This window comes from Scyliorhinus canicula, chromosome 7, assembly GCF_902713615.1.
Source record: "Scyliorhinus canicula chromosome 7, sScyCan1.1, whole genome shotgun sequence".
Lineage (NCBI taxonomy): Eukaryota > Metazoa > Chordata > Chondrichthyes > Carcharhiniformes > Scyliorhinidae > Scyliorhinus > Scyliorhinus canicula.
Window position 1 is genome coordinate 43,789,738 of NC_052152.1, and position 144,179 is coordinate 43,933,916.

At 47.4% G+C, this 144,179-nt stretch overlaps 2 protein-coding genes across 2 annotated transcripts in view; one reads left to right on the top strand and one right to left on the bottom strand.

Annotated features, from left to right (window-relative positions):
• The first annotated feature begins 250 nt into the window (after window positions 1–250).
• Window positions 251–83,001, top strand: LOC119968910 (protein maelstrom homolog). The gene is made up of 12 exons (XM_038801890.1): window positions 251–693; window positions 9,788–9,886; window positions 13,041–13,113; window positions 30,857–31,012; window positions 41,643–41,684; window positions 69,776–69,906; window positions 71,342–71,396; window positions 72,664–72,805; window positions 75,844–75,906; window positions 76,933–77,062; window positions 78,654–78,732; window positions 82,460–83,001. The coding sequence occupies exons 1-12, from the start codon at window positions 562–564 to the stop codon at window positions 82,585–82,587; spliced, it is 1,230 nt and encodes a 409-aa protein (XP_038657818.1). The 5' UTR covers window positions 251–561; the 3' UTR covers window positions 82,588–83,001.
• Window positions 83,002–94,280: 11,279 nt separating this feature from the next.
• The window catches only part of LOC119968911 (cell surface A33 antigen-like), a 56,417-nt gene continuing 6,518 nt past the window's right edge, over window positions 94,281–144,179 (bottom strand). The window contains exons 2-7 of the mRNA XM_038801891.1: window positions 129,326–129,498; window positions 123,765–123,978; window positions 115,630–115,794; window positions 110,897–111,013; window positions 109,325–109,451; window positions 94,281–95,148 (exon numbers count right to left, since the gene is read on the bottom strand). Of these exons, the coding sequence (XP_038657819.1) occupies window positions 94,929–95,148; window positions 109,325–109,451; window positions 110,897–111,013; window positions 115,630–115,794; window positions 123,765–123,978; window positions 129,326–129,498 (1,016 nt within the window). The 3' untranslated portion in view covers window positions 94,281–94,928. The remainder of the gene's footprint in view (window positions 95,149–109,324; window positions 109,452–110,896; window positions 111,014–115,629; window positions 115,795–123,764; window positions 123,979–129,325; window positions 129,499–144,179) is intronic.

A 144,179-nucleotide genomic window follows, 5' to 3' on the forward strand; every position in this document is an offset into this window, starting at 1 on the left:
TTCTATATTGTAGAAGTGACCTAGTTCCGTTTGATAACCCAATTGTTTTGCAGTAGTTAAAATCCAGGCCAAATAATTTTTAAAACTCACACGTACAAAATAAAAGTATTACAATTTTCGCCGTGATCTCAATCAGCATGTCCAGAAATCCTGGCCATCTCTAAATGCTATTCATATTGCTTGCAGGCAAAGATAATATTTTGTAGGCAGTGAAATATTCCCCAGGGTGGGCGGAAAAACACCGGCCAGCAGAATACCTCCTCCAAGTAAATATTGAACCACGATGATGGGAAACACTGCTCAGTGGAATTATTCCTAAAAACTGGGCAAGATTCGACAGGGAAATATCAGTTTAGGGTGCGGTAAACTTTGGGATGCCGAGGCTGCCTGCAAAAAAAGCTAAGCAACGGGGGTGAATGTTCAACCTCAAGTGCAACGATTGCACGGCCCGCGTGCCCAGGATTCCCGCCAATTTGTCCCCGCGTGATCTGGGCGCGGGCGAGGCTGGGTCCGGATTAGACCGGGCCGCTACCTGACTGCGCTCCCTGCCTCCCGGACACGATGCCGCAGAAAAGGCCGCTGAGAAACCCGTTCTATTTCTTCATGCTGGAGAAGATCCCCGAGCTGAGGCGGCAGGGGCTCCAGGTGAAGGGGCTGAAGGACGCGGCCCCGCTCTGCAGCTCGGCCTGGATGGTAAGGAAAGGCGGCCAGGGGGGCGGCGTGGGCCTGAACCCCACCGGGTGGGTGGGTTTCGGTGGCGGCCCCGGCCGTCCACCTCCATATCAATATCCGTGGGCAACCGGCAAAACCCGGCAAGTAAACCAGCGGCCCTGTTTTAACAACGTCGAGTATCCCAAGAAAAAAAAACAACGGACAAAGACCGTTGTCCAAATCGCTGCTTGAAGAGGTTCGGTCTGGACAATGTGGTTGATGTAGTCTTATTTGACTTTCCCAAAGGCACATGATATAATGGCGCACACCCGACTGACTTGTCAGCAAGGCCAAAGTGGATGGACGGGTTAGCTGCAGCATAGGCTTGAAGTTTGTCTGTGTGACAGGGAAACAAGGGTATCAATGAAGGGTTGTTTCTTGGGTTGAGGGAGGTATCCAAGTGTTTTCCCTGGAGTCAGCATTTGGTCCACTGTTTTGATCTATTTTTAACGCCCTAGCCATGGTCTTACAGGGCAAAATATACAGATGAGAAATCCTGGAAGTATTGCGAACTGTCAGGGGGACAGGAATGCACTTCAAGAAGACATAGGTTGGTGGATTGGGCAGGCGTGTAACAGGTGAAATTTAATCTAGAGAAATGTGAAATCATGCTTTGTGGTAGGAAGAATTAATTGTATAAAATAAAGGATGCAATTTTAAAAGTGGTGCAGTAGCAAGGGAGGTGAGAGTATGCGTATAAAAAAAATATTGAATGTGGTTGAGCAGTTTGAGAGAGTGGTTAATAAGGCAAAATTGCAAAAGCAAGGAAGTTCTAGTAAATTGTTACAAAATGGTGGTCTGGCCTCAAAGAACATAGAACATTACAGCGCAGTACAGGCCCTTCAGCCCACGATGTTGCGCCGTCCTGTGAAACCCCTCAAGTCCCTCTACACTATTCCCTTATCGTCCATATGCCTATCCAATGACCATTTGAATGCGTTTAGTGTTGGCGAGTCCACTACTGTTGCAGGGAGGGCATTCCACGCCCGTACTACTCCCTGAGTAAAGAACCTACCTCTGACATCTGTCGTATATCTATCTCCCCTCAATTTAAAGCTATGTCCCCTCGTGCTGGACATCACCATCCGAGGAAAAAGGTTCTCGCTGTCCACTCTATCTAATCCTCTGATCATCTTGTATGCCTCAATTAAGTCACCTCTTAACCTTCTCTCTAACGAAAACAGCCTCAAGTCCTTCAGCCTTTCCTCATATGATCTTCCCTCCATACCTGGCAACATTCTTGTAAATCTCCTCTGTACCCTTTCCAATGCTTCCACATCCTTCCTATAATGTGGCCACCAGAACTGCACACAATACTCCAAATGCGGCCGCACCAGAGTTTTGTACAACTGCAACATGACCTCATGGCTCCAAAACTCAATTCCTCTACCAATAAAAGCTAACACACCGTACGCCTTCTTAACCCTCTCAACCTGGGTGGCAACTTTCAGGGATCTATGGACATGGACACCGAGATCTCTCTGCTCGTCCACACTACCAAGAATCTTACCATTAGCCCAGTACTCTGCCTTTCTGTTATTCCTTCCAAAATAAATCACCTCACACTTTTCTGCATTAAACTCCATTTGCCACCTGTCAGCCCAGCTCTGCAGCTTATCTATGTCCCTCTGTAACTTGTAACATCCTTCTGCACTGTCCACAACTCCACCGACTTTAGTGTCATCAGCAAATTTACTCACCCATCCTTCTACGCCCTCCTTCAGGTCATTTATAAAAAATGACAAACAGCAACGGCCCCAAAACAGATCCTTGTGGCACACGACTAGTAACTGGACACCAGTCATAGCATTTCCCATCAACCACCACTCTTTGTCTTCTATCAGCTAGCCAATTTCTGATCCAAACTGCTAAATCACCCTGAATCCCATGCCTCTGTATTTTCTGCAATAGCCTACCGTGGGGAACCTTATCAAACACTTTACTGAAATCCATATACACCGCATCTACTGCTTTACCCTCATCCGCCTGTTTGGTCACCTTCTCGAAGAACTCAATGAGGTTTGTGAGGCACGACCTACCCTTCACAAAACCATGTTGACTATCTCTAATCAAATTATTCCTTTGCAGATGATTATACATCCTATCTCTTATAAACCTTTCCAAGACTTTTCCCACAACAGAAGTAAGGCTCACTGGCCTATAGTTACCGGGGTTATCTCTACTCCCCTTCTTGTACAAGGGGACAACATTTGCTATCCTCCAGTCCTCTGGCACTATTCCTGTAGACAAAGATGACTTAAAGATCAAAGCCAAAGGCTCAGCAATCTCCTCCCTAGCCTCCCAGAGAATCCTAGGATAAATCCCATCCGGCCCAGGGGACTTATCTATTTTCACACTTTCCAGAATCGCTAACACCTCCTCCTTATGAACCTCAAGCCCTTCTAGTCTAGTAGCCTGTATCTCAGTATTCTCCTCGACAACTTTGTCTTTTTCCTGTGTGAATACTGATGAAAAATACTCATTTAGCACCTCTCCTATCTCCTCTGACTCTACGCACAACTTCCCACTACTGTCCTTGACTGGCCCTACTCTTACCTTAGTCATTCTTTTATTCCTGACATACCTATAGAAAGCTTTAGGGTTATCCTTGATCCGGGTTAGGTACGTTTTGGCGCAGCCATTTGGGCGCGGCCGTTTTGGTGCGGCCGTTTTGGCGCCAACCGTTTTGGCGCCGGCTGTTTTGGCGCCGGACGTTTTGGCGTCAACATGAGGGAGGTGTGTTCATCAAATTTAGTAGTCGCACAAACTTTGTTACATTTTGTTTAAAAACCAGTGTTCTTACTCATACATGATATGTATTTAAGGGCTTGCTGGTTTTGACTGGATCATCAAGAATTGTAAACGCTATCTTTGATACCTTGCTATTTAATAGTTGCAAGTTAGCATGTATTCTAATGTATGAAAATCAAATGTATTTCTAAATTTGCTTGCAAACGGTTTAAGTGAATGCTGGACATGGTAAAGTGAAAGTGTTGGGCTGAGGAAGCTAGTGGTCTACCTATTTCATTCTTGATGTGCTCAGGGCAATGCTGAGGCATTACAGTAGTCCCCCTTTATAACGCGGGTGTTGGGGTCCAAGACAGTCACCCGCGTTGTATCCGAGCCACGGATATCCATGATGGGGGTTTTAAATTTATTTAAAAATCTATGCTAGCGCTTCCCATTATGAGTCTACGGGGGGCGGGGGGCGGGGGGAGAGGTCAGACCCCCATAGACTCACAATGGGAAGCGCTAGCATAGATTTTAAAATAAATTTAAAACCCCCATCGTGGATCCAATTAAAACAGTGTCAATTTCAGCGGCCGGAGAGGGAAGCTGCTCTCTCACTGAAACAATCAGCCGGCCGCTGAAATTGACACTGCCGGCTGCTCTCTCCCTCCAATCAGAAACATTAAAACTTAAAAGTTGGATTGGAGGGAGAGAGCAGCGGGCAGTGTCAATTTCAGCGGCCGGCTGATTGCTTCAGTGAGAGCAGCTTCCCTCTCCGGATCAAAGTGAGCCGGCCGCTGAAATTGACACAACTGACAGTTCAAAATAGTAAATTGAATGTTTCAACAACAAATACAATAGTTTTCTGAATACAAGAATTTCTGTCATCTGCGCCCAAACGGCCGCGCCAAATTGGCTGCGCCCAATTGTCCCATGGCGCCCAAACGGCTGCGTCCAAACGGCCGCGCCAAAACGACCGCGCCCAATTGTCCCATCCCCCCTTGATCCTACCTGCCAAAGACTTCTCATATCCTCGCTTGGCTCTTCTTAGCTCTCTCTTTAGAGCCTTCCTAGCTAACTTGTAACTCTCAAGCGACCCAACTGAACCATCACGTCTCATCTTCACATAAGTCTCCTTCTTCCTCTTGACAAGTGATTCAACTGCTTTAGTAACCCATAGTTCCCTCACTCGACCACTTCCTCCCTGCCTAACGGGTACATACTTATCAAGGACACGCAGTAGCTGTTCCTTGAACATGCTCCACATTTCCATTGTGTCCATCCCTGCAGTTTTCCTCTCCAGGCGATGCATCCTAAGTCTTGCCTCATCGCATCATAATTGCCTTTCCCCCAGCAATAACTCTTGCCCTGCGGTTTATACCTATCCCTTTCCATCGCTAAAGTAAACGTAATCGAATTGTGGTCACTATCACCAAAATGCTCACCTACCTCCAAATCTAACACCTGTCCTGGTTCATTACCCAGTACCAAATCCAATATAGCCTTGCCTCTTGTTGGCCTATCTACATACTGCATCAGGAAACTCTCCTGCACACATTGGACAAAAACGGATCCATCTAAAGTACTCGAACTATAGTGTTTCCAGTCAATATTTGGAAAGTTAAAGTCCCCCATAACAACTACCCTGTTATTTTCGCTCCTATCCAGAATCATCTTTGCAATCCTTTCCTCTACATCTCTGGAACTTTTCGGAGGCCTATAGAAAAGCCCTAACAGGGTGACCTCTCCTTTCCTGTTTCTTAACTCAGCCCATACTACCTCAGTATTCGAGTCCTCATCAAATGTCCTCTCAGCCACCTTAATACTGTCCTTGACTAACAATGCCACCCCTCCCCCTCTCTTACCACCTTTCCTGAACTTACTGAAATATCTAAACCCCGGCACCTGCAACAGCCATTCCTCGCCCTGCTCTATCCATGTCTCCGAAATGGCCACAACATCGAAGTCCCAGGTACTAACCCATGCCGCAAGCTCACCCACCTTATTCCGGATGCTCCTGGCATTGAAGTAGACGCACTTTAAAACACCTTCCTGCCTGCCGATACACTCCTGCAACTTTGAAACCTTACTCATGACCTCACTACTCTCAGCTTCTTGTGTACTGGAGCTACAATTCAGGTTCCTAATCCCCTGCTGAACTAGTTTAAACCCTCCCGAAGAGCATTAGCAAACCTCCCCCCGAGGATATTAGTACCGCTCTGGTCCAGGTGTAGACCATCCCGTTTGTAGAGGTCCCACCTACCCCAGAATGTGCCCCAATTGTACAGGAATCTGAAACCCTCCCTCCTGCACCATCCCTGCAGCCACGTGTTCAACTGCTCTCTCTCCCTATTCCTCGACTCGCTAGCACGTGGCACGGGTAACAACCCAGACATAATAACTCTGTTTGTTCTCGCTCTAAGTTTCCACCTTAGCTCCCTGAATTCCTGCCTTACATCCCTATCCCTTTTCCTACCTATATCGCTGGTACCTATGTGGACCACGACTTGGGGCTGCTCCCCCTCCCCCTTAAGGATCCCGAAAACACGATCTGAGACATCGCGGACCCTGGCGCCTGGGAGGCAACACACTAACCGCGAGTCTCTCTCGTTCCCACAGAATCTCCTATCTATCCCCCTAACTATGGAGTCTCCAATGACTAATGTTCTACTCCTTTCCCCCCTTCCCTTCTGAGCAACAGGGACAGACTCTGTGCCAGACACCTGTACCCCATGGCTGACCCCCGGTAAGTCCCCCCCCCCAACAGTATCCAAAGCGGTATACCTGTTACTAAGGGGAACGACCACAGGGGATCCCTGTACTGACTGGTTACCCCCAGCCCCTCTCACCGTCACCCATCTATCTTTATTCTTTGGCGTAACTACCTCCCTGAGGCTTCTATCTATGACCCCCTCTGGCTCCCGAATGATCCGAAGTTCATCCAGCTCCTGCTGGATGTATGGAGTGGAGTATGGAGCTCAATTCCCCGCAGCATGTTTTGGAAGAATGAAGGCATTAGTGAGGGTGCAGGAAATACTTTCCTGAATGTTTCCAGGGGTTTGGGGTTGGATCAATAGATCGGAAAAGCTGGGGCTTTCCAATTGAAGTTGAGGGAAGATTTGATAATGTTCAAAAATCTAAGGTCTGGGCAGAATATAGATTAGAAAGAAACTGTCCCCATCAACAGAAACACCAATGAATGCTGATTTAACGTGAATGGCAAAAGAACCAAAGGTAACATGAAGAAAAACTTATGTAGTGCATGTTTACAGCTTGGGAGCATGATAAAGGCAGATTGAATCTTGCATTCCAAAAATGAATTGGATAGTTATTTAAAGTGGAAAAAATCGGAGGGGAAAGGTGGAGAAGTGGGATCAGCTGAGTTGTTCCTGCAAAGACACAAAAGGACTGAATGGATGCCATTCTTGGATTGTAAGATGACTAATATAATTTTTTTAAAAATCTCATTGGATTTCAGATTTTTTGTTTCAGCTTTGTTTTTCTGAGAAACCCAAATCCTAGTGACTTCATATGTGACGTGAAATGTTCCATCACAGGGGAAAAACATCCAAAGCGTAAATTTTGTCAGTGACATTTTAGGATTGTTTTAAATGAATTCTAGGAGTAGAATATCTATTTTCTTTGTATATCTGAGGGCATTTACCCACAGCAAAATTTAAATATGTATATTTTGCATTTTCCAGGATTTTGTTTCTGCCTTTGGGTGAGCAGAAGCATCATTGACATCTGCCGAACACTTATTTTTACATATAGAATTTACAGTGCAGAAGGAGGCCATTCAGCCCATCGAGTCTGCACCAGCTCTTGGAAAGAGCACCCTACCCCCTATCCAAGGTCAACACCGCCACCCTATCCCCATTACCCAGTAACCCCACCCAACACTAAGGGCAATTTTGGATACTAAGGGCAATTTATCATGCCCAATCCACCTAACCCGCACATCTTTGGACTGTGGGAGGAAACCGGAGCACCCGGAGGAAACCCACGCACACACGGGGAGGATGTGCAGACTCCGCACAGACAGTGACCCAAGCCGGAATCGAACCTGGGACCCTGGACCTGTGAAGCGATTGTGCTATCCACAAGGCTACCGTGCTGCCCCTAAGCCATTCATAACTCAGTGTCAGTAGTTCTGAATTATCCCTGGTATTCGCACTGAATAAAGAAAGTATTTTTTGTCAATATATAAATTAAGAGTACCCAATTTCTTTTTCCAATTAAGGGGCAATTTAAAGTGGCCAATCCACCTACCCTGCACATCTTTGTGTTGTGGGGTGAGACCCACGCAGACAAGGGGAGAATGTGCAAACTGCACACGGACAGTGACCCAGGGCCGGGATTCGAACCCGGGTCCTCAGCACCATGAGGCAGCAATGCTAACCACTGTGCCACCGTGCTACCCCCACTTGTCTTCTTCCGCTTGTCAAAAAATTTATAAGTTAACTTAATTTGAAAAAGAATAAATGAAGAGGATTTAATTTTATTTTGCCACCTCTTGTGTTTGTAACCAGTATCTGTTATCTGCAACTCACCCAGTAAGCTTCCATCTTCATGTGACATATTAAGCAGTTGGTGATCTTGCGTTACTGTTTGCTGTTGTGGTTGTCTTGTATTGCTAACAAGCGAAGTTCTGCGATATCTTGTCCTGGAAACTCAGTTTCATTTTAATAACGTCATAGCCTGACTTTTGGTAGGATGCATTTGTCATCATTACTCCTCTAAAACTGAGCAACATCTGGAGTGCAGAAGTGCAGAAAGCTGAACATTGCCATTGTAATTCTTGTGCATTCTCCATTATGGCAATTTACAATTTTTTAAACCTTGATATTCAGCATCTACCTTTTAATCAGAAGGGAAGCCCTTGTTCCTGTGGCTTCGTTAGAGCATTCTACAACTAACCCCATTGCCTTGCACTTTCCCCCACTATTAATTCAAATATTTTTCCCTAAATAATTTAGGATTTGGTAGGCTTTCATCAACTCTCTTCCTGTGGCAAAACATTCTATGCTCCTCCAATCGTAGGGCAGGAATTCCTCAGTTTGCTCTTGCACATTAGTTCTGTTATCCCTCACGAATGTTTCCTGTCAGGTGACAAGAAAAAAAAATCACATTTATTTGGACTATTTAGTTGCAACACCAAATTATATCAACTAATTATAAAATAAAATCTTCTTTTGAAAAAATTTTAATTCTCCATTTTCACATTTTCTTCAGAATTTACACCCCACCAACAACCAGTAAATGGTAACAAATACAATGTCAATCCCCTGAGTAATAACAACGATCCTATCCTCCCGCCACCCCCAAACAACGGCCCACCTGACAATATAAGCATCAAATAAAACTAAACCTCCCAAGGAGGAAAAAGGAATCTGGAATCGCCTATGGTCACCGTTGACATATATAGTCCGTCCCCTCTAAACCCCCCCCCCCCCCCCCCCATATTCAATGCCATCCAATCCCCAAAAGAGTACTGTGACTGGCACCCATGAATTGTAGACACGCCCCCTGCCTTCCAGACTCCTCCCCTCCACTTCCTCTTGTCAACTCCTCCCCCCGGCCTCTTTTCCTTCCCCCAACATTTCACCCTGGCTAGACTCACCGAAACCTGTTCTACCAGGCTCCGATGGCTGCAGCCCCTCCCCCATTCCCTCCCGTTCACTGGCCGGCTTAATCCGGCCAACGTGGAGGCCCCACCCGGATCTCCTTGCCCATTCCCAGGAAAACCAAAAAATCCCCTTTAGCACACAACCCCAGCATACACACTCAAGCCCAAAAACCATCATTGCAAATGAAAGTCCCAACTCTTCCCTTGTCCAAGTATACAGCGTCGACTCATTTAGTGCATAAACCACCACGCAGTGAAAAAATAAAGTTACGTGAGGCTACATTGGTACATGACCTGCTTTCAGTCCCATTTTTCAATTCTGCCACCGTCCTTCTGCCTTCGCAAACTCCTCAGCCGCTTTCGCCGTCCCAAAATAAAAGTCCCTGGATTTGTAGGTCACCCTCAACTTGGCTGGATATACTATGTCGCACTGCACCTTGCTGATATACAGTGCCTTCTTTACCTGGCTGAAGGCGGCCCATGTCCTCAACAGCTCCCTGCACCTTAGGGACTGCAGCGATTCAAGAAGGCAGCTCACCTTCTTACGGAAAACTAGGGATGGGCAGTAAATGTTGGCCGAACCAGCATCGCCCGCATCCTGTAAATGAATAAACAAAACATGATAGCTGTTTTTTTTTACATGATGTGTTTAACCTCTGAGATAATGTGTATATATGCAATCTATAGAATGATAATTGCATTTATTTTCTGTTGAAGTCACTGACAGCGCTGGAAAAAGAAAAATTTGCACAGATGGCCGATCAGTGGAAAGCTGAGAAAAACAATAAGTCGTTGAGCGAACCTACAAAAAAACAGGTCAGCGTATTTCTGTTTGTACCCACCCAGGAGATGGATTTGTTTTAAAATAAAATCCAACAGTGTTTTCTGCTTCTGACTGAAAGCAACCTGTGTTTTTCGCTCATTAATTGCAAGATGTCAGGCCTTTTTGCTCAGCTTTCATCACATTAAAGTAAATTTTGTTTATATTTTTTTCATTAATTGGTCAATTTAGCCTTTCAGAAGTCGGTGCCTTTGAATGAAATTAACATTTTCTCTTCATTCCTAATACCATTTGAATGTGCTATTGGAAATCACGCCACTCCCAGAGGTGAGTTTTCACTGTGAATACTTTGACTGCAGTATAACTGCTGATCACAGAAGTTGACTTAAAGTTCACAAATTTAATGTCTGCACATTTCTAATATTAGAAAGAGGAATGATGTGCAGCACGGTGGCACAGTGGTTAGCACTGCTGTCTCATGGCTCTGAGGACCCTGGTTCGATCCTGGCCCCAGGTCACTGCACATGTGGGTTTTGCACATTCTTCTCGTGTCTGCGTGGGTCTCACCCCTACAATCCAAAAAGATGGGCAGGGTAGGTGAATTGGTCACGCTAAATTGCCCCTTAATTGGGGGTGAATAAGTTGGGTGCTCAAATTTTAAGGGGACTGATGATTCTTTCAACTCTCTATCCAAATGAGAAGAAAATGGCAGATGAAGGCTGGTGAGAATAAGCAATGCACCTTTATTTGAAGTAAACAAGTAAAGGGCTCTCATTTCTCTGAAGTGAGTGAGATGAATGCTATTTGCTGCATTTTCCAGAAATATTGATAATTGTAATGCCTGGTATAACTAGCCATTTGTCTTGACTGACATTTATACCTCCTGAAATAGAAATACACAATCTGAACCCTGCAGATTGATTGTTGCTTTCCATCTGTGTTTTCAAGTGGGATGGCATTAATACTCCACAGACAAAAAGTTTTCCAATCATTCAAAAAGGGTTTTTGGACCGGGGAAAGTAAAAAAATAATAGATCGGATGTTGGTTCAATGGACATTTGACGAGTTGAAAGTTTCTTTTCATGTAAGCCGTAGATGTGGAGTAAAAGCCTACCTAGCTTCCCAGGATACTGCAATGGAGTTGGTTTTGCCAACTTTCCTGCTCCATCTCAGCAGCAAGATTTTCAGCTGCTGTGGCCCTACCCTCTCTGGTATATCCTGCTACACCCCAACACTTGATCTCTTCTCTGCTTTGAAAGGCGTGCCAAAACTCAAGCTCTTCAACCAAGTCTTTGGTTACTTTCAGCAATTTTTCTCCCAATGCATTCAGCATTTATTTTGCCTTACTGTTGAACATTCGGATGCTTTATTAGATTAAGTTTTTTTTAAAAATTAATTTTTTACGGAATGTGGGCTTCGCTGACTAGACCATCATCTGTTTCCCATCCTTAATCACCCTTGAGAAGGCGGTGGTGAACTGCCTTCCGCTGCAGACCATGTGGTGCAGGTAAACCCATTGTGCTATTAGGGAGGGAGTTCCAGGATTTTGATGCAGCAACAGTGAAGGAACGGCGATATATTTCCAAGTTAGGATGATGAGTGACTTGGAGGGAAACCTCAAGGTGGTAGTGTTCCCCATGTATATGCTGCAATTGTCCTTCTCGATGGTTGTTGTTGTGGGTTTTGAAGGCACTGCCTAAGGAGCCTCGGTGAATGTTGTTGGAGCTGCACTCATCCAGTTAAGTGGGGAGCATTCCATCACACCTGACGTGTATATTGTAGGTGGTGGACAGGCTATAGGGAGTCTGGAGGTGAGGTACTTGCCACAGGATTCCTAGCCTCTGATCTCTTATAGCCACAGTATTTATATGGCTAGTCCAGTTTAGTTTGTGGTCAATAGTAACACGCAGGATATTGATTTGGGGGGGAGGGGGGGGGGTGTTCAGTGATCGTATTGCCATTGAACATCATAGGGCGATTGTTTGATTCTCATTGGCGATGGTCATTGCCTGGCACTTTTGTGGCACAAATGTTACTTGAAAGTCTGGATATTGTCCAGGTCTTGCTGCATTTGCAGGTGGACTTATTGTCTGAGGAGTGGCGAATGGTGCTGAACATTGTGCAATCATAGCAAAGATCCCCACATCTGACCTTTATGATGGATGGAAGGCCAATGATGAAGCAGCTGAAGATGGTTGGGCCAAGGGCACTACCCTGAGGAACTCTCTGCAGTGATGGGATATTATCTATAAGGTACGATTCCTTGAGCATAACTATGTCAGGCTGTTGCTTGACTAGTCTGTGAGACTGCTCTTCCAATTTTGGCCAAGCCCCCAGATGTTAGAAAGGAGAACTTTGCAGGGTCGACAGGGCTGGGTTTGCTGTTGTTATTTCCAGTGTCTAGGTTGGTGCTGGGTGGTCCATCTGGTTTCCTTTTTATTGATTTTCTTTTTAGCGGTTTTGACAAATTAAGTTATTTACTCGTCAGTCTGGCCTCAATAAAACTCGAGAGGGATTTGTAGGTATAGTATTATTTATTTTTAAACAACTTGCAAGGCTGACCCGCTCTATAGAGATTCAGAATACATGCAGTCTTCTGAAGCCCCAGAAACGAGTGAAGTCGGAGACAAAGATAACTCTGCACATATCATTCAAATGGCATCAAGTTTCACATACAAGATTCCCATAGGTCATCCAATACACCTGACCTGACCATATATCCTGATTGGCTCACTTCGCATTCCTCAACCCTAGGCCTCTTGTTACCCAGCATCCTTTTCACCACCCTGCACGAGGCTTCCCTCTTACCCCCCCCCCCCCCCCCCCCCCCCCCCCCCCCCCCCCGGCCATGCTTTGCTGAATCCCTTTGTTCTTTGTCTGTGAGCTCACTACCATCAGACTGGCTCACATTATCCTAACTAATAATCCTATTTTATATCGCATTCGTTTGTTCAATTCCTCAGTTTGATACAACTGAGTGGAGTGCTAGGCTATTTTAGAGTCAGCCACATTGTTGTGGATCTGTGGCCAGACCAGATGAGGACTGCAGATTTCCTTCCCGAAAGGATATTAGTGCATTTTGTTATGTATTACTGTGCCAATTAACCTCCTGAATGGATACCATAGTTCTAAGCAGGCATTGTTTTGTGCCAGCTCTCTCAATAATTTGTGATTTTTTTTCTCTTACAGTTACAGAACCCCATAATCTCTGTAACAGCACAAGGAATGAAAAATCCGCCTACGTCCTGGTCTAGTGATGAAGGTAGATCATAAGAGTTGTGCAATTTGATCTTTATGTTTAAAAGTAAAGGTATTTATTAATACCATTGAAGTAATCATAAACTTATTTCCTTTTGTGATGGTATTTCTTTGTTCATACATTAGCTTCGCTGATGTGGCCAACATTTATTATTCACCCTGAATTACTTATGATAAAATGGTGGTGAATTGCATCTTTAACAGCTACAGTCTGTGCAGTGAAGGTAGTGCCACTGTATTCCCAAATCAGGATGGTGTTTTACTTTGGAGGGAACTTAAAAGGTAGTAGCGTCCCCCTGCAGTCTGCCCTTGCCCCAAGTGGTAGAAGCCATGGGTTTGCAATTAATCAAACCGTAGCGAATTGCTGAAGTGCATCCTGTTTTCTTTTATTCTTTCTTGGATGTCAGCACCACTGGCAAAGCCAGCATTTGTTGTCCATCCTACAGTGGGTAGCACTGTTGCTTCACAGCTCCAGTTCCCAGGTTCGATCCTGGCTTGGGTCAATGTCTGTGTGGAATCTGCATGTTCTCCCTGTGTCTGCGTGGGTTTCCTCCGTGTACTCCGGTTTACTCCCACAAGTCCCGAAAGATGTGTGTTAGGTAATTTGGTCATTCTGAATTCTCCCTCTGTGTACTCAAACAGGCGCCGGAATGTGGCGATTAGTGGCTTTTTGCAGTAACTTTATTGCAGTGTTAATGTAAGCCTACTTGTGACAAAGATTACTATTATAATTACGCATGGAAAGTGATGTTAATTGCCTCCTTGAACCATTGCAGTCCATGTGGTGCCCATGGTGGAGGGCCAATCAAGCAGGCTGATTTTTCCTCAGTGTTGTTGAGCAAGAAGCTCAAGAAGAGTTGCTGGAGCTGCTCTCATCCAAGCAAGTGGGAAAATATTGTGCCTTATAGATAGTAAACCAGGCTTTGGGGAGTTAGAAGATGGGAAACGTACCACAGAATTCCCAGCCTCTAACCTCTTTTAACCACACTATATGGCTGGATCAATTATGTTTCTGGCCAGTGATGTCTCCAAAGGTATTGATGGTGAGGTATTTCACAATTGAATATGAAGGAGAGGTGCTTAATCTCTCTTGTGGAAAATATACATTGCCTGCCACTACTGTGGCATGAATGTTATCAAGCTAGCTGATGTCAACAGGAGCAGCAGCTGGGGTCTTGCAGTTGTGTTGAGAGTAAAAGGGAAGAGATTTAAAAAGTGATTTCCACACATTAAATACAGTTCCTTTATTCACCAGAACTATTAATGAAAATGAGAGGGCTCCCATTTAAGACCTACATGACAAATTTTATTTTGAGGGTCATGAATCTTTGGAACCCTCTTTACCCAGAGAGCAATGGAGGCCAGGCCAATGAATAATTTTAAAACATAGGTAGATAGATTTTTGACCAACAAGGGAGTCAAAGGTTATCGGCAATAGGTGGAATGTGGAGTTGAAGTCATGATCAGATCAACCATGATATTGAATGGCGGAGCAGGCTTGAGGGTTCAAATGGCCTCCTACTGCTCCTAATTTATATGTTGGTATACATGTTTGAAAAGGACAACTGAGCCATACTTGCTAGCCACCAAGACTACGGCTGAAATTTTCCCAAAATCTGACAAGTGTGTCAGGTCCCTCGCCACCCAAGGACTAGACTTAACTGCGCCCCCGGCATGGACATCATGACTGGTGTTTGTTTTTGCCGGCTGGTTGGGATAATGCAGTGAGGGCAGAAGAGTGACATTAAGCCCTATGATTCCATTCAAATTTATATTATATATAATATGCTAATCCGGCTCGCACCCTTCCTGGATGTGAACCTGATCGTGTCATTGGAGGACTGGGGGAGACGGGGTCAGGGAAGATTACAAACCAAAGTTTCGCTGGCGCAAATCCCATTTTGGGCCACTCCCGAGATTTAGCAGCTATTACGGGATTTTCACTTGCGGCAAACATAGCCGCTAGACTGTAGCCTATGATCTGAATATTGCAGTCAGCAGCGAACCTTTGGGGAAGAAATGCACCTAAACCATTCTTTTATTTTATATTGATGGCATATAGTTCTGCTCTTGTTGACAGAGGAAGCATTTTTTTTTCTGTATCCACTCTACCAAAAATTTCATCATTTTAAAGATTTCTATTAGTTCACCCCCAGCCTTTTTTTTTCCAAAAAGAAGGAGACTCAACCTGTTCATTCTCCTGAAATGCATACCCACGTATTTCTGGTATCATCCATGTAAATCTTGTCCCCCTGGCCCCCACCCCAACCTCCTAAAGGTCCCTGCTTACCTGCCGCCACCCCCCTTCCAATTACCTTTTCAAGCCCTCCACTCTCCTTTCATGGGCATGGCCTTCCTCAGGACCTGACCCGTGGCAGTGGCACACCCTGGCAAAGCTGCCACCTTGGCAGTGCCAAGATGCTGGCTGGGCAGTGCCAAGGTGCCAGCGTTCCGGGGGAGGATCAGGTTGCCACCCTGCACTATCACTAGCCACCTAGGGACCTCTGATGACCTGGGAGACCCACCAGGTGCAGTTCCACCTGGTACACGTTTATGTGGACCAGCACTTAACAGCACCTGGCTGCAGTCTCGCTGGGGAGGCTGGCAGATCCCTGCGAGGCCAGTAGATCTTGGGTATGCTCGCCTGAGTAGGTTTAAACCCTACGTAGGCAAGCGCCATTTGGTCACGACCCTTTTGGACGTGATTCCAACACTTCGCGGGACTTTGGTATATCCTGCGAGGTGTGAAGGCTGCCGGGAAGCCCGCAAAGACTTTCCCGGCACTACCGGTCTCACTCGAGCACATTGCGGCCAGAAGATTGTGCCTGATGTCTCTACTTTTTTTATTTTATCCCTCTCGATATGAACCCTTGTGCTTGGTTTTCTTTCTTTTATGGCTTTGTTAACCCATGATGCAACCCTTGGTGATGCCATATTTGGTATTCCAAGATCCCCTTGTACCTCTACCTCACCCAGACTTGCACCTTCCAAAAAATAATTGATCTCCCTATTCTTCCTGTCAAGATATGCTGCCACATATTGATTTATTTTATTTTAAAAAAATAATTTTTATTGAAATTTTTGAAAAATGTATAACAACAAAACAATAATAATAACAATAATAAACACCCACCCCCCGGACCCGTAACAATGCATATAATGAGCCCCCCCCCCAACCCGATGGACAACAAAATTTATTAAATTAACATAACCAATAACCCCCCCCCCCGGGTTGCCGCTGCTGCTGACCTAGTTCCCTATCGTTGAGCCAGAAAGTCGAGGAAAGGCTGCCACCGCCTAAAGAAACCTTGTACAGATCCCCTCAGGGCGAATTTGACCTTCTCCAGCTTAATGAATCCCGCCATGTCATTAATCCAGGTCTCCACGCTTGGGGGTCTCGCATATTTCCATTGCAACAAGATCCTCCGCCGGGCTACTAGGGACGCAAACGCCAAAACACCGGCCTCTTTCGCCTCCTGCACTCCCGGCTCCACCCCAACCCCAAATATCGCGAGTCCCCAGCCTGGCTTGACCCTGGACCCTACCACCCTCTACACCGTCCTCACCACCTCCTGCCAGAATTCCCCCAGTGCCGGGCATGCCCAAAACATATAGGCATGGTTCGCTGGGCTCCCCGAACACCTAATGCACCTGTCCTCACCCCCAGAAAACCTGCTCATCCTCGTCCCGGACATATGAGCCCTGTGCAGTACCTTGAACTGGATAAGGCTAAGCCTCGCACATGAAGAGGAGGAGTTCACCCTCTCCAGGGCGTTCGCCCATGTCCCCTCAATCTGCTCCCACAGCTCCACTTCCCACTTAGCCTTCAGCTCCTCTACTGACGCCTCCTCCACCTCCTGCATCAACTGATAGATGTCAGACACCTTCCCATCCCCGACCCACACCCCTGAAAGCACCCTATCCCTTACCCCCCGCGGGGGCGGCAAAGGGAACCCCTCCACCTGCCGCCTAGCAAACTCCTTGACCTGAAGGTACCTGAACATATTCCCCGGGGGGAGCTCAAACTTCTCCTCCAACTCACCCAGGCTTGCAAACCTCCCGTCAATGAACAGGTCTCCCAACTACCTTATGCCCGCCCTGTGCCACCCCAGGAACCCGCCATCAATGTTCCCTGGGACAAACCGGTGGTTCCCCCGCAGCGGGGCCTCCACCGAGCCCCCCACCTCCCCCCTGTGTCGCCTCCACTGCCCCCAAATCTTGAGGGTAGCCGCCACCACCGGGCTCGTAGTGTACCTCGTGAGAGGGAGCGGCAACGGCGCCGTTATCAGTGCCTTCATGCTCGTTCCTCCACAGGACCCCATCTCCATCCGTTTCCATGCTGCCCCCTCCCCATCCATTACCCAATTGCGTACCACCGAGACATTAGCCGCCCAATAGTACCCAGAGAGGTTGGGCAGCGCCAGCCTCCCTCTATCCCTGCCCCGCTCCAAAAAGACCCTCGGAGTCCGGTGCGCCCAAACAAATCCCGTGATGCTGCTGTTCACCCTCCTGAAAAAGGCCCTCGGAATAAGAATGGGGAGGCACTGGAACAAAAATAAAAACCTCGGGAGCACCGTCATTTTAACGGACTGTACTCTACCCGCCAACGACAGCGGCAGCATGTCCCACCTTTTAAACTCCTCCTCCATCTGCTCCACCAACCTAGTAAAATTAAGCTTATGCAGAGTCCCCCAACTCCTCGCCACCTGAACCCCCAGGTACCTAAAACTTCTCACTGCCCTTTTTAGCGGGAGCCTACCAATCCCCTCCTGATCACCCGGGTGTACAACAAACAGCTCGCTCTTGCCCAGGTTCAACTTGTAGCCCGAGAAACTCACAAACTCAGCAAGAATCTCCATCACCTCCGGCATTCCCCCCACCGGGTCTGCTACATACAGCAACAAGTCATCTGCATAAAGTGACACTCTGTGCTCCTCCCCACCCCGCACCAGCCCCCTCCACCTCCCCAACTCTCTTAGCGCCATGGCCAGAGACTCAATTGCCAATGCAAAAAGCAAGGGGGACAGGGGCACCCCTGCCTCGTCCCACGGTAGAGCCTGAAGTACTCGGACCTCCTCCCATTTGTCGCTACACTCACCATCGGGGCCTCGTACAGCAACCTCACCCATTTAATAAACCCCTCCCCAAACCCGAACCTCTCTAACACCTCCCACAAGTACCCCCATTCAACCCTATCAACGGCCTTCTCTGCATCTAATGCCACCACAATCTCCGCCTCTCCTTCTGCCGCCGGCATCATTATCACATTTAGCATCCTTCGCACGTTAGTGTTCAGCTGCCTCCCCTTCACAAAACCCGTCTGATCTTCATGTATCACCCCCGGCACACAGTCCTCTATTCTAGTGGCCAAGATCTTCGCCAGCAACTTGGCGTCCATGTTCAACAGTGAAATTGGCCTATATGATCCACACTGCAGGGGGTCCTTATCTCGCTTCAGGATCAGGGAAATCCGCGCCCGTGACATCGTCGGGGGCAAACCCCCCCCCCCCCCCCCCCCCCAATGCCTCGTTAAAGGTCCGAACCAGCCCAACAGGTCTGCATATTTTTTATAAAATTCAACCGGGAACCCATCCGGTCCCGGCGCCTTTCCCGACTGCATGTGGCCAATCCCTCTAACCAGCTCCTCCAACTCTTTCGGCGCCCCCAGTCCCTCCACCTGCTCCTCCTGCACCCTTGGAAATTGCAGCCTGTTCAAAAAGCTCTCCATTCCCCCCCCACCACCGGCGGCTCCAACCGGTACAGTTCCCTGTAGAAGTCCCTGAAGACACCATTAACCTCTACCCCCTTGCGCACCACATTCCCACCCCTATCCTTCCCTCCACCAATCTCCCTAGCCGCGTCCCGCTTGCGGAGCTGATGCGCCAGCATCCTGCTCGCCTTCTCTCCATATTCGTAGACCGCTCCCTGCGCCTTCCTCCACTGTGTCTCCGCCTTTCTGGTGGTCAGTAAATCAAACTTAGCCTGCAGGCTACGCCGCTCCCCCAACAATCCCTCTTCCGGGGCTTCTGCATACCTCCTATCTACACTCAACAGCTCCCCCACCAGTCTCTCCCTCTCCCTCCTCTCCCCCCTCTCCCTGTGTGCCCGGATGGATATCAGCTCCCCACGAATCACTGCCTTCAAGGCTTCCTAGACCATCCCCACCCGGACCTCCCCCTTATCATTCACCTCGATGTACCTCTCAATACTTGCCCGGACCCTCCTGCACACCTCCTCCTCCGCCAACAACCCCTCATCCAACCGCCACAACGGGCGCTGGTCGCGCATCTCCCCCATCTCCAACTCCATCCAATGCGGAGCGTGGTCGGAGATTGCAATGGCCGAATATTCGGCCTCCTCCACTCTGAATCAGTCCCCTACTCACCACGAAGAAGTCTATCCGAGAATAAACCCTATGTACATGGGAGAAGAAAGAGTACTCCCCTGCCCTCGGCCTCACAAACCTCCATGGGTCCACCCCTCCCATCTGGTCCATAAACTCCCTCAGTACCTTGGCCGCCGCCGGCCTCCTACCCGTCCTTGAACTGGACCGATCCAGTGAAGGATCCAACACCGTATTGAAGTCCCTCCCCCCATAATCAGACATCCCGCCTCTAGATCCGGGACACGTCCCAGCATACGCCTCATAAAGCCCGCATCATCCCAATTTGGGTCATACACACTAGCAAGTACCATCTTCTCTTCCTGTAGCCTGCCCCTTACCATAACAAACCTACCCCCCCTTATCCGCCACCACCTCAGATGCCTCAAACGACACATTTTTCCCCACCAGAATCGCCACTCCCCGGTTCTTCACATCCAACCCGGAGTGGAAAACCTGCCCCACTCACCCCTTCCTCAGACGGACCTGGTCTACCACCTTCAGGTGGGTCTCCTGAAGCATTGCCACATCTGCCTTTAGCCCCCTCAGATGAGCAAGTACCCTAGACCGCTTCACCGGCCCATTCAGTCCTCTCGCATTCCAGGTGACCAACCGGATCAGAGGGCGTCCCGCCCCCCTCCCCCGTCGACTAACCATAGCCCGTCGACTGCCTGCCCCAGGCCAGCACCCTCCGCCCGACCCAGTCCCCACGGCGACCACACCTCACCTCTATCCCCCCGGCCCACACCAGCTCCTTCCTGACCCTGCCAGCAGCAACCCGGTATTCCCTTTTCCCCCCCTCCCTCCCCCCCACAGGCTAGGAACCCACCTAGCCGCGAACCGTCCTCCATTGTACTTCCGTGGGTCAGCTAACTTCTGCTGACCCCAAAAACTCCCGCCAAAAACCCGACCCCTCCCAGAGTGGGATCATCCCCCATCCAGTCACTCCTCAAGGCACCGCTCCAGCGCGGGGAGGAACCAGTTAAGGCCCCCCCGTCATCGTCTCCAGCCCCGCAATGCGGGAAACCAGAGGAAAGCCCGCGCTTTTGCACTGCCCCACCACACCCTTCTGACGCAACTCCCAAATACCAGCCCCACTCCATACCCCCAACCCTATACAGAATACAACAAACCCCCCAACCCCCCCCTCAAAATACAAAACTCAAACAATGCCCCCCAACAAAAACAGAACAACACCCCAATAAATAACCATATCAAAATTACAAAAGTTCAGAAAAAACACAGCAACAGCAGTAACCAGCAATAAAGCATTACAACCGACCCCGCAACCCCCAACCCCTAGTTCGAGTCCAGCTTCTCCGTCCGCACGAAGGCCCACGCCTCCTCCGGGGAATCAAAATAATAATGCCGCTCCAAATAAGTTACCCACACGCGCGCAGGCTGCAACATTCCAAACTTTATTTTCTTCTTATAGAGCACCTCCTTCGTCCGATTAAACCCGGACCGCCGCTTAGCCACCTCCGCACTCCAATCCTGGTAGATCCGTACTATCCCATTCTCCCAATTGCTGCTCTTCACCCTCTTGGCCCAGCGCAGCACACACTCCCGATCACTGTATCGGTGGAACCTCACCAGCACCGCACGCGGGGGTTCATTCTCCTTAGGCCTCCTGGCCAGTACTCTGTGGGCTCCCTCCAGCTCCAGGGGCAGATGGAAAGATCCTGCCCCCACTAGCGAGTTCAGCATCGTGGCCACGTAGGTTGTCAGATCCGACCCCTCCAACCTCTCCGCAAGGCCCAAGATCCTCAGATTCTTCCGCCTCATGCGGTGATCAAGCTCCTCGAAGCGGTCTTGCCATTTCTTATGGAGTGCCTCGTGCCCCTCCACCTTACTCACGAGGACCACGGCCGCCTCCTCTCGTTCAGCGGCCTGCGCCTGCAACGCCTGGATGGCAGCACCCTGGGGCGTTTCCTGCAGAGAGTTCAGCACCTCAGCCTTAAAATCTGCAAAACAGCGCAGGAGAGCTGCTTGCTGCTCCTGCGCCCACAGCCTCAACTCCTCTGGTGCTCCGCCGGCCGCCATCTTGGAATCCTTCCCCCGTTTTTTCTGGGGAACTGCTGCCGTTTTTTCCACTCCGAGTTCGAGTCATGAAATGTGGAGAAAGTTGATCACCACACCGTCTCCCGAGACATCGAAAAAATTCCGTTTTGGGCTCTAAAAAGAGCCTAAAAGTCCGTTTGAATCAGGAGCTCCCAAATGTGCGGCTTCCTACGTCATCGCCGCCACCGGAAGTCATCAATTTAATCTACTTAAGAAACAGTCAGGATCAATCATGGAATCAGCCCTCCAGCCTGAGCGACTGGAACTCGACCCGCAGGATGCAGAGGCAAAATAAATTTTTTCTCATTGGCTGTGGTGTTTTAAAGCCTACCTGGCGGAAGCAAGCACAGCCGAAACAACAGAGGAGCAGAAACTGAGCCTACTGCACGCGAGGATGAGCCACAGCATCGCTACTCAACTAAACTGCGCCGTTTTGTATACTGAAGCCCTAGCGCTACTCGACAAAATGTATGTACGGCCTGTAAATAAGGTCTACGCGCGACACGTGTTTACTACTCGCTGCCAGCGGCCTACGGAATCGCTCGCAGAATTCCTGAGAGAGCTTAAAACTTTATCTAGTGACTGTAATTACCAGGCGGTTACCGTGGCAGAATATAGCGAACTTGCTGTACGCGATGCCTTTGTTGCGGGCCTTAGGTCAAATTACGTGCGCCAACGACTGCTGGAAAAGGGGGCCCTAAATCTTGAAGTGACTATTGAACTTGCTACCACTATGGAGGTCTCCTTCCGCAGCCTCACCACGTTCCCCGCGACCCCGTCATGGGCCCCCGACTAGCGACTGCCCCTGGCCTGCGCCACACGGCCGCCCAGCCACAATGCTGCCCCAGCCTGCCACTTTTGCGGCAGCACTGCCCGGCCTGCAACGCGACCTGCAGCAGCTGCGGGCGAAAAGGAACACTATGCCAGAGTGTGTCTGGCGACGAAAGCCCCAGCCTCTAACCCTCCCACGGCTCAAAGCACTCGTTCCCTGTATTCACAGGCCCGCAGGCCCCAAAATGCTGCAGCCTGTATGCCGACTCCGCCCCCACCTGACATGTGTGACTCATGGGGGCGGCCATTTTAGCAATCCTCCTCCATGCGGCCGGCCATGTGCGACTCATGGGGGTGGCCATCTTGGGATCCATCCCCTTCAAACTCTGAAACTCAGCTCGACGACTACGAACTCAGAGGGCAATCATCACGGGGCCACTCCAGCACAGCTGGTCGAGCCGCCTTCGACCCGCAACTCAGCGCAGTCACTCCGGACCAATCACGCCCAAAGCATCTGCGAAACTCGATGGCGACGATCCAAATTAACGGGTACAGCACGCCGTGCGTTTTCGACTCCGGCAGCACTGAGAGCTTCATACACCCAGATCTGGTAAGACGCTGTTCGCTCCCCGTTTTCCCCGCGCGGCAAACTATCTCCCTCGCTTCGGGCTCCCACTCTGTCCAGATCCAAGGGCGCACCGCCGCAACGCTCACAATCCAAGGCGCTAGCTATGCTAAATTCCAGCTCTACGTCCTGCCCAAACTCTGCGCCCCACTCTTATTAGGCCTTGATTTCCAGTGTAATCTCAAGAGTCTCACCCTCAGTTTCGGCGGACCCCTACCCTACCCCCACTCACTATCTGCAGCCTATCCTTGGCTATGTCGTGGAAAACGGAGTCCTGGGCCCAGACCCGGACCGTATGCGGACCCGGACTCTTAGAACTCCCCCTCCCTCATTGTCCCAAGGCCCACAAACGGTGCTTGGGTTTCTTTTCCTACTACGCCCAGTGGGTCCCTCAATATGCGGACAAAGCCCGCCCACTCTTTAAGACCACGCTATTTCCCCTGTCAGCTGAGGCGCGCCAGGCCTTCAACTGCATCAAGGAGGACATCGCCAAGGCGGCCATGCGGGCGGTGGATGAATCCACTCCATTTCAGGTGAGAGCGACGCCTCAGAGGTGCTCTAGCAGCCACCTTAAATCAGGCAGGAAGGCCAGTTGCATTTTTTTTCCCGTACCCTCTCCGCTTCGGAACTCCGACACTCGGCAGTCGAAAAAGAAGCACAAGCCATTGTGGAGGCTATTCGTCACTGGAGGCACTACCTCGCAGGTATGAGGTTCACCCTCATCACCGACCAACGATTGGTTGCCTTTATGTTTGACAACTCGCAAAGAGGCAAAATTAAAAACGATAGAATCCTGCGGTGGAGGATCGAACTCTCCACCTATAGCTACGATATTAAGCATCGACCGGGGAAGCTCAACGAGCCTCCAGATGCCCTATCCCGCGGGACATGTGCCAGCGCGCAGATCGACCGCCTGAAAGTCATCCACAACGACCTCTGCCACCCGGGGGTCACCCGGCTCGCCCACTACATCAAAGGCCGAAATCTGCCTTTCTCCACTGAGGAGGTAAAACTCGTCACCAGAGACTGCCCGATCCGTGCAGAGTGCAAACCGCACTTCTATAGACCAGACAGGGCTCACCTGGTCAAGGCTTCTAGGCCCTTTGAACGCCTCGCGATCGATTTCAAAGGGCCACTCCCCTCAACTAACAGGAACGTTTACTTCTTAAACGTCATAGATGAGTTCTCCCGCTTCCCATTTGCTATCCCGTGCCCCAATATGACCTCCCACACAGTCATTAGGGCCCTGCATAGTATCTTCACCCTGTTTGGTTTCCCCAACTACGTGCACAGCAACCGGGGTTCGTCCTTCATGAGCGACGAGCTGCGTCAGTACCTGCTCGACAAGTGTATCTCCTCGAGCAGGACTACCAGCTACAACCCCAGGGGGAACGGGCAGGTGGAGAGGGAAAATGTGACGGTCTGGAAGACCGTCCTACTGACACTCCGGTCCAGGAATGTCCAAGTCTCCCATTGGCAGGAAGTCCTCCCAGGCGCACTCCACGCTATCAGGTCCCTCTTATGCACAGCGACCAATCAGACCCCTCACGAGCGGCTCTTTAGTTTTTCCAGGGGCACTACCACGGGGGTCTCACTTCCGGCATGGCTGAAGACACCGGGCCCTGTACTCCTCAGGAAGCACGTCAGGGAGCACAAAACCGACCCCCTTGTAGAGAAGGTGCGCCTGCTTCACTCCAAACCCCAGTACGCCTTTGTTGAGTTCCCTGACGGCCGTCAGGACACCGTATCCCTCCGGGACCTTGCACCCGCCGGATCCAGCATTCCCTCTATCACTACAGATGCGCCCCTCACTCTACACCCCACCGTAGTCCCTCCTTTGTCCCTGATTCCCCCAGTTTCCCTAGCCGCCTCCTTCCACAGCTGATGCGCCAGCATCCGGCTCGCTTTCTCCCCATATTCATACGCTGCTCCTTGTACCTTCCTCCACTGGGTCTCCGCTTTCCTCGTCGTCAACAAACTCCGTTTGGAGGCTTCGGCGCTCCTTCAACAGCCCCTCGGGGGATTCCGCATATCTCCTATTCACCCTAAGTATCTCTCTTACCAATCTATCCCTCTCCCTCCTCTCCCTCTTCTCTCTGTGAGCCCTGATGGAGATCAGCTCCCCTCTAACCACCGCCTTCAGCGCCTCCCAGACCACACTCACCGAGACCTCTCCATTGTCATTGGCCTCCATATACCTCTGTATACACCCCCGGATCAGCCCACAGACTTCCTCATCCTCCAATAATCCCACGTCCAAGCACCACAATGGGCCCCTCTCCTCCCAACTCCAGTTCCACCCAATGCGGGGCGTGATCTGAAATCGCGATGGCCGAGTACACCGTCCCCTCTACTGTCTGGGTCAGTGCCCTGCTCACCACGAAAAAGACGATCCATGAATGGGCCTTGTGCATGTGAGAAAAGAAGGAGAACTCCCTCGCCCTTGGCCTAGCAAACCTCCATGGATCCACTCCCCCATCTGATCCATAAACCCCCTCAGGACCTTGGCCACAGCTGGCCTCTTACCTGACCTAGACCGATCCATTGCCGGGTCCAGTACCGTGTTGAAATCCCCCCCCCCCACCTTAATTAGGTTCCCCACCTACAAATCCGGAATCCAACTTAGCATCCGCTTCATGGACCCTGCATTGTCCCAATTTGGGGCATACACATTCACCAGCACCACCCGGGCCCCCTGCAGCATACCACTCACCATCACATACCGGCCCCCTTTATCCGCCACAATGCCCACCGCCTCGAAAGTCGCCTGTTTGCACACCAAAATTGCTACACCCTGTTCTTCGCGTCCAACCCGGAGTGAAAGACCTGCCCTACCCATCCCTTCCTCAGCCTGGTCTGATCCGCGACTTTCAGGTGCGTCTCCTGTAGCATGGCTAAGTCTACCTTCAGTTCCTTTAAGTGCGCAAATACCCGGGCCCTGTTGACCGTCCCATTTAGGCCTCACTTTCCACGTGATCAGCCGGATCGGGCGACTGCCCCACTAGCCATCTCCTTTTTTGGGCCAGCCACGTGCACACATCTCCCGCACCTTCCAGCCCCCCAGGTGGAGGCTCCCCGCCCTAACTCTCCCTATTATCTCCAGCTCCCCCTCGGTCAATACAGCAGCAACCCAGTACCCTCCCAACTCCCCCCTCCCCCGGCCAAGCAATTGCTTGACTCCCACCATTGCACTCCCGTAAGTCAGCTGACACTTGCTGACCCTGGCTGCTCCCGCCTCTGCCACTGATCCCTGCAGAATTCCTTCCTAAAACCCAAGCCCCCCCCCCCACCCACCACCACCACCACCCCCTTCAAACCAATGTGGACTCCAGTCCAATACCGCCTCCCTGCGTCGGCCCCGCCCCCTCTCTTTCCGCGGGGAAAGAAAACCCGCGCTCCCAGTCATTGCTGATCCCGCCCTCTATGGCGTAGCTCCATTCTCCTACAACCTCACCTTCATCCCCAGAGGCCCAGGGGTCCCGGCCCCTTCTCCTCCCACCGTACGCGGGGAACAACCCCTTCCAGATCAGCGCCTGCACAGAAAAAAAAGAAACACAAATATCACCCTCTCCCACTCCACAACATCCCCCAAAACATGCTACAGACCACTAATTTGAGTTCAGCTTCTCATTTTTGATAATGGTCCACGCCTCGTCCGGCGTATCAAAATAGTGGTGACGGTCCTGATATGTGACCCACAGTTGCGCGGGCTGCAACAGCCCAAACTTCACCCCCTTTCCGTGGAGAACTGCCTTGGCCCAATTGAATCCTGCCCTCTTCTTGGCCTGCTCTGCGCTCCAGTCCTGGTAAATGCGATTTTCAGCATTCTCCCACCTGCTGCTCCACTCCTTCTTCGCCCAACTCAAGACGCACTCCCTGTCAGTGTAACGGTGAAACCTCACCACCACAGCTCTCGGCGGCTCATTCGCCCTCCTCGCCAGGATTGTGTGCACCCCATCCAGCTCCAAGAGCCTGGGGAAAGCTCCCACGCCCATTAGCGTGCTCAGCATTGTGGCTACATACGCCTCAGCATCTAACCCCCTCCGCACCTTCAGGGAGACCCAGAATCCGCAAATTTTTCCTTCTCGACCTGTTCTCCAGATCCTCAAATTTCTCCTGCCACTTTTTATGGAGCGCCTCGTGCGCCTCCACCTTCACTGCCAGGCCCAGGATCTCGTCCTCGTTATCAGCGGCCTTCTGTTGCCCCTCTTGAATCACTGTCCCCTGCATTCTCTGGGTCTCTACCAGCCTTTCTATCGACGCCTTCATAGGGGCCAACATCTCGGTCTTCAATTCCGCAAAGCAGCTTCATAGAAACTCTTGCTGCTCCTGCGACCATTGAGCCCACGCTGCCTGGTCTCTGCCTGCCGCCATCTTGCTTTTTTGCACCCGTTCTCCTCTCTACTCTAATGCCCCTTTTTTGACCGCACCTTTCCTGGTCCACTCCATACAGTGCTGGGGGGATCTTACTGCCGTCTTCCCACACAGGGATCGTCAACCAAGTGCCGCTGGGGCTCCTTAAAAGGGCCCAAAAGTCTGTTTTCGGCGGGAGCTGCCGAACGTGCGACCTACCCAGGCATTGCCGCAACCGGAAGTAGTCAAGTCCACATTTTGAAAGGTTTGCAGCACCTGGGAGCTGACTAATTCTACCAAGATCAGGGCACCATTTTGAAAGGGTGTCCCGATTTCTAAGTGAGCTTGAGGGACCCCCTACTCTTCACACCCCAACCATTATTAGGCCCCATCATACCTATTTTTCACCCCACCCTTCATATCCCCCATCCCCCTTTTTTCATGGGTATGGTCTCCCTCAAGCCCTGGCGGGGCCACCTGGCCACCCTGGCAGTGCCAGAGGGACATCCAGGCGGCCACGCTGTTCGGTCCCCAACCATCCAGGAGTCTCCAAAGGACTGGGTGCCATTAGGCCAGTACTAAATGGTGCCTGGTCCTGGCCGCTGGCGAAGCTATTAGTTCCCAGGCCCCTAAAAAATCCGGCACAGGCATATTTAAATGAGCACAGACGCGATCCAGATCGCAACATCTCTCGAGGTTCAGACTCTCGCAAGACGAGTTAAGCATTGAGAATCTCGCGAGAGGCATCTTGGGAGATTCATTGGCCTTGTCGTGTCCAACCTGGTGGTAAATTGCACCCTGTATTTTGATTCCAAAGTCCAAATCGATTATCTCTGACCTTATTCATTATTCTATTATGGGCACCTTATTGAAGGACTTTTGAAAATCCAGATAAATCGCCTCTGCATTGTCTACTCTCTCATCACCAAAATATTCAGTAATGTTGGTCAAGCTAGATTTTCCCATTTAAAATCCACATTGACCATTCATTATTTTGTCTGTTTCTAGATGTTCTCTTATTTTTTTGACTCCAGTAGGGATTTCATTATTTTTCCTACCACTGATAAACTGATTGGTCTGTAATATCCTGGACATGTGTCACCCTTCTTAAATATAGATATTAACCATCTACCAGTCTTCTGGCACTATGCTTTTTCAGATACATCAAGTATGTATAATATTGCCACTGCTATCTCTTTCCTAGGTGTTTTTGAAAACAAAAATGCATGATGCAATTTATTCTTACTCAGGGGTTTATCCTCTTTTGCATTTTATTAGTTTATTTAATACATCCCCTTTTAGATTTAAACTACACTTGTATTACTCATCACATCATCCAATATCTACCTGTTTTATCAACTGCTAATTACCAAAGTGAAATAATTATTTCATATTTCTGCCAACTCTTATCATTCCCTGTAGTACTTGCTATCCTATCCGTCCCTGCCTGATTCCAATCCCAGCTTTTCTTTTAAACTGATCTACCTTTAAAATATTTTACTATTTTGTTTGATGTTCCTTGATGATTTAATTTCATACACATATCATCACATTTAAATCAGTGTACTAAAAGTGAAATATTGCAACATATACAAGGATTAAGGGAGAAATGTAAATATCAGAATACAATTTAAAAATCTGCAAATTTAAAATATTCTGATGAAATAAGACTGTACTTGTAAGATGTGTTTCTTCAGGGCCACAGAGGTTTTCAGCATTAATTATGACTTGGTGCATTATGTGTGATTGAACAAGGCGTAACTTTTTAATTAATCATGCAGAAAGAAAGGTTTAGCAAAATTGACGTCCACAACAAATCAGTGATTTCTGATTGACTCCATTTGTGAAACCTGCAGAGCATACCTTAACTGAGTATTATTGACAGCAACTTCCTGATTTATGCTTTTGATTGTGCATATGTGGATTCCAGAAGTTTTACAGATTAATAACGAGTGATGATAGCCTCTGGGCCATAACTCCGACTTCAATAATTTGGAAAATTTGTTTCAGCAACATTAATGTATCAAAATAACCTAACAAATGACAGCCATCAGAGCTTAAGAAGCAGTAGATCCTGCTTGAACAACCTCCTGGATATATATTTTTTGTTGGTGTGACATCCAAAATTGAATGAATGGGGGCTGGGGGGGGGGGGGGGGGGGGGGGGGGCGGGGGCGGGAGAGAGAGAAAGGAAAGAACCAAGTGAATATGTTGCACGAGAAACATTTAAAAAAAAAAAAATTAAGTCCATGAACAGTAAGCTTAAAAGATTGATGTGGCTTAATAAGGGAAGAAAATAGACTAATTGTAAAAGGAGGTACGTGTAAGATACTGTATGGGGAGCTAGAATTTGCTGATGGGAAGTTGAATTTGAACGTGGATTCAGCTGATGCATCCAGCAATATGAGGCACAATTAAACAAAATAAATATGATGCTGATTTTTTTTACACTGGAAAATCAGTTGAGCTTAATTAACTAAAAAGGAAAGAATACACTCATGAGATTGTAACTTGCAGTGCTGCGCCCAGTTGCTGCAACATGACCAAATCCTTCAGACCCTGGGTGGAGTGTTGTACAGTGATAAGTAAGAAGTCTGACTAACAATGGAAAAGGAAGAGCTATGAAGAAGAAGCGAGGAGTGTGGGCTCCAAAGCTATAGATGGTAAGGTTGGTGCATAGAAATGAGTTGTATTTGTTAAATTTGCATATTTAACCAAACCGCGCATAGATAGACTTTACCGCCTCTTTCAAAATACCGCCTCTTTCAAAATGATCAAACACCACATGTAATAATTAGAAAGTGTTGAATATTAATAGTAATGTGTGTAAAGTGGTAGTGGCAAGTTTAATATTGGCTGATCAACTTTATGATGATCTAGGAAGGTAAGCTGTTTTCATGATGGTTCAGTGACAGTTCTAACTTTAGTATGAGTTTAAGCTGGATTGCCTCAATTGTTCATATTCGCAAAAATGCATTGGGTGGGCCTTTTGCCAAAAGATAATAATTAGCCAGAATTCATGACATATGCATTGAATTGGCCTTTTAGTAATAATCTTTATTGTCACAAAGTAGGCTTACATTAACACTGCTTTGAAGTGACTGTGAAAAGCCCCTTGTCGCCACATTCCAGCACCTGTTTGGGTACATGGAGGGGGAATTCAGAATGCCCAAATTACCTAACAGCATGTCTTTTGGAACTTGGAGCACCCGGAGGAAACTTACGTAGACACAGGGAGAACGTGCAGACTCCGCACAGACAGTGACCCAAGCCGGGAATCAAACCTGGAACCCAGGCACTGTGAAGCAACAGTGCTAACCACTGTACTACCGTGCCGCCCATCTGTTCATCTGTGTATTTGAATCAGTTACTTTTGAAATACGCTTTGTAATTGTGACTGATTTTTTAAATATACTCTTTTATGCACTTTTCATATCTTGGCTTTTTAAACAATATGGCCTTGTGAAATAATTCAGTTTAGCTTAATAGCTACCTTGTTCAAAACTGCTATGTAGTTAATGGTGACAATCACAAATATTTTTCCTTCTCCCAAAGGCGTTTGTGATGACGTTTTCCATTTTATCAGTTTCTTGAGCCTGGCAGATCTTCCTCCAAGCTGTGAACAACGTTTCCTTCCTTGTGAAATGGCTTGTGTTAAATATTCCTTGAAGAATGGCATCATCGATGAATTTCATTGCTTCATAGATCCAGGTGAGTGATTATCCTTTTTTCTATATTAATGGAATATGGGAGATGTAGGGTTGTTTTTGGAATGGAAGCAGTTTATAATGGATTCTTCATTACCAAAATGGCTATACCATTATTTATCAAACACAACCATAAAAAAGCAAGCAAACAGGAATGCAAATAATCAAAACAAATACGTTTTGAAGAAGTCGATGAATGGCTGCCATCTCTGAGCAAACCCCTCCAGGCCCAGGCAGGCCCAAAACATGGGGACATGATTCACGGGCCCATCCGCGCTCCGCCCACACCTAGCCTCCACCCCTTCAAAAAAACTTGCTCATCCTGGCCACAGTCATATGTGCCCAGTGCACCACTTTGAATTGAATAAGGCTAAGCCTAGCACATGAAAAGGATGTATTGACTCTCCTCAAAGGTTCCTCCAACGACCCAGCTTCCAACCCCGTCCCCAGCTCTTCCTCCCACTTACGGTTCACTATCCCTATCTGGGCTCCTTCCCAATCCATTAACTCTTTATAAATTTTCACAGTAACTTCATTGAAGCCTACTTGTGACAATAAGCGATTATTATTATTAAATTTCCGACACTCTGCACTCACCTACCCTGTTTTTGACACCACCTTGTCCTGTAGATCCTGGGGCAACAGGTGGGGAAAGGTCAGTACATGCTTCCTGACGAAACCCCCGTCTGTAAATACCCATTCCCAGCGGGCAACTCCACTTCCTCCACCAACTACACCCAGCTCAAGATGCTACCCCTGGAGCAAACCTATGACTCCTGCAGATTGCTGTCCAAACCAAGGCCCCACCAACCTCAGATGATGCCGCCACTGTCCCCACGCCCTCGGCCGCCACCATTACTGGGCTTGTGTTGTGGTGTACGTGGGAGTCAAGAACGATAGAGGCGCATCAACAGTGCCCTCAAACTCGAGTGCGTACAAGAGGCTGCCTTCATCCACTCCCATACCGACCCACCCACCCCATCCCCCGCTCAAGCAGCACCTTCTTAACCTGTGGGGCTTTACCCGCCCAAACAAAGCCCGATAACCTCATTTTAAAAAAAAACCTTTTGGAATGGAGATTGGGAGATGCTGGATCTTGGGATAACCGTCAGCTTCACCGATTGAATCCGTCCTGCCAACGACAGCAGGAGCACATCCCACCTCATAAATTCCCCATTCATTTGCTCCACCAACCAAGCCAGAGTTCAGCTTGTGCAGCTGCTCCCAACCCCGTGCCACCTGAAGGCCGAAATACCTGAAGCTCATGTCCACTACCCTAAACGGCAACTCACCAACCTCCTCTCCTGCACCCTTATCTGGATCGGGAAAACCTCACTCTTCCCCATATTCAATTTGTACCCCGGAAATGACCAAATTCTTCTAATTTGCCCATAATCCCCAAAATAACTTTTAACGGTTTTGATATATACAGCAATAAATCGTCCACGCACAGCCCACCCGCACTATCTCCAGCTAATCCCTTGACGCTCTAAACGCCATTTTCAGTGGCTCTATTGCCAAGGCAAAGAGAAATGGGGAGAGTCTGCACCCTGCTGCATCCCACGGTGCAACCTGAAATATTCCAAGCTCACCCGGTTTGTTGGCACACTCTCCGTCGGTGCCCAGTACAACAGCCAGACTCAGTCCACAAATCCCTGCCAAAACCCAAACTGCCCCAGCACCTCCCACAAATAGTCCCACTCCATCTTGTCGAAGGTCTTCTCTGCATCCATGGCGACCACTGCCTCCACACTTCGTCCCTTTGGGGGCATCATTATAACATTTCATGACCGGCTGATGTTAGCCAACAGATGCCTCCCCATTACAAACCCTTTCTGATCCTCCCCTATCATCCCCGGCTCACAGTCCTCCATACGTGAGGCCAGGATCTTGGCCAACAATGTAGCGTCCACATTTAAAATAGCGTCCACAATGAAAATGGCCGGTACGACCCACACTGCTCCAGATCCTTATCTCTCTTTAAAATTAAGGAGATCGAGGCCTGAGATAAGTTAGGAGCGAGTGTGGTGAATGAGAATTCACACGGTATTATAATCTATATATATATATATATATATATATATATATATATATATATATATATGCATCAATATTGTAAGTGCAGTTGCACTACCTGACCACCAGGGGGAGTAGCTCTGGGAGCACTCGAGAGTTTGTACTCCTCCCCCTGGAGCTGCTGTATAAAGATCCGTGCCACAGGGTCAGCCAGCCAGTTCACCGAAAGTTCAGCGGCTAACAGGCTGGCTCTGTTGTAAGTATATTAAAACCGCTATTCTAATCCTACAAGCACGTGTCTGTAGAATTCTTGGTTCCAACAATTTAATATACTTACGAAACAGTCAAAGTAAATTATGGATCAGCCCTCAAGCCCGGACGCCTAGAACTCGACCCACAGGATGCAGAGGCTAAGGAAATTTTTTCCCACTGGCTGAGATGTTTTAAAGCCTACCTGGCAGAAGCCAGCACCGCTGGAACAACGGAGGAACAAAATCTCAGCCTACTGCACGCGAGGGTAAGCCACAGAATCTCCACACAGCTAAATCCGGCCGGTTCTTACACCGCAGCGCTGGCAATATTGGACAAAATGTACGTTAGGCCCATTAACGAGGTTTATGCACGCCACATGTTTATGACCCGCCGTCAGCGGCCTACAGAAATGCTAGCTGAATTTGTACAGGAACTGAACAATCTTTCCAATGACTGTAATTATCAAGCCGTTACCGCGGCTGAACATAGGGAACTTGCTGTGTGGGACGTTTTCGTAGTGGGCCTTAGATCTAACTATGTGCGCCAAAGACTGCTAGAAAAGGGGGCCCAGGACTTAGATACTACTGTGGAGGCTGCTACCACTATGGAAGTTTCCTTCCGCAGCCTCACGTCGTTTCCCGCGGACCCCGCGACCCCATCGTGGACCCCCGACCAACAGTCACCCCAGGCCTGTGCCGCACGGCCCCCCCAGCTACCGCGCTGCCAAAGCCAGTTACTCTGCTGCCCCAGCCAGCTACTCAGCTGCTCCAGCCAGCTACTCAGCTGCCCAGCCTGCCATTTCTGTGGCCAAAGCCAGCACCCACGGCAGCACTGCCCAGCCTGATCCGCGACCTGCAGCAGCTGCGGGAAGAAAGGCCACTATGCCAGAGTGTGCCTCGCGAAAAGGGCCCCAGTTCCTAACTCCCCAGGAGAGAGCAAATCGCTCCCAACACCAGCGGGGCCCGTAACGCTGCGGCCTCAACTCCGCCCCCTCCCGCCACGTGCGATCCATGAGGGCCGCCATCTTGGCAAACCCCCACCATGCGGCCGGCCACGTGCGACTCATGGGGGCCGCCATCTTCCTCGGCGCTCACCATGTGCGATCCACGGGCCCCATCTGCATCGGCATGCTCAGAAAGCACACCTGAAGACTACGACTTCCCCGGGAACTCATCACGCGGCCCGCAACTCAACGCAGCGATCCTGCATCAAGCTCGCCAGAACGTACCGGCATCTACTCGACCGGACGCCCACTCGGAAGACTACAACCTTCCCGGGCACTCATCACGCGGCCCGCAACTCAACGCGGTCACCCTAGATCAATCCCGCCCCAAGCACCTACGAAGTTCAACGGGTCCAGATCAACGGGTACAGCACGCCATGCCTCTTTGACTCCGGGAGCACCGAGAGCTTTATACACTCAGAGCTGGTAAGACGCTGTTCGTTTCATATTTATCCTGTGAGCCATACTATCGCCCTCGCTTCGGGCTCCCACTCAGTCCAAATCCAAGGACGCACCGTCGCTACGCTCACAATTCGAGGCGCTAGTTATTCAAAATTCAAACTTTATGTCCTGCCTGACCTCTGCGCGCCACTCTTATTAGGCCTGGATTTCCAGTGCAACCTCAAGAGCCTCACCCTCAACTTCGGCGGGCCCCTGCCCCCACTCACTATCTGCAGCCTAGCCACGCTACGCATCTCTCGCTCTCCCCCCCCCCCCCCCCCCCCCCCCCCCCCTCTCTCGCCAATCTCACTCCAGATTGCAAACCAGTAGCTACTCGCAGCAGGCGATACAGCCTACAGGATAGGGTCTTTATCCGATCGGAGGTCCGACGGCTGCTCAGTGAGGGGATCATAGAGGCCAGTAATAGTCCCTGGAGAGCTCAGGTGGTGGTCATCAAGACCGGGGAAAAATTTTGCATGGTCGTCGACTATAGTCAGACCATAAATCGCTTTACGCTCCTAGACTCGTATCCCCCTCCCCAGAACTGCCGACAAGGTTAACCAGATCGCCCAATATCGGCTATTTTCCACGGTTGATCTGAAGTCTGCATACCACCAGCTCCCAATCCGCCCGGAGGACCGCCACTACAAGGCGTTCGAGGCCGATGGCCGCCTCTTCCATTTCCTCCGGTTTCCCTTCGGCGTCACTAACGGGGTTTTGGTGTTCCAACGAGCAATGGACCGAATGGTAGACCAGTACGGGCTGGTCAGCTGAGGGGCGCCAGGCCTTCAGCTGCATCAAGGAGGACATCGCCAAAGCAGCCATGCGGGCGGTGGATGAATCCATTCCCTTTCAGGTTGAGAGCGACGCCTCAGAGGTAGCTCTAGCAGCCACTTTAAATCAGGCAGGGAGGCCCATTGCATTTTTCTCCCGTACCCTATCCGCTTCAGAACTCCGACACTCCTCAGTCGAGAAGGAAGCACAAGCCATTGTGGAGGCTGTTCGTCACTGGAGGCACTACCTCGCAGGTAGGAAGTTCACCCTCATTAACCGACCAACGATCGGTTGCCTTTATGTTTGACAACTTGCAACGAGGCAAAATAAAAAATGATAAAATCCTTTGGTGGAGGATCAAACTCTCCACCTATAGTTATGATATTAAATATCGACCGGGGAAGCTCTACGAGCCCTTGGATGCCCTATCCCGCGGGACATGCGCCAGCGCGTAGATCAGCCGTCTGAAAGCCATCCACGTGGTCCTCTGCCATCCAGGGGTCACCCGGCTCGCCCACTACATCAGAGCCCGAAACCTGCCTTTCTCCAACGAGGAGGTAAAAGCGGTCACCAGGGACTGCCCGATCTGTGCAGAGTGCAAACCGCACTTCTATAGACCAGACAGGGCTCACCTGGTCAAGGCTTCTAGGCCCTTTGAACGTCTTGCGATCGATTTCAAAGGGCTACTCCCCTCCACTAACAAGAACATTTATTTCCTCAACATCATCGATGAGTTCTCTTGATTCCCTTTTGCCATTCCATGCCCCGATATGACCTCCCACACAGTCATTAGGGCCCTGCATAGTGTCTTCACCCTGTTCGGTTTCCCCAGGTACGTGCACAGCCACTGGGGTTCGTCCTTTATGAGCAACGAGCTGCGTCAGTACCTGCTCGACAAGGGCATTGCCTCGAGCAGGACTACCAGCTACAACCCCAGGGGGAAGGGGCAGGTGGAGAGGGAGAACGCGACCGTCTGGAAGACCGTCCTACTGACCCTCCGGTCTAGAAAACTCCAAGTCTCCCAATGGCAAGAAGTCCTCCCAGACGCGCTCCACGCAATCAGATCCCTCCTCTGTACAGCTACAAATCAAACCCCTCACGAGCGGCTCTTCATTTTTTTCTAGGGGCACTACCACGGGGGTCTCACTTCCAGCGTGGCTGAGGACACCAGGCCCAGTCCTCCTGAGGAAGCACGTCAGGGGGCACAAAACTGACCCCCTTTGTTTAAAAGGTGCGCCTCCTCCATTCCAACCCCCAGTACGCATTCGTGGAGTTCCCGGACGGTCGCCAGGACACAGTATCCCTTCGGGACCTGGCACCCGCTGGATCCAGCCCCCACCCCCACTGAGGAACCCCTTACCCCGTTCCCTATGCTCGCGCCCCCGATTCCGCAAGCTCGCCCTACCGGTTTTACGCGCCAGCCCGCCCCCAGTCTCCGGTCGAGCCAGAGGTGTATGAAGTTTGGACGAGACCCGCCCCGGAGTCTGCCATCGTACCCCAGCTCTCAACACCCACCCAGCCACCGCAAGAGGCTGCAACTCAGGTGCTCCGCAGATCGAAACAAACAATTTGTCCACCGGACAGACTAACTCTGAGCCACCACCCCCGCCGGACTCTATTCTTTTCACAGTGGGTGAATGTGGTGAATGAGAATTCACACGGTATTATAATCTGTGTGTGTATATATATATATATATATCAGTATTGTAAGTGCAGTTGCACTACCTGACCATCGGGGGAGTAGCTCTGGGAGTACTCGAGAGTTTGTACTGGGCTCCTCCCTTGGCTCTGCCCAGGACTCTTCCCCCTGGAGCTGCTGTATAAAGATCCATGCCACAGGGTCAGCCAGCCAGTTCACTGAAATTTCAACGGCTAACAGGCTGGCTCTGTTGTAAGTATATTAAAACCGCTATTCTAATCCTACAAGCACGTGTCCGTAGAATTGTTGGTTCCAACAGCGAGCACTCCCTCACCTAGTTGAAGCCCTTACCTGCAGGGGCCCCAGGTCCCCCAACAACGTTTTTATAAAATTCCACCGGGAACCCATCTGGGTCCAAGACCTTCCCCGCCTGCATCGCCCCCATACCCTCCCAACACTTCCTCACCAACAGACCACAATGTCTCCGGATAGGTAACAACACCTCTACAAGAGTCATCAACACCGGGGCCCCGCAAGGATGTGTGCTCAGTCCTTTATACTCCCTGTGTGGCTGGATTGAACTCCAATTCAATCTATAAGTCTGCAGATGATACAACTGCAGTGGGTCGTATCACAAACAATGATGAATCAGACTACAGAAGGGAGATAGATCACTTGGTTGCATGGTGTGCCAAGAACAACCTCTCTCTAAATGCTGGAAAGACCAAGGAACTGATCACCAACTTCAGGAAGCGTAGCATGACCCTCACCCATGCTTACATCAATGGCCATGAAGTAGAGATGGTTGATAGCTTTAAGTTCCTGGAGGTCACCATCACCAACAGTCTGTCCTGGTCCACTCACATTGATGCAACAGTCAAGAAAGTCCAACAACGTCTCTACTTCCCAACGGAAGCTAAAGAAATTCGGCATGTCTGCATTGACTCTCTCAAAGTACAGATGTGCCATAGAGAGCATCCTATCCTGCTGCATTACAGCTTGGTATGGCAACCGCTCGGCCCAAGATCGCAAGAAACTGCAGAGTGGTGAACTCGGCCCAAACGCATCACACAAACTTGTCAACCTCCCATTGATTCTGTCTACACCTCCCGCTGCCTCAGAAAGGCAGACAGCATTATCAGCGACTCCTCCCACCCAGGCTTTGCCCTCTTCCATCAGACAGAAGTCTGAAGACCCGCATATCCAGACATAGGAAAAGCTTCTTCCCCACAGTTACTGGACTCCTCAACGATTCTCCCTTGGACTGATCTGTTCCCTGTATATGCACTATGCTGCTCTTGTTTAACTTTGATCCGCACTGTAACCAATCACTATTTGTTGATGCACCACTGTCTATGTACTCTGTCGATTATTCTTTTGTCTACAATGTACGTACTGTGTATGTTCCTTCGGCCGCAGAAAAATACTTTTCACTGTACTTTGGTACATGTGAAAATAAATATAGATCAAGCAATCAATAGGGGCTCACAGCCCCTCCACCAGATCCTCTTTCACCTTGGGGAGCAATCAAGCCTATCCAAGAAATGCCTCATTACCTCCACCCCAGGCGGGGGGGGGGGGGGGGGGGGGTTCTGACTCAGTGTCCTGTAAAAGTCCCCGAACACCCCATTCACCCTCACCGGGTCTAATACCGTATTCCAACTCCTATCTTTCAACTTTCCGATCTCCCTCGCTGCTTTCTCAATTGGTGTGCCAACATCCTACTCGCCTTTCCCCTGTATTCATAAACTGGCTCCCAAGCCCCCCTCAACTACCCTACCGCCTTACCCATAGATATCAGTCCAAACTCCATCTGGAGCTTCTGCCGCTCCCTCAACAACCCCACCTCCGGGGCGTCCGAATATCCACCTGTAGGATCTTATCCACTAACCTCGCCTTCTCCGCCTTGTCTCTTTGTGCCCGTATTTGAAATAAACTCCCTCCTCACCACTGCCTTGAGTGCCTCCCAAAGCGTGGTGGCCAAAACCTCACCCATGTCATTCAGCTCCACATATCCCTGAATAGCAGTTCTCACCCGTTCATAAACCTCATCTTACACCATTATTGGATAACGGAGTGAATTGGGATTTGTATACCTGTTTTATTTACCATTTATATCCAAACTCTCTTCTCTGCCAAGTACTATTGTAGATGGACTTTGGTGATGGAAGAGAGGAAGGAAATGTTGCATTCTGTTGGGTAGTACAACATTGCACATGGTTGATTTATACATCAGAAGTAACAAGTGAATTTCCAGTAGTATTGCTTACAAATCTGAGGGTAAATTAGTGCTAAGCAACTCTGTCTCAATGAATGGTGTCACCATAAATGTGGGTGAACTCCACAAATATAAAAAATGCTTAATTAAGTTGGGACGACCTGGATTTGGACTTCAGCAGGAAGCAGAGCACTTTCCCACAATTGTCCCATGTCTCCGAACATGTAGGGTGAGATCCTGCTCTTTTGTGGAAAATATAGAGTAGGAAGGGTAATGTGCCCATGTCTGAGTCTTATGGGTCAAGATCAGCTATAGGGGAGCTGGCTATAGGTAGATGAGTGCTATATATGGAGGCTGAGGAGTGGTGGCAGTAGTCCAGTATACAATTGGGAATTGGTCTGTTGCAAATCTGTGATTAATAATACAAATGCTCAAACGCCAACATTGTGGATGGTGGAAATCTGAAATAAGAATAGAAAACGCTGTAAATAATCCAGTTTGGCAGCATCGTTGGAGAAATTTACATCATTAATGTTTTGGGTCTGTGACCTTTCATTATAACTGATGGGAGGTCATAGATACAAAACAATGTGCAGAATTTTCCCATATTTGTTCAGTGTCCGGCTCTTTACTGAAACCTGGCATGTAGCTCTCCAGTTGCATAGCCAACTTTCTAGACAACCACCATCGGGGCTCTCACCACCATCTCCCGCCCCTCCCTCCCAGAAGCAGCATTGGGGCTTTCATTCCCCACCCCCACTACTACAAGCATCAGCATTCTCTCCCGCCCCCCCTCCAACCCCAGGGTTATACTTACTTAGCGCCCCGTGTGGATTCCCTCTGATGAATCCTGCTTTTCAGAACCTGTTGTACCATTAGAGTATTAATATTTAGTGAGGGGGATCATGTCTTGGGGGACTCGGTAAGTATATTCAAATGTATTTAAATGAGGTTCCCGTCCTTCTCTGTATGTGAACCTCATTATATCACCGCCAAGGGGTGTGGAAAATGCAATCTCGCTGGAAAGAATTACACTTTCCGTTTCTCACGGAAATGTCCGCCTATGTCACCGTTCTCACTGATGGCCAACGTGGGCTGAAAATTGCCCCCATTAATTTTCCTCTCTCCACATATGCTGACAGACCTGCTGACTGGTTCCAGCATTTTCTGTTGATACTAATATTCATGCAGTTTCCAAGCACCTTGCGGATCGCTAGAAAGCGACAAGCACTGAATGTTGTAATTAAGTGCCCAGAAAAGTGCACAAAAGCTACTTTATAATGACTTGTATGGGCTTATTTGTTGAAAGAAACCTCTATTTTGCGAGAATTGTATTGCATAGTTACCAAACTCAATATAGTAATGCTGTACTTTTTGGAGTGCAATGCAGAATGGAAAATGCATTAGACAACTTCAAGCTGAGCTTTACACTGGTGAACAATTAACAAAGAAAATATCTCTTCCTGACTAGGTGCTTGGTAAAGTTTCTGATTGTATAGGGACCCTTTCTCTGTATACTGTAAGAAATATGTTTATTGTTAATACAGAGAAGGCATATAGCAGGCACCTTTCCCGATAGGAACTTGGACGAAAATCTCAATGTAACTGAATTTATTGCTCAACCATGGCAACCAGTGAAGGTGCATTTAAAACTAAATAATCTGGCTGCTTGCCATTCTTCAACGGATTGTTGTTCATTTGAGTATAGGACTGTTGAAGAGGGTTATTGTTGGCAGTTATGACCTCCATCATATGTGATGTGTTTCTACTGCGCTTGATTTTGTTGCCATATTTATTTTATTGCCCAGGGGGTAGTGCCTTTTACGATAGCAGGTTTGCATATGCATTTATTAAATTTAGATAACATTAGATTTTAAATTCATTTTGAAACAATGGTTTGTCATGGTCAATGGGTTCAGATAATTTTAGAGTTCTTTCTTGCACGATTAACTTCATTCTATTTTTAGACTTCAAAACGGATCCTTTTATGCAATATTTTGAAAGGGCATTTGGAAATGAGAAATGAAGCCAGCAGATTCAATGAATGTTTATTTTTAAATGGGCTGCACAACAATGCAAATTTGATTTTCTTACCAGGCATTCTATCCTTACTGAAATCGAGGGAAAAAACATTTTTGGGCCTGATATGCTGGTGTTGGCATGGTTAATGTTTTTCCTCAAGTGGTTTGCAAAATTGCAAATATGTACTGTCTCCTACACGAAAACGTAGTTTTGTTTTCTTCTCCTGTACTGTAACCATTCTGTGATTCTTTCCCCTTCTCCTCGATCAGGTATGATCCCGTGTGGTTTTCGATATCATTGCCAAGTATCAAGTAAGTAATTGAAATTCCTGTGTATGAAATAATTACCATTTATAGGAGCATCTATGAAAATTGGTACAGGTTAGAAATTTCCAGGTTTATAGTTATGATGGCAGAAGTCTGGATGATTAATTGTTCTGATTATACTTGCAATCTGTGCGTACTAATTAAAAGATGAGATTAGAGTTATTTAAGTGTTTATGCTCAAGTGTGGAATACTGTCACCAAAATTCAATTTGGCTCTTACGATAGTGAAATCTTTTCTATTTCATTATAATGGAAAGAGTGCATTCAATAACTTTGATTAGTGTCCAGAGGGTTTGTATTTTTATGTGAAGACGGTGATGTAACGATAGTGCTACTGGATGAATAATCTAGAGGCTCTGGATAATGCTCGGGGGACATGGATTCAAATCCCACCAAGATGACTTTTGTAAAATCTCATCTGGTTCACTCATGTCCTTCAGGGAGGGAATTCTGCCCTACATGTGACTGCAGATACTGGTCCAGACAGCATTGTCCACATCCTATTTAAATATTTTAAAAAAACTAGGTTGAAAGACTCTGTCTCCAGACTGGCGCAAAAGCACTGGGAACGAGGAGTTGAAGCTCATTATTGGAGGAACGCAGTAATTTCATACGACGTACTGCATAAATTTGGTCAGGCTGAACATATTAACTTTATTGTAAATACTTATGAAATATATCGAGGGGAAAATGCATCATGAACAATAGCTCCAGATGGCTGTTACAGGTTGAAAATCGCTTATCCAAAATTCTTGGGGATTTCGGAATTTTTCGGATTTCAGAAAATACTGGGCAGGTGCATTGGGATCTAGGCATGTGCGGCGTACTCGAAGAAAGTGCAGATTTCAGAACTTTTCACCTTTTGGAATTTTGGATAAGGGATGCTCAATATGTAGTGTACTGGCATACTGTTTTACACATGCTGAATTTTCTTTGCTGTTGAGCAACGTTTTATTCTCATCCCATTTTAATTTGCTTGGACACATTGGAGAAGCTTCTCAGCGCAGTTCAGCAAAGCGTCTAAGGATTATGGAATAAGTCGCATCATCTGTAATTTATTTGGATCTACAAGCTGCATAAAGGGAAAGATGAAATGTGGGGAGATTACATCCCAATAATTTGTAGGATGCGAGAAATGGGGGGGGGGGGGGGGGGGGGCTGGATTCCCCATGGACAGGATGCTCCATTGACCGGCCGGCGAAACGGAGCATACTGCCGGCGTGCTGAACCAGAAATCTGGTGTGGCAGGATGGAAAATCCAATCCATGAGCTGTTGGGCACGAGATCATCAACTTTTTCACCAGAAGTGTACATTGTGCATTCAAACACAACTTTGATCTTCTCTTGGTCCCATATAACCATTATCCAACTCTAATATCTCTTAATATCCCTTCAAAGACAATGCTTGCAAATATGAATAACCAAATCTCGAGAGCCGAAGGGCCTGTTCTGTGCTGTACTGTTCTAAATCTAAATTCTAAATAACATGAAGCCTCCGCTAAAGTATTCCATATACATGTTGAGCTACCAAATATAAAATTGCTCACTTGAAATGAAATGAAATGAAATGAAAAATGAAAATCGCTTATTGTCACGAGTAGACTTCAATGAAGTTACTGTGAAAAGCCCCTAGTCGCCACATTCCGGCACCTGTCCGGGGAGGCTGGTACGGCACTTCAATTTGTCAATTTATTATCTTCTACTAAGGTGTCTTATTGTTACCAGTTTTGCTTTTGAAATGTGACCTTAACCTCTCATTCTTATGCAAAGCTTTCTTAGTGTCAGGAGATTGGGGTTTGTGGTTTAGGCTGCATCAACAGAACTCGAGAAATGATGTGGCAGTAATTTAGTTGCCCTTGCAGAAACTGTTTCTGCAGTCATGTTGCTTGTGCCTTCAGCGGAACAGTGTGTTGAAGACCGAGCTAAGCAATTCCAAAACAACCGATCAGATCAAAACTCTGCAGTTCAGTCTTGAATCGTGGTGGGTAATAAAGCAACCAATTGGAAGAGGAGGCTGCACGACCATATGCCAGTGCAAAAGACCAGTTTGAAGTAGCCATCTTCAGCCAGATGTGCCAAGTGCATTATCCATCTTCAGTTGTTACAAATGATCTTTCTTCTATTTCATAGTCAAAAATGGGAAGATCTTTCTTCTATTTCATAGTCAAAAATGGGAAGCCACAATGTTCAGTACCTTTCTCAGCATTTAGATTTGAATGTTACTTTCCACGTATCAGTCCAAATGCCAGATAGTGACCATCCCCAATAGGAGAGTATCTGTCCATCTTTTACATTCAACATCCGTACTATTGCAGAATTCCTCACTATTAACATCCTGGGGGGGGGGTTACACCATTGACCCGTAGTACTGTGGCTTCAAGAGCAGGTCAGAGGCTAGGAATTCTATGGCAAGTAACTCACCAACTGATTTCCTTAAAGCCTGTCCACCATCTGCAAGGCACAAGTCAGGAGTATAATGGAATATTCCTCACTTGCCTGGATGCGTACAGCTCCATTGACTGTCTAAGCTCAATGGCACCCAGGATAAAGCAGGTTGCTTGGTCAGCATCACCGTAAGATTTCATTCCCTCCACCGTGTCTTCATTCACTCCACCGCCAGTCTCTGTGGCAGTAGCATGTACCATCCACAAGATACACTATCAACTTACCAAGGATCCTTCGACATTGCCTTTCAGGCCTATGAGTTCTGCCACCTACAAGGACAAAGGCAGTAGACCCATGGAGCACCACAACCAGTTGGTTCCAAGTTGTACACAAAATTGACTTGGAAATATGTCACTGTTCTTTAACTGTCACTGGGTCAAAACCTGAAACATGCTTCCCAACAGCACTGAGGTCATACATTGCATGGATTGCAACGATTCAAGAAGGTGGAAATTTAGGGCAGTCAGGAATGAGTGATGAATGCTGGCTGTGCCAGCAATGCTCCAGAATGAATGAAAAGTGTCTACTAGGCTCAGTCTAAAATACTTTACAAATGCTAACATTGGAGGATGACAGATTGATCCGAATGCATTGTCACTATGAGAAATTAAAATGTTACCACTCCTTGTGCCCCGCAGATTCATGGGCTGCATGACAGTAGATTGAATAGATCCAATGAAGTTCTGAAAGCCATCCTAGGCAAGAGCGAGTATTTCATGGTCTCCCAGGCGGGGTGGGGGCTGCCATTTTGTCTGGGGCAACCCATTTTAGGTACTTGGGGGTGCAGGTGGCGCGGGACTTGGGTCGGGAAGGCGAAGGCCGATTTGCTGTGTGTGTGTGCGCAGTTTGTCTGCAAAGTTATTACTGAGCATTCTTACTGTTCTTGGGCCTACTGAATATTCTTGCTGTTCTCGGCCTGATGCTCACTGTTTTACTGGTTTGCCTATAATTACATCTCCTTTGTAAAGAAACCAAAAATCTGAAGGTGCCGATGACTAATTTACAATTTTAATTCATCCACATGTCTACAGACGTTCTCTTGTGTTGGAATAATAAGGGTGGCTAAGACTGATTGTCTGATCCACTTCTTTCAATTTGCTTATACTTCCCTTTTTTGTGGGGGGAAGCATGGGGGAAATATCCTTTCCAAGTCTTTTTTTTGTCCTTGCTTCCACAAACATAATATGCAACCTCAGAAAGCCTTGGTGCTTTGGCCATTGCAAACTCAGGGGATTGTTGCTTCTCATTCTACCATGGCACTTCTTTAGTCCTCTTTGTTTTTTCTCTCTCGTTTGTGAGTACGTGTTTTCTCTCATGATTTCTTCCAATTGAAATGCTGTGCTAAGAGATGTTAGCTGTTGCCGAGAGGCTGGATGCTCGCCCCAGCCAGTTAGTCAGGATCAGTCAGGACCAGATTCTGACCTTCGATTCATAATATTTCTCTATCCCTGCCCCTTCCTCCCCAAGAAGAATGTGGTCAGGTGCTGATGGCATCTCATGGGAAGGCAAAAGCTCTGACCACATGCCAGCTACAGGTACAGAAACTCCAGAAAATATGGCAGCATGGAGAGGAAGTTACTTTATTAATGGATGTTGTTTGGATTCGTGGGGTGTAAACCAAGTCAGAGCTGGGACCATTTAAGGTTCAGAATTTAATTTTTTTTTCGCATTTAGATTACCCAATTCATTTTTTGAAATTAAAGGGCAATTTAGCGAGGCCAATCCACCTACCTTGCATATCTTTGGGTTGTGGGGGCGAAACCCACGCAAACATGGGGAGAATGTGCAAACTCCACACGGACGGTGACCCAGGGCTGGGATCGAACCTGGGACCTTGGCATTGTGAGGCAGCCATGCTAACCACCATGCTGCCCAGAATTTAAATTGAAATAAAATTTGAGACTGAAGTAAGTTGCTTCATTTTGCGGAGGAAGAATAAGCAGGTGTTAAATGGTAACAATCTTTTTAAGATTTGGAGCAGCAGAATGACTTGGGTCTAATGCACATTGCCAGATTTTGTGGTCAGCAGTGAAGGAAGGGAATTTACCCTTCACCTCGTTGGCATCTGCTCACAAAGATTTGACTGACTTTAGAGTGGAGACATCCTGCCATTTGGTATTGAGCCAATGGGTGCCCTCTGCAGAAGATCAGTGGTGTCTGAGCAAGGCAAGAAACACTGAGGCTCTTCAACTAAACAGATTAAAGATTCCTCACTGAGCCACCTAAGTCTAAAACTTGTGTAATATCCTGCATTACACTTCTTTGTTTAATCATGTAGCGAAAGCAAAATAAAAATTTGAAAATGTAGTGGGGAGTAAGAGAGACGGGTGAAAGAGGTTAGAAAAAATAACAAAGATTTAAAAATCCTACAAAACAGCATTCCCACCAGGTGATTTGGAGAGATACTCACTCGTGTATAATTGATGATGCTACAAGCGCAGAATCGATTGCAATTTCACACCATTATGGTCACCCAGAACAGCGCTGCTGGACCCACCTTCCACAGCACTTAGAAAAACAGTTCTGCCCATTGTGGTAGTCTGTGTAGAGGTGTTACGGTACCTAGTCATGCTGGAACACCATTGGTAGATGATGTATGCTTTCTATTGGTTGTGCCTGTGTGGTAGCTCCGCCCTGCAAGGCGGAGTATAAGAGCTCGTACCGCCCCAACAGCTTCCTTTCTGTACCTGAGCTGCTGGGGGAAACATCCAGCTTATTAAAGCCTTCAGTTGTACTACAACCTCCCTTTAGTAGTCATTGATTGTGCATCACCCATCAAAACTAGTCACTGTCAAAGGAAGAGACATTAAAAATGTAAAGTGTTGGATATTGAAACAATGACTGCCACAGACCCACACAAAACCCATTGAAAATACACAATGGGTAAATTATAACAGGCCAGACTGCAGCTACTGCAGAGAGATTGCAAGAAAGACTTCAGCAGCAGAGACAAGCTGAAAGGTCTTTTTCTCTTTTGGAACAAGTATATTAACCAGTTTGTATGCTTACTTTACTGGAAATCGACCAGCAAATCAAGATCCTGTAATAATTGCACCATCTACATCTGAAGGCATTCACGAAAACAGCTAATCAAAATAGGCCACAGTGTTTTAAAAATCAGCACCTCAAGGACAGTCAAAGGACACTTAACCTATAATCTTTAAACTTTATTGGACTCTTAACTTCTCTTATTGACGCGTGTCCTCGCGTTTTTATTATTCGTATCCTTGGGTTTGGTGGTTAGCCAGTTTGCTCTTTAACGCAAGAAGATCTTGTTTTATGGGCTCAATATTTTTCATCGCTTCAAAGCTAAATATATTTGGAATACGAAATTGCATATCCTCATGAAAAATAATTTTTTAAAATGTGTTTTATTACAAACATGTATCAAAACAGGTTACAACACACTAGACACCCTGGGAAACATGCTTATCAGCAATCAACTTTACAGTCTGCAAAAATTTTCCCACTTTCTCACCCTCCCCTCACCCCTCCCTGCGATGAACAGCTCCTCAAACACAGTCACAGACATCTCAGCTTTTCTCTGCGGAGCCTCTTAACTCCTATTTTATCTTCTCCAACCACGTGAAAAAAAAATTAACCCCATGTAACCAACTGAAGAGACAATAGCCAGTTCAACCATTCTCACCTGGTCATAACCCTGCTGTAAGTTCAATGATTCTGAGACTGGGAAATTTCCAATTCCCGTTGGTTTTTATTTTCCAAGTCTTTTAAAATATATATATATATATATATATTTATTAAAGAGTTTCCATTTTACAACAAAACCCATATTCCCACAGATGACTCGCACAGCCGACATAACAAAAACCCCAACCAACCCAACCCATCCACCAAGATATAAACTATGCCCAACAAAACAAACCCAGTTCATTAAACAACCCCCCCTCCCCCAAGCAATTGACCATGATTAATACCTTAAAGTAGGTAATGAATGGCTGCCATCTCTGAGTAGAACCCTTCAACTGACCTACTGATGTTGTACTTGACTTTTTCCCAGTACAAGAATTCCACTAGGTCTCCCCCCCCCCCCCCCCCCCCCCCAAACCATACTGAAGCGCTGGGTGGACCTCTACCCCAGTAGAACCCGCCTCCGGTAGTCAGTGAGGCAAAGGCAAGGACAACTGCAGCTCCGCGCGAGTCCAACACCCCAACAATGGCCACCAAAGGACAATGCTCCAATTCAAAGTCGTCAGCGCGGTGTTGAAGAAGGAGTCCCAAAAGTTTAACAGAACACATGTGTGAGATTGCCCCCCCCCCCCCCCCCCCCCCCCCCCCCCCCGAACACCGCTCACGCTTCTCTTGTACCTCCAGTGGGGAAAAAAACACTCATCCTAATTTTGGTCAGGTGTGCCCTTTGCACCATCTTAAACTGGATTAGACTAAGCCACGCACACGAAGACCTGGAGTCCAAAGTGCCTCACTCCACAAATCATCTACTATAGGACCTAGCTCCCTCTCCAACCTCGTCTTCATTCCATCTGCCAAACCAGAGTCCTCAGAAACAATTCGCCCATAAATAGCAGACATGCGATCCTCTTCTGACACCACCAGCGAAAGTATCCTTTGCAGCAGAGACGCCTGCGGTGCCTCAGGAAATGTTGGGAAGGCCACCCGCACAAAGGTCCTTTACCTGGAGGTACCTGAATTCATCTCTCGAGCCCCCCCTGTAGTGATTGTTATCTGTGTAGATGCAATACAACTGAGCAAGCACTAGAGGAAGCACGGGAGAGATATAAATACAGACGAACAGGAAGTCAGGACACTTCACAGGAATGGGAACTGGTAGCAAGACACAGACTAGCAGCATGGATGTGACTTTAAGTTAAGCACTGAAGAGAGAACAAACTTACAATAAAGCATCTATTTCAACTTTAAGACTACGAGCTTTATTAAGACACAAGGAACAACACATGGTACCAAGTGTGGCTTCAGAACGCTTACTACAAGATTACACAAGCTGCAGACACAGAAAGACAAAAGTGGCAAGGAAAACTCCTACCGGGCATTCGACGTGGGAAGACTTTGCTAATTCGATGATATTGATTGTAACCCCACCTCAGCTGAACATAACCGGTAATTTAAGTAATGCCTGGAAAAGATTTAAACAAATGTTTGATATGTATACCATAGCTTTTTTTAAAAATAATTTTTATTGAAAGAGTTTTTCCATACAGACATTTACCCCTACTAATTTTTAAATTATTTACAACACAATCCCTCTAGGCAAATATCCCTCCCTCGCCCGCCCTCTCGCGCGCACCAGTCCTCTCCCCCCCCCCCCCCCAAGCAACAACTTAACAAACAAGGCAGCCTACAGTTTCAGACATGAGCAGCGAGCAGACTTGCCCGCGTTACAGTCGTGCATGTCCCCCCACGACCATTGCTGCCCCCCCCCCCCCCCCCCCCCCCCGGTTGCTGCTGCCACGACCCCGAACGCCTATCTCTGATCTAAAAAGTCAAGGAAAGGTTGCCACCGCCTGGAGAATCCCTGTACCAACCCTCTCAGGGCAAATTTGATCCTTTCTAGCTGAATATAGCTAGCCATATCGTTAATCCAAGTTTCAACGCTTGGAGGCCTCGCGTCCTTCCATTGAATTAATATCCTTCGTCGAGCCACTAGGGACGCAAAGGCCAGTATTCCGGCCTCCCTAGCCTCCTGTACCCCCGGTTCTACCCCGACCCCAAAGATCGCAAGCCCCCATCCTGGTTTGACCCTGGACCCCACCACCTTCGACACCGTCCTTGCCACCCCCTTCCAGAACCCTTCCAGCACCGGACATGCCCAAAACATATGCACATGGTTCGCTGGGCTTCCCCGACATCTGACACACCTGTCCTCACCCCCAAAGAACCGGCTCATCCTTGTCCCCGTCATGTGAGCTCTATGCAGCACCTTAAATTGAATGAGGCTCAGCCTCGCACACGAGGAGGAAGAATTGACCTTCTCCAGTGCATCCGCCCACGTCCCGTCTTCTATCTGCTCTCCCAGCTCCCCTTCCCACTTGGCTTTCAGCTCCTCCCCCGATGCTTCCTCCGCCTCCTGCATTATCTTGTAGATGTCCGATATCCTCCCCCCTCCGACCCAGACCCCCGAGAGCACCCTATCACTCGCCCCCTTACTGGGGAGCAGGGGGAACCCCTCCACCTGCCGCCTAGCAAATGCCTTCACTTGTAAATATCTGAACATGTTTCCCGGGGGGAGCTCAAACTTCTCCAGCCCTCCCAGGCTCGCAAACCTCCCCTCTATAAACAGGTCCTTCAGCTGCCGTATGCCCACCCTGTACCAGCTCTGAAATCCCCCGTCGATGTTCCCCGGGATGAATCTATGGTTCCCTCTTATTGGCGCCGCCAACAGACCTCCCTTTTCCCCCCTGTGTCGCCTCCACTGCCCCCATATCTTGAGGGTGGCCGCCACCACCGGGCTCGTGGTGTACCTCGTGGGGGGGAGCGGCCATGGTGCCGTTACTAGGGCCCCCAGGCTTGTGTTGCCACAGGACGCCCTCTCCATTCGTTTCCAAGCTGCCCCCTCCCCTTCCATCATCCACTTGCGCACCATCGACACATTTGCCGCCCAGTAATACCCCGAGAGATTGGGTAGTGCCAGCCCTCCACTGCCCCTACTCCGCTCCAAAAAGACCCTCCTCACCCTTGGGGTGCCGCGCACCCACACGTAGCTCATGATGCTATTCGTCACCTTTTTGAAGAAGGCCCTAGGGAGGAAGATGGGCAAGCACTGAAATAAAAACAAGAACCTTGGGAGGACCGTCATTTTGATTGACTGCACCCTCCCCGCCAGCGACAGCGGTACCATGTCCCACCTCTTAAATTCCTCCTCCATCTGTTCCACCAGCCTGGAAAAGTTCAACTTGTGGAGGGTCCCCCAGATCCTTGCCACCTGCACCCCTAAGTACCTAAAGATGTATATCATAGCTAATGATTTAGAAGCAGCCTCAGACAAAATGAAAATAGCACTGCTCATCGCAGGACATGAAGCTAGAGAAACATAATTGCTTTAAATACTTGAAAGATGAAGACACCACCAAATTAGAAATAATACTAAAAATATTTGAAGAGCACTGTATGGAATTTGAACAGTACTGTATTCTCAGAGACCAAACTGCACAGGGACTGAGTAATGCAAAACTCAAACAATCACTCAGAACAGAAAGGGTTCAGTCTAGAAATCGTGAGTGAAAAGTCCAGATCGAAAGGAAAAAGTAACTTGAACTTTTCACAAAGACAAAACGCTGAAATCCAGTCCAGATCGAACAGAAAAAGTAACTTTTAGAAAGAAAAAACGCTGAAATCCACTGTAAAATGGCGTCTGAGCACATTTCACAGTCTCTGGGGAACAAAGGACGAAAATCTGCGTCTGCACATGCGCAGTTAAAATCAGCCGTTTTGCGTTCTGCGCATGCGCAAGCCGCGCATGCCCAGTTGAAAGGAACGATTGCACCATTCGAAAGGAACGATTGCACTATTCGAAGATGGTTCTGCGCATGCGCGGACACAAAACCGCACAGTAAAGGAAGACCGATTTGCGCATGCGCAATAGATTCCTATGCATGACGCCACGAGCGTCATGACGTCTGAGGACCCCGGACCACGGCCACTTAAAAGGGAAATGCCCGAAAATTAAAAACAAGAAACTTAAAGCTCTAAAACCCAATTTTCTTACCTCAAAAGACACAAAAACGTCTGAACTTACACCAGCAGTTGAATATAACTCTCACAACACCCTGGAACAAGCAGTCTGCACCACCCAAAGTGAAGAGAACAAAAACAATTCCAAAACAGAAAAAATGAAGAAAATGATACCAAATCCGAAACAAATAAAGATGATTTGTTTTTCGAACAATACTACTCAGGCATGGCTGAGTTATTTGGATATGCTGATCACAGCATCAGCAACACGGTCGCAAAGCTCAACACGACTCTACTCATGGTAGCTGAATCCAACACCATGGTGCCATGGCAGATCGTCGATACATTGGATGACAGCAATACCCAAGAAGAAGACTCCGCCACACAGAGAGCACAGAAAGACTCCACAGAGAGAGTGACGCGAGCCTCCACAGACACCTCGTTGAAAGACTCCAAAATTGAAGCAAACAAGCACTCCCTAGCGAACACCATGCATGAACAAGACCATGAACGTCAACTCACCGTACCTGAGCAACCGCAAGCAGACTATGAAAGTCTACCAAGCTCACATAATCAAGAAGAAGACAATGTAAATCTACCCACTGCATGCGAAAACAGTGACAATGTGATCACACTCGACATACAGGAGGTGCAGGATCACAGCGCGACTGACAGATCTCAGCTCGTGTGTACAGAAGCACAGTGGAGGGCCACTCATGAGTCCAGAGAGACCACGCCAATAGAAATCGTGAAGATTTTGAATCCGGAAGAGGAGCACAAAGACCAACAAGAAAATGAAATTGTAGGGCAGCACGGTGGCCTAGTGGTTAGCACAGCTGCCTCACGGCGCTGAGGTCCCAGGTTCGATCCCGGCTCTGGGTCACTGTCCGTGTGGAGTTTGCACATTCTCCCCGTGTCTGTGTGGGTTTCGCCCCCACAACCCAAAAATGTGCAGAGTAGGTGGATTGGCCGCACTAAATTGCCCCTTAATTGGAAAAAATAATGGGGTAATCTAAATTTATAAAAAAAAAAGAAAATGAAATCGTGAAGAACTTGACTCCAGAAGAGGAGCACCAAGAAAGCAAAGAGGAATTAAATCCACCACAAATCACTCCAGAAGAGGAGTACAAAGGAAGCAAAGAAGAGGAATCAAATGCACCACAAATGACTGATGTCACCAGCATCAATGCAACATCAGATCATTCTAACCATTCTCTAGACGAAACGTTCAATGTAACAGATACCACAAAGGACACTCGCACCAATAAACTGTGACAATGACTCAAATTATCCACACGGGACACTCATTGAGCACAACAAGAAAAACAAAAACCACAAGAAGCACAGCAGAAACCAGAACAACAACAGCAAGAACAAAACCAACATGAAGCGCAATAAGAACAGCAAAAATCGCAAGAAGCACTGCAGAAACAAGAAAAACAGCAACAACAAAAACTACAAGAAGAACAACAAAAACAATAAAGAAGCATAACAAAGCCAACAAGAATGACAATGAAAACAACAGACAGAAACGACAAAAACAGCAACAAGAACGACAACGAAAACAACAAAGACAGAAACAACAACAATGAAACTACGACTTGTACAAAATGGTACAACTCTGCACATGAAGGACAATGCCACAGCACACTGCAAAACAATGACAAGACTACAAACATGCCATGGGATGACAATGAATCTCACAAACTCACATCTGCTCCAGAACAAGCAAGCACACCAGTTTTCAAGGCAGATGACACACTAAATCGATACCACAAGCACAGAAAAAAGTCCATGTCAGTCAACATCAGTGGTTCGACCATTCAAACACCTCGGGATGACGTATTGGTTACTTAAAAAAACAAGAACACCGACAACATTCACAACGATATCAATATCACCACATCAACAACGAAAAAGAAAAAACTCAATGAACAAATTCATCAAGTTTGGACTCATAAATGTTTTTATTAAGATTGGACTCATAAATATTAATTGGCTTTGTAAAATATCCAACATCATCATCACTTGTATAGATACACATATCATAAGTAATCTAACTGTTTCGTACAATTTTCTTTAACAATGTACAGAAAATATGTAAAGAAAAAAAGGGGGGGGGGGCTGTGGTGATTGCATATCTGTGTAGATGCAATACAACTGAGCAAGCACTAGAGGGAGCATGGGAGAGATATAAATACAGACAAACAGGAAGTCAGGACACTTCACAGGAACGGGAACTGCTAGCAAGACACAGACTAGCAGCATGGATGTGACTAAGTTAAGCACTGAAGAGAGAACAAACTTACAATAATGCATCTACTTCAACTTTAAGACTATGAGCTTTATTAAGACACAAGGAACAACACACCCCCCACCCCAAAACCAGCTCAACTTGCCGTCAATTCCTCCAAGCTGGCAAACCGTCCCTCTATAAACCGATCTCTGGATCTCTCCAGCTCCTTACCTTCCCACACCCGAACGTCCAATCTCAATGGCTCAAATAAATGACTGGCACTGATAGGGGCCAGTGTCGCGCAGCTCCTAGCTATGGGGATATGTCCCCATATCCTCAAAAGTAGATACGACCATTGGGTTTGAGGAGTACCGAGACAGAGAAAATGGAACTGAGACCGTAACCAATGCACCCAGGTTAAACCCCCTACACGAGCTCGCCTCCATCTGTCCCCATACGGAATCTGGGCCACTGTACCATCTCAACCCAATACCTTCTCTGGTTACCCAATAATAATGAAGCAAATTCGACAGTGCTGGGCCCCCCGACTGCCTATCCCTCTGAGGGGGTGGAGGGCCGAAGCCTGAGTACTTTGTGAAGATGCTGGCGGAGGTGTTGGGGGAGGGGGAAGTTCCCTTCTGATACGAACTGGCCAGGGCTTTTCGGACATTCAGGCCCAAGTCGCCCAAGCTCGAAGACAAACGAGCCACCAAGGGCGGTCATATAATTTGTTTCCAAAAATTGCATGTGAAGTAGAAGGTCCTGAGTTGGGCAAAACAAAAGGCATACGATACATTGGGAAGGAATTGGCATTCTTGTATACCAGGACTTAACTGTGGAGAAGGCAGGTGGCACTCTGCAGTAATGGTGTGAGGTTCGGTGTGGACTACCCGGCGAAGCTGAGAGTCACTTATAACTTTGAGGCAGCGGAGGCATTCGTGAAGGCTGAAGGACTGGGGTTTGGTTGTGGTCTGAGGGAAGAGGAGTGAAAGCTGTATACAGGCTCATTTTTTTTTCAGGATGTTTATTTGGGTTTTTTGTAAAATATTTTATTAAGGCATTTGTGATTTTATAACAGTAACAGTAGACCATTTACAAACAACTATAAACATAGTGCAAGTATCCTCTACCTCCCTCACAGGTCTCACCTTCCTAGAACAGTAATCTAGACTAACTCCCTCCTCCCCCTCTGCTGACGGTTAATTTTCTCTAAAGAAGTCGACAAATGGCTTCCACCTCTGGACGAACCCTAGCATTGACCCTCTTGGGGTGAACTTGATTTTCTCAAGACTGAGAAAGCCAGCCACGTCATTGACCCAGGTCTCTGATTTTGGGGGCTTCGAGTCCCTCCATTGCTAACCGTATCCGTCTCCGGACTACCAGGGAGGCAAAGGCCAAGATATCGGCCTCTCTTTCCCCCCTGGACTCCCAGGTCCTCCGACACTCCGAAAATTGCCACCCGTGGACTCGGTGCCACCCTTGTTTTTAAACACCGTGGACATGACATCTGCAAACTCCTGACAGAATCCCCTAAGCTTTGAACGTGACCAGAACATGTGGACATGGTTCGTTGGCCCTCCCGCGCACCTTGCACATCTGTCTTCTATCTCAAAAAACATGCTCATCCGGGCCACCGTCATGTGCACCCGGTGAACGACCTTAAATTGCATCAGGCTGAGCCTGGCGCATGATGTGGACGTGTTGACCCTGCTTAACGCATCCACCCAGAGACCTACCTCTATCTCTCCCCCTAACTCCTCCTCCCATTTGTGCTTTAGCTCGTATATCTGCGCTTGCTCTGACTCCATGAGTTCTTTATAGATATCTGAGACCTTCCCCTTCCCACCCATACTCTAGAAATTACCCTATCTTGTATCCCCGTGACGGTAGGAGCGGGAAGGTTGGAACCTGCCTTCGCAAGAAGTCCCGAATCTGCAGATACCTAAACCCATTCCCTCCCGTCAACTCAAACTTCTCCTCTAACTCCCTCAAACCGAGAAAGCTCCCATCTATTAAAAAAAACTCCCATCCTCCCGATCCCTGCTCTCTCCCATCCCCAAAACCCTCCGTCCAGGCCCCTGGGGCAAACCGATGGTTGCGACAGATTGGAGTCCAAACCGATGCTGCCTCCGCTCTCACATGTTTCTTCCACTGCCCCCAGACTCAGCGCCACCACTACCACCGGGCTTGTGGAGTACCGGACCGGCGAGAATGGCAGAGGTGTTGTAATCTATGCCCCTAAACTTGTGTTCTTACAAGATGCTGCCTCTACTCGCTCCCACACTGACCCTTCCCCCACTTCCTAATCATGGCTATATTTGCCGCCCAGTAATAGTTGCTAAAGTTCAGCAGCGCCAACCCACCCTCCCCCTGGCTACGCTCCAGCATCATCACCTTCACTCGTGGGGTTTTACCCGCCCAAACAAAACCGGAGATCAATATTCTCCTAACCCACTGTAACCCATAGCAGTGGGTACACTACTCTTCCCCACCAATCAACCCAAAAACCAAACCCCATACTATTTCCCTCCCCACATAAAAACAAGTAAACAACCCCCAGTGGAAGGAATGAATCAATTTCTGGTAGGGTTGGAGTTCCCAAAAGCGATTTACCCACTTGAAAAAGGCCTTTGGGATAAAGATGGGGAGGCACTGAAAAACAAACCGGAATCTTGGGAGGGCCGTCATTTTCAATGCCTGTACCCTTCCCGCCAGTGATATTGGGAGCATATCCCACCTTCGGAAGTCCTCATTCATTTGTTCCACTAACCGGGTCAACTTTAGTTTATGTAACAGCCTCCAGTCTCGTGCCACATGGGTCCCTAAATAACGGAAACTACCTCCAGCCACTCTGAACGGCAGCTTTCCCAGTCTTCTCTCCTGCTCCCTGCCTGGATCGTAAACATCTCACTTTTCCCTATGTTCAATTTGTATCTCGAGAAACGGCCAAATTTCCCTAAAACCCTCATGATCTCTCCCATCCCCTCTTAACGGGTCGGAAACATACAGGAACAGGTTGTTGGCGTATAGCTGTGTTCCACCCCATCCTAGACCAGCCTCTGGAAGCTCTTAACGCCATAGCCAGTGGCTTAATGGCCAGAGCGAACAGCAATGGAGTGAGAGGGCATCCCTGCCTCGTCTTTCGGTGCAGTCTAAAATAGTCCGATGTCAGCCAGATCGTTCGAATGTTCGCCTCTGGTGCCTGGTACAGCAGCCTGACCCAGTCGATGAAACCCCGACCAAACCTGAACCGCCCCAACACCTCCCACAGATAGTTCCATTCCACCCGGTCAAAGGCCTTCTCTGCGTCCATTGCGACCACTACCTCCACCTTCTTTCCCTCTGGGGACATCATGATTAAATTCAAGAGCCTTCTAATGTTGGCCATTAGCTGCCTACCCTTAACGAACACCCCTATCAACCCAGGGACACAGTCTTCTATCCTTGAGGACAAGATTTTGGCTAACAGTTTGGCATCAACATTCAACACAGAGATCGGCCTCTAAAACCTGCATAGTTCAGGATCAGTGAGATCGAAGCCTGTGACATTGTCAGGGGAAGAACACTGCGCTCCCTTGCCTCGTTGAACGTCCTCACCAACAGTGGGCCCAGCATCTCAAGATAACTTTTTATAAAATTCCACTGGGTAACCATCTGGTCCTGGGGCCTTGCCTGACTGCATGGTCTCCAGTCCATCTGCTATTTCTTCAATCCCTATCGGGGCTCCCAGCCCTTCTACCAACCCTTTGTCCATCTTTGGGAACTCCAACCCTACCAGAAATTGCTTCATTCCTTCCACTGGGGGTTGTTTAGTTTTTATGTGGGGAGGGAAATAGTATGGGGTTTGGTTTTTGGGTTGATTGGTGTGGAAGGGTAGTGTACCCACTGCTATGAATTACAGTGGATTAGGAGAATATTAAACTTTGGGATTATGACAGTTTTCTGGGGTGTGTTTTTTTGCACTGGTTTTATTTGTCTTTGTTTTCAGGGACTGATAGATAGATAGAGAAATACAGCACAGAACAGGCCCTTCGGCCCACGATGTTGCGCCGAACTTTTGTCCTAGGTTAATCATAGAATTTTGGACAATTTGTCATGGCCAATCCACCCAACCTGCACATCTTTGGACTGTGGGAGGAAACCGGAGCACCCGGAGGAAACCCACGCAGTCACGGGGAGGATGTGCAGACTCCACACAGACAGTGACCCAAGTCGAAATCGAACTTGGGACCCTGGAGCTGTGAAGCAATTGTGCTATCCACAATGCTACCGTGCTGCCCTTAAGAAGTTAACCTACACTCCCTTATTCTACCCTAATCCAAGTACCTATCCAATAGCCGTTTGAAGGACCATAAATTTTCCGACTCAACTACTACCACAGGCAGTGCATTCCATGCCCCCACTACTCTCTGGGTAAAGAACCTACCTCTGACATCCCCTCTATATCTTCCACCATTTATCTTAAATTTATGTCCCCTTGTAATGGTGTGTTCCACCCGGGGAAAAAGTCTCTGACTATCTACTCTATCTATTCCCCTGATCATCTTATAAACCTCTATCAAGTCGCCCCTCATCCTTCTCCGTTCCAATGAGAAAAGGCCCAGCACCCTCAATCTTTCCTCGTATGACCTACTCTCCATTCCAGGCAACATCCTGGTAAATCTCCTCTGCACCTTTTCCAAAGCTTCCACATCCTTCCTAAAATGAGGTGACCAGAACTGCACACAGTACTCCAAATGTGGCCTGACCAAGGTTTTGTACAGCTGCATCATCACCTCACGGCTCTTAAATTCAATCCCTCTGCTAATGAACGCTAGCACACCATAGGCCTTCTTCACAGCTCTATCCACTTGAGTGGCAACTTTCAAAGAACAATGAACATAGACCCCAAGATCTCTCTGCTCCTCCACATTGCCAAGAACCCTACCATTAACCCTGTATTCCGCATTCAGATTTGTCCTTCCAAAATGGACAACCTCACACTTGTCAGGGTTAAACTCCATCTGCCACTTCTCAGCCCAGCTCTGCATTCTATCTATGTCTCTTTGAAGCCGACAACAGCCCTCCTCACTATCCACAACTCCACCAATCTTCGTATCATCTGCAAATTTACTGACCCACCCTTCAACTCCCTCATCCAAGTCGTTAATGAAAATCACAAACAGCAGAGGACCCAGAACTGATCCCTGCGGTACGCCACTGATAACTGGGCTCCAGGCTGAATATTTGCCATCCACCACAACTCTCTGTCTTCTATCGGTTAGCCAGTTTGTTATCCAACTGGCCAAATTTCCCACTATCCCATGCCTCCTTACTTTCTGCATAAGCCTACCATGGGGAACCTTATCAAATGCCTTACTAAAATCCATGTACACTACATCCACTGCTTTACCTTCATCCACATGCTTGGTCACCTCCTCAAAGAATTCAATAAGACTTGTAAGGCAAGACCTACCCCTCACAAATCCGTGCTGACTATCCCTAATCAAGCAATGCCTTTCCAGATGCTCAGAAATCCTATCCCTCAGTACCCTTTCCATTACTTTGCCTACCACCGAAGTAAGACTAACTGGCCTGTAATTCCCAGGGTTATCCCTATTCCCTTTTTTGAACAGGGGCACGACATTCGCCACTCTCCAATCCTCTGGTACCACCCCTGTTGACAGCGAGGACGAAAAGATCATTGCCAACGGCTCTGCAATTTCATTTCTTGCTTCCCATAGAATCCTTGGATATATCCCGTCAGGCCCGGGGGACTTGTCTATCCTCAAGTTTTTCAAAACGCGCAACACATCTTCCTTCCTGACAAGTATCTCCTCAAGCTTATCAGTCTGCTTCACGCTGTCCTCTCCAACAATATGGCCCCTCTCATTTGTAAATACTGAAGAAAAATACTTGTTCAAGACCTCTCCTATCTCTTCAGACTCAATACACAATCTCCCGCTACTGTCCTTAATCGGACCTACTCTCACTCTAGTCATTCTCATATTTCTCACGTATGTGTAAAAGGCCTTGGGGTTTTCCTTGATCCTACCCGCCAAAGATTTTTCATGCCCTCTCTTAGCTCTCCTAATCCCTTTCTTCAGTTCCCTCCTGGCTATCTTGTATCCCTCCAGCGCCCTGTCTGAACCTTGTTTCTTCAGCCTTACATAAGTCTCCTTCTTCCTCTTAACAAGACATTCAACCTCTCTTGTCAACCATGGTTCCCTCACTCGACCATCTCTTCCCTGCCTGACAGGGACATACATATCAAAGACACGCAGTACCTGATCCTTGAACAAGTTCCACATTTCACTTGTGTCCTTCCCTGACAGCCTATGTTCCCAACTTCTGCACTTCAATTCTTGTCTGACAGCATTGTATTTACCCTTCCCCCAATTATAAACCTTGCCCTGTTGCTCGCACCTATCCCTCTCCATTACTAAAGTGAAAGTCACAGAATTGTGGTCACTACCTCCAAAATGCTCCCCCACTAACAAATCTATCACCTGCCCTGGTTCATTACCAAGTACTAAATCCAATATGGCCTCCCCTCTGGTCGGACAATCTACATACTGTGTTAGAAAAGCTTCCTGGACACACTGCACAAACACTACCCCATCCAAACTATTTGATCTAAAGAGTTTCCACTCAATGTTTGGGAAGTTGAAGTCGCCCATGACTACTACCCTGTGACTTCTGCACCTTTCCAGAATCTGTTTCCCAATCTGTTCCTCCACATCTCTGCTGCTATTGGGGGGCCTATAGAACACTCCCAACAAGGTGACTGCTCCTTTCCTATTTCTAACTTCAACCCATATTACCTCAGTAGGGAGATCCCCCTCGAACTGTCTTTCTGCAGCTGTTATACTATCTCTAATTAACAATGCCACCCCCCCACCTCTTTTACCATCCTCCCTAATTTTGTTGAAACATCTATAACCAGGGACCTCCAACAGCCATTTCTGCCCCTCTTCTATCCAAGTTTCCGTGATGGCCACCACATCGTAGTCCCAAGTACCGATCCATGCATTAAGTTCACCCACCTTATTCCTGATGCTTCTTGCATTAAAGTATACACACTTCAACCCATCTCCTTGCCTGCAAGTACTCTCCTTTGTCATTGTTACCTTCCCCACTGCATCACTACGTGCTTTGGCGTCCTGACTATCGTCTACCTTAGTTGCTGGACTACAGATCCGGTTCCCATTCCCCTGCCAAATTAGTTTAAACCCTCCCGAAGAGTGCTAGAAAACCTCCCCCCCAGGATATTGGTGCCCCTCTGGTTCAGATGCAACCCGTCCTGCTTGTACAGGTCCCACCTTCCCCAGAATGCGCTCCAATTATCCAAATACCTGAAGCCCTCCCTCCTACACCATTCCTGCAGCCACGTGTTCAACTGCACTCTCTCCCTATTCCTAGCCTCGCTATCACGTGGCACCGGCAACAAACCAGAGATGACAACTCTGTCTGTCCTGGCCCTTAACTTCCAGCCTAACTCCCTAAACTTGTTTATTACCTCCACACCCTTTTTCCTACCTACATCGTTGGTACCAATGTGCACCACGACTTCTGGCTGCTCACCCTCCCCCTTCAGGATCCTGAAGACACGATCAGAGACATCCCTGGCCCTGGCACCCGGGAGGCAACATACCTTTCGGGAGTCTCGCTCGCGACCACAGAATCTCCTATCTATTCCCCTAACTATTGAATCTCCTATTACTATTGCTTTTCTATGCTCCCCCCTTCCCTTCTGAGCCCCAGAGCCAGACTCAGTGCCAGAGACCTGGCCGCTGGGGCCTTCCCCCGGTAGGTCATCCCCCCCAACAGCATCCAAAACGGTATACTTGTTTTGAAGGGGAATGGCCACGAGGGATCCCTGCACTGTCTGCCTGTTAGTTTTCTTTCCCCTGACTGTAACCCAGCTACTCTTGTCCAGTACCTTTGGTGTGGCTACCTCCCTGTAACTCTTCTCTATGACCCCCTCTGCCTCCCGGATGATCCGAAGTTCATCCAGCTCCAGCTCCAGTACCTTAACACGGTCTCTGAGGAGCTGGAGTTGGGTGCACTTCCCGCAGGTATAGTCAGCGGGGACACCGGTGGTATCCCTCACCACCCACATCCTACAGGAGGAGCATGCAACTGCCCTAGCCTCCATCCCCTCTTACTTTACAGAATTAGCTGCCCCGTGGACCAACTGGACCTCCGCCCTCCGACTCTACTTCCAGTCAGCTGTACTCTAAACTCCTGGCTCCCTTCACGCTCTTTGATAAATATAGGAAATTAAATGAAAGGAGAACCTTACTCCCTCCTCACCTAACTCCCTCAGTCACCAAACTCTCACTGTAGCACTCAAATGCCACAAGCTCAGCACTCCCTCAGTCACCAAACTCTCACTGTAGCACTCAAATGCCACAAGCTCAGCACTCCCTCAGTCACCAAACTCTCACTGTAGCACTCAAATGCCACAAGCTCAGCACTCAGTGGGTCATGGGGGAGGGGATTGGGAGCAGGGGGTCTTGGGCAGAGGCCTCCACACTAGCAAAAGAAGGTTGGCTAATGAACTTGAGTGTGGTGAGGGGAGGGACGTGGTTGTTCGAAGTTGATTGAACAGGTTTTGATGGGCCTAGGAGATGTGAAAAGTGGGGCGGTGGATCGATACTGGGAGAGGTGTTTTTAGGAGGCGGTGGATGGGGGATTCTGGGAGGGATTTGACGGCAACAAAGGGACGGGGTGGGTCAGGCCCAGTGGGCAGGATCCAGGTGATGATGATGGTGGATAGGAAGGGAGGTGGTCAGACCTCCAGTCAGATTAGTAACGTAGAACATGAGGGGATTGGAGGGACCGGTGAAGAGGTAGAGGGTGTTTGCGCATTTAAAGAGTCTAAATGGCCGTTAGACTTTAATGGCCTTGTTCATAGTGGCTGGGGACGTCAATCAGGCCAAACTCAAGCATACGACCAAGTTACCACCAACATGTCACCTGTTCCGCCAGAGGCCCAAACATTCTGGCCCACTGCAATACAAATATCAAACATGCCATGTGCTCTATCGTCCGCCCACACATTGACAAATCTGACCACAAGGTTGTGCTGGCCCCGGCTTATAAGCAAAAACTGAAGGGGGAGAATCCATAAAAGAAAGTAATGCAGTATTGGTCTGAGGAATTGGATGATCTCCTACGGACTGCTTACAGTCAATGGACTGGTCAATATTTAAAAACTCTGCGACCAGCCTGAACGTGTACGCCACTACAGTAATTAACTTCATTAGTAAGTGTGTAGAAGACTGTGCCAAAGAAGCAAATCCGCATGTTTCCCAACTGGAAACCCTGGATGAACAGGGATATATATCCAATGTTTGCTGAAGTCTAAGTCTGAGGCGTTCAAGTCAGGCGACCTTAATCTATACAAGAAAGCCAGATATGATCTAAGGAGATCCATCAAAGATGCCAAAAGACAGCACCGGACCAGGCTCGAGTCCCAGGCTAGCCACATGGACACCCGTCTATGGCAAGGTCTGCAAGACATAACAAGCTACAAGCTGAAGGCATGTAAAATCGCCGGCTCCAACACACCCCTCCTGATGAGCTCAACGTATTATATGTACGCTTTGAGCAAGAGGTCAGCAAGAGTACGCCCTCCGCCCCAGAAGTATCGGATGAACTTGCATCCTTGCTCACCATTGCAGATGTCAGAGCAGTGTCAACCCACGGAGATCCATTGGCCCGGATGGGGTACCCGGACGAGCACTCGGGTCTTGCGTGGATCAGCTGGCGAGGGTATTCGCAGACATCTTCAACCCCTCTTTACAGCAATGTGAGGTTCCTAGCTGCTTCAAGAAGATGACCATCATCCCTGGATGTACCAAAGAAAAGCCAAGCAGCGTGCCTTTTAGACCATCGTCCAGTAGCTCTGACATCCATCATTATGAAGTGCTTCGAAAGGTTAGTCATGGCACGAATCAACTCCAGCCTCCTGGATTACCTAGATCCACTACAGTTCACCTACATCCACTACAGTTCGCCTACTGCTGCAACAGGTCCACAACAGACGCCATCTCCCTTGCCCTGCACTCAACCCTGGAACACTTGGATAACAAAGACACCTATGTCAGACTCCTATTTATTGACTATAGCTCAGCCACCAACACCACTGTTCCTACGAAATGCATCTCCAAACTCCGTGGCCTGGGCCTTGGCTCTTTCCTCTGTGACTGGATCCTGATCTTCCTAACCCACAGGCCACAATCGGTAAGGATAGGCAACAACACCTCCTCCACAACCATTCTCAACACTGGTGCCCCACAAGGCTGTGTCCCCAGCCCCCTACTATGCTCCTTATACACCTATGACTGTGGCCAAATTCCCCTCCAACTTGATTTTCAAATTTGCTGATGACATCACCGTAGTGGGTCGGATCTCAAACTATGATGAGACAGAGTACAGGAATGAGAGAGAGTATCTGGTGAACTGGTGCGACGACAATCTCTCCCTCAATGTCAACAAAACAAAGGAGATTGTCATCGATTTCAGGAAGCGTAGTGGAGAACATGCCCCTGTCTACATCAATGGGAACAAAGTAGAAAGTGTCGAGAGCTACAAGGTTTTAAGTGCCCAGATCACCACCAACCTGTCCTGCTCCCCGATGTAGACACTATAGTTAAGAAAGCCCACCAATGAATCTACTTTCTCAGGAGACTAAGGAAATTTGCTATGTCACCTATGACTCACCAACTATCAAAGATGCACCATAGAAAGCATTCTTTCTAGTTGTATCACAAGCTTGGTATGGTTCCTGCTGTGCCCAAGACCAAAAGGTCGTGAATGTAGCCCAGTCCATCACGCAAACCAGCCTCCCATCCATTGACTCTGTCTACAATTCCTACTGCCTCAAAGGCAGCCAGCAATATTAAGGACCCCAAGCACCCCGGACATACTCTCTTCCACCTTCTTCTGTCAGGAAAAAGATACAAAGGTTTGAGGTCACGTACCAACCGACTCAAGAACAGCTTCTTCCTTGCTGCCATCAGACTTTTGAATGGGCTTGCGTCATATTAAGTTGATCTTTTCTATGCACCCTAGCTATGACTGTAACATTACATTCTGCAGTCTCTCCTTCGCGGTATTGGTGGACAGGAGGGTGAGGTTTTTGATGGAGAAGGTGGCAGCGGACAGGGGGGACGGGGGCGAAGGTGATGGCTGGCTTCATGAGCGAGAGAGATTGGAAGAGTGGACCCATGGAGGTTCCTACACCCGAGGGAGCGGAGTTTCATTTTTATCCCTAGTACATAAAGTGTACTCGAGAATAGACTTTTTTATGGTGGGCAAGGTGTTATTGGCTGGGGTCAAAGGGTCGGATTATTCAGCGATATTGATTTCAGACTATGCGCCGCATTGGGTGGATGTGGTTCTGGAGAAGAGGGATGGCCCGGAAGCCGGGGTGGAGAATGGATTGGAGTTGTTTGGGGACTGGAGATTTTGCAATAAGATTGTGGAGGTTATCGAGGAATATGTGGTATTTTATTGCACAGGTGATGTTTTGCAGTTGGTGGTGATTCTGAAGGCAGCAGTAAGAGGAAGGAGGTGATCTTGTTTGAGGCTAAGGTGGACAAGGAAGATGGGGAGAGCACCAAAAATTGGCAGAGGAGATGCTGGAGGTGCATAGGATGTACTCGGGGCCTCGGATCCGGCCCTTTTGGGCAGGAGGAAGGCGCTTCAGGCGAAGTTTGACTGGTTGTCCACAGGGAAAGCGGTGCGCCAGTTGAGAAGGGCGAGGGGGGGCAGTCTATGAACATGTGAAGAAGGCGAGGTGTATATTGGTCGGCCAGCCTGGAGGGAGGCAGCGGCAAAGCATAAGTTGCGCGAAACTGAGGACGGCACAGTGGCGCAGTGGTTAGCACTGCTGCCTCACGGCGCTGAGGTCCCAAGTTCAATCCCGGCTCTGGGTCACTGTCTGTGGAGTTTACACATTCTCCCTGTGTTTGCGTGGGTTTCGCCCCCACAGCCCAAAGATGTGCATGGGAGATGGATTGGCCACACTGAATTGCCCCTTTATTGGAAGATGGGGAAACTAATGGTGGTCCTGGAGCACAAAAATAAAGTTTTTGAGGAGTTCTACAAGACATTGTGTAGGTCGGAGCCACCAGGAGAGGAGAGAGAGAGAGATGAGGGAGTTCCTGGACAGATTGAAGTGCCCGAGGTTGGGGAAGGAGGACAGGGCAGGGCTGGAGTTGCCTGTGGAGGACCAGGCGGTAAAGGAAGCAATTGGGAGGATGCAGTCGGGGAAGGCGGCAGGACCGAATGGATTCCCAGTGGAATATTAAGGACAAATTGGCGCTGTTGATGGTGGGAATGTTTGAAGAGGCGATGGGTAGGGGAGTCTTGCCACAGACGTTGGGGTAGGATTTGATTTGAATTGAATGAAATGAAATGAAATGAAAATCGCTTATTGTCACAAGTAGGCTTCAAATGAAGTTACTGTGAAAAGCCCCTAGTCGCCACATTCTGGCGCCTGTTTGGGGAGGCTGGTATGGGAATTTCCAGATTTCCCTGCTGTTAAAAGATGAATAAGGACCTGGATGAGTGAGGGTTGTATTGGCCCATTTCCTTATTGATTGTAGATGCCAAGATATTGGCAACTGTGCTGGCGGCAAGGTTGGAGGGGTGTCTCCCGAAGGTAATAGGATTGGATCAGACAGGGTTCGTGAAGGTCAGGCAGCTATTTTCGAATGTGAGAAGGTTATTAAGTGTGATGTTGCCGGCAGAGGGAAAGAATACGGAGGTGGTTGTGGCACTAGGTGCAGAGAGGGTGTTTGATCGGATAGAGTGGGGTTATTTGATGGCAGTCTGAGAAAGATTTGAGATCGGGCTGAGGTTCGTGGCATGGGTATGTATGGCTGTTGTATAGGAAGCCGATGGTGCGTGTTTGCACTAATATGAATTAGGGATACTTTGCTCTCTGCATCGGGGTACGAGGCAGGGGTGTCCTATGCCCTTCTTGTTTGCATAGGCTATAGAGTCTTTGGCCACCGTGCTAAGGTGCTTGGGGGTGTGGAAGGGTATAGTGAGGGAGGGGGGTGGCGCATTGGGTATGCTGTATGTTGACGATCTGCTACTGTACATCTCTGAGCCGACCTAAAGTCCTCCCAAACTTGCTGTACTATTACTGGGCGGCGAACACGGCGAAGGTGCTGGGTTGGGGGGGGTGCGAGGGAATCATGGGTTCGAGCCGGGGATGATGATATGAGGTTTCGGAGATGGGAGGAGAGAGGGATTAGGGAAATTAAAAATCTGTTTCTTGGGGGGTGCGATATGCGAGCTTTGAGGAGCTGGGAGAGAAGCACGGTAGTACAGTGGTTAGCACAGTTGCTTCACAGCTCCTGGGTCCCAGGTTCAATTCCTGGCTTGGGTCACTATCTCTGTGGAGTCTGCACGTTCTTCCCGTGTCTGCGTGGGTTTCCTCCTGGTGCTCTGGTTTCCTCCCACAATCCAACGATGTGCAGGTTAGGTGGATTGGCCATGATAAATTGCCTTGGTGTCCAAAAGGGTTAGGTTGGGTTACGGGGATGGGGTGGAGGCATGGACTCGGGTGATCTTATCAAGAGTCGGTGAAGACCCGATGGGCTAAATGGGCTCCTTCTGCACTGTAGATTCTATATTTGGAGGGGGGGGGAAGAGGCGAGGTGAAGGAGGGGATCGACAATCCTTGGGGCTTGATTGTCATGCAGTTCCGGGAGTTGGTTGCCATTGAATGCTTGGGGGGGGGGGGGGGGGGGGGGGGGGGGGGCTTGTTTGTTTTTTTGCTTTTTATTTACGAGTCCAATGTTTAGGTCTTACATTGTTGAGGTTGTTTTGTTTCTCTATAGCGAAAATGATGAAAATATGGCTTATAAAAATAACTTTTTTCAAAAACTCAATCCCCCCCCCCAGTCCATGCGCTGTAACAAAAGCTTCTGCTTCCTCCGGAGTATCGAAGTAATGGTGCTTGGACCCGAAAGTAGCAGGCAGCCTCACATGGTACACCATTCCAAACCTCACTCCACCTCTTGTACAATGCTGCCATGGCCTTATTAAAGGCCACCCAAGGGTGGCACAGTGGTTAGCACTGCTGCCTCATGGCGCTGAGGAGCCAAGTTCAATACCGACCCTGAGTCATTGTCCACATGTTTCTCACCCCCACAACCCAAAAATGTGTAGGATAGGTGGATTGACCATGCTAAATTGCCCCTTAATTGTAAAAATTAAAGGCCACTCATTCCTTCGCCAGCTCCGGACCGAGATCTTGATATATTCTGACATAGCTTTCTTCTCATCTCAGGTCACAATTCACCTTGGCCCCCCTCAGTTCCTTCCCCTGGAAGCTGTGGAATCTGGCTGTAACCTCTTGTGTGGCTCGTTCACCCGGGGCTTCTGCTGGAATGTACGGTGGGCCACATCCAACTCTGGAGGGGATGTCAGTAGCCCCTACCTCATCATTTTATTGAATATCTGCAAAAAGTACGCAGTTGGATTCAGACATTCCGACACCCCAACAGCCCTGAGGTTCTGTCTCCTCGACTGATTCTCCAGGTCATCTACCTTCGCCCTCCGATTCTTCTTATTTTCAGCCACCATCAAGATCTCCACCTCCAGCAAGGTGATTTTATTTGCCTCGACAAAGCCTCCTCCACCCGTTTTTAAAAAAATATATAAATTTAGAGTACCCAATTCATTTCTTTCCAATTAAGGGGCAATTTAGCGTGGCCAATCCACCTAGCCTGTACATCTTTGGGTTGTGGGGGTGAAACCCACGCAAGCACGGGGAGAATGTGCAAACTCCACACAGACAGTGACCCAGAGCCGGGATCGAACCTGGGACCTCGGCGCCGTGAGGCAGCAGGGCTAACCCACTGTGCGCTGCCTTCTCCACCCCTTTCAACACCTCGCCATGTTCCTTTACAGCCTCCAAGGACGTCTCCAACTTCTCACAAACAGGACACAGCGACACGTCAATTGACTGGCAATGTCGAGAATCACTGCATTGCCTCTCGAAATGCTTCTAAATTGTTTCTCGAACTCGATGGCCAATACCCCCGTTAGCATATCTACTGTGATCAGGGCAACCCCAGCTGCCCGACACGCCACCGTCATCTTCCCTGCTGAGGCTCGACACAAAGCCTCCCAAGTCAGGTGAAGAATTTTCAATCACAGACTTTTTAGTTGTGGGCCTTTTTTAAATCCTTCTCTAGGATCCCTCCACTTTCTTATGAAGAGATTGTCCAGCAAAATCCCTGGGAACCAGGCAACAAGGGCCAAAAACAAGTACCCTGGCAGGAGCTACCTATCCTCATGCCACCACCAGTATTATTTGCCTTTCCCTCTCTAGTACACTATCCAAGCTCTCTTAGTTTAACACTTTTACTAATTTCTGACTAATATGCTTTATTTTAACTTCTGTATCTTTTTTGAACTTGAAAGCTCTTGGCTCTCGTCTCATAGATCATTTTAGACGTGGGACCAAAATTTGAATAATTAACTTTGGCAGTGCTGTCTTCAAAGTCAGGTTTTCGTTTAAGTGCCAATGGTCGATTGGAAATGGTCAAAACAAATATATTTTAAAATTATAAAAATATTCAGTTCATTGTGAATAGATGGGAAAAACAACAAAAAATTCACAGAAGGAATCTTTGCTAAGATGTTGTTAACTAAATCTAGTTGATACTTGTATAAAATTAATTTATTACAATTAAAAATGCATTTTCTTTGTCAGGTGATGCCACTCATAAAATCCCACTTGCAAACTTTGAACTTGCTAGTTCCAATTACCGTGCGATCTTTCAGCGATTCTTTACTTTTCTGAGGTCAGCACAAAGCAGTGGTTTCCTTCCAGTTTACTGCAAGGTAATAGTGATATAATTTTGTATGTAAAAATTCCACTGTTTTACTTTAGGAAGTTCCTAAGTTGTTGTATGGGAGGGGGCATATAATTGCAATCATCATCATTGGTCCTTGGTAACCTGAAGAAAGCCAACGGGGGAAACATATTGGTGTAAAGAAATGTTAACTGGCGGACAAATATTAAACAAGATTATCTGTAGTTTTGCAACAATTTATTTGAATTATACTTAATGAGCATGATTTAACAGCTGCAGTACGCCACGGGAGGATCCGTGCGGGCCGGTTGGATCACGGGAGAGGCCCAAATCGGGAGCCTCGCCGGGCGCTGAGCGGTTTATGATCAAACTGACCCTCTCCGTTGACTGGATCCGGATCGCGCCTAGACACTGCCCAAAGCTAATTGAAGCCATAAAGGGTAATCTCCATCATATTAGTGAGATGGAATCCCGATATAACCGGCTCCCCAATGAGGTCACACAGGCGCCGATTATTACTGGTCCCCACAAATGTGGACCTGGCGTCATGCCACCTGGAGCGTCTCCCAGGCCATTGAGACCCCTGGGTGGTCAGGAACAGGGTGGGGTGGCACCCTGGCACTGCCACAGTGGGTGGGACTGCCCGGGTGACCCCATAGCGGGAAGTCCTGACTTGAATAGTATGGGGTAATACCCATGGGTGTGGGTGTGATGTTGCTTGTAGGTGGGGGTGTGGGGACCCTCAAGCTCACTTAAAGATCTTTGAGTAGCTGGTCTGGCCAGCAAGTTCAGCTCACCAGTGATGAAAATAGTTCTATGCGGGCTAGCCTGGAGAGAAACTCCCCTGGGCTCAAAAAAGCGACTAAGTATAGTTAGATAGTAGTGGGGAATACACCAACAAGAGCCGGGAGAAACTCGCAACCAAACCCGCCTGAAAAGACACTTGAAACTTTCTATTAGATCGTGCCTATCATATATTGACCTATTTTGTGAGCCATGAGATGCTGAGGTCTGTCAACAAGTTTTTAAAACCAGAAGAATTTTTAAAACTTGAAATAACTACAGAATAAAACTTAGCTTCTAGATTCTTTACATATCATTCTTTAATTCCCCTACTTACTATTACCACTGGTTTAACATTGTAGTGCAACAGAAAAATGTGGTAATTGCACTGTCTTAAATTTCTAATGACACCAGTAAAAGATTTTAGTGATATCCCAAATTACACTGCACACCACTCTCAAACTGGGGGGGAAATCATTGCATTCACATTTTAGTCATGAGCTGAATGATGGAGAAGTCTTGAGTAGTTCTAATTTATTTCTATATATTCCATTGGTAGTAGTCATGACAAAGAATGAACACTGGTCCACCAGCAGAGAAAGGCTATTCATGTATTAGCATATCATAATTGTTTTACAATCATCTCTTTAAAATTGAAATTTGTTTATTTTCAATTCTAGTTGACTGAGTGCTTCAGAGTGAATTGGTGTCTGAACTGGTTAGCCAGCAAAGCAGGTACATTGCTTATCATTTTTCTTACCAGTTTATTTTTAAAGCAAGTCTGAGACTACGGTATATTAATCATGGTGAACAAAAAGACAGTAGGATTTTCCTGAAACTCAATTTTGTTATTATTATTGAATTTGCAATTTCAACAATAAAACATCAGTCTTGGGAAAGCTTGTACTACTTAATTGTAGTTGTGGGAGTATTTCATGTGAGGAATTAAACTGGAAATTATATATTTGAATGATGTGCATTGTGAGTTAGTGAATATAAACTGCCAGGTGATAAAGATGAGGACAATGAATTGTCTAATTGCTGAATCCCAGATATTTTATATCTCAATTAAAAAGGAGATGCTAATACTATACGTTAATGATGTTTCAGTTTCTGTGTCAAGGTTCAGAAATACAGAAACATCTAGTTTTGAGACCACTGATCTGAAATTGTACAAGTGTAAGACCACCATTGGTCAACACTAGCTTACTATGCCAAACCATCTTTCGGGACTTCATTTTAATCTTTACTAGATCCAGAGGGTTCTCGGGACTATACATTTCTAGTGTTGATAAAAACATAGTCATGATGTTACTGACAGTAAAACAATTTCACCAGCCTTCAGCCAATGCCAAAAATGTGCTGTACAACTTGGGACATCATTATAATTTTTTTTATTGGAGTCAAACTGTAAAAATTGACAAAATTAGGTGAGCATACGTTCTTTTGACGTACTCCTCCATTTTTAGTGGCAACAAATTATTCGATGGCTGAATCTTACTTCACTTTTAAAATTCATGCTTAACCTGGCTACAGAGAACTGTTTAATGTAGAAAAATGTCCCATGATGCATCTGTTGCAAGGAATTAATCACCGCCAGAACAAAGGAAAAAAGACTGAGGTGTGGCTAAAGGAGTGGGTTTTAAAGAAGGACCTTAAAATAGAGGTGGGCAAGGGGGAGTTAAAGGAGTGGATTCCAGTTCATGGGGACTCTGTGATGAAAGGGTTGCCAGTGGTGAATTGAAAGGTAAGAGATGGTTTGGCTACCAGGGCACTCCCATTCAGTTGAACAGGGTGCTTCCTGTGTCCAAAGTTGATGTAATTCATTCTTAACTGTTGCAAAGTGCCTTTTATGAATGCAATGTGCCTATAGTTGCCAACAATTCCCCAGAATATCCTATATTTGTGCTTTTCTCATAGAAGTAATAGTGATTGCAGAGATAATGCTCTGAAGTTTTCTTCAGAGTTAATCAAATACTAATTTTCTAAATTTTTATAATAGGTTGTAGCGTTCCAGTGAATGTTTTTGAGCTAGAAGAACTGATAGAGCAACTTTACGAGCACAAACTAAAAGAAAAACCTTCCAAAGCCAGTATGGAGAGAATGCTGGAAGTAATGGTTTATGATTATGCCACTAATACTAGGTAAGTACATCTTTTTATAAAATGTAGGATGTAAGCAATAATAGCATGAAGCAAATCCATATCCATTCAACCAGGTGTATGATGCTACATGCATATGGTTATTGGCTGCTGGTCTTGTGCAGTCCTAACTTTTATTCACAATTTGTGAAAAAGTATAAACATGGAGCATTATTCTCTAAAACTAAGACCTGATTTTTCTGACACATTACCGGACAGGAATAGATTTCTTGATTCAGTAAAAGAACTGGTTAGCCAGAGAGTGAAAATACAGGATATATGAACACCAGTCTCTTTGAAGATCAAATAAATGAATAGGTTGTGTAAGGCTGCTGGACTTTATAAAACTCTCACTACTTAAGGATCAGATTAATCCCACTTTCTGATCCATGTCACAAACAAACTTTCTCAAAATCTCTTTGTTTCTGTGCATAGCTGGGGAGAATGACACCCCCCAGTTATTTGTGATCTTCCCAGTGATTTGTACAATTCATAAATTCATTTTCCCTTCCATAAGCAAATCACTTGATTATCTTGATTCGACTTAATGCTGCATTTGTTATCCTTCATTGCCTCATTAGCTACTAAATTGATCCAAACATTGAAATGGTGGAGTGCAGAGTTTCTGTTGAGATTGTCTCAACACCAGACTAGTTTTCACCAAGACAGTGCAAATTCTCTGACTCTGTAAGGAAGTACAATGGGCTTGGTTTTGGTGGGTTGGTGGCTGGAGCCAGCCCCAGAGTGCAGAAGAAGACACTAATATGGGAATACGCACATATCCACACTTAGGCTGATCTGTTCAAAATTGTGTCATGTCAATGCTGTACATATGCAGATAATTGACCTGTATTGTTGAAGGTAACTGTGCTTGTTTTTTCATAAAATACTACCTACCCCCTTCAAAGAGCTGTGAAAACAATCTTGCAAATAAAACTGCTTCGTACAGATCACTACCAAGAGCTCAAGTTGTCAATGGGACAAACAATACCCTTTTCCATTTTAAGACTGTAGTGAAGTTGATGAAGAAGCAAATGGTATGTCACAGAGCAGTCATGAGGTGGGTAGCAGTAGAGACATGGAGTTGGTGAGCCAACTGGGGCATGGTGGCATTCGAGTAAGTACACCTACTGATTTCACGGGCATATTTTCAGAAAGATGGTTGCTATACCAGCAGGACTATATTAATGAGTCACTTACCTTCTGAACAAGAACAAAAGATGGCCAGGATAGAGTGGATAAGTTTAACATGAGATATGTACTGCCTTTTAGTAATGTTAGCGTGATGGCTGTCTACATTGTGGTCTGCCATTGAAAATAGCGCACCGTTGACAATTTAAGTGGAAAATCCAGTTGCATAGACTTTGTGGTTCACAATCCACGCAGGAAGGAGTGATTCCAAGATCTCCAAAGATGCTTGCTATTCTATGCCCAGGCTGATCTTTGGTGAGGAATATCCCTGCACCATTGATAGGTCTGGGGTGACAGAGGAACAGATGCCTGTACTTTTTTCAGTAATGGGTGCTCCAAAATGTAATGAGCTAATAACAGCTCTGAGTGGGATTCCAGTACTGATGTAGGTGTATTCATGTTAATTGTAGAGGGAGTGGGCCTTCTGAATCCTTTTAATTAATTAGTTTGCTTTTAGCTATGCAGCCAGCACCAGTTACTAATCAGCTGCAAGGAGAGCATATGCATAATAAAGGACCATAATAAAGGACCAATCAGGAAGACATATTAATCACATAGGCTATCACCTCTATATAATTTAATAACATCCATTAATTTTCACCAGCTTCTTTCAGTCCATCATTCATGTTTTGTTTAGGAAAGAATGTCAGTGTTCATAGAGAAAATCGGTTACTGATTAATGTCATTGGAAGGTTGAGGGTGACCTTCGCTGCTGCTGGAAGTGCATTGCTGACTACTCCTTTGCACTTGCAAATGGCTCCTTTTCCCTTGCAAATCTTTGTAGGTCAGCTTGCTCAGTAAAATTGCAGTCCTGTTTGCAGTGCTTCTGTCATGCTCTGGTATCTGATTCTGTTATGCATGCTGCTGAATTAGGAACTGGTGCGAAGTGGGTACTTGCTAGTCCTTCTGTTCTCCCAGCTGTCCTCTGTTCCAGTCCTACATACTCATCAAAGAGTGCTACATTTACTCTTTCTGAGCAAAAAGAAACTTGTTTACTAAGTTCTGCTGTAATTTTCCAGGATGTTTCTGTTCACCTCGTTCACTAATGCTAGATCTAACCTGCAGTAAGTTACTTTTAAATCTATACAACCTCATAAGAACACAAATAAGTTTTAATTTTTTTTTGTCAGTTTACATGTTTTTATTTATTCTTTGGTAGGATGTGGACATTGCTGGAAAAGTCAACATTTGCCCACCCCAAATTGATCTTGGACTTGGTGGCTTACTAGGCTAATTTACAGGGCAGCTAAGAGCCAACCATATTGCTGTGGATCTGGAGTCATGTGTAGACCAAGATTCATCTGAACCAGATATGCTGTTACACCAATAGATGATCGTTTCATGATCACCATTACTGAGACTAGCTTTTAATTCCAGATTTTATTGTTGAATTAATTTGCCATGGTGGGATTTGAACCCGTGTCTCCAGGGCAATAGCTGGATCCTCTGGATTACTAGTCAAATTACATTACCACTGTGCCACCGTGTCTTTAAAAATTGTAAACCAATATTAAATTACATTAAGTTTATAGAAGGAATGTTAAAAGTGCCTCTAAACTTGGATCAAGTTTGTTGATGCTCACTATGTTCATTTCACCAGTTTTACTCCAGTTTATGTTTAGTTGAAATTTGTGCAGCTGAGAATTTCTATCCATTAACTTAGTTGTCGGGATATTGGTTTCTAAGGCATGCTTTGAATTCTAGCTGATAGACTGCAATGTATTATCTGACCCTTCGGCATGATGTAATGTTACGTCATGTAAAATGTGGAATTTCAACAAGTCATAATGTCAGTGTGGTTCTTAGGAATTTATTGAGCCTATAAATGCTTTATTTTTTCCCCTCTTAAGGTGTAAGTGGCATGATGAGCATGACGTAGTGTACTGTGCCTTAGCAACAACCAAGAAATATGCGTAAGTGAGATCCTGACATATTTTCTCCAGGGAAGTTTCTGGTCATAATTGTTATGAGTAGAATTTGGTACGGTAGAATCATAGAATCCCTACGGTGCAGAAAGAGTCCATTTGGCCCATCGAGTCGGCACCGTCCTGCTCCGATAGAGCACCCTACCTAGGCCCTATCCCCGTAACCATACCTAACTTTTGGGCAATATTAGCATGGCACATCTTTGGACTGTGGGAAGAACCTGGAGCACCCGGAGGAAACCTACATAGACACGGGGAGAAGTGCAAACTCCACACTGACAGTTACCTGAAATCACACCTGGGTCCCTGGCGCTGTGATGCAGCAGTGTTAACCACTGCCACAGTGCCGTCCAAGGTAGTCAATAAAGGTATGGCATTTTAAGACCTTGCGTCACTTTAACGTTTCATTCAGCACCCCTGTATATTTCTTTTCCTGTGCCTTGTATTAATGGGACATTTTCATTTAATTTGCGATAGCTTGTAGCTTGCAACTGCACTTGCATCTGAATCCCATTTATGAGAAAACATGGTACTGCAAACATTTTGTTTTTTGCCAGTGACACCCTCTTGTAATAGTTGCATTCAATGTCTCTGAATCGTGGCTCACACGAGGTGGAAGAAAGCATCAGGTGTTGTAAATTTTTCTGAGCAGTAGTAAATGACCGTTTTGAATCAAAGTTTACAACTGGCGAACAGATTCAAGGAATTATAAATAACTGTATTCAATGCATACTGTACAAGCCACGACTGAAAGGCTTTTTAATTTACCAACAAAATAGTAACTAGTGGATAAAATAACAGTGATAGAATAACTAATTTCAATGCAACATCAATCATTTTTAATATTATATTTGGGTACCTTTTTTGTGTTGTATCCACAATTCATTACTCAATTACTTAGTAATGTGCTGGTAGCCTCCAGTCAAGGATCTATAGTGCACTGTTATTTCAGTAAAATGAAGTGGTTACCATAGCCACAAAAACAAATCTGATCATCTTTATTGCACATTTTAGGTATTGCATCAGTGATTCTTTGGCTTCCATCTATAAATTTCAGATTACATCAGCACACATCCCGAAAAAGGACTTGACTTATGGTACCAAATTGAACCCTAAAGTGTTAGTGCTGGACCATTACTACCAGGTATTCCTTCAGTAATTTCAATTACTCAGAAATTTTCTGACCTAAAGTTATTTTGTGGTCCGATATTTGAACAAACTAATTTTAAGCATGAAATGCAGTGGATCTTCTGTCTCTTTACAGAACAAAAAAGTTAACAGCAACGTAAAGCAATCTGCAATTCAGTCTTTGGGCTGTGAATGTGTTTCCTGAATAAAATACCATTATTATTACAACAGTTCTAGATCATTGCTATCTTGATTTCCCCCAAAAGATTCGAAATGATAGCATTTTTTAAAGTAAGCTTAGGGGGCGATGTTGATGTTGCAGTAATGTCACTGAACTAGTAATCCAGAGGACCAGACTAACCACTAAGGAACATGGGTTCAGCTAGTGGAATTTAAATTCAATTAATGAAGATCTCTGAAATATAAAGCTGTCACAATAATGGTGACTATGCGAGATTGTTGTTAAAAAAACATCTGGTTCACTTGGCCTTTAGGAAAGAAACCTGCTATCTTGACATGAATCTAGACCCACTACAATGTGTCTGACTCCCAACTTTCCTCTGAAAGAGCCTAGCAAGTGAATCAGTTCAAAGGCAGTTATATGGGCAACAAATGCTGGCCTTCACAGAGACATCCACGTCCCATGAAAGCCTAAAGGAAAATAGCATTCGTGAATATAGGACAGGCTAAGCATCTTTTGTAGGTGTTGGGGGCTTCCTTTAGAATCCAAGGTAAGCTTGGCCTACAGTAGTTCACAGTGCATAGTTGTCATCCCGAGGACATAGAAATTAGTTCTTGAGAGAAATAAAGATGTCGTACTTATTATGTGTCTCTTCTAGGATGGGTGCTGGAAGATGTGGGGTACGTTGTTTTGGATATCTAATGGGAGATTGTTTGATCACAGATTTCACAATGTGGCTAATGCTGCAGTTGCTATTACTAAGGTTCTACCACCACCAGCCTTTTGCCTAAATTTAAAAAAACTTATAAATAAAATTCTCATGTCACTGGGAGTCAGAATGTTCCTAGCATATTGTACACTTTGTGTTGTGTGTTCATCAATTGTTAAAGGAGCTTCCCAGTTATACCCAGAATAAGAATAAACCAGTCAGGAAGATTGCTAGCACTATATATTAAAACGTTATTTTTGAGATCGATTAAACAATCACCGCAATGACTCACTAGATAAACGTAGCGGGTGCAGTGAAGGCAGGCTAGAAAGGCTCCAGATTCATTCAATGATCTATTATGATTCAGCAGATCTGTACTGGGATAGCAGTATGTAACCTGCAGAGGGGAAGAATTAATCAGAATTTCCTGCATCTCCTAAGTGGAAAATACAAGCAAACTTTAGCTAAAGCTGAGATTATACTCTATTGCCATGGCTCTCATGGCAATCCTTCCATAAATTCTCATGCCAAGAATGACTAATTGGGTAAGGTATGGCTAATTGGGCAAGCATCTGTGAAACTGTAGCTCAGAATGTTAGTGAGGAAATACTGTAATTTAGGTGGGGAGATTATTCTCTGTAAATCTTCAGAAAGGACTTTTAATGAATCGTTTAGCAAAAACCGTACAATTGAAAATACCTTTCTGATCTTTTTCAGTCGAAACCCACTGAGAATAATTTGATCAGGCGATATTTCCATTCACCCATTGAAGCTACAGCTTCTAACGTCTCCAGTGGTAAGCAGTAATGATTTGTTCAGAGGTCGGACAGCCATTTTGAGCGGGTACCCCGATCTACTAATAATAATCGCTTATTGTCACAAGTAGGCTTCAATGAATTTACTGTGGGGGAAAACCCCTAGTCGCCACCTTCCGGCGCCTGTTTGGGGAGGCTGGTATGGGAATTGAACCTGCGCTGCTGGCATTGTTCTGCATTACAAGCCAGCTGTTTAGCCCTCTCTCTCTCTCTCTCTCTCTCTCTCTCTCTCTCTCTCTCTCTCTCTCCCACCCACCCAATGATGACATTCTGCTACAGGATCGCTCAGCCCTCCCCCTTTCAGGACCTCACCCTTCATTTACCCACATGCCCCCCCCCCCCCCCCCCCCCCCCAAATCATCAGGCCCTGACCCATGGCATTGCCAGGTGCCAGCCTGGCAGTGCTTGGGTACCAGAGGGAGAGCCAGGGTATCACTGTGCCCTGTCCCCAATTACCATGGGGTCATCAGTGGCCTTCCCCCCCCCTCCCCCCCCCCCCCCCCCCCCCCCCCCCCCCCCAAGGTGTTGTTACACCTGGTCTACTTTTGTGTAGACCAGTACAAAACAGCGCCTGGTCAAGCCTCGAAGCTGTTGACTTTCACAGCTTTACAAAACCTTAAGATCAACCCTGAAAAACACATCAGTAAACTTGACAACGGGACGGGAATAGTCATCCTTAACAGGGGTGACTATATCAGTAAAACGGATGACATTTTTAATGCCGGGTTCAAATTCGTATCCATTGGACCTGCCGCTCAACATGATTGTCAGAGTTGCTCAAAAGTAAGCTTAAACAAATGCTTGCTAGACTTGAGTAACAGTGATGTGCTGCTGCATGATGTAAATGACAAGTCTTCATCTTCATGGCTTGCTGATGCCGATTATGTATGGGTTTTCTAGAACAAGCATCCTGTACATCCTTATCTTATGACTGGTTCTCAAATGGTCACTTTTGCCTCTGAAAAGTTCATAAGGTATAGGAGCAAAATTAGGCCATTTGGCCCATCGAGTCTGCTCCACCATTCGATCATGGCTGATTTCATCGTGGCCTTAACTCCACCGTCCGTTCTCCATAACCTTTCAACCCATTGCCAATTAAAAATCTTTTTTTTTTGTTTTTTTAAAAAATAATTTTTATTGAAATTTTTACAAAATATAAACAGCTCAACTCTATTAACAAATCAACCGCGGTAACACCCCAAGAACAATTCCCACCCAACTTCAAAAGCCACTACAAACAAGAGGAAAAACAAGGACACCCAAAGACAAAAGGGAAAGAGATAACACCCGCCACATCCCACAGACCCATGTACACAGTTCTCCCTCCCCCCCCCCCCCCCCCCCCCCCCCCCCCCCCCCCCCCCCCCCCCCCCCCCCCCCCCGGGTTGCTGCTGCTGCCGGCCTATTTCCCTACCGTTCTGCCAGGAAGTCCAGGAAAGGCTGCCACCGCCTAAAGAACCCTTGTACTGATCCCCTCAGGGCAAATTTCACCTTCTCCAATTTAATGAACCCCGCCATATCATTGATCCAGGCCTCCATGCTTGGGGGCATCGCATCCTTCCACTGAAGAAGAATCCTCCGCCGGGCTACTAGGGACGCAAAGGCCAGAACACCGGCCTCTTTCGCCTCCTGCACTCACGGCTCCACTGCAACCCCACAAATTGCGAGTCCCCAGCCTGGCTTGACCCTGGATCCCACCACCCTCGACACCGTCCTTGCTACCCCCTTCCAAATCTTCCCCAGCGCTGGGCACGCCCAAAACATATGGCCGTGGTTCGTTGGGCTCCCCGAGCATCTAGCACACCTGTCCTCGCCCCCGAAAAACCTACTCATCCTCGTCCCAGTCGTGTGGGCCCTATACAGCACCTTGAACTGTATGAGGCTAAGTCTCGCACAGGAAGAGGAGGAATTCACTCTCTCCAGGGCATCCGCCCACGTCCCCTCCTCAATCTCCTCACCCAGCTTCTCTTCCCATTTACCCTTCAGTTCTTCCACCGAGGTCTCGTCTACCTCCTGCATCACCCGGTATATGTCCGAAATCCTCCCTCCTCCAACCCACACCCCCGAGAGCAACCGATCCCGCACCCCTCGTGGGGGCAGCAAGGGGAACCCCTCCACCTGCTGCCTGGCAAACGCCCTCACCTGCATGTACCTAAACATGTTCCCCGGGGGGAGCCCAAACTTCCCCTCTAACTCCCCCAAGCTCGCGAACCTCCCCCCCACAAACAGGTCTCTCAGCCTCCTAACCCCTGCCCTGTGCCAGCCCAGGAATCTGCCATCAATGCTCCCTGGGACAAACCGATGGTTCCCCCGTATCGGGGCCTCCATCGAGCCCCCCACTTCTCCCCTATGCCGTCTCCATTGCCCCCAAATTTTGAGGGTAGCCGCCACCACCGGGCTCGTGGAATACCTCGTTGGAGGGAGCGGCAACGGCGCCGTTACCAGCACCTCCAGGCTCGTGCCCGCACATGACGCCGCCTCCAACCTCTTCCATGCTGCCCCTTCCTCGTCCATTACCCACTTGCGCACCATCGCTGCGTTGGCAGCCCAATAGTACCCACAGAGATTGGGCAACACCAGCCCCCCCCTACCCCTGCCTCATTCCAGGAACACACTTCTCACCCTCGGAGTCCCATGCGCCCACACAAATCCCGTGATACTCCTGTCGACCCTCCTAAAAAAGGCCTTCGGGTTAAGGATGGGGAGGCACAGGAACAGGAACAAAAACCTCGGGAGCACCGTCATCTTAACGGACTGCACTAAAAATCTGTCTTAACTCCTCAAATTTACTCACTGTCCCAGCATCCACCGCACTTTGATTACCCTGGAAGGGCAGAGTATCTCAAAAATCTGAGCAAAAATAAAGCTAACTTTTTCATGCAGCTACTATACAATAGCAATGCAAGTGGTATTCATCACCAACAGGACGCCGCTGTCAAGCCAAAAAGACAATCTGCTTATCACAGATGAGTAATTTTGTAAATGAATTTTGGTGCCAGTGTATGTAGACCATACATCCAAAAGATTGGTGAATCATATCAAACAGCAACATCCCAATCCCTGTTCGCAACAGGCAAGGTACAGACCGTGCCTAACCAGCCTGTACTTACAAAATTCAAAACATTGTGTGCTTCATTAGGTGTGATTTGCAATTGAACAACATTTGCTTAATAATCCTTAGTGTGCCAAGAATTACGCTGACAATCAATTTGAGATTGTCAGTTGGCATCGCAGTCCGGCACATTTGCATGTACTGGAATCTACCTATATTAATACACAGGGCCTTGTTGTTTGTAGACAGAAAGAACAAGTAAACCCATTCCATCGTTTCAAGTAAACAAAATAAGTGACGTCCGTTTGCTGACTCATTCCTCAAGGCAATACCTTGACCAATCGGTCAAACTGCCTGGACTGAATCTCAAACCATGCTTGGCAGTTGACTGTCAGTCACTATCAGCTGGTGCATTCTCCAGGGAAACACCAATCATGGTATACTTGCCAACTAATCAGCACTCTCTCTTATACAGTTGCTTTCTCTTGTACTGGTATTCTGTTGAGTGCAAGACATAAAGCTTCAACATGTCTATTTTGTCAGTAATTAATTAGTTTTGATCTACAACCATTTGAGCACGAATGTGTATTTTGCATTGAACAGGAAGGTGCAAGCAGTAGCTTCACCATGAAATAACACCTCTTTGTGTACCACAGATAAAAGTTGTGTTCCAGTATCCAATTTAAGGGATTATCCTATTGCAGCACAGTTTGGGAGAGGAAGAGGAGCTCTGGCTGCATGGCTGAATTTCCCATCCCGCTCACTTCCAGGATTGAAGCAATAAATGAATTTAACAATATTCAAGACTGTTAAAAAGAAAAGCATTTAATATAGCTTTTGTTTTAACTTGGATGTTTTGTTGCTATTATATTTGTGCATTTGGCATAAGTAATCCATCGGATGTGGGATTAACCGCATATCACAATGTGAAACCATGCTGTTTAACAGGGATCGCCTTTGCAATGATTCCAGTTGCATGATTGTAACAAACTAACATTTTTTTTGTAATAATACAGATAAATCTTTATTTAAAAATGTTGCAATTTTCAAATGATGTAATTTGATAAGAAATTGAGAAATAAGTCTTTAAAAAAAAATACGAAGGATGTGCAGATTTTTGTGGGAGCAATTACACTCAATTTATTGTGTTCTGAGAGGTTGTTGTTATCTTGTTAAATAAAGTTTAACGAGCATTCTATTTTTTGATATTGGTACAATAATTTGTATATTTTAGAATTATTTTGAAGTTCAAAACAAAGTGCTGACTGATGTCAGACCAAAGAATTGACGCTGAACTTTGTATCCAAACGAAGCAGGGAAAATTACCAAGCAGAGACAGAACGAGATGAATGAAGCAGTTTCCTTTATCATCGTGCCCTTTTTAAGAACTGAGTACCAATTTCTTTAAAGCAAGTTAACTTGAAAACCACAGTTGTTACTGGAATATTTTACTTTATCCTCCTGCTGCAGAATGAGTGAGCTTTATCTTTACCCTGCAGAATTAGACCAAGCTAATTCTAGGCAGCTGTGGTTGGTTTATATTTTCAGATGTAAATTAATTAAATAGAACCCTGGTATACAAAAATATTTAAAAGTTCCACAGAAAGCCATTGCTGGCTTTTATCACAAATCGACCATTTTTCCTGTATCTTTGTGAAATATAAAGTAATTCCACCTCACTACAAATCTGCCAAACTTTGACTGCCCCTCTCCCACTACCAAAGTTCAAGATGTTAGAAGTTGAGGTAAATCTCCTTCCCCTCTCTAACCTATCCCTGACTTGACCTCTGCCCCCATACCCTTCCATTCAATTCCAAAGAGTCATCCAAAAAGTCATCATTTTGGACTCTATGTTAACTTTCTCTTCCCACAGATGCTGCCAGATTATTTTTTTTTGTAAAATATTTTGATCTAACATTTTCAATATATAAATAAAAACCAAATAAACAACCCCCTCCCATTCCCACCTCCCTTAGCTTTTGATGGTGGCCAGTTATTTGAAATATATGATCTGGCTGCCATCTTATGTAAAACCTCTCTGCATTTAATTTTTTCAAGGTACAAAGACTCCGCCGACTCACTGGGTGGAGAAGCTAACCACTCCAGCAGAACCTGCCTGTGAGCATTGAGCGAGGCTAAAACATCTGCCCCACCTCTGCCTGTCTGCAGCTCCGAATGACTTCTAGGGACCAGGCTCCAATCCTCTTTGCAAGATCGTCGACACAGTGCTGAAAAAAAAAACCCCAAAGGCTTGACAGCTTGGGACATGTCCAAAACATATGCATGTGATTTGCTGGGCTCCCGCCACATGACTCGTACCTATCCTCTACTTGACTCATCCTAACCCTCGTTAAATGTGCCCAATGTATTTACCTTTGATTGTATGAACCTAAGCCTTGCACAGGACAAGGTGGCATTCATCCTCCACAGGGCTTGCCACACACCCCACCAGCTCTTCCTCCCACTTGGCCCTAATCCCCCAGTGCCGTGATGTCCTCTGCCAGAATCCTCCCATAAATTCCAGAAGTACTCCGCTCCACCGCCCACACTAACAACAGTACCCTCTCCAATATCGATGATGAGGCAACACCTGAGGACGTCTGAAAAATCCTAGCAAAATTCCAATCTCACAAGTATCTGAATGCCTCTGACTGAGCGAACCTGTACTTCTTCACTAACTTCCAGACTTGAAAACCACCCCTCCAGTAATAAATCCTAAATCCCCCATTACTGCCACCCCCTTGATTTCCCAACCCCTAAACCTAGCATCCAATCTAGCCGGTTCAAATATGTGACTGCCCCTAATCGGAGTCACCGTCAAAACCTCCCCTCTAAAATGTTGCCACAATTACCTACATATTTTCAGTGTGGCCACCGGATTCCCTGAAAGATTTCCTGGAGCAAACTGAAATGGAGCTGTAACTAACATCTGCAGTCCGACACAACCTGACCTCGATGTTCATCTAGTGCCTCCTGCCCCCGCACCTGCCCAACACCTCCGTGTTCACTGCCCAGTAATAGGACATCAATTCGGCAGTGCAAAACCACAGACTGCCGGTCTCTATGACCCTCTTCCAAATTGTCGCCACCTTAGAATCCCTACAATGCAGAAGGAGGACATTCGGCCCATTGAATCTATACAGACCCTCTTAAAGAGCACCCTACCTAGGGTGAGGCCCTCAACCTATCCCAATACCCTACCTTTTGCCCTAAGGGCAACTTATCATGGCCAATCCACCTAACCTGCACAACTTTGAACTTTTGGAGGAAATCGGAGCACCCGCAGGAAACATGCAGACAAGAGGAGAAAGGGCAAATTGCACGCAGTCACTGGGGCCGTAATTGAATCCAGGGCGCTGGTAGTGTGAGGCAACAGTGCTGACCATGTGCCAGCTTACCTGCCCATATAAATGACAAAATTAATCCTCCCACCATCAAAAACACCTTGGGTAGAAACACTGGTAAGTACTGGAATAAAAACAAAAACCATGGCTTCGTTCCTTCATACACTGAGTGATTATTTGTTTGTTTCTTTATTGCATTTTTATTTGGTATTGCTCTTTTTGAAAACAATTATATTTTATTAAGTTAGAATACAAATCTCAGGAAAGAAGTTGGAGATTTATTTATCTTATTAATTATAATTTTTAAGGGCCCTTCAGAGATTCACGGGCCCCTTCGTGGCTCTCCGGGCCCCGGACCGATGTACCGGCTGAACTAAGACGACTGCTTGATATCCTTTGAAGTTGCCGACCATCTCAAATCACGAATTGTAACTTTATCTTTAAATTCACACACACTTGCTGAAAACATGGAATTTCCTTAATTATGCCCGACCCGGGCCCCCCTATTCCACATCCTTTCACTACCTCCCCTGCTTTGTTCCTTCTCATGCACTGCTTATTTGTGTCCTGTTCTCTTTTTTTTCCTTATTCCTTTTTATTACTAAAACAGTTGTCTGTGTTTGTTTCTTTATTGCATTTTTATTTGATATAGGGGGCCCACTTGCCATCGGGCAAGCTGACACCCTGGCCAGTTCATCACTCGGTCCTTCCCCTTTTTCGGGATCAACAAAATCGACACCTGCACCAGCATAGCTGGCACATCCCCCTTTTCCACCACCTCTGTAAACATGCCCAACGGGTGGAGGGCCAACTCCGTAGCGAACTGCTTAGAAAATTCTGCGAGAAAGCCATCCAACCCCGGCGCCTTCCCCGACTGCATCCTACCAATACACTCCATAACCTCCTTGAAACCCAGCGCTTCCTCCAGCGCCTGTCTCTTCCCCTCCTCCAACTCCGGGAAATCCAACCCCATATCCGCCACCCCCCCCCCCCCCCCCCCCATCAATTCGGCCCTTTACAACCCCTCAAAAAAGCCGTAAACACCTCATTGATTCTCTTCAAATCTGACATCACATCCCACTCCAGAAGAATTTCCCTAGGTGCTGCCTGACGCCACACCTAGTTGACCAATATACGATCCGCCTTCTCCCCATATTCGTACTGCACCCCTCTCTCCCTCCACAGCTGACCCACAACCTTACCCGTTATCAACCAGTCAAAATGCTTCTGCAACGCCTTCCTTTCTGCCAGCAGCTCCTGCGTGGGGCCCACTGACTACCTTCTATCCACCTCAACTAGTTCATCCAATAATCGCTGGTGCTCCTCGCTCTAGCCCTGTGTACCTTGAAACAAAATAATTTTGCCTCCCCGTTCTGGTTGAACTCAACATGGTTCTTAAATTGCCACTCTCACCTTCCCACAGACCTCCTCATCGGCCAAAAGCCCCAAATCCAACCTCCACCCTGGCCTCTGAGCCTGTCCCGAACAAAGTCTCACATCTAACCAGTGCTGAGCAGGGTCCAAGATCACAATTCCTGCATATACCACCACTACTGTCCCCATCAGCACCACCCGGCTCAATACAAAAAAAGAAATCAGCCTCGAACAGACCTTATCCACATGTGAGAAGAATACACCCTCTCCCCCAGGTTCTCGAACCTCCGTGGATCCACTATCCCCATCTTATCCATACACTCTCCCAGCTCTCTCACCATTCTTGACCTTCCCATCGAGTTAGGGGTCGATTGATCTAACCTCGGCTCCATAACACAATTGAAATCCACCCCACACCACCACCCACGGTCAATTGCTGAGTTCAAGTTTGGAATCACCCCCAGTAACCTCGTCACTAATCTGGCATTGTCCCAATTGGGCACATACCCATTAGCACCCCACTCACTATCACAAACCTTCCCCCTCTCCCATCCCGGATCCCACACCTCCCTGGCCCCCATATGTTCCATTTTCTCACGCAACAAAATGGCAATTCCCGTGACTTTGAATCAAACCCTGAGTGAAACACTTGCCCCACCCATCCCTTCCTCAAAATCACCTGGAGCTGGATTCTCTATTGACGGGAATCTCCATTTCGCCAGCAGTGCACTCATGCCCGCAGATTTCCCGATGGCGAGGGGGTGCCCACAATGCGAAACCCCATTGGCCGACTGCCGGGTCAGAGAATCCCGCTGCCGGTGGGGGCACGCCGCACCTGCGGGAGAGAGAATCTGGCCCCTGATCTTTCACCCGGAGATGTGTCTCCTGCAAGAAAATCGCCTCCACTCTCAAAACGTCAGGTGTGCGAACATCCAGGACCGTTTAAAGGGCCTATTTGCGAACATTCTAAGTCATGATACTCACTCGAGGCTTCCGCCCCCTCCCAAAACCACGTCTACCAGGGAGGAGCATAATTGGCACCGAATACTCCTCTTTCCTTACCCCCAACAATGACCTTCCCATTATTAAAAAAAAAATCAATTCATTAGTAGACCTTGTGCACCGGCGAGAAAAGGGAGAACTCCTCTCCCCCCCTCCAAACCAGTGGAAAAATTGGCATGGATCCACCTCCCCCCCCCCCCCCCCCACCTCTTTTACAAACGCCGTCAATGCTCTCGCTTCCCCCTTAGGGGGGTCAGCAACTCTGGCTTGGATCAGTCCACTTTCAGGTCGAAGACCGTATTCGGAGCCCCCCCTTTCTCTCTTGAACAACTGACGTGTGGCTATGCTCGGGATTGCTGTCACCATCCCCTTCGTAAAATCTACATCATCCCAAGTTGGGGCATAAATGCTGGTCAACACCACAAATTTACCCTCCAACACCCCCTGTACCATAACATATCTCCGCACCTGGTCTGTCACCACTGTCTCTATTTGGAACCAGATTATTTTATTGCTCAAGACTTCCACCTTCCCGGACCCTATTATGAAATCCCGAGTGGAACACCGGACTTACCCAACCTTAGAAAGCCTTAGCGGGTCCTTTAGGCACAAATGGGTCTCCTGCAACAGCACCACATTGGCCCTCAGATTCTTTAAATGCACAAAAACTCTTGTCCCTTTGCACTTCCAATCCACAGACATTCCATGCAAAAGCTGGGCAAAAGAGCAGGTCACGGCTGATGGAGTGAGCACCTTCTACAAGACATATGCTGCTCAGGTGGAGTATACTCCACTTGGCTTTAATGATCGCCATTCTAACAACACCAGACGCTCAAGACCATTCAAAGTGAACAAGTCCATTTGATTAGTACCCTATTCATTTAACAGCCATTTCCACCACAACCAGTGCATGACAGCATATCCCAAACCCATGACCTTCACTACCTAGGAGAAAGGAAGCAGGCACATGAATACACCACCACCTGCAAGCTCTCTGCAACTTGCAGACGGATGTGGAAATATATTATTGTTCCTTCTCTGACGTTGAGTTAGAATCCAGGAACTCTTTTCCTAACAGTACGGTATCTATCTACACATCATGGACTGTAGGTGGTCAAGAAGGCAGCTCAATTAAGGATGGGCATTAAATGCTTGCTTTGGCAATAATCCGGTGATGATTTCAAACACTGTGGCCGGGATTCTCTAATCCCGTGCCGGGGTGGAGTATCGCGCCCACGCGGTCGCCGCCACGCCAGTCTGGGGCCGTTTCAGCGATTCTCCGGACTCGACGGGCCGAGTGCCCACTGAGCACCCCCAGCCTGGGCTATGTATAATCCTACCCGGCGGGACCTCGGAGTTCTGGTTGCTGGGGCCGTCCTGGTGGGGGGGATCAGACTCCGGGAAAGGCCTCCATGGAGGCCAGGCCCGCAATGGGGGCTACCGATCGGCAGGCCCGCTAATTCCAGGGGGGGGGGGGGGGGGGGGCCTATGTACCTCTGTGCCGGGCCCCTGTAGGGCTCTGCCATATTGCCCGGGGGCCGGCATGGACACTTCAACCTGTGCGGACCCACGCCAGCTGTGGTGCGCTGTGCAGATCCACGCCGGCCGTGTTGAGCCTGCTTTAGAGTGCACAGCACTCCCGTACCATGCTAGCCCCCGAAGAAGGGGTGAATGCCTGGGCCTGGAGGTCCGTTGACGCCGGCCTATATAAGGCTGGATTCTCCGTCCCGCCGCGCCAGATTTCTGGTTCAGCACACCGGCGGGATGCTCCGTTTTGCTGGCTGGTCAATGGGGTTTCCCATTGTGGGGCAGCCCCACGCCTTCGGGAAACCCCTGCGCTGCCAGCAAAACGGAGCACCCCGACAGTGGAGAATCCAGCCCCATATATGTATAATCACAACGGTAAGCTTAAATTGTTTTGCTATGTAAAGCTACAGCTGTCAATTGAGGCTATTGATTTATTCATGGCAAAGCAACGGATCAGAATTGAATCATGGAATTTAAAAAGTCCAGAATACCATCTTGTAAAAACACAACTTGACTCAAGTCACCCTCCTAATTCTCAAAAGAAATCACAGCTACATCATTAGGGTTTTGCACACAATGAGTCAGAGGATTTTCTGTTCTGAAGTAGTTGTGGCTTGTTACATTGTGGCTTGATAAGGTGCCACACAGGAGGCTGCTGAGTAAGGTGAGGGCCCATGCTGTTCGAGGTGAGCTACTGGCATGGGTTGAGGATTGGCTGTCTGACAGAAGGCAGAGAGTTGGGATAAAAGGTTCTTTTTCGGAATGGCAGCCGGTGACCAGCGGTGTCCCACAGGGTTCAGTGTTGGGGCCGCAGCTGTTCACCATATATATTAATGATCTGGATGAAGGGACTGGGGGCATTCTAGCGAAGTTTGCCGATGATACGAAGTTAGGTGGTCAGGCAGGTAGTGCTGAGGAAGTGGGGAGGCTGCAGAAGGATCTAGACAGTTTGGGAGAGTGGTGCAGGAAATGGCTGATGCAATTCAACGTGAGAAAATGTGAGGTCTTGCACTTTGGAAAAAAGAATCCAAGCATAGACTACTTTCTAAACGGTGAGAAAATTCATAATGCCAAAGTACAAAGGGATCTGGGAGTGCTAGTCGAGGATTCCCTAAAGGTAAACATGCAGGTTGAATCCGTGATTAAGAAAGCGAATGCAATGTTGTCATTTATCTCAAGAGGGTTGGAATATAAAAGCAGCGATGTGCTACTGAGCCTTTATAAGGCTCTGGTTAGGCCCCACTTGGAGTACTGTGTTCAGTTTTGGGCCCCACATCTCAGGAAGGACATACTGGCACTGGAGCGTGTCCAGCGGAGATTCACACAGGATGATCCCCGGAATGGCGGGTCTAACATATGAGGAACGGCTGAGGATCCTGGGATTGTATTCATTGGAGTTTAGAAGGTTAAGGGGAGATCTAATAGAAACTTACAAGATAATACATGGCTTAGAAAGGGTGGACGCAAAGAAACTGTTTCCGTTAGGCGAGGAGACGAGGACCCATGGGCACAGCCTTAGAATTAGAGGGGGTAAATTCAGAACAGAAATGCGGAGACATTTCTTCAGCCAGAGAGTGGTGGGCCTGTGGAATTCATTGCCGCGGAGTGCAGTGGAGGCCGGGACGCTAAATGGCTTCAAGGCAGAGATAGATAAATTCTTGATGTCGCGAGGAATTAAGGGCTACGGGGAGAATGCTGGTAGGTGGAGTTGAAATGCCCATCAGCCATGATTGAATGGCGGAGTGGACTCGATGGGCCAAATGGCCTTACTTCCACTCCTATGTCTTATGGTCACTGTTCTTGTTATAATACAGCAACTCGTGTGGTTGCCCGAACAATTTAATTAAATATTTTAGATGCCGCTGTCTAAAAATTAGTCTAACAGTATCAGCCCTCAGGTCAGGTTACAGCCTTGTACTCCTCTTTAGGTTTTATTAAATCAAAAATAAACCCCTGCTTGTATAGAGACAGAGGCTTTGGGTTTTCTGGGGTCAGTTAATCTTCTGCAAATCAGCGCCAGCTGCAGCTAGTGAACTCAAGCCCACAGCAGGGTATTGCGACCAGTTTTAAGCCAATTCATTTATTTAGAGAACAGCTATAAACCTTTTTTTGCTGTAAATTGTAGGATTATGAAGTATACAGTGCATCTTTGTATATCTAATTTAAAGGCTTGCCTCCACCTCATGGATACTAGAGTCAAGAGGAAGGAGGATTGAGCTGCTCTGGTTTTAGGGATACAGTGACGAGTGCCTTGTTGGGCTCTTCGGAGAATACCAAGTAACACAGAGGAAGCTGTCCACCTGCAGTCTACAAAGGTTTCAGGGAATATTTTCCTCCTGCCTATGATGGGCACAATTGCAACAATATCTAAACCAATAGAATTTCAGAGGCATGAATGAATGAAACTTCAGCTTGGTTTGGAATAGGCAGCAGACAGCTGACACCAACTGGTCTTGATGGCAGAATTTATTTTCTAATGTGGCCATGCGGGTGTCACCGGTTGGGCTAGCATTTATTTTGCCCATCCTCGTGGGCATTTAAAAGTCGACCACATTGCTGTGGCTCTAAAATCACATGTAGGACAGACCAGGTAAGGACAACAGATTTCCTTCCCTAAAAAGGACATTAGTGACGCAGATGACAATTGACAGGGTTTCATGGTCATCATTAGACTTTTAATTCCAGATTCTTATTGAATTCAAATTTTACTATCTGCCAAGGTGGGATTTGAACCCGGCTCCTCCGAGTCTGTGGATTACTAGTCCAGTGACAATACCACTACATATCCGCCTCTCCTGAAAATGCAGACATCGTCAGACTTCATCAAATTCTGATGCCTAATGCCTTAAAAATGACAAGTGCAGGCATAAATTTATTAAAAGATCTTTATACAATGCATTCAATAAAATGAAGGCAAGAAGTCACGTCATGTATCAATTTAAATGCATAATAGTTTATGAAACTACAGAACATTGAAAATATGAAATTACTTTTGAACATTAACCTTTTTTTATTTGACACAATTTTGTGAATTGCTGTGCTTGGAAAACACATTTCCAGATTCAGTATTGATGTTGCTGAGTGATTTCACACTTGGATTTCTTCTGCTGGAGTGTACAGCACCAAATTTTGTAAAATTTTACGGTTCGGTGTTAACTGAATTATTGCTGTATCCTCAAATGGTTCCAGGTGCAAATTTTGCTGTTAACAATGGCATTTCCCACATTTAGCTCAAACTTTGGAAAACATTAACAAGTCTCATTTTCTTATTTAATGATTAAGATGACATCTTTTGAACACTATTCAGGAGCCAAATATAAAGTGAATTTCAAATTTTCTGTAGCTTTCGACAAAAAGAAAGCAGTTTTCAACATTGCTGCTGTAATTTCATTGCCACTTTTTAAAACTAGATCACAAACTGGCTGTGAAGCCAGTTAGAATGCCATTTTTACAATTGGCAAATGGTAAAAAAGGTAATTATACAAATGGTTATTTATAACAAGATGTTTCAGAAACACTTAAAAGCCACAATAAATGCACAATGTCTCATCATCAAGAAGGCCCCGCAATGTAGCAACCATGATAGAAAAAACAGCAAATGACATTTTCTATTGATGAAATTAGTGTCCAGAGCTGGTTAGCAAATCAAACCAATTTTAGTTTCCCCGAACATAAAAGCTATGTAAAATTATATAAAGATTACAAACTAATTGACAGAAACAGGACCTCAGTTGTAAAATCATGGTTCTCACAACTTTGAAAGATGGTCATGCTCGACTTGCCTGGTTTGAGATGCGAACCTCGCCATTCAATTACTCAGTTTCTCACTGCTATCAATTTGCATAACCTTATAACTCCTCATGAATGGTGTGCAAGGAAGTTAAATAGACAATCCTTGCCAATAACATTAACAATTAGATTCCACTTAATGTTTGGCTAAAAATCCAAGAATTCTTTTTATAAACATGTCCAGAAAAATTGAACCATACGAGATGGTTTTGATTGAAAATATCACACTTGGTTTGTAAAGATATTAAATCCTTCAGTTTTTGGGAAAATCCTATTTTCTATCTTCTTCAATTCGAGACTGTAGGAATGGGGAGTGGCCACTTAGTTGGTCCATTTCAGTGATACATTCAAATCCTTTTTCAACTACGCGCTGACCAGTGTAACCCTCGAGTTACAAGTCATAAATTTGTACCTACCAAGTGTTGGGTGACCATTGAAACAAGATAGCACAAAAAGGGGTAAAAAATATTGCACCAACATTGTTTCCTTTCTCCAGGATTGGGCCTGGAATTTCAGACAAGCTGTTTTATTGTTACATCAAGAATAGATTTGATGGTGGTGAAGATGATTTTTATGATAGCTTTGACAAAATAACCCACATCAATAATACCGGAACTGGTTGGGAAAAATATGTCATTAGTAAGCTTAAGACTCATGAATAATGTCATTAAGTTAAACAGGCAATCCTTACCAATTAAATTAAAATCAAATTACTGCTAAATATTTATTATTTGAAGAGGAGTATACGTGTTTAGCACAGAGGGAAGGTATGTGGCCCATGAAGTCTTTCGGAGAGAAATTCAGTTTGTCTCAATTCATGTTTTTTTGGGAAAAGCGATTATTAAATCTGCATTCACTTCTAGGCAGTGCATTCCAGATCACAAATTCCGATTCCTCAAGCTGCCTCTGGTCCTTTGGCCAATCACGTAAAATCTACCTTGTGGTCAACAATCTTTCAGCCATTGCAAATGGCTTCTCTTCATAGAATCTTTTTTTTAAAATTAAGAGTACCCAATTATTTTTTTCCAATTAAGGGGCAATTTAGTGTGGCCAATCCACCTAACCTGCACATCTTTGAGTTGAGGGGGCGAAACGGGGAGAATGTGCAAACTCCACACGGACAGTGACCCAGAGCCGGGATCGAACCTGGGACCTCGGCGCTGTGAGACAGCAGTGCTAACCACTGTGCCACCGTGCTGCCCTTCATAGAATCTTTACTGTGCAGGAGGAGACCATTAGGCCCATCGAATCTGCACCAACCCTCCGAAAGAGGGTCTCTACCCAGGTCCACTCCCCTGCTCTATTCCCGTAACCTAGCCTACACACATGGGGCAATTTAGCATGGCCAATACAACTAACCTGCACATCTTTTGCACTGTGGGAGGAAACCAGAGCACTCAGAGGAAACCCACCAGACCCAGGAAGAACGTGCAAACTTAACACAGTCACCCAAAGCCAGAATTGAACCCGGGTCCCTGGCGCGGTGAAGCAGCAGCGTTAACTAAATCCTTCATGATTTTAAACACCTCTCAACTTCTCTGAACTAATTTAACAATTTAAACTCTGAAGTGTTTCCCTGATCCCCCATCTCGTATTTTAAAAAGAGAAGCAGATGCATTCTAATTACAACCAAAGTAATCAACTCACTGTTAAAAACATAGCTATGTTCCAATTCATTAACACTGTATGGATTCTCAAGAGTACCGACTATTTTTGATTTAGCCATTCTTTCTTATAAGATATTCTAAGTTATTTGACTGGAACTATTCAATTTGCCACATTTCATTTAATTTTAAACAAACAACTTACGTGTAAATAAAGGCCAAAAGAAAAAGTAACAACCCTGCAAGGTTGAAATAGTAAAAATTATACTGAGAACTTCCACTTTCAAAAGGGAACGGAAATTCAAAGAGATACTCGGAAACCTGGAACAAAGCCTAGGAAAGGTACATTTAAGAAAAATAATCTTTTATCTACTTATATGTATACTCTTGAAACCATCCCAATAGCTCCCTACTTAATTTTACAATTTTAAGACCCAAATTACTTCACCCATTGGACTAAAGCTACTTTTAGAAAGCGGCTCTTTTTACACATCATGATTTTCTGGCGCGTATTGAGGTTTATTGGGAGGTACCAATGGCATTCTTACAGCAGAACGGGGAGAGTTCTTGTCACTATTCCCAGAGGGAACATCATCATAGGCTTCACGGTTTGCAAAATCTCGCCCAGGAATTTTCTCTTCATTGTTCTCCTCCTCATATTCCTCCCTGTTCTCCTCCTCGTATTCCTCCCTGTAGCGTGGATCACTATAAAGCACCACATAAGGAACGTTACAGGAAAAGACAATGGTAAACAAAAAAAATGTTCAAGTTCCTGGCTTGCATTCTTTTTATTCTTTCACAGGGACATGGGCGTCACTGGCAAGGTCTCCATTTGTTGTCCATCCCTAATTGCCCTTGAACAAAGTGGCATGCTAGGCAGCTAAGTGTCAGCTACATTGTTGTGGGTGTGGAGTCACATGCAAGCCAGACTTTCAGATTTGATACATTTGTGAACCAGAACCAATAAGTTTCACAGTCCCCATTGCAGACAATAGCTTTTTAATTCCAGGTTTCATTCATCAACCCACTGTCCTGGTGGGATTTGAACCCATGTTCCCAGGGCATTAGTTTGGGCCTCTAGAATACAGATCCAGTGACATTACCACTAAGCCCCATCTCTTTTTGGCATCTTCTCTTTTTGGCATCCTCCAAGATGCAACGTGGCAGCTTGGGACTTCAGGTGATGGTGCCACTTTTAGGAGAATTTACAATTCCTTTTTATCTTACAAATGGATCAGTGGCCATCGGTGTCATTTCTTCAAGACAAGCACAATGCTTTCCCAACCTGCTGAGTCTGGCGCAAATTGCTAGACAGAGGGGGCTAGTCTTCACTTCAACAATTTCCCAACTACTAAGGGTCCCTAGGCTTCCCGGGCGCCTTCCAGTATTTAAAAGAAAACTCTGAAGCTTCTATCTCCAATTTACCGCACTTCGTTACTGCCAAGAGGAAGTGTAAACCAGAAACAAAAACATTTTAAAAATATTTGAACCGAGGCAGAGGACGAAGCCACAGCAATGTAGAAAGCTATAGCAAAGTCAAGCTCAATTTACATTTCTTTTTAAAAGCAACCCAAGTAGAGGAAAACAAAAGGAGCCGTGACGCACCCACTCCCCCACCGAGGAACAAAAGGCACTTCTTTCAGCACTTAAATAAGAGCTGTCACTCACATAAAGAAGCAAACAAGGAATAGCCAACACACTTCCCTCTTAGCAACTCTACCTGCAGTTTCAGTCACTTAGACCATAATAAAATTAGTGCCTATGCTAACAGCAGCCTATTACTCTACCAATATTCCGGCTAAAACAGCTGCCAGTCCCCTCACAACTAACCCAGTTCCTGGTACAAGAGCTGACTGATAGGGATGAACTCTGCTCCATAATAGATAACCTTAGCCCCCAACCTTTAGTTAGAGGCAGAAGGTAAAACTAGTTTCCAGAAAAATGCCAACACTTTGGTGCAAATGCATATTATGCCTGCCATATTTTTGGAGCCCATATTTTAGTGCCATTCACTCAAACAGCAGGGGATATATAACTCAACAGTTTGAAAACATTTTACAACTAGTTGAGCCCTTGAAGGATTTCAGCTATTTATGTCTCTGGGTGGCCAACTCTGGCAAAATATTTTCTCTTCCTTTTTTGAAAAAAAATAAATTTAGAGTACCCAATTATGTTTTTCCAATTACGGGGCAATTTAGCGTGGCCAATCCACCTACCCTGTACATCTTTGGGTTGTGGAAGTGAGACCCACACAAAACGTGGGGAGAACGTGCAAACTCCACATGGACAGTGACCCGGGGCCGGGATCAAACCCGGGTCCTCGGCGTTGTGAGGCGGGCAAAATATATTCTCACCTCCATCTGTTCCAATTGGTCAAACATTTAAAAATATTGGAAATAGGAATAAATTTAATTGTTTAAAGAAAACACGTTTTTTTTTAAAAAGCCTTATGATGGTCCAGCAGCTGTGATGCCTGAACATCAGTCAATTTGATTCACTCCGCACGATATCAAGAAATGGCTGAAGGCACTGGATGTTGCAACAGCTATGGGTCCTATCAATATTCTGGAAATAGTACTGAATATTAGTGCTCCAGAACTTGCTGCATCCCCAAGATCAGATGTTCCAACACTGACATTTACCGAGCAATGTGGAATATTGTCCAGGTACGCCCTGTACACAAGAAACAGGACAAATCCAACCTGGCCAATTACTATCCCATCAGTCTACTCTTGATTATTAGTCTAGGCCATCGTTTCATTAATGATCATCCTTCCATCATAAGGCCAGTGGTTTGCTGATGATTGGACAGTGTTCAGCTCCATTCACGACTCCTCAGATATTGAAGCAATCAATGTCCAAATGCAGCGGACGTCAGGTTGCGGCATGTAGGTGAAGGTTGCTTGTTTGGTGGCTCCTGCCATAGCAGTCTTTTTTAAGCATCTTTTTGCCCAGTTTCTGGGAAAATTTGTTTGAGGGAAGCTGCGACATTATAGAATGTGAAAAAACCGGAAAGAATACTAAGGGGAAAAGGTAGCGAGCGATGGTCCGCCGCTTAGCATGGTGGGGGGAGCAGTAGGAGGAAGCTTGGCCGGAGAGAGCCCGTCAAGTGATGCTGCGCCCATCAGAGCGGAGAAGATGGCTGAAGTGATGGCAGGAGAATTCGAGCGGTTGTTTTCAAAGCATTTTGAAAGGCATCAAATGGAGATGATGGCGTCGCTAAGGACATGGGTGGGTGAGACCCTTGCCCCAATGAGAAGAGTTGATGAGAACTTAGATGGCGGTGCAGGAGCAAGAGGAGAAAATGAAAGGGGTGGAGGACGCATTGTCGCGGCACAGTGACCAGTTCACCGCGATGGATGAGGAGCTGCGGAGGGTGGTCGAGATTAATAGAGGGCTGAGAGCCAAGGTAGAAGACCTGGAGAACAGGTTGTGAAGACATATTCGGAGGATTGATTTGATTTATTGTCACATGTACCGAAGTACAGGGAAAATTATTTTTCTGCGGCCGAGGGAATGTACAAAGTACGTACATAGTAGACAAAAGAATAATCAACAGACAACATTGGCAAATGGTACATCGACAAACAGTGATTGGTTACAGTGCGGAACAAGGGGCCAAGCAAAACAAACAAAGCAGATACATGAGCAAGAGCAGCATAGTGCTACGTGAATAGTGTTCTTGCAGGGAACAGATCAGTTAGACAGGGCCCACGAACCATGAGGGCGGTGATTGTCTGTTTTCACAATTTCCAAGTGAAGGAGAAAGTGCTGAGGTGGGTGAAGCAGAAGCGAGAGATGGAGTGGACGGCAACACTATACACATATACCAGGACTTGACGATAGAGCTTGCAAGGAGGTGGGCAGCCTTCGGTCGGGCCAAGGCGGTGTTGTACAAAGGTAATGTGTGGTTCGATGGGAGAGGAGCGGGCTTGTGCAGTATGGTTTGATTGAAGTATTGACTTTATGTTGATGTTTGCACATTTTTGCCTTTTTTTGTTGTTATTATCTGTAACTGTTTACAATGCCAAAAAATACCTCAATAAAATTGTTTGATTAAAAAAAAAGGTAATGTGTGGTTTGGCGTGGTCTACCCAGCGAAGCTGCGGGTCACGCACAACGGCAGCGACTGTTATTTTGAGACTTCGGCGGAAACATTTATGAAGGCAGAAGGCCTGGGACTGGACTGAATTTGGACTCTGGTTTTTGACTGAATTTTTCCTGGTTGTCCCTTTCCGTGTATGGTTAACATTTTTGTGTAATAGGGTTTTGGGCCGGGGTGGTTTGGGTTTTATGGTTGTTGGGTTTTGGGGGGGGGGGGGGGGGTTAGGACGCAGAATATGGAGAGTATGGAAGGGGTGGGCACGAGGGGCATTGGAGTTTGTGTTTTGTTTCCGATGTGGGTGAGAGGGTGGGGCTCTGGCAGTGGCCACCACGCTAGCAAAGGTATTGTTGGCTAGTGAACAGGAAGGAGGCAGGGGGAGGGACCACAAGTCGTTGGAACTTCTGTGGGCAGGTTTCTATGGGCCGATACTGGGTGAGGTGTTTTTAAGAGGAAGTGGTAGAGGGGTTGCTGGGAAGAGGGTTACTGTGATCGAACCAGGGCTGGTCCTGCCTGATAGGCTGGGCCTAGGAGGATGGTCATAGCGATTAGGAAGGGTGGAGTGGGCCCGAGAGCCCCCCGGTTAGAGTGGTGACGTGGAACATGAGAGAGTTGGGGGACCGGTGACGAGAGTGCAAGTTCAAAAGGCCTGAAGGTGGAGGTGATGGTGTTACAGGAGAATCATCTAAAGGACCAGATGAGGCTAAGGAAGGGCTGGGTAGGCCAGGTGTTCCATTCGGGCTTTGACAGTAAGGTCCAAGGGGTGGCGATACTGGTGCGTAAATGGGTGAAATTCCAGAGGCAGGTTAGTGATAGTGACAGGTGTGTTGGAAGGGACGCAAGTGGTGTTGCTTTACGTATACGGATTGATGCTGGGCTTGTGCGCTTGCTGGTCCCTTTGGCTGGGAGGGGGCACAACGCAATTCAGTGTTAATTGGTCCACTTAACAAGGCCCCCAAGGGCTTCACGCCCGCCAACTGATTCGGCGGGACCGCACTCGCCATCCCCCCGCTAACAAGGTCACGCAGCATTTGCACAGCCAACCCCACTCCGCGTGCAGCCATGCCAACAAGACGACCAGCCCCACGATTTGAAGACACGGACCTAGGGAGGCTCCTAGATGTCCTGTTCCCCCCGAGGGTCCCAGAGGGTGCTGCCTGGGACAATGTGGCAGAGACCATCAGCTCAGGAAGCGTGACCAGGAGGACTAGCCTCCAGTGCTGCAAGAGGTCAATGACCTACACAGGGTAGCACGGGTGAGTTGCCACCTACCACCCCCCGCCTCCCCTCACTGCGCCATCCCCCAAACGTTTCCACACTTATGCGAGCATCCCGCCCCAATCTCCATGAGGCTCCAACTGTCCCTTCAATTCCACCCCCCAGCCAACCCTTCCTTCACCACCACCACCACCCCCACCAATGTGAACTAAGCATGCAGTGAATGATGCCCTCTCTGTGTCTCTCCAGGAGAAGCTCCCTCACAAGTCTATCTCTGGTTTGGGAGTGAGCGCAGACCGGCGGAGGCCTGCCAGACATAAGGGGTGAAATTCTCCGACCCTGAATCAGCCAGGCCCGGCGAAAATCCCGCCCCCGCCGTGGCCGGAATTCTCCATCACCCGGGAATTGGCGGGGGCGGGAATCGCGCCGCGCCGATTGGCGTGCCCCCCGCGGTGATTCTCCTGGCCCGCGATGGGCCGAAGTCCCGCTGCTGAGAGGCCTCTCCCGCCGCTGTGGTTTCAACCACCTCTGGTGGTGGCAGGATTGGCGGCGCGAGCGGGCCCCCAGGGTCCTGGCAGGGCATGGGGCGATCGGACCCCGGGGGGGGGGGGTGCCCCTACGATGGTCAGGCCCGCGATCGGGGCCCACCGATTGGCGGGCAGGCCAGTGCCGTGGGGGCACTCTTTTTCTTCTGCTGCCGCCACGGCCTCCACCATGGCGGAGGCGGAAGAGACCCCCCCGACCACGCATGCGCTGGTGGTGACATCAGCGGCAGCTGAAGCACCGGCGCATGCACGAACCGGCGAAGGCCTTTCGGCCAGCCCTGACGCCGGGCGGCGGGCGTCAAAGGCCGTTGGCGCCGGTTTTGGCGCGGCACCTTTGGGGAGGCCCGACGCCGGAGTGGTTGGCGCCACTCTGCTACACCAGGACCCCCCGCCCCGACCTTTGAGGAATGGAACCTGGGAGGTAACAGGAGTGGCCAAGGACAGAGCGGAGGTTGGCGGAAACTGCAGAGGTGAGGATCCACCGGGCCCCCACCTAGAGGCCCCGTCAAATGTGAGTTGTTGCCTTACTGACTGACCCATCCCTCCCACTGACCACATCTCCATTCTCCTGCAAAACCTTCAGCCAATAACGCGCGGCCCATCTGGGGAGCCCCCCCCCCCCCCACCACACCCTCCCCCCACCCTCCCCTGCTTCTCACGAGACAACCGTGGAGAGCTCTGATGGAGACACGATCGATGCATCACAGTTGTCATCCCCACCCTCCACCAATGCAGATACACACACCTTGGTGGGTGCTAGAGGTCAGACTTCTGGGGCACAATCTGGTGAACACCACACAGTTGCTGATGCACATCAGGTGGAGGCAGGAACCCCCAGGCGAGGCAGCAATAGGTGGTCTACTGGATCCCAGAACCCACCTGGGTCCCAGCCAAATGCTGAGCTTATGGAACATAGCTAACCCAGAGCTGTAGAGGCGTTAGGGAATGGCCAGGACATTCAGAGGGAGATGTCAGCGACTCTCCAGCAGGTCCATAGCTGATTGGAAGAGACCCAGATCCTACGTGCAGGAGATGTTGCCAGCAATGAGTAGCACCGAGTCCAACACTGCTGGGATGGTGACCGCAGTGGAGAGCCTGGTGCACTAGGTCGGCACCATTAGGTGAAGGTGTCCAAGGAGTGATGCAGCCGGTGACGGCCATGGCCTTGGGCCTCGGCTGAATGACCGCCTCACTGACAGATGTGACCCAGTACCAAGCCAACCTTAATGAGGTTCTGCACGTCATATCCCGCTCTCAGATGGACATGGCTGAGGTGCTGCGGAGCTTGTCCCAGGTGAACATTGCCGGGTCACTGCAGAGCCTGTCGCAATCACGGAGCAACAACGCCGAGGGCGTCAACATCGCCCGGGGAGCCGCCAGGGTTGGCAGAGCCAGATGACACACGGGCAGCCAGGGCTCGACTAATCCAGACCCATCCCATGGAGTGACGACGGTGGCCACCAGCTCCCCCGAGTTCCACCCTCTGATGAGTCCGTATCTTGCAGTCAGCACACAGGACAGGGCACACGGCTGTGCACGTAGTGATGATGGACCAGGCCACGTCCTAAGTGAAGCGGGCGGGTACGAGGACCTCTTGGCTCTCAGACTTACTAGACCCTCGCTGCTACTGCCTGTCCTGCTGCCTCTGGCTGGTCCTCTGGTTTATCCTCCAGCCCCTGCTGTCCCGGCACCTCCTCATCGTCCTTGTCCTCCTCGGAGGTGGCCGCATGTTACTAATTGCCCATCTCCAGCTTGTCGTCCCACTGCTATGCCAGGGTGAGGACGACACAGCAGATCAAAGCAGGTAAACCTCCAGGCGATGTACTGCAGGCCATCACCAGAGCAATCGGGCATCGGAACCACATTTTGAGCAGTCCGATGCATCACTCAATGACAGCCTGAGTGGCCACATGAGCCTCGCTGTACCAGGTCTCCGCTCCGGTCTCCATACTGCCGGCATTAGCCAGATCCTCAGTGGGTACCCCTTCTCCCCCAAGAGCCAAACGGCAATCCTGCGGTAGGCCTCAGAGAGGCCGGGCTGTCTGACTTCCCCAGGGTGTAGCTGTCATGCACACTCCCTGGGAAGCATGCACACACATGCATGGTCTTTATGTGGTGGTCACACATGAGCTGTATGTTCAGAGAGTGGATCTCCTTCCTGTTAACTCCCAACTGGTCCAGTGTGTGCAAGGAAACATGCATGCAGTCTATCAGCCCCTGTGCCCGTGGCATCCTGGCGATGGCAGAGAATGTTGCTGCCCAGGCATTTTGTTGGACTTTGTCAATGTCAAAGTTGATAAAGTTTTAGCCTGCACAATCAGGGCACTCTGTTACCTGTCGGATGCACCTATACACTGTGGCCTGAGAGTTGCCACACAGGTCCCTGCTCGAGTACTGAAAGAATCCAGAGGCGTAAAAGTTCAGGGCTGCTGTGACCTTGACAGCCACAGAGAGCAGGTGTCCTCCAGGACATGACACAATATCATAGAATTTACAGTGCAGAAGGAGGCCATTCGGCCCATCGAGTCTGCACCGGCTCTTGGAAAGAGCATCCTACCCAAGCCCACACCCCTATCCCCATAACCCAGTAACCCCACCCAACACGAAGGGCAATTTAGGACACTAAAGGAAATTTAGCATGGCCAATCCACCTAACCTGCACATCTTTGGACTGTGGGAGGAAATCGGAGCACCCGGAGGAAACCCACGCAGACACGGGGAGGATGTGCAGACTCCGCACAGACAGTGACCCAAGCCGGGAATCGAACCTGGGACCCTGGAGCTGTGAAGCATTTGTGCTAACCACTATGCTACCGTGCTGCCCAAGTGCTGCACCGTCTCCCTGTCAAGGCAGAACCTTCTGTGGCACGTTCTGTCTGTCATCTGTTCAAACGACCCAGCAACTCCTGTATACCCTGGCCCTTCGCGGGGCTCCCCCTCTGGGTCTCACCCAGGCACGTGTGCTCCCCCTCTGGGTCTCACCCAGGCCCAGGGTGGAGTCGCACATGGGCCGCCACTTTGAGCCTCTGGAGACGCTGCTGGCACCGCCGTCACCGGCATCTGGCCGCGAGGCCTACCAGCAGCACAACTGGGGCCTGTTCTGTGGGATCCAGGAATACAGTCCTTTCATTCAATATCTCTAAGGAATTCGGAGAGGGTGTTAGACTGACAAACAGTGGTGGCTTTGACCCCAGAACTCTTCATTTCCCCCATTGATTCCCCTCCCCCATGCCCAGAATGCCCTGCCCACACACTCCCAGACTCAACCCTACACTCCAGACGCCTACACACAACTTCACCTGACCCGGCGCAGGTCCCCTCCCCGGAGCACTCACCCACCCTCCAGCCATGGACATGTCCCCGGAGGTGTGCCCCATCCCCTGGGTGTTTGGGTATTGGCTTCTGTAGTGTTCAGGCAGTGTCCAGGCATCACGGTCTGATTGGGTTGCTAGGCAATGCTTATGCTACATGGCCCGCCCACCCATGGGAATCCACTTGGGTTGTGTGAAGTGCTCACTTAACCACAATTGCCAATTCAGCAATAGCCTTCAGCCGCACGGCCAGAGGCCTCAGCAATCGGTAGGGGTACGGGTGGTCAGTGGGGCAGTCGAGCAGGGAGATGGGTTGCCCTGCAATGGGTACACACGATCTAAGGGTTGGCATGGTGAAGGTGTCCCTCGCCCCCTGCTGCGCACTGGAGCAGCAAGCGCAGCACCCCCGGGCTCTTTGCCGGTGAGCAAAGACGGCTACTCATCTCCTCGGCTACCCGCAGAAGCCTTCCCGCCAGGTTCACGTTTTTCAAAAGGAATACTAATCAGCGCCAGTGTGAGCACTTGCTTGGGGGGGGGGGGGGGGGGGGGGGGGGGGGGCTGAATGGCGGGAGGCCGTTGGATATGGGGTGGCTCTCGTAGATTGTATGGAAATAGGGTTGAAGTGGTGATAATTTGCTTCTTGCCACACTACGCCGGGATCCTGATTTTGCCTATGGGAGCAGGCCGATTGCATCGTTATCTGGCGCCTGGAGCAGTTCTTGTTTTCAGCTTCTCTCGCTATTCACCGGCCTCATTTCACTCGAACGAGAGCGCAGCGAGGTCGGAGAATCGTGCCCAGAGTATTCCTTGATCGTGATATCGGTCCATGCCCCGCACGGGGTGGATGTGGTCCTGAAGAACGTCCAGCCCAGAGACCGGCGTGGAGGCTAGATGTGGGCTTGTTGGCAGACCTGAATTTTGGCATCAGGATAGGGAAGGTGATTGAGGAGTATGTGGTGTTTAACCGAAACGGGGAGGTCTCGTTGTCGGTGGTTTGGGAGGTGTTAAAGGCGGTAGTGGGGGATGAGCTCATCTCATTCACAGCTAAGGTGGAAAAGGTGGCGCAGAAGGATCAGTAGATGGACGAGATTTAGGAGGTTAATAGAAGATATGCTGAGGATCTGGAGCCAGAGCTATTGGTGAGGAGGAAGGAGTTGCAGGCAAAGTTTGATCTCCTGTCCACGGGCAGGGCGGTTCGGCAGTTGAGGCAAGCATGGTGGGTTGCGTAAGAGTTTGGTGAGAAGGCCAGTCAATTGCTGGCAGGCTAGCTCCGTTGGCAGGCAGCTTAGAGGGGATCATGCGGATTAGGGATGGAACAGGTGGGGTGGTGGTGGCTCCGGAGAAGGTGAACAAGGCGTTCAAGGACTTTTATAGGGGCTTTCACAAGTTGAAGCCGCCGGAGGATGAGTCGGAGATTAGGGAGTTTCGGGAGCGACTGGAGTGGCTGGAGGTGGGAGAGGAGGAGGGGGGCCGGGGTGGAGGAAGTGAAGATAATGACAGGGAAGATGCAGTCGGCAAGGCACTGTGGTCGGATAGGTTCCCGGTGGAGTTTTATAAGGAGTTTAAGGATAAATTGGCGCCACTGATGGTGGGAATTTTGAGGATGCGATGGTAAAGAGCGGGTTGACAGATGATGAGGTAGGCATCTATTTCATTGTTACTTAAAAGGGGGAAGGTCTGCTGGAGTGTGGGTCGTATAGGTCCATTTCTCTACTGAATGTGTTGGCGGTGAGGCTGGAGGAGTGTCTTCCCACAGGATCAGACGAGGTTCGTTAAAGGCAGGCAGCTGTTGTTGAACGTGCGGCGACTGCTGAATGTGGCGCTCCCTCCATTAGAGGGGAGGCAGTTAGAGGTGGTGGTGACGTTTGATGCGGAGAAGGCGCCTGACAGAGAGGAGTGGAGTTGTTTGTTTGCGGTGCTGGAGAGGTTTGGGACTTGGGCCTACGTTTGTGGCTTGAATGAAATTATCCAAGGATCCAACAGCATGTATGCGGACGAATGACATAAATTCAGAGTACCTCCCACTAATCCAGGGAACAAGGCAGGGATGCCCCATGTCTCCCCCCTTCTGTTCACATTGGCGATTGGGCCCTTGGCTATGGCGCTGAGGGGTTCAGCCCTATTGACCTATTCAGGATAATGGGGGGGCTCATCGGTGATGGACATAATGAGGTCGATAGGGAAATTTGAGGCGCTTTCGGGGTATAAATTGAATTTAGGGAAGAGTATTTTGCGATGTCTTCTCCAGGTGTAGGGGTGGGAATGGAAGTGTTGCGATTTCGGGTTGCGCCAACTCACTTTAGAACTGGGCACAAATTCGGAAGCTAATTTTAACGAGATGGAGACAGTCTCCCTTTGTCGTTGACTGGCCGGGTGCAGGCTGTGTTTGTTCCAGTGTCTGCTGGTCTTTTCTCCAAAGTCATTCTTTCGAGGGGTGGATAGGCTGGTTTTGTTGTTTGTGTGGGCAGGGGAGTGAGGATAAGGAAGGCAGTGTTCCAAAGAGGGTGGCAGTCTGGGCTTGGCCCTTTTGAAATTGTTGAACTACTACTGGGCCGTGAATGTGGAGAAAGGAGACGGAGGTACTGTGGGCGCAGATGGAAGCAGGTTCTTGGAAAGGGTGGGGGGGGGGGGGGGGTTACAGGCTCTGGCCACGGCGCCACCACCATTCATCCGGGGGGGGGGGGGGGGAAAGAGGTATTTGGGTAACCCTGTAGTGGTAACTACGCTGAAGATTTGGGGGCAATTTCCCCAGCACTACAAGTTGAGGGCAGGGTTGAGGGTGATGCCTATAAGTGGAAATCACAGGTTTGAGCCAGGGAGGATAAGGTTCCAGGGATAGAATTTTATATTGAATTTACAGTGCAGAAGGAGGTTCTTCAGATCATAGAGTCTGCACCTGCCCTTTTGACAGATCGCCCCATTTAAGCCCTCACTTCCAACCTATCCCTGTAACCCAGTAACCCCACCTACCCTTTTTTGGACACTAAGGGCAATTTAGCATGGCCAATCCACCTAACCTGCACATCTTTGGACTGTGGGAGGAAACCGGAGCACCCGTAGGAAACCATGTAGACATAGAGAGGAAGTGAAAACTCTACACAGACAGTGACCCAAGCCAGGAATCAAACCTGGGACCCTGGAGCTGTGAGGCAGCAATGCTAACCACTGTGCTACCATGCTGCCCAAGAGGCGAATGGAGTAAAAGAGATGAAATATTTGTTTCTGGAGGGGAGATTTGGAGGAGCTGGGGGTGGAGTATGGGCTGCAGTGTGAGAGGGGCTTCAGGTATATGCAGGTGCAGAATTTTGCAAGAAAGGTTTTCCAGAGCTTCCCGGTGGCACGGTCCTCCTCATTGTTGGAGGAAGTGCTGTCGGTGAGGAGTGCTGGAGAGTGGAGTCGCCTCAGCGATCTACAGCAGGATTATGGAGGAGGACCAGGACTTTATGGAAGGGATTAAGACCAAGTGGGAGGAAGAGTTGGGGATGGGGCTGGATGAAGGATTATGGGGCGAAGTGCTGTGAAGTGTCAATGCCTCGATCTCGTGCGAGGCTGGGGTTGATTCAGTTAAGTCCCATATCGGCCGCAATTAATGAAGGAAAGGATGTGCTGGCTGTTGGGGGGTGGGTGGGGGAAAGAGGGTAGTTGCAAGTGGTGTGGGAGGGGCCAGCCAAGCATGTCTATTTGTTCTGATCCTGCCTGAAGTTGGAGAAATATTGGGGGTCGTTATTCAACACAATGCTCTAGGTTCTGCATGTGGAATTGGAGACAGGTCCCCTGGAGGCCTTATTCAGGGTGTCAGACCTGCCGGAGCTGCAGACAGGAGTGGGAGCAGGTTTTAGCCTTCACCTCATTGATTGCTTGCAGGCGCGTCCTGGTGAGGTGGAGATCAAATGCCTCGGTGTGGCTGGGGGAGCTAATGGAGTTCCTGTATTTGGGGAAGGTGAAAGTTGCTCTGAAAGGGGTGGATGAGGGGTTCCACCAGAGATAGGGGGCTTGTTTTTTTACATTGTGGTGACCTGGTTGCTGTTAAGGGGTAAGGGGAGCAGGGTGGTGAGTTGTTAAAATGTTGAAAATTTGAATTAAAATATTTCTCAAATAAAATGTCCAAATGCAGCATGACCTGGACAATATCCAGGCTTAGGGACAAGTGACAAATAACATTTGCGCTAAACAAATGCCAGATAATGACCATTTCCAACAAGAGAGGATCTAACTATCACCCATTGACACTCAATGGCATTATCACTAAAGCCCACAATTGACAGGCTTGGGTAGATTACCATTGATCAGAAACTGCATGGAATCAGCCAGATGAATACTGTGGCTACAAGAGCAGGTCAGAGATGAGGAATTCTGCAGCTAGTAACGCCTCGCGACTCTCCAAAGCATGTCCACCATTCACAAGTTAGAAGTGAGAAGGAATACTCTCCACTTGCCTGGATGAGTGAACGCCAACAACACTCAAGAAGCTCGACACCATACAAGATAAAAGCAGCCTGCTTGAAAGACACCTAGTCCACAAACATTCACTCCCTCCACCACCAATGCACAGTGGCCAACAGTGCATACCATCTCAAAGATGCACTGGACAAGCTCACCAAGGATCCTTAGACAGCACCTTCCAAGCCCACGACCACTACCAGCTAGAAGGACAAGCACTGATGGCTGGGAGCACCAGCACCTGGAACTTCTCCAAGTCACCCACCATCTTGACTGGAAACTAGATTTCCTTTCTTTCAGTATCACTGGGTGAGAATCTTGGAACTCTCTCCTTAAAAGCAGTGTGTGTGTGTGTGTGTATGTATTGACACCACATGGACTGCACTAGTTCAAGAAGGCAGTTCATCATCACCTTCTCAAGGGCAGTTAGGGTTGGCCATCAAATGCTGGTTTAGTCAGTGATGCCCATATCCTGTAAATTAAATTTAAAAAATTTACTCATTGGCTGCACCTGAGATTCCAGAACTATCCTGGAGGGATGACAACTGGACATGTCCCTCTTAAGTAAGGATATTGGTAGGTCTGAAAGAAAGTTATACGTTTCTATTTCATGTTCCTTTGGTTTGTATCTAGTATTTCATTTTAGAGCCACACTGCTAACAACAATGAGGACAGGGATAAAAACAGAAAATTCTGGAAAACATGAGGCAATATAACTAGCAAATTTGAATCAGGGCATCAGGCATGGCTGTCACATAGTGAGAAAGAGCGAGAACCAGCGAATATTTCAATTGATGACCTTTTGTCTTGAGGTTTCCTGTGAGCACCGTATTTTGTTTTTGATTGGGGACAGGGACAGAGTAACAATGTGTACATGGCTAACAATGCTTCTAACCCTGCCTGAGACTCCAATACAAATTTGTGAAGTTTAAGATTATATGAGGACCTGAACATAAAATCGAACAGACATGACTTTGGAACAACTTAACTATATGGAAGTCCATCAGGAACAACTCAGCCACGTAGTCCCTCAGATTGGCAGCATTCAACTTCAGTCAGTTTAGCTTTGAATTGCTGTTGCCATTTCTCTAAATCTTAAAAAAGTATTTTCAAGCAGATGTCCAACAATTAGGTTCTCCCCCATTCCCTAATTGAGATGTTAAACTGAGGTTCTAATTGCCTATGCAGGCCAATATTCGAGATTCCATGTCAGTTCCTTTTGAGAACAAGGAGTGTTACCGTTACCTATTGTAATTTCTACTTACTCCATTTCGTAATCTTCAGGTTCCTTTCCATTACGGCAACAGCAACAGTAAACAATGATGCCAAGAACTATTAAGGCAGCTATTATACCCCCAATAATTGCACCATAAAAGGCAAAGTTCATTGAGGCTAAAATAAAAGAAAAAAAAAGATTGGCACACAGGTTATAATTTTACTTTAAAAATTTCACACAAGTTTATTTTTACACAAATGTATATGCAAAGATCCCCTCTTGTTAAAATGTTTTGGAACTGTGTCTTTAATTGAAGACAAAAACAGGCGGTCATGTGACCCATTCTGTCGCCTGCTCGACAACAGGCCAAGGGTGGTCCAAATCGTGTTACTGGGGTGATGGTGGAAGGTATTCATGGTTGGAGACAATAGCAGCGTTCATGGAATTTACAATGGGTAGACTCAGTCTCCCAAATTCCCAGAAAGGTGTTGACAATGTCAGGCTGTAAACAGTTGTGCTTTAAACTGGCTACTTTTAGTCTCAAGATTAAAAAGTTAGCCTCACAAGGGTAGCTATTAGCAATTATTTCTACATACAAGGCCCATGTGGTTCACCAAGATGTAGAGGAAGCCATTATCAAGATCAGGTTTCCCAATAAAGCAATGAATATCAGGCAGCAGTAGGTCACAGGAAAGTGACTATTTTGGCTTTGTGGATTTCCACAATTGGATGCGAGAGGGACGGTCTCTAGTTGAAGAGATGTACCTTACGGCCATCTAATGATTCTGCCCTTGGCCAATCAGAATTAAGGTGAATCAATCTATATTACTGCTTGGTGAAATAGAGATTCAGGAACCCGCCAAAACTGTGGACTGTTTGCTGTCATGATTAATTGAATGGGGAGCGTGTGTGTGACAAGTACAGAAAGGGAATGTTCCTCTTTGTATTTTAAACTACAAGTTCCCTACAAAGTAGTGTTCAGTCAATGGTGCCTTTAGTCTTTTGGTACAGTAAAACCTGAAATCTTGTCATATCATTCTTTCAGCTATTGGAATGCTATCCAACCTTACATTTTATGTTATTCTTTGTTAACTGGTTGCCTTCCTCAGCACTGCATTTTCAAAACTGAAGCAATTTGGCAACATTAATTGGTGATGTGGAATTTCTGTCGAAGCCTACCCTTTCCTCATTGCAAAAGTAAATAGAGAGTGTACATGTGGACTCTTGGTGAATCGTGCTTCCTTCAGTATTAGTGATCAATAGAGGAATGCAGGAATATTGAAGCAAGTGGATGTTGATCACATTCCAACTCTCATCAATGCTCAACTTCTCAACTCCATTGCCATGGACAGCATTTCCCACATAGACCCTCCACTTTCCTGTTCATGCTCGGAACAGTGAGCAGTACCATGGGAAATCTACTATGGCACATTGCTTTTGTATGTCACAGTAATTGTCTAGCCCAATAATTTTATTTAGAATATTTATAGGTACAGGAAATGAAATCCGAAACGAAAAGGGGAACGCCACACTTTATTTTACATGCTAAAAACTTCTGACAATTGCAATACAATCAAAATTAAACAAAATTATATTGGCTTATCTTAACCATGGTACTTACGATAAGTTACTGCTAAGGTTATGTTACAGGAGGCTGATTGGATTTTATTACGAGCTGTGCATATGAAGTAGCCAGATGTAGCAGCTGTAAGATTTTTTAGTAATAGCCCATCTGGTTCTGAGGGGAGAAAAAATATAATAAGTTTTGGAAGCTTCAGTTGTCTTCCCACTGAACTTAAATAAAAAAGGTGCCAAAAGTATTAGAGTATTTGGTGATCCCCACCAAATAGATTTGTTATGCTTGAAGAGCTCTGACAATACTCAGATAGACGAACAAACAAAACACGATTTGTTTCCAAGTTGCACAATTCAGCGGGCTAAAGTTACAGCGCATTTAGCGGGTTTTTTTCTCGGAGGCAAACATCCCGCTATCCAATGACACTTTACCTTTTTTTTTAACCCTCGGGGAGTTTCTCCCCACCAAGGGATTTCCTGCTGCCGTGCTTCCTAGATCAAGGCGCCATTTTGTCCAGCAGCCCCAAATTCCACCCCCCTCTTAACGTTGGGGGAGTCCCCGGGATCTTTCCCATCCATCACCCCCCCCCCCCTTCTCCCGGCTTGGCATAGCCGCCTCCGGCCTGACCTCTGGCAGCTGTGCCAGGGTGCCAGGCTGCCCTGTCCCCAACCACCCGGAGGGAAGGTCCTCCAAGAGCCTGGAAGAACCCCCCCCCACCACCACCACGTGCCGCATTTATGGAAACCAGTACTAAACGGACCCAGGGCGAGGTCTCCCAGGCACGGTTGGTGGTACTGGGTAAATCCGGCTTCTGGATATTTAAATGAGCCATTAGGCCCATATAAATATTCAGATCTGCATCTCGTCCAGCAAGGGCAAGATCCAGATCGTGCCAGGTCGGGTGACTCACGATCGGCACAGCCAGGAGCCCAATTTGGGGCTCATGCATGATTCACCCATTGCGCCCGGTGTCTGCGTGGGTTTACTCAGGGTGCTCCGGTTTCCTCCCACAGTCCAAAGACGTGCAGATTAGGTGGATTGGCCATGCTAAATTACCCATGTCCAAAATGTTAGGAGGGGTTGTTGGGTTAGGGGGATAGGGTGGAAGTGAGGGCTTAAGTGGGTCGGTGCAGACTCGATGGGCCGAATGGCCTCCTTCTGCACTGTATGTTTTATGTCTATGTAAATAGTGGGAGTTGAGCTATAAGTAGAGATCCAGAGGCAGTAGCAATACAGGGTGATTTCAACCATTTCATCAGATAGAATTAAGTAACTCACATGGCCAAAATTAATAATACATCTTAGAATGTATTCAGAGCACTTCCTGGATCAATTTGTTGCTAGGCTACGCCGGTCCTATTGCGAGTCACCCGACTCGCTCCGCCTGGTGCAATCTGGATATCGCCCTCACTGGGCGAGATCCGGATCTGCATATTTAAATTAGTCTAATGGCTGTTTAGTACTAGTCCACACAAATGTGGACAAGGCATGACGGCACCTCGGAGGGGTCTTGCAGGGCATTGGAGACCCATAGGTGGTCAGGCTGGGCAGGGTGGTATCCTGGCACACACCACCTCGGAACCTTGGCACTGCTAGCCTGGCAGTGCCAAGGTGCTCAGATGTCAGACTTTGCCAATTGCAGGGGGGGTTCCCACAAGAATATGGGGGGTGGGGAGTGGCAAAGATCGGGGCTGTTGATCACAGCGGCACCCAGATCTTGGATCAGGTGTTCTTGCTCGTCAGCAGAAAATCTCCGATACTGCCATGACGGGGAGAAATTCCCCAAGGTCAAAAGAAAGGCAAAATGCTTTTCCTGGCACTGTAGCTGCCCAGAAGCATCCTGCTTGCTAAATTCGCCCTAAATCAGAATTGCCCACTGACTTGTGTCTGAAGAGTGTACAAAATATATATATTCCAAAGCATGGAGATTGATGGATCAATAGAAAGATTACAATCAACCAAGTTTAAAAGGGAGACATACTAAGACACGGACCACTGTGCACCAGAATAAATAGCAAACTGTTCCGTCTGGATTTTATAAACTGTCAGCTCAGTTAATTAAAATCAGGTTACTCAGATGGTGGACCAGGCATGGATTAAAACAGCTTTAAATGGATTTACCGCAACAACAAAAAAGGTGTTTTTAATCAAATGGCACCAAGTTACCACACTAAAATACATGCAGAATTTCAAACTTTAAAAAAAAATTCCATCCTAAATTGTGCTGGTTCATGAAAGATTTTACAAGTTGGCAATATGCAAATGATTTGAACACAATTATGGCACCTGGGCCACCCATTACACCCAATGTGGAAATTGCCCATCATGTTTAACATAAAATCGACCTGTAGATATAAAGACAGGACATAAATATGTGACAGCTGTCCGTATAAAAACCAATTTTGACAAAGAACCAGAAGTTAGTTTTTAAATGCCAATGGTGGAAATATTCATTACACAGATGTGATCTTACGAGTGGCCACAATATAGATCTAATTTATAACAATAGATATTTTTAACTGGCTAAAATAACTCAAAAACACTGGCATTGAATTAGAGTCAAGAGTCCTACAATGCAAAAAAAGATCCTTCAACCCATCAAGTCTGCACCAACAATAACTACTCCTAATCTTGCGCCACTCCCATTTACCAGCACTTGTCCCACATCAAAGAACAAAGAAAAGTACAGCACAGGAACAGGCCCTTCGGCCCTCCAAGGTTGCCTCAAGTTGCCTCTCAACCTCCTCCTTTCCAGTGAGAATAAACCAAGTTTATTCAATATCTCCTCATAGCTAATGCCCTCCATACCAGGCAACATCCTGGTAAATCTCTTCTGCACCCTCTCTAAAGCCTCCACATCCTTCTGGTAGTGTGACGACCAGAATTGAACACTATACTCCAAGTGTGGCCTAACTACAGCTGCAACATGACTTGCCAATTCTTATACTCAATGCCCCGGCCAATGAAGGCAAGCATGCCGTATGCCTTCTTGACTATCTTTTCCACCTGTGTTGCCCCTTTCAGTGACCTGTGGACATGTACACCTAGATCTCTCGGACTGTCAATACTTGAGGGTTCTACCATTCACTGTATATTCCCTACCTGTATTAGACCTTCCAAAATACATTACCTCACATTTGTCCGGATTAAACTCCATCTGCCATCTCTCCGCCCAAGTCTCCAAACGATCTAAATCCTGCTGTATCCTCTGACAGTCCTCATCGCTATCTGCAATTCCACTAACGTTGGTGTCGTCTGCAAACTTACTAATCAGACCAGTTACATTTTCCTCCAAATCATTTCATATATACTATGAACAGCAAAGGTCCCAGCAGTGATCCCTGCAGAACACCACTAATCACAGCCCTCCAATTAGAAAAGCACCCTTCCATTGCTACTCTCTGCCTTCTATGACCTAGCCAGTTCTGTATCCATCTTGCCAGCTCACCTCTGATCCCGTGTGACTTCACCTTTTGTACCAGTCTGCCATGAGGGACCTTGTCAAAGGCCTTACCGAAGTCCATATAGACAAAATTCACTGCCCTACCTGCATCAACCATCTTTGTGACCTCCTCGAAAAACTCTATCAAGTTCGTAAGACATGACCTCCCCTTCACAAAACCATGCTGCCTCTTGCTAATACGACCACTTGCTTCCAAATGGGAGTAGATCCTGTCTCGAAGAATTCTCTCCAGTAATTCCCCTACCACTGACGCAAGGCTCACCGGCCTGTAGTTCCCTGGGTTATCCTTGCTACCCTTCTTAAATAAAGGAACAACATTGGCTATTCTCCAGTTCCAGTATTGTGGGCAGCAGGGTAGCATGGTGGTTAGCATAAATGCTTCACAGCTCCAGGGTCCCAGGTTAGATTCCCGGCTGGGTCACTGTCTGTGTGGAGTCTGCACGTCCTCCCCCTGTGTGCGTGGGTTTCCTCCGGGTGCTCCGGTTTCCTCCCACAGTCCAAAGATGTGCGGGTTAGGTGGATTGGCCATGCTAAATTGCCCGTAGTGTCCTAATAAAAGTAAGGTTAAGGGGGGGGTTGTTGGGTTATGGGTATGGGGTGGATACGTGGGTTTGAGTGGGGTGATCATGGCTCGGCGCAACACTGAGGGCCGAAGGGCCTGTTCTGTGCTGTACTGTTCTATGTTCTCCAGGACATCACCTGAAGACAGTGAGGTTTCAAAGATTTCTGTCAAGGCCTCAGCAATTTCCTCTCTTGCCTCCATGAATGTGATTGTGCTTCAAGTGCTCATCCAAGTGCTTTAACGGTTGTCAGGTTCCAGCCTCCACCATCTTCCCAGACACCACCCTCTGAGCGAATTTATTTTTCTCAAATTCCACTTGGAATCTCCTGCCCCTCACCCTAAAACAATGGCCCCTTCTGATTGACCCCCTCAACCAGAGGGAAGAGCTGCTTCTTATGTACCCTGTACAAACCCCTCAATCTTACACACCTCAATATCCCCCCTCAGTCTTCTCTGTTCAGAAGAAAACAATCCAAGCCTACCCAGTCTCTCCTTATAACTCGGGTGCTCCATCCCAGGGAGCATCCTGGTGAATCTCCTCTGTACCCTCTCCAGTGCAATCACCTCCTTCCCACAGTGCGGTGACCAGAACTGAACACAGTACTCCAACTGTGGCCTAACCAAGGCTTTGTACAGCTCCAACGTAACCTCCTTGCTCTTATAGGATAAGATTGCGAGTTAACAGGAGAAACAATTTTGGAATAGCAGTAAGATAGTCAAGTTCAGACATAATTTACAGCAAGTGCTACTAACCCACAGATGACTTTACGGGCATTTGTCTGATCTGATGCTGAATATTGAAATTCTCCCAAGTGTAGGTCGGTGTTGGAGAACCTTCCTCGGAGTGACAGGTCAGTTTAACATCTTGTCCGAATTCAGCATTTCCTTCAATTGTACAAATTGGTTTTGATGGTGGAACTGCAAATCAAAGTCAGTATAAATTAGTGAGGATTTTTCTCCCCCACCCATTTCCCTCAAAGCGAAACAATCGATATTAATGCAAAATAATTTTGAGGTGCATTATACAACAAGTTGCATTTATAGGAGCGGGTCAAATCTGCTGCTTACTGTTGGATTGCCACTCTGCTCATTATCACTTACCTTGGACTGGAGCTACATATTTCTCACCTGGACATCTGACCCAGGTCCGCTGAGGCAGTGTAGTTGCGCTGGGGAAGTGAAGCCATGTGTCGTTCCCCCCTCGCCCTTATAGCATTAGAAGTGATTTTCAGTAATTATCCAAGAACTTTGTTCCTGACTTTTCCTGGAAACCATTCTTCTAAGAGAGCCAGGACCATTCAAAGTCTCCAAGTTTTGGAGGGTTGCAGGTTATTGACCAATGCAAGTTGAAACATCCTGGGCAATTCCCGTGTAATCCTTATGTGGGGACGTCCGGGATGGGGATTCTGCCAATACATCTTCTAGGGTACCTCCAAGGTCAAACACTCTGGAGAATGGAAGATCTGAGCCGATATTTCAACATGTGACAGCACACCAGACAGACTGTTATTCAAACAAAACTGGCAATCAAAAGCTTGGGAATGAGTGCACAAGTACATGCATGCGAGTGAGTGGGTGGATCTATATGCAACCGCCGGAGAAGTGACGGCATGGCCACAGGTGGCGGTGGTTCACAGGGTGGGGGGGGGGGGGGGGGCGAGTGATGGGGAGGGTGCATGCCGGGGAGAAGAGGAGAGGTTTGGGGAGGGCGAGTGCACAGGAGGAGGAGGGGGGTTGGGGAGGATGCGTGACAGGGAGGAAAGGGGGAGGGCGAATGATGGGGAGGGTGCGTGCGGGGGAGGGTCTCCACCTGGCCAGGTGCCAACTGGCAACAGTCGCGACGATGGAGCCCATGGCACTTGGCTGCGGGGGGTTATGGGCAATGACGACATGTCATCTATCCCCCCCACCCCCAACCCACTGCAGGCCGTCATGTTTGGTCATCACCAAGCGATGTTAGCCTACGTGGCGGGAGCCACACTTCTAAATGTTGCCCTGGGGGTGCTGGGGCAGGAGGGTGCCAGGGAAGCGGCGGAGGCTGCTGCAGAGTGGCAGTTGGCAGCCGCCCAGGCTGAAGGGCTGCCCAACAGGACGAGGAGGACGAGGTGCCACGGCGGCGTAAGACGCCCGATGAGGCCCCGTGTGTACCGGCCCCGCTCGTCGTACCAGGACCTCACAGACCAGACATGCAGGAGGAGACTCAGGAATATAGCGGACCGCTATATTCAGTTCCCTGTGGACCGTGCTCACCAGGATGCCCAGGCAGCGGGATTCGCTGTCGTGGCCAGGAGGCCCATGGTCCAGGGGGCGATCGATGGGATGCACGTTGCCACGTAGCCACCTATGGATAAAAGGGCCGTGTTCACGAATAGGAAGGGGACATACTCCATGAACGTGCAGGTGGTCTGTGACCACCGCATGAGAATCCTGCACGTCTGCGTCCGGTATCCAGGCAGTGTACGTATACATTCGTGTTGGTCAATCTTTCATCCCCACCATGTTCGAGGGGCGGCGGCGGCAGCGGCAGCGGCAGCAGCACCCCCCCCCCTCCTAAGGGGCTGGTTGCAGTCGTGGCTGATGACGCCTATACGGAGGCCACAGACTGACACGGAGAACCGCTACAACGATGTCCATGCAGCGACCAGGGGTGTGATAGAGGGGTGCTTTGGGCTGCTGAAAAAACGCTTCCGGTGCCTGGACCACTGTGGAGGGGCCCTCCAGTACCCGTCAGATAGGGTCGGCCGTATCGTTGTGTTCTGCTGCGTCCTGCACAACATAGCCCAGCAGAGGGGCGATGGGCGGGAGGAGGAAGAAGGCTGGAGCAGCAGGACGAGGCGCAGACCTCCCCAGAGGAAGAGGAAGGGGGCAATGGTCAGGACAGACAGGCTGGATATGTGGACAGGAGGCTGCCCACCGTTACCGGCTGGGCCAGCGGGCACGGGCCAGGCTGATAGCCATCCGGTTCACAGACTAGGGCGGGGGGTGGGTGGGAATTGCCGAGTCTGGGCATAGACTGCACACTACGGCACCACCAGCCTACCACCCTCACCCCACCCACCCAACACCAACTATCCTCACCCCACCCGCATACACACCACCCCTCCGTTGCACATCCACCTGCGGCACAGCGGGCCGGGCTCAAACGGTCGCCGGTGGAAGCGTGTCTACTGCAGGCCGTGGAGGATGATGACGACCCGCTCTGCGATGAGCTCTGGGCTCTACATCGTCAGACAATGTCTGACCCATGGCCATCGTACCACCCTCACCATCCTTGCATGCGGCCACAACACTGCAGTGCACTGTTCCCCTTGTCTGCCGGGGGGAATGGAGAGGGCCACACTCACCTAAAGCCGACGTTCTATCACCCCTCACACACACTGGCACTCACCTCACATCACACCCCGCACGCATCGGACAGAGCACAAAGGCAGCTTCTGTAGGTGTGAAGGTGATTTTAATAACAAACAGTTTATACACATACCCTAGCCCCTATAGCTCACCTGTGCCCTGCACACATGCCAACTTCCTCAGTGTCGAATTGTTTGGCCTTACGGGCCCTTTGACTACGTCTAGATGGTTCCCCAGGTGGTACAGCAGAACTGGAGGTGGACCCATGTGATTCCTGCCCTGTGACTCGGGATCCCTTTGGCGGCCATTTCCTGGGGCGGCCCGGCCAAGTCGGGCCTGACTGCGGCTCGGCTGACTGGGATGGCGAGCTGCCAGCCTGTCCTGTCCATTGCCCACCAGATACGGAAGGTGGGGGGGGGGGAAAGAGTCCGCAATGTCGCTGCGTTCCGAGACCTCCCCTACAGGGGGACCCAGAACGGGCCCCAGCATCTCCTCCTCTCTCGGGGTGCCCGATGGCCCCCGGGCCTCTACATGCCAGTTCTGGAGGCCCACCCTGGTATCAACAAGGTTCTGCAAATTTTCAGCCATGGATCTTAGGGTGTTGGCCATCCCTGTCTGTGTCTGGGCGACTTTCCAGCAATGAGGGCAATGGTGCCGATGCCCTCAGCGATGGCCTGCTGGGACTGGGCCACGGTGTTGAGCGCCTCTGCAATCTGCTGCTGGCTCTGGCTCATGGCTGCCTGTGAGAGGGCAGCCGTGTCCTGGGCCACGGATGCCGCCTGCACGGAAAGCCCCAGGCCTTTGCATACTACAACCCATGTCTGACACACCCGTGCGGTTTTGGCCTGGGTGGTACACATGATTGGCACCACTACCTGCTCCTGCACGCGAGTGGACTCCTACACCTGCGTCTGCAGCTGCTGCAAGCCATCCGTAGCCCCCTTCGGTCGTCCCTTGGTCCGTGACTGCATCAGGTCTATGGGTGGGTGCGGTAACTCCAGGACCCGTCTGGGCGTCAGATGGTTGCTTGCGCCAGGCTGCCCTCCGACCACCTGGGCCCTCGGCTGCTCCTGCCTCTACCTGCTGTACCAGGACGGCTGTGTTGTGCGCACCAGTTAGTGTCCCAGATGCCTCATCGCGAAAGTGCCCGACCGAGGCGAGTGTCTCTGCGATGGTGGAGGGTGTAGGAGATAGCAGTGGCGTAGTGTCGTGCTCCTCATCCGACGCAAAGTCCAGGGTCCCTGGGAGTGGTGACTCCAGTCCATCCGTCCCCTGTGTGTGGGTGAACCGGGCGTCAGTGCCCCGTATGTGGGTCTCTTGGGTGCTTGTGTCCCATGCGTCAGTGTCCTGGATCGGCTGCTACGGGAGCCTGTTGCTGTGGCTGCCCACCTCGTCACTGGTGTGGCCCGCCAGTGTCACCGCACTCGCACGAGATGAGGGCAGCGTCCGCCTGGTGCTCCAGGTCTGCCCCTGTCCGCCCTGGAACGTCCTGGTGGCGTCGTATACCTAATGGGCCGGGTCTGTCCCGGTCTCGTAGCCGCCTGGGACGTCCTGGGGGCGGTAGGCATTCGCGGGGATGGGTGGGTCGACGTTTGGTCCTTCAATACACAATACAGCAGGCATGGTTAGACACGCTGACGGGGATAGGGGGGCATATAGGGGGCAGGCAGTGGGCACCTCACTTGGTGGTGTGCCCCCGACCTCTGCAACCTTTTGCACTGTGACGCCACACGTGTCCGTGACGAGTGGCGCCGTTGCGAATGGCATCACGCCGCTGCTAGCCCATTCCTGGCCGGAGAATTTTCGACGTTCCGGGGGGCCCGTGCCGGAGTGTTTCGCGCTGTTTTTGGCACCGGCGTCAGGCCATCATGCCGATTCACGGAGAATTCAGCCGCTGATGTTTCAACAAGATCACTCTCATTCTTCTAAACTCCAATGAGTGTAGACCCAAATGATCAATCGTTCCTCGGAAGACAAGCCCTTCCTCCCAAGAATCAGCCTAATGAACATTCTCTGAACTCCTTCCAATGCAAATATAACTCTCTTAAGGAAATGTTAACTGTACACAGTTCTCCAGGTGCGGTCTCACCGGTGCACGCACATTTGTGCCAAGACTTCTCCCCTTTTTTGCTCCATTCACCAACTCCTTCGAAACTGAAGCAGTCTGTGCCCGCATGCAGAAAGATCTGGATAACACTGGGCTAATAAGTGCCATGTAACATTAGGTACGACAACAGTACCAGGCGATGACCTTTTCCAATAAGAGAGAATCCAACTATATCTGCTTGACATTCAAATGGCATTACTATTGTATCTGCAAGGCACAGGTCAGGAGAGAGATGGAATATTCTCCAGTTGCCTGGATGAGTGTAGCCCCAATACTGTAAAGAGTTTAAAAAAAATAAATTTAGAATTCCAATTATTTTTTTCCAATTGAGGGACAATTTAGCATGGCCAATCCACCTACCCTGCACATCTTTGGGTTGTGGGGGTGTGACCCACACAGACATTGGGAGAATGTGCGAACTCTTAACCAAACTCCACATGATGGACCGGGAACAAACTCGGGTCCTCGGCACCATGAGGCAGCAGTGCTAACCACTGCGCCACCATGCCACCTACTAATCAAGATGTTAAACACCATCCAGGATAAAGCAGTTTGCTTGGTTAGCACCCCTTCCACTTTAAACATTCACCTGCAAGATATCCGGCCTCCTTTAACAGCACATTCCAAATCCATGACCACAGCCACTTAGAAGAACAAGAGCAGCAGATGCTAGGTAACACCCCCACCTGCATGTTCCCTTCCAAGCCACACATGCTGCAACTCTATTGCCATTCCTTCATCGTTGCTTGCTCAAAATCCTGCAATATCCTACCTAAAAGCACTGTTTTTTTAAAAAGTGTATTTTATTCCAAACCTGTAAAAAAACAGCATTTATACAAAAACACACTCCAAAAACTCACAGTCCACAGTTTGTACAATGTTTCCTGGTTTATCCCCTTTTCCCCCTGTACCCAATACAGAGTTCCTCAAACATTGTCATGAACAAGCCCCACCCTGTCTCAAAGCCCTTTGCTGACACCCTCGACTCAAATTTAATCTTTTCCAACCAGAGAAGATCGTGCAAGTCCCCCAGCCAGGCCGCCAACCCCAGCGGAGTATCCAACCTCCAATTTAGCAAAATCCTTTACCAGGTAATTAGAGAGGTGAAGGCCACAGCATCGGCCTTCTTCCCCTCCAGCACTTCCGATAATCCAAATAACGCCACCATTGGGCACCACTGACCTCCACCCCCACATTCTTAGATAATGTCCCAATACCTCTCCAGCTCATGTATTCTGGCAACCTGGGAAACATCCTCCACTCCGCCCGTGCAAAGTCCTTTACCTGCATATATCTAAACTCACTCTCCCCTCCCACAACTCATCCAGACCTGCAAACTTCCCTTCGAAGTACAAGTCCCTCGCCCTCACCAGACCAGTCTCCCTTCACTTCCCGTATATCCCATCCATCTCCCCTAGCTTAAACCTACGTTTCCCATACAGCGATGTCAACACCGACATCCCCTCCAACATAAAATGCCTCGGCAGGTGATTCCACACCCCAAACGTCGACTGCACCATGGGCTCCCTGTATGCTTTCTTGGAGCTAGTGGTTGTGGGGCTGTTACCCTCAGACTGGAACTGCTACAGGACTTCTCCATTCTGACCACCCACACCCCCCTGCCAACCACCATCATGGCCTCACCTTCTGCACAGTAGTAGTGCAGAAAGTTCAGGAGCGCCAGCCCCCCCTTTCTGCCTCGGCACCTTACCTGCCCACATAAACTCCGAAATTACAGTCTCCAATATAGAATTTACTGTGCAAAAGGAGGCCATTCGGCCCATCAAGTCTGCACAGGCCCTTGGAAAGAGCAACCCACCTAAGCCCATACCTCCACCCTATCCCCGTGACCCGTAACCCCACCCAACCTTTTTGGACAGCAAGGGCAATTTAGCACGGCCAATCCACCCAACCTGTACATCTTTGGACCGTGGGAGGAAACCGGAGCACCCGGAGGAAAGCCACGCAGACACAGGGAAAATGTGCAGACTCCACACTGATAGTAATCCAAGTTGGGTATCGAACCTGGGGCCCTGGAGCTGTGAAGCAACTGTCCTAACCTAGCCGTCCAAATCCTAGGGATAAAGATCGTGAGGGTCTGGAAAACAAACCGGAACCGTGGCAGCACATTCATCTTTACTACCCGTACCTTCCCTGTCAGTGTCAGGTGTAACATATCCAATCTTTTAAAATCCTCCCTAATCTCCTCCACCAACATTCTCAAATTCCACCTGAGCATCATAGTCCATTCTCTCGTCACCTGAATCCCCGAATACGTGAACCTTTCCCAAAATACCTTGAATGGCAACAACTCCAAGTTCGTCCTCCACGCCATTCACTGGAAACAACTCATTCTTCCTGGCATTCAACTTATACCCAGAGAGAGCTCCAAACCTCTCCAACATTCCCATGATCCTACCCATACTCTCCAGCGGGTCCAACACAAACAACCTGAAGACATCCATGTACAATGACACCCGGTGCTTCCTCCTCCCCCTCACAATCCCCTACCACTCCATTGAACCCCGAAGGACCACTGAGCCAAGGGCCCAATCGCTAGCATGAACTACAATGACGACAGTGGACACCCCTCTCCTAAAAGCACTGTTCATACAAATGTACCACGTGGGCTGCGGCAGTTCAAAAATGTGACTTTCGCCAGCTTCTCAAGGGCAATTAAGGATGGCCAATAAATGTTGGCCTAGCCCACATTTCATGATTGAATAAATTGAAACAGGTGGATTAAATGACCAATGACCTATAAAAGATTTTACACAGATTTACATTGCATTTTATAACAGACTCTAGCTAAAAAACATCCAGTAAACTAAAGTTATGAAAGAAACTTAAAGGAGTTGATTGCATCTTTGCTAGTGCCACCCCTGCAAAAAAAGTAAAGTTCTACGAGTGTTAGTTATTCTCCAGCATTACTAATACACACACAAGCCTGGTCCAATACATGTAATTCTGACTACAAAGCCTTCCCCTTCTTTGGGCCACTGAAGCATATTGTAAACCACCCTGCTTCTACGGCCACAATTTCCAAACTCAAGAGTATACAGAGAACAAATCAGCAATATTTCAACCGGCTTAGTTTAGCATTAGTTCAAATAGCATTTTTAACCCACAAATGCTGCAGAGATTTGAGAATCATTAAAATATAATTTCAAATCAAACAACAGTAGATAATGTACAATGAAAAAATGTGTGTATGGCATAAAGTCAGGGGTCTACAGCACAGAAAAGGCCCTTTGGCCCATCGCATCTCGACAGCTCTCCCATATCAGCTGACAGACTGTATTGAAGAGCTGGGATATGGTTCATGGCCGCAAGTATGCATCACAAACCATCCCCTTTCCTTTCAATGACTGGAATAGCGTTTACACAAATGCTTATAATATTACTACTTAGAGAAAGAAGCAGAAACTCTTACCCAATACAACTACATCTATTCCAGCATCCCGGTCACCGTCCAAGTCGAAAGGATTTCTAACTTCAACATCATAGAATCCATTGTCTGTCATTTTTGAATTGCTGATCAAGATTGAGCAATCATCCTTCTCAACGTCTCCTGTGAAATTCACTCTGTCCAGGTATTGCTCTCCAGTTTTGGAGATTCCACCATAGAAGTACATAATTACATCAATCTATGAAGAAAAGGTTAAAATCAGCAAATACCTGTACTGGTATATACACACAGCTTATTGGGCTTCAGTATACAGAGGACGGCTTCCTCATTCAGAATCTTTTCAAAGATCTCTTTCATGGAATTGCACAATCCTGATGATGAAGAATGATGTATTGTGGTGATATGCTCAGTGGATTTAAATAGGTCTCACGCTGCACTACTTCACTCCCATCTAACCATTGTACATTAAACACTGAAACTCCCATTTAGTTATAATGAATAGAGATTCAAAGCAGAAAACCTGGGGCACATAGTAGGCAGAACATACATAAAACAAACAACTGGGAAAAATCAGACTAATTACCCATCGCAACAGTTGCTTCAACAGTTTATAGTTAGCCAGAGAATGCTGATGCAAGACTTGTTTTACAATACAATAGGATTTTAGGCAAAGCATGAAACAGGCAGGAGCATGTTGGCAGCCCCATTCTCACCATGCCCAATTGAGGTCATGTCCTGTGAAATGTGTAGCTAATTTGTGCTCACTCGTTTCCGCTATGGCCTCAAAAAGAATTACCCCTCCAAACCCTCGTCTACTAGCAAATTGAACACAATAGCTTTCACTTCTCAGATTATTGTAGAAACTGGCACGTCATCGGTATTACAATGTTAAATGCAATACAAGTCACATGTAACAGTAGTCGCTATCCACTTTCCCAAGGGCATTTAGGAAAAAGTAATCATTGTCGACCTAGCCAGTGCCGCTCACACTCCAAGAATGAATTTTTAAAAACATATTATTAAGAGGAAAGTGCTGAATTCCCAGCTTCAACTTTTAATTTGCCTAACTCTTTTGAAATCTCAAAATTACATCCAAAAACATGGTGACGGATTTCTCGCCATCTTTTCTCCGGCTCTCAAACACAAACACCATTCCACTGAAGTAATGTGTACACTGTAATGTACAAAATTCTAATCACATTCAATTGGCTGCGAGAGGTGATAAATAAATATTCCAAAAAGGTTTTTTTTCTCTCCCTCCAAAAAGGACAGGAAATTTCACATTGCTCTTAGCTGGTATTGTTTGTGACTCAGTTGGCAGCACTCTCACACAGCTTCAGGTTGAAGTCCAACTCCAGGCAGCACAAAAATAAAGGCCGACACTCCACTGTAACACTGCATTTGTTGGGCTGTCTTTGAGATAACACGCTTAACAGACTACAATAGAACTTTGCATTGGACTAACCATGGAAATACATGCAAGGGCGTGGAGTTGCCCCATCTGGCACCTCAAAGGATGAGCGTCCAGTGCTGACAAACGCAAAAGGCTATCTTCACCTCATCAGAGGCCACAAGAGAAGCATCACCTTGTGCTCAGAGAGCAGAGGCCACTGACATGCTTCCAGACAAGTGAGCTTCTAATCATGAAGGAAAAGAGGGGTGAAGCGAAGGGAAGCTGTGATCTTTGAACAGGTACAGTGAGACTGCTGGACAGATGTGCAGCATGCACTACCAATAAGAGTGGATCTATTAAGGGTTGCTTCTATTTGTGGTTGTGTTTCTGTAGGCAGAAACTCCTGGGTTAGAACTGCTTTGATGAAGCTGATCAGATATGTCCTGGTATTGACGCCATCCTGATGACGGTTTTGACTCCCAAGCTACCCCAGCCCATCTCCCTGCTCAGCATGGAAACCATTCAGCTCTGCACCTTCCTCACCCTTTCTCTAGCACCTCACCCTCTTCAAGGCCTACACCTCTCTGGAGGGCCGAGTTATAGAGAGGACGTGTAGGCATGGGGCCCGGAGCAGAGGCACCTGTAATATATGTATGTGTGTTGAGTGCATTTCCACGCACAATCTATAGACACTAATCACAAATACACAGTAATAATGCACACACACCAACTATAATTATACACACTTACTAACACACACTAACAATCCTATATAATCCTAAAACCTGCTTCAAAGAGAAACATAGCAGTTGTGAGACAGTGGTGTAGTGATATTGTCACTGGACTGGTAATCGGTCAGGCTAATGCTCTAGGGATAAGGATTCAAATCCCACAATGGCAGCTCGTGGAATTTAAATTGAAAAGCTAATCTCAATAATGTGGACTGTTGAAAAAAAACGATCGGATTCACTACTGTCCTTCAGGGGAGAAAATCTGTCATCCTATCTCCGGACCCACAGCAATGTGGTTGACTCTTTGTGGCTAGTTGGGGGAATTAGCTCAAACGATAGAGCGCTCGCTTTGCATGTGGAAGGTAATGGGATCGATGCCCACATTCTCCACTTTGAAAAAAAAAAGGAGCAGCGCTAGCCGGGTAGGTAAGGGCAGTGCAGGCGAGGGCAGCCCTGCTGGGGGCCGCGCTCCCCCTCGACGGGTGGGGGGTTCAGGACCAGCGTGGGGCGGGAGGGGGAAACTTGTCTGACGCTCGCTGTATCCCGGCCTGTGCTTCCTCAGACATTGGAAGTTCAACCAACACCTTGTTGCCCAACCTTCCCTTTACCAGCAACAAGGTAGCACAGTGGTTAGTACTTGTGGGTGCTCTTTCCAAGGGACGCTGCATATTCGATGAGCTGAATGGCCTCCTTCTGCACTGTAAATGATCTGATTCTATGATCATGGGGTTGGACTTGACCATTTGTGAAATCTTATCGGTTCCCATGGACATACATGGCTTATGCAGTGGGGCATCCTTCGTCAGAACCTGCCTCTGAGGAATGCTGCTTGTAGTACAGAACCACAGACCCAGGGAGAGTCGATAAGGGGGGGCCTCCACCTGTTGTTGAGCAGACCACGCAACCGTTTGCTGCCTGGCAACCAGTAATTGTTATTGAATTGTACCCAGCTGACATGGACAGCGTAGCTGTTTCCATGATTATATAAAATGTTTATGATTTTGAATGTAAGCGGACAGACGTTTAGTATTCCCAACAGACTAGTGTAATAAACTGTTTGACGGTGAAGAATACCCGAGTGTCGAGTGATTTTTCTGGATTCATTCCTGCTACAGTTTGGCGCTGCAAGCAGGGTCCGACCCCAGAGGGGGGGGGGCCTCCACCGTGACCTTGCCTGCAATCGGGGCCTACCCTTCGGCGGGCCAGCTTCTCCTGGTGGGGGCCTCTTTTACTCCGCGCTGGGCCCCTGTAGCTCTACGCCACGTTGTGTTGGGGCCAGCACGGAGAAGGCAACTAGCGCGCATGCGCAAGTTCCCGCTGGTCGCAGCACGCATGTGCAGACCCGCGGCGTCCGTTTGACGCAGGTATAGACAGCTGGAACTGCGCGAGTCGCTCCAATGCCGTGCTGGCCCCTGTATGGCGCAGGACCGCTGATCCGGGGGGCCTGTTGACGTCATCGTGTTTTACGACGGCGTTTACAACGGTATCAACACTTTGCCTCAGGATCAGAGAATCCCGCCCAGGAAATTTTGTGGCATAGTTCTTTCGGTTAATAACTGGGTGTTCAAATTTTTTTTCACTGGTCTCGCTGTAATTCAAAGCACTCGAGATGCAATTGTGGGCTCATGGTTGAGAGATGCTGAAGTCTATGGCGGATTCATGGAATGAGCTAGTGGTGAAAAAGGTCAAGGCAACAGTTACTTTAAAAGGGTATTAACAGGGCATAGTGAAGAGTAATGTGAGGTCGGAGGTCTCAAATCTCATACACCATTTGCCTAGATAGAATCATCCGACATTTTCAGATAACTTTGGCAGTATACGGAATGTATGTTCAGCTGAGCTCCAAACCTTACTGGACTCTAATAATAATAATAATAATAATAATCTTTGTTATTGTCACAAGTGGGCTTACATTAACACTGCAATGAAGTTACTGTGAAAAGCCCCTAGTCGCCATATACTGGCACCTTTTCGGGTACACGGAGGGAGAATTCAGAATGTCTTTCGGGAATTGTGGGATGAAACCGGAGCGCCCGAAGGAAACCCACGCGGACACAGGGAGAACGTGCAGACTTCGCACAGACAGTGACCCAAGCCGGGAATCCAACCTGGGACACTGGTGCTGTGAGGCAGCAGTGTTAACCACTGTACCACCCTAAGTAAATAAAGTGATCGCGGCAGGATGCGAAACTGAAATCTTCTGATATTTTCACAAGAATTATCGAAGTCAAAACGCTTTATCCATTAGGCCACGTGGCCATGGGCATATACCTCATCCATGCCTCATATGGCCAACGATCCCTGGGAGGGTTTCCATCAGCTTCCATTGCTCAAGAATGCACAGACTACTCCCTGCCGTCTCACCCATGCATCCTTTTATGGCTCCACCTCCACATGGGACGGTCATATATTTTGACTGTGTTCCTGCCTCCTTTCACTGGTCCACCATGTAACCCAGTATATCCCACAACATTTCCAAATTGGCCCTTGATGACCTGCCAAGCTTATTAACATGACCGATGGTCCTATTATCTGAATTTGACAGGTTGCTGTACCTTGCCTTTCCCTCTGGGGGAAAAAACATTGACAGCAGCAACAACAATGCTTTGCATCTGCCCGCCTCCATATTCAATCCCAGAAATCCTGCTCCTGGTGATAGCGAGTCTTAGCTCAGTAGGCACCTGCCAGCTTAGCGAACAGCATATTCTTCAGTGCTGACTGTAAAATCCGGGCTACTATCAAACAACTGAATTGACATGTTACAGAGTGCAAATTATGACTATCACCAATGCTAATCCAGTTCATTTGCATTAATAAGCATTCTTCCAATTCAGTACTTCAAATGAGTCAAAAACAATGTTAGGAACCAATTTCAAAAGTACAGCTTTCCCATTACAAAAATAACTTATACAACAGTACAGCACAGAACAGGCCCTTCGGCCCTCGATGTTGTGCCGAGCAATGATCACCCTACTCAAACCCACGTATCCACCCTATACCCATAACCCAACAACCCCCCCCCACCTTAACCTTACTTTTATTAGGACACTACGGGCAATTTTAGCATGGCCAATCCACCTAACCCGCACATCTTTGGACTGTGGGAGGAAACTGGAGCACCCGGAGGAAACCCACGCACACACGGGGAGGACGTGCAGACTCCGCACAGACAGTGACCCAGCCGGGAACCGAACCTGGGACTCTGGATTGTATTTATGTTGCAATGCTAATGCAATAAAACATTGCAAGGGTGCTTCTCATGAAACAAAGCATAACATTGAGCCACAGGAGGAGATTTTTGACCAGCTGACCAAATCTTTGGTCCCAAGGAGTGTCTGAAATGAAGAAAAAATAGAAAAGGTAGAGTGGTGCAGGAGGGAAATCACAGAGTTTAAGGACCCAGGCATTGAAGTCACCAAAAGTGAAGCAATTCAAACTGGGGATGTCTTTAGTCCACTTACCATTCCTTCAGTTTTCTGGCCAGGTTCAGGGCGTTTATACCATTCAACATTAAATCCCTTTCTTTCTGCCACATTTGAAGTGTATTGACAAGGTAACGGCAATTTAGCACCTCGAGCAACCTCTATTTTCTTCTGAGGGGTGACGACTTTGATTGCATTCACAGCTGTTAACACTGTAGATTTAAAAAGAAGGAAAATCACAGTCAATGTTGTTACATCCAAGTAAATCTCACACATCGGGCCTATTTGTCTTCAACTAGATTAGAAATTGGCCAGGTGTAATACAAATTATCACTGCCATTACGTATCTTTTTTTTTTCTTATAAATTTAGAGTACCCAATTCATTTTTTCCAATTAAGGGGCAATTTAGCATCGCCAATCCACCTACCCTTTGGGTTGTGGGGACGAAACCCACGCAAACACGGGGAGAATGTGCAAACTCCACACGGACAGTGGCCCAGAATCGAACCTGGGACCTCGGTGCCGTGAGGCAGCAGGGCTAACCCACTGCGCCACCGTGCTACCACCATTACGTATCATAAACTAATATCATGCAGCAAGGTAGCTAAGGATCTGGTCCCCAAGGGTGCAGCTCCTTTCAAAACCTCTCTTCTAAAGATAATTACATCTGAAATGGAAGGAGACATTTCCTATCCAGGTAAACATAAAAGGTGAGGCGCAAGGGCAGGTCAGAAGCTGGAGTTGAAGAGCTGAAAGATGAATTGTGTGAGCTTGCTTTGTGTATTATGGATAATTAAGAGATATTTGGAAATTTCATTATTTCAAGTACTAGTTTGTGATGGAAAGACGACCCCAAGATGGCAGAAATCTTTTAGCAATAAAGAGAAAAGGCTCCAAGATGGCGGTATTGCACACTCATTCATCCACAAGACAATAAGAAATACAAGGCCACGTGGAGGTGGAGTTGACCCTATGCAGTGCTTCGCTCCAGAGTCCCCACCCTATCTCAATCCCCAGGTCCTCCTCCCATTTCTTTCTTGTTGCGTCCAGGACGGTGTCGGCCCTTCCTATCAGTCGGTCATACATGTCACTGCAGTTTCTTTTTTCTAGTATACTTGCGTCCAGTAGTTCTTCCAGTAGTGTCTGTCCTGGCGGTTGTGGGTACGTCCTCGTCTCCTTTCGTAGGAAGTTTTTGAGCTGTAGATACCTTAGCTTCTTCCCCCTGGCTAGCTGGAATTTCTCTGTCAGTTCGTTCAATGTTGCGATCCTGCCGTCCGTGTATAGGTCCCTAACCGTCAGTGTCCCTCCGTCCGGCCCCCACCTTTTGAAGATGGCGTAAGTCAGCGCTGGTGTGAACCTATGGTTGTTGCAGATGGGAGCTTTGTCAAACATTTTGGTCAGGCCAAATTGCTGCCGTAGTTGGTTCCAGGATTGGAGGGTGGCTATTACCACCGGGCTGCTGGAGTGTTTTTTGGGTGGGGATGGGAGTGCTGCCGTGGAGGGGGCCCGGAGGGAGGTCCCCTTGCAGGAGGTCTCCTCCGCGCGCACCCACTCGGCTTCTGGCTCCTTGATCCATCCCCTTATTCGCTCGGTTGTTGCCGCCCAGTGGTAGAATTGTAGGCTTGGGAGGGCTAGACCCCCCTTGCATTTTGTTTTTTGTAGGACCTTCTTTGGGATCTTAGCATTTTTACCCCCCCCCCCCCATACGAACGCCATGATTAGTTTGTCCAGCGCTTTGAAAAGGCCTTGAGGATGTAGATCGGAATGGATCTAAGTAGGAAGAGGTACCCGGGCAGTATGTTCATTTTGATCGTCTGGACTCTCCCCGTGAGGGACAGTGGGAGTGTGTTCCATCTTTGCAGGTCCTTTTTCACTTCCTCCATCAGACTGGTGAGGTTCCATTTGTGGATCCCTTTCCAGTCATGGGCTATTTGGATCCCCAGGTAGTGGAATTTGTGTCGGGCTTGTTTAAACGGCAGTCCCGTTAGCGCTGCCCTACTTGTGGGTGTACCGGGAAGATCACGCTTTTGCTCATGTTGAGTTTGTAGCCCAAGAAGGCACCAAACTCTTTCAGGAGCGCGATGATTCCATTCATGCTATTCTGTGGGTCCGAGGGTCCGAAATGTAGAGAACCAGGTCATCTGCATAGAGTGAGACTCTGTGTTCTCTGCCGCCCCTTCGGATCCCCCTCCAGCTTTTTGCTGCTCTGAGCGCGATTCGATTGCTAGAGCAAACAGCAGCGGGGACAATGGGCATCCTTGTCTGGTGCCCCTGTGACGCTTGAAGTATCTGGAGTTGTTATTGTTGGTCCGTACGTTCGCCATGGGAGCGTTGTATAGGAGCTTTACCCAGGAGGTGAACCCTGTTCCAAGCCCGATGAGTAGGTTCTTCCCGGAGGTGGAGGATAGATGTGAACGGTGCCAAGGAGGCCCGGCCAACCACGCCCACATGTTCTGGTCTTGCCCCGGACTTGCAGGGTACTGGACAGCCTTCTTCGAGGCAATGTCCAAAGTGGTTGGGATGAGGGTGGAGCCATGCCTGAAAGTGGCGGTCTTCGGGGTTTCAGACCAGCCAGATCTATTCCTGGAGAGGAGGGTGGACGCCCTTGCCTTTGCCTCCCTGATCGCCCGCCGTAGAATCCTGTTCGGCTGGCGGTCAGCAGCACCGCCCAAAGCTGCAGACTGGCTGTCCGACCTCTTGGAATCTCTCCAAATGGAGAAAATCAAATACGCCATCCGAGGGTCAGACGACGGCTTCCACAGAACGTGGGAGCCGTTCACACAATTGTTCCGGCACCTGTTTGTGGCCAACGAACAAGCGGAAGAATAGCCAGGTAGCCAAGAATCAGGGGATGTGTATTGGTAGTCATGTAAATGTTCCACCAGTTAGATCACGAAACAAATGTTAAGAACTTTGTTGCATGTTGCTTTCCGTCCATTACAAGCTTAGTTGATTTACAAACTAGTAGTGATTGTAATGACCAGCTCAACTAGGCATCATAAGGAAGATGCCAATTTAAAATTGGGCCACTATTTTCATACAAAGTAAAACAAGGTTTGACAATACACGATACAATAGTTTTTAAAAATGACATTGAAATACATCAGTTGCATTTGTTTAAATAATACAGATGTTTTTTCTTAGTTCAAGTTATTAAAAAAAATTAATTTTTCTCCCCCAACCCCTTTCATCCTCTCTAAGGCATTGCTATCTTGCTGGGGCATAATTCCATGAGCATTGCCTGGTGCCTCATCCATGTGACAATTATTCAGATGGGCCCCAGTGGGTGGTATTGGCAGGTCACTTGACTACATTGTGGTCAAGGCTGAACCTGTGCTCCTCCAACATCAAGAATAGAAACCTCAGTGAACCTTGCCAGCCTATCACAAAGACATCGAATCTCATGGATATCAAATCCAATTTGAAAGGCATTTGACAACATTCTAAATGAAAGCCTTTGTTAATTAATCTTTTTAATTATTTCATGGCATGAGTGTATCACTGGTAAGCCCAGCATTTATTACACATTCCTAATTGCCCTCAAGGTAGAGGTGAGCTGCCTTCTTGAACAACTGCGACTCATCTGGGATATATGTCAGTTCTGTTTGGAGTGCACTCCAAGATTTGATCCAATGATTATGAAGGAATGACTCCTAGTCAAGATGGTGTGTGTTCAGAGAGGAAACTGCTGGTTGTGGCATTCCCATGCACCTGCTCCGCATGTCCTTCTGTAACAAGAGGTCTTGGATACGGAGGGTGCTTTTGTGAGAGGCTCGTTGAGTTGCTACACACAGCTGTCATTATGCACCAATGAGCAGGGAGTGAATTAAGGTGGTGGATGGGGTGCTGATCAAGCAGTTACTTCGTCTTGGGTGGTATCGTGCTTTGAGTTGTTGGAACGTTACTCATCCAGGCAAGTGGAGAGTATTCCATCTCACTCCAGATTTGTGTCTTTCAGATGGAGGACAGGTTCTGGGAAGTCAGGTGGTGAGTTACTCACTGCAGAATTCCTAGCCTCTGACCTGCATTTGGAGCCTCAGTATTTATATGGCTAGTCCAGTTCAGTTTCTACTCGATTAAGGGGCAATTTAGTGTGGCCAATCTACCTGGCCTGCACATCTTTGGGTTTTGGGGGTGAGACCCACACAGTCGGGGAGAATGTGCAAACTCCACACGGACAGTGACCCGGGACCGGGATTGAACCCGGGTCCTCAGCGCCGTGAGACAGCAGTGCTAACCACTGGGCCACCGTGCTGCCCTCAATATTAAACTCTTAACTTCACACCCGAAAAGAATAGCTCACAATTACCCCTGTGGTATTGTGTGAAGCAAATAATGGCATGATGGGAAAACTAGTCAAGTCTTCTTGGTACAATTGAATTTAACCTAAGGCACAGAATACACAGAGATAGCCTGTCTATGGGAACCGGGTGACTCAGAGTCTAGATAAGGCTTGGAACTAGAAGTAGTCTCAATACATAACAAGCTGAACAACTGTCTCTTCCTGTATGTAAACAACTTCTTCCCTTTCTTAAAACAAAGACAAGATAATGATATGAAACTCAAGTCCCCTGGAGGTCAGCAAGGTGCCGCCATTGTAACGATTATTATTTATGTTTTACTTTTGATCAAATTCCTAACCGAGTTGTATTCATGTTATCTTGATCCTATAATGTATAAGAATCGCCTTCTTTTCTGTACTATCGCAGACTTGGGACGGACTCCGCAGTTTGTAATTGACTGCCTTCCGACTTTCCAAGTTTCTGCCATTTCTGCTAGCAGTTCTAATTAGTGAATAAAGTTCAGTTTTGCTTATCTAATGAATGCTGTTTGAATTTCTCTATCACAGTCAAGACGCGGGGAAAATATAAAATACAACATTTGGCGCTGCGAGAAAAAATCCAATATCCTGAGTGAGCTTCCATGAGGGACTGAGAAAAAGTGATCAAAGCCATGACCGGAGTAAAGAGACGGACGCCGGCACAAGGCAAGATTGACCTTGGTCTCTCTCTCTCTCGGATCTGTGCTGCGACCCCTCATCCCTGACGGAAGTAACTAAACAGGTGACGGTTCTCGAATCTAAATTTGACTGTGAGTACATTTTTTTGTGTAATTAGCCGCAGGTCAGGGACCTTGTTGATTTCGTTTTTCATCCGCATCAGATTTTATACAGGCTGTCAATAAATTTGGGTCCGGGACCCTTGGATTAAGTTTTGGGGTCAGGGACCCTGTCAATAATTTTTTCGGGTCAGGGACCCTGTCAGTAATTTTTTGGGGTCAAGGACCCTCCAATTTGATTTGGTACCAGAAATTTTGTTTGAGCTTTTTATTTTTTGCCTGGGGCACATTTTACTGACATTATGCGACAAACTTTAGACAAAACTAGCGGCAACTCCCCTCTATTTTTCATGTGTTTAGAAACCCCATCTCAAGAACGTAATATTCGAAGATTGGCTGCAGCGCTGCTTTAAACAATAAATTAGGTAACGATATCTGGCCAGTAGGTAACACAGGGAACTTGGAACTCTGACAATAGCATTTATGCAGAAAAAAAAAAGCAATCTGGAAAAAAAATGCCGGTTTCAAATTGTTTAATTTTACAGTGGAAAACAACACAGTCCACTTAACGCAACGAACAATCACAATGAGTTGGAGAGATAAAGCCCGCAAAAGTGATATTAATGAGTGTGTGAACGGTAAAGCGAAAAATTGGGAGACTTTAAAATTGTAATGTGAACTTTGGTATGGAAAACAGTCAAAATGATAAAAAGCAATTCGGCAATAACAAATCTCCTGCCGGCAGAAAAATAGGACTGGCCAATAAGATTATAGGAAAGGAGGATCCTCCCAGTTGCTCTGGCATGCCGATGTTCTCATATTCAAGCGATACGGAAGACGAGGAGAATTTGAACCCTGGACCCCACCCTCATTTTGCGCTCCCCGGTCTTACAATTCCACTTTCCCAAGTCCTGACTCCCACTTCTGATCCCATTACCAATGAAACTCCTGCTAACGTATCCCCCTTAGCGACACGCACTCGGTCACAGACGCAAGCCGTAAATATCGAACAACCCTTCTCTACGGAAAACATGATAATTGACTAAGAGGTATTGATTAAAAGATCCACAATAAGGAAATTATAGAAGTGAAGTTAATAAGTTACCAATTTAGAAGCATGCTGGCAATAATGACTGGATTTTAACATTGTTTTTGAACGAAATTTAGTACATCAGATGATGTTAACTGACTACTGCTTGGAATGTTGTACTGGCCTTATTATGATAACAAGTGGTTCTTCTAAAGGACAACAATATGCATATTCGAATTGTTTTTAAACTAATGGCAAAACATTCATAATTCCTCTTGCAAATGTTCCCAAGCTTCCCAAAATGTTCCAAAGTTGTTCAGTTCACACTATATCAGTTTAAAAGAAAGTAACTTTACGAATAAGAGTAATTGAAATATGAATAAGTTTTTAGATTGCGTGAAAAGACGTAAATGGCATCACGCCAAGTTCTCCGCCCCTTAGATTCTGCAGGAAACATTAACCATTTCAGCAGACAGTTGGTCTTTTCTGAATTGACAAACGAAGAAATACATCTCAGAGAACAGCTAATGCCTCTAAAATTAATCAGTGCAAATTGACTTAAATGGAATAACACAGATAAAGTTTTCGAAAGAGAATGAAAAATTGTTGTTCAAAATTTGTCCGCAAGGACAAGGGCTGAATCCAAGAGAGAGAAAGAGAGACAGAGGAAGAAATTGAAGGAGAGAGAGAGAGCCAGCGACAAGAAACAGGAACTGTTAGAGAGAGCGAAAGAGAGCGAGCCCGGGAGAGGCAGAGATGGAGAGGTAGGCAGATAAAGAGAAAGAGCAACAAGAGTTCCAAAGACAGACAGAGTTATGTAGAGAGGGAGAGAGATAGATAAGAGAGAGAGGGAAAGAATTCATATTTCATTTTTCAGACTTTGACTTTAAAAATTATGTTTCAAGCTGTGATGATTTGAAAGAGGTAAAGAGATATCGATGCCAACATGGTCTTTGTTATTACCTGAAACCTTCGCGATAAAAGGTTCCCGTTAACTTTGTAAGGCGGGTTACATAGAATCTTTACAGTGTCACCTTCGAGCTGTTAATTGGTTTGCATGGAGCGCGATTACTCCATGATTTAAATTATAATCTCCTGCAGATGCGGATAACTCTGCTTAATAACACATAAACAGGGCAAAAAGCGTGCGGACCCTGACATAAAACATCACACACGTAATTTCCTTAATCAATTGTTAAAATTGTAATCGGAAGGACCATCTGGCATCAGACAAAGTGGGCAATGGGTAAAACTTTAGATACAACTTTTTAAAATGGCAGCGTACTGCAAACGCTGTGTGAACAACTAAAAAGACCTATCAACAGTAATAGAAGCTCAACAAGTGATTTAGGAAAATAATAGGGCGTCAACTGCTAAAAAGTGAGTTGCTCTATGGAGGGAATATTGTCCAAAATTGAAGGATGCTTCCTTGTTAGCCAGCTGGCAGGATAAAGAATTAAAATTAAGTATAGAATTGACAGGTCTTGAAAACGGAATGCGCATATGGAAAAGAACCAAGTTAGGCTATCCACCTTGATTAGAAAGTTGCTGATTAGACACTGCAAATTCGGAGCGGTAATACATGCATTGATAATGGTATGTTTATAGAACTGTCTCAAATACGAGGTCACCAGCTGCAGAATTTAATAACTTCTGAGCCTGCGCCTGATTGCTCTGTGTTCTATGCTGGCAGCTAACGTTAACCCTGAGTACCACTGTTTAAAACACCCGATAGAGTCCAGATGAGAGAATATAGTGACCCAAGCCTTGATAACCGCATTACTATATCACCTATCCCGCAGGCCCAGCTTCGAAACTTTCCCCTATTCACTACTCCACAGTGGTGGTCGATTGATTTTGATCCCTCACACTTTTCACCTCCCTTAGATATTCCCAATCCACATGTCACTCTTTGCTACGATCATACAGTAACCTCGCCCGATTTGGAGAGCATTTACCAAGACAAAAAAAGGGTCTCCCTTTCTTGTCGATTTACCCCACAGCCTATGGCGTCAGTCGAGACTTGTGTCACCCCACGTGACCCTTTCTGTCAACGAAGGCTATAGTGCCAAATCCTTGGGATTTCTGGCAGCTGCACTAAGTGGACAAGCTGATCCTTTCCTTAATGATAGTCGAACCCTACCCGCAGGCACTTTAGAATATTTTAAACGCCCATTTGTCCACATTGGCACACTGCACCATCATCATTCAACCCAATATACGACTCCTGAACTACCCACAGATTTATGGGCAGCCTCCAAACACGAAGTTGGTCTCACTAATGTCCCTCCTGTTGTTATTAGAATCAAACCTGACATGCCCTTACCCTCTATTTCACAGTACCCTTTGCGGCCCGAGGCTGGAGAAGGAGTCTCGGTTCTGATTCAATCGTTCCTTCAACAGGGAATTTTGATACCATGCCAATCGCCCTGTAACACCCCGATTCTTCCACTTCCTAAGATAGGTAGACCATCCGAATAGCGTTTAGTCCAAGACCTCCGGCTTATTAATCAGATAGTTGAACCCTTACATGCCCATTGTCCCAAATCCAGCGACAATCCTTAGCAATGTCCAACCGGAAGCGACTATTTTTACCCTTGTTGATTTGCAACATGCCTTTTTTTGCGATACCCCTCGCCCCTGAATCACAGTATTTGTTTGCCTTTACATTTAAGGGAATGCAATACACTTGGACTCGACTTCCACAGGGCTTCATTCATTCTCCAACCCTTTTCTCACAGGCATTGCACACCCAGTTAGCGACATTAGCACCTCCTGGTGGCTCCACCATCATTCAATATGTTGATGACTTACTCCTTGCCAGCCCTGATTTCATCACTAACCAGCGTGACACCTTTTACCTGCTCATCCGTCTCCATTCATGGGGATATGTGATCCCGCCCGCTAAAGTTCATAAAGGCCAACGACAAGTCAAATTTTTTGATGTCCTAATTAGTGCTACTGATCGCTCCCTTACTCAAGAACGCATTACTCCTATATTGCAGACCCCATTTTCTACATCGCCCAAGCAGGTGCGAGCCTTTTTATGATTAGTGAACTTTTGCAGACAATGGATTCCTAATGTTACTGTACATACTAAAGAATTAACTCCGTATTCTTCTCAAAATGCTCCTCTTAAGTTTGAACTACCTGATTCAGCAAAGCAATCTTTTATTACTCTGAAAAATGCCCTGGCTATCGCCCCAGCACACGACCTATGTATGACAGACCTTTTCACCCAAATTCTTACTGCTGTCCATTTGTTAGTCCAGGCAGCCTCTAATCTAACCCTTCACCAGCCAGTACAAGTGCATACTTCACATACTATCGTGGCTCTCCTAACATCTCAGCAAACCCAGCATCTGACTCAAGCGCGATTGAGCCGCTATGAGGTTTCACTATTGCAAAACCCCTACCTCTCTTTTCATTATTGTTCAACCTTAAATCCTGCTGTGTTCCTCGAACAGCCCCCTGATAACCTTAACCACCACACGATTGTTTACTTCGGAATCACTTCCTTACCGCACCTCGCCCGGATTTAACAGACAGGCCTATTGATAATCCAGATCTAATTTTTTATGTTGATGGCAGTTCTTCCATTTCCCAATTTGGCGTCCCACAGTCGGGATATGCTGCGGTAACCGACACTGACGTGCAGGAAGCAGCAGCCTTCTAGACCCCTGTCTCTGCACAAAAAGCCGAGCTATTCGCCCTTACTCGAGCATGTATTTTGGCCACAGACAAAAGTACTAATGTTTACATTGATTCTAGGTATGCCTTTGGCGTGACCCCATGATTTCGGCCGCCTCTGGCAACAGCGAGGTTTTCTCACCTCTGCTGGAACTCCCATTCAAAATGCACTTTGGGTTAAAAATCTCCTCGATGCTATTCAGCTTCTCCGTCAATTGGCAGTTATTAAATGTGTTGCGCACACGAAGGGTGACACTCCTGTTCAATTAGGAAATGCCCGTGCTGATTCAGCTGCTAAAACTGCAGCTTCAGCAACCTCTTTAATTGTTCCCAGTGGGGCTAATCAGGCTCTAAACCAGGTACCTACATTACGGACGAAGGGCATGCCAGAGATAGCTGAAGTTCAAAATTTACAGAGGGACGCCTCTGATTCTGAGTGAACACTATGGAAGTCAATGAGGTGTTCGCACTCCTTGACACGAGACCTCTGGCTGACTCCAGTTGGTCAAGTTTGTATTCCGAATTCTTTATTGCCGTTACTTGTTAATTATTTGCATTCTTGTACCCATCTTGGCAAGGAGGGAGTGGTACAGCTACTCCTAAAAACTTGGTGGTACCCAGATTTGAATACAGCAGCACAAACGCGGCTGGATCGATGCGTCATTTGCATGAAACATAATAAGAGTAAAGGTATTAAAGGTCCTCCGGGACCACCCCCTTGCCAGATGATCCTTTTGCTTGTATACAGCTTGATTTTATTGAATTGTCAAAAGCACAGTGTTATAAATATTGTTTAGTAATAATCGATGTGTTCAGTAAATGGATTGAAGCCTTCCCCACCACTAATTGTACGGCACATACAGTAGTGAAGTTGTTGTTAACGGAAGTCATTCCTTGTTTTGGGGTACCCAAAATGGTGAGCTCAGACAATGGACCACATTTTGTAGCTCGGATCAATACTGAATTGTGCAAAGTCCTTGTAATTAAACAGCAACTGCACTGCGCGTATCACCCGCAGGCAGCAGGAATTCTGGAAAGAGCCAACGGGACTTTAAAAGAAAAATTATCTAAATTAACTGGATTAAATTGGCTAAAAGTATTACCTTTGGCACTGTTTCACATGCAAGTGACTCCCCATCCGCGGACCGGACTGTCAGCTGCAGAGATAGACTATGGTCGGCCAATGAGGACTCCCTGGGATGCCCATGAAAAACCCCTAGAGGGAGTAGACCTCCATGTGATGGGGGAACAAATGCAGAACTATTTGAATCAATTAACACTTTCTTTGAAGTTTCTTCACTCACAGGTAAAACAGGTACATCTACCAGTAACGACAGGGACAGCCGTCCCTCGATATCCAGTGGTCAAACCCGGAGACCTCGTGTGGGTAAAAAAACTGGGACAGAAAGAAACTAGGACAACGCTGGAGCGGACCATTCCTCGTACTACTGACTACGCCAACTTCGGTCAAACTTGAAGGACGTTCAAGTTGGATACATCTACCCGATTGCAAGAAGATAGTCTCCAACCCAGACGAGAACACAGGATGAAGATCTTCAGTATAATTTTTGGACTTTCTGGACTACTTAGCCTTGATGGCCACTCGGTAGTAAAAAAAACGAACTAAACGAGACCTGCCTTCCAATACCTATTTACATATGTCATATCTTTACGCCAAAAAATTGAATATTAGCAAGTGTTGGGTTTGTACCCATATCCCCGTCCATTCAAGGGAAGGAATACCTCTCCAATCCCTCCCCTTTCATACCACAGAAACAGTTGAATGGATTTTACGACAAAATCAAACAGGCATCAGGGGAGATAGGGAGAATATGAAAATATGGAGATCTGCTGGCTATGACATGACTAAATTTTCAGCTTCGTATCAACCTACCTATAATCATGTCCTGACTCCACCCTCCCTCACTGTCCACTCGTATAATGTTCAAGGTTCCATATGTTTTAATAAATCAGGGAAAGGAAAGTTAATGGGGAAAAGTAGGTGCAACCTACCAATATAATCCCCTGGATGACATCAGCTGATGATTTTACAGCCTACAATGGAACCTATTTCATATGTGGCACTAAAGCATATCCGTGGCTCCCCATTGATTGGACAGAATCCTGCTTTTTAGGATATGTCATACCCCAAATGCATCACCGACCCATCCTTAAGCACTCCCCCTCGCGAGCAAAAAGAGCAATTTCTAAAACGGAACGGGCAAGGCATGAACGAACTGATCTACATGGCCTCAGCATTGGAACATCTGGCAAACATAACTGCAACAGAAGCCAGGGACACTGGACAGGCACTGGCCGAGGTCTCAGCTGAGCTAGTGGCTGTCCGGACCGTGGCATTACAAAATCGACTGGCTTTGGATTATCTGTTAGCCTCGCAGGGAGGAACGTGCGCTATCATAGGCCAAGAGTGCTGTACTTACATTCCAGATGGCTCTGAAAATATCACTAACCTGGCCGACCATGTTAAGAGACAGGCTGCTCAAATTCAAGAAATTGGCAGTGAATTTCACAACTATAACCCGCCGGATTGGCTAGGGTGATTGGGTCATGGATTATTTGATTGGATCTTTAAGGCCTTTTTTCTACTTCTACTAATGCTATTAGGGATAGGATTGCTTTCCTGCTTGTGTAAATGCATTTTCAAATGAATCATGGATATACCTATTTAGCTAGTTGTCATGATATGACAAAAGGGGGGAGTGTGGTATTGTGTGAAGCAAATAATGGCATGATGGGAAAACTAGTCAAGTCTTCTTGGTACAATTGAATTTAACCTAAGGCACAGAATACACAGAGATAGCCTGTCCATGGGAACCGGGTGACTCTGAGAGTCTAGATAAGGCTTGGAACTAGAAGTAGTCTCAATACATAACAAGCTGAACAACTGTCTCTTCCTGTATGTAAACAACTTCTTCCCTTTCTTAAAACAAAGACAAGATAATGATATGAAACTCAAGTCCCCTGGAGGTCAGCAAGGTGCCGCCATTGTAACGATTATTATTTATGTTTTACTTTTGATCAAATTCCTAACCGAGTTGTATTCATGTTATCTTGATCCTATAATGTATAAGAATCGCCTTCTTTTCTGTACTATCGCAGACTTGGGACGGACTCCGCAGTTTGTAATTGACTGCCTTCCGACTTTCCAAGTTTCTGCCATTTCTGCTAGCAGTTCTAATTAGTGAATAAAGTTCAGTTTTGCTTATCTAATGAATGCTGTTTGAATTTCTCTATCACAGTCAAGACGTGGGGAAAATATAAAATACAACACCCCTGAACACTACTACTCAATTCCCCATTAAACAATAAGGAAAGCAATATACAGCTCTCAATCCAGCTTAAAATTCAGCAGGGCATATAGTGCTGATTGCTCTGCAAAACAGATTTGGCCCCGGTTAGAGCCCTGCTGACTCTGGCTAAATGTCTTCAAATAGCACAACTGGGCTGTTTCAACCTCTCGTCTTCAGACAAGACTGCTCTGCTTAAAAATATAACTTTTTAAAAACTATCCTACTGGCTGAAAATAGTCTTTACTTGCGGACTCTATGGTAGCCAGATAAAGCCTCTTCAAATGCTCTCAAAAATCTCCCTCGTAGCTCCATCCAGCACTGACATCATCACCCACCCCCCCCCCCCTCCCCCTTCAGGAACTGTCCCACTGCAGGGACTATCCCCAATCAAACCACAGTGCATTAGCCCAGACTGAAAAACACATTCCTCTGTCAATTTCATTTTCTGGCTGCTCAAAGCTCCCCAGGCCTTACAAAACAGAATCCTTTTAAAACAAAAAACAGGACCACTGCAGTCAATCTCACTCTAACCCCAGGCTTTTAACCTTTAAATTTCCCAATACATTTATAATAATCCAATTTTCCTAAAATCCTCCATTCATCACATCTGGCATTTGTAGGAATGGATCTTTAAAAATGACAGATCAGGAAGCAACAGATGTTTGTTGAAGTTAGTTACATGGGGTTGTACTCTGTAGTTTGTTGTTGGTACCTGTAAATGTTTCTGATTAACATCACCGGCTTGCATTGGGATACTTAATGCAAACTGGTTTAAAATCCCAATTAAACTAAAGTTGGAGCAACAATAGACACTGAAGAAACAATCCAAAAAACAACAATGAGGAGGATGGATTAAAGATAAACTAAATTGAACATGGACAAGTGTGATGTGCTCATCAGCTATGTATATTGCATTAGCTCAAACAGGGGTGATGTTGAAGTCGACCACGAGTCTTACCGGGACTCAATGTTGCACACTGATTGGTATCCACAAAAGCAGTAAAATGTTGAACCACATCAAAAGATTAGTAAAATGGAAGTCAAAGACCAAATGTTATAGTAGTCTGGTTAAACCCGTGTCCAGTCTGATCACTAAGTCACACGTTAAAATGTTGGAGGCAGTGCCCGAGAACAACACAAAGCCAGTGTCAATTATTTGCACTTGAGAGAAAACTGAAAATGTTTTCTCAGCCTTGTATTACGACACCCTGAGCTAATGCATGATAAATTCTTTTTTTTTTAAAAATAAATTTAGATTACCCAATTATTTTTTCCAATTAAGGGGCAATTTAGCGTGGCCAATCCACCTACTCTGCACCTTTTTGGGTTGTGGGGGCGAAACCCACGCAGACACGGGGAGAATGTGCAAACTCCACACGGACAGTGACCCAGAGCCGGGATCGAACCTGGGACCTCAGCGCCGTGAGGCGGTTGTGCTAACCACTAGGCCACCGTGCTGCCCATAAATTCTTAATAATAATAATATTTATTGTCACAAGTAGGCTTACATTAACACTGCAATGAAGTTACTGTGAAAAGCCCCTAGTTGCCACATTCCGGTGCCTGTTCAGGTACACAGATGGAGAATTTAGACTGTCCAAATTACCTAACAAGCACGTCTTTCTGGACTAGTGGGAGGAAACCGAACCCACGCAGATACAGGGAGAATGTGCAGACTCCGCACAGACAGTGACCCAGCCAGGAATCGAACCTGGGACCCTGGCGCTGTGATGCCACTGTGCTAACCACTGTGCTACTTCCAGCCCCACTTGACTCAGAGTCACAAAACAGTTGAAATTAACT

What these genes read in the sequence shown, in the direction of transcription:
- LOC119968910 (XM_038801890.1), top strand. Translation starts at nt 562, where the DNA reads ATGCCGCAGAAAAGGCCGCTGAGAAACCCGTTCTATTTCTTCATGCTG. An exon ending in GCGAACCTACAAAAAAACAG is followed by an intron (nt 9,887 to 13,040) that starts GTCAGCGTATTT and finishes TTTCTCTTACAG; the next exon opens with TTACAGAACCCCATAATCTC. An exon ending in TCCTTCCAGTTTACTGCAAG is followed by an intron (nt 69,907 to 71,341) that starts GTAATAGTGATA and finishes TTTCAATTCTAG; the next exon opens with TTGACTGAGTGCTTCAGAGT.